This window comes from Argiope bruennichi, chromosome 8 (assembly GCF_947563725.1).
Source record: "Argiope bruennichi chromosome 8, qqArgBrue1.1, whole genome shotgun sequence".
In the NCBI taxonomy this organism is placed as follows: domain Eukaryota; kingdom Metazoa; phylum Arthropoda; class Arachnida; order Araneae; family Araneidae; genus Argiope; species Argiope bruennichi.
Window position 1 is genome coordinate 13,383,423 of NC_079158.1, and position 144,179 is coordinate 13,527,601.

At 29.0% G+C, this 144,179-nt stretch overlaps 1 protein-coding gene across 1 annotated transcript; it reads left to right on the forward strand.

Annotated features, from left to right (window-relative positions):
- The first annotated feature begins 7,149 nt into the window (after positions 1 to 7,149).
- On the forward strand, positions 7,150 to 109,802 carry LOC129981369 (uncharacterized). The gene is made up of 10 exons (XM_056092194.1): positions 7,150 to 8,017; positions 75,812 to 76,033; positions 79,055 to 79,222; positions 81,966 to 82,343; positions 88,520 to 88,702; positions 88,845 to 89,014; positions 90,219 to 90,366; positions 91,785 to 91,921; positions 95,059 to 95,182; positions 100,569 to 109,802. Exons 1-10 carry the CDS (start codon positions 7,957 to 7,959, stop codon positions 102,113 to 102,115), a joined length of 3,138 nt encoding a protein of 1,045 aa, XP_055948169.1. The 5' UTR covers positions 7,150 to 7,956; the 3' UTR covers positions 102,116 to 109,802.
- The last annotated feature ends 34,377 nt before the right edge of the window (positions 109,803 to 144,179 follow it).

Below are 144,179 nucleotides of genomic sequence, written 5' to 3' on the forward strand. Positions count from 1 at the left end.
AGCGAAGCAGCGACGGAGTGAAGCTAGTGCTGAACTAAGCTGTGTGCTACTGTCTGCAATAGAGTCTGTTGTATGCTGCACGTTTCGGCTGAAGATAATCGTCTTCTGTGCTGTATATAGTTGTCGTCTTTGTGCTGTCCTGTGTGTCTTCGTGTAAATAAACGTCGTTGTTTTATTTTCTACTGCCGCCTGGTGATTGAGCGTTTTTCACACCATATAACCCCCACTATCCAAACGAACCCCGGAAATTTCGTAACAGTATTATTTAAAATAGTACTTTCAATTAGTATGATCAAACGTAGTTCTGCAGAATGTATTACTTAAATAAATAATTAATTAATCCTCTTAATATAGTGGGCGAATAGTTGTTCGTCTGAGGTGACTAACATTTTCTTTTTACTTCAATTGATATCTTTTTCAAGCCATTTTTACTTGAAATTAAAATGGATTTCAAATTTTGGTAGTAATATAACAAGAAATTTCAATTAATATTTGATAAATGACAACGAATAATTGCAGTTCTGTTAGCATTAAATTTATTTACCTATTGACGAACTTTGACGTTTGAAAAGCTAGTCCCTTGAAGGAGATTTATTTTTAATTCTTAAAGCAAAGTTAATTATTATTATTTTTTTTAAATTTTTAGAGTTAAGTGCTACTTTAAAAAAATCATTTGAAAATTCATGTTTTCATAAACATGTTCTTTGGTTTATAGTTGTATTTTATTTGAATCTTTATTTTTATTCGTTGTCTTTTTCAAAACTAGTAATTCATTATATTTAGAAATTCCAATTGAAAATTACTTCGCCGGACAGTTTTAATTTCAGATTATTAGTATAAAATACAATAATCTCACTCGACTTATAATGAAAACGAACATGTGTGTCGGTGTGAGTACCTGTTTATAACAATCGAATGTGAAATCATTATTTCTGCTTTAATTACGTTATCTGTCGGACTAAAAAAAATTTAAAAAAACCCGTTATTCTATCGTGAAAAATTTACAGTATTATATTGAATGGTTCTTTTGGAATCAAGGAACGGTCCTGTATTTTTCATTATCATAATGAAATTCAAACATCTTTCGCTGCTTCATCAAATATTTAATCAGGTATTTTTCTTCTATTCTCTAAAACCCAAAATGAAAAATTATAGTTATATCTTCATTTTCTTTGGCATTGTTGTACAGATTTTTTACTTTCTGATTTCATTTCATTCATTTTTTTTCTTACTGAATTTACATACAGAGACCATTTAAATATGAAATATGATAGGAAATAGTCAATAGTCTGAATGATGGTATGTCCTATTCTTTAATATTTTATCAACCGATGTCATTCAAGCTTGACGTGCTCACATAATGTATGCAAGTTGCGCCCTCGCCACTTTAATGCTGGAATCAATAACGCAAGACGAATAAGAATTACATAATCATAGCACTGTATAAGATAACGCTCAGTTAGACGTTAGATAATGCGGATGTTACATATGATTTTTGTGCAATTTTACTCAATTAAGAAGGTTTATGCACATAAAGAGTAAAACAGGTGTTGAGAGATTAGAATAATGATACTTAAACTTTCATGTTATTTACTCATAAAGTTTAGTCACATTAACGTCCTATTTTAAAGAAACACTACGGCGTTTTTGGGACCAACCTCGTAATTTTGAATCTCAGTTAGAAGACGAGGACGACACCTGGGATGGCATCCCGGTCTTCGAACTTCCAAGCCACAACAGCGGAAGGACGTTTGGCCCCGACAGACTTAGCATGCACCAGGCCCGCTTACACGACGGTTCTTCGGTGAAATTGGTCTCAAACCTGAAACCCTGTGGTTCCGAAGCCGAAACCTCACCACTGGGCCACCGCGGCCCTATTAACTCATAAAAAAGAATATTAAAGGAAATTGAACACAACCTATATTCCAGATAACACAACTGGTTTCCAAGGGTGAGTATTGATTCTAACTGAATAATCACACTGATCATAACATATATATCAAGAAAATAAGCGGTTTCTCTTTTTTAAATTCTTTGTTTCAATCTACCAAAACGAAAATTTACTATTACAGCACTTCCTAAGTTCTTCAAGAATCCTTGAAATCTGAGAAAATTTTGAAAGAACTAGAAGATTTTAATATTAAATAAGGGTTGGTGACAACAAAGTCAACTTCTCCCTATCGAAAAAATAAAAATGATTCAGTAATCTAATAATTTCGAGCGGTAATGAAAAGACTATTAAGGTGACATTGGACAGCCAGAGAACGTAAAAAAAAGTTACCATTCATCGATTAAAATTGCAGAATATTAAAATGCTGAATTCCTTTCAACATTCCTGAAATAAAATTTGGAAAATTATCAAACTCTTATCAAAAGAGGTGAATACAGTCCTTTTTCAGGATGCCATAGATTAAAGTCACAAATTGTTAAAAGAGCTTTCATTTTTCTAAAATAATTTGAACTATTTTTAGATGATTTAGCTGGTCAAAAAGGAAAATATACTTCGAAAGATTACCTTGAACTAATCTTCAAAAATTCAAAAATTTAATCTTATTTCAAACAGATTGATGAAAAAAAAAAGGGGTGGGGTGGGGTGGAAGACAGCAGGTTGGAACGGATCAGAATGTAATCCTTCCGAAAAGGAAGAGTGATTTGCCGATTTGAGGGATGAGTCACGGAGTTCTTGAACTCGAAGTGTTTAACCTCCGGACAGAACAAATGATATGGTATTGGCATGGCATTGAAATTACTTAGCAAATTTTTGCTCATTAAGAAGTTGATTAGCAATTACACTGAATAGTAATAAAAAATATTTACAATATTTCCAGGAGGAAAAGAGCAGAATTTTCCTCAAGATATTTTCGGCAACATCAATCCAGAGTCATGTCGACGTTTTCTAACTAAAAAAAAAGTAAAATTTTCTTTCTTTCGTACATTTTCACTTCTGAACTTTTTCTTCAGCAAGAGTGAGAGTTAAGTAAACTAATTAAATGAACTTAAATGAAGAATAAGGTTGTTTAGGCGATCAATATTGGAACAATTAATTCCTTTTAATGATTTAAAACTAAACAAACAAAAAGGAAGTATTATTCTCGAAAAAAAATCGTGAAGATGAAAAATTAATGGAGTTATTAATGTATGCCAAGCAAAATTATTTTGGGTCGCAAAATAGTAATATTTATAAGCATTTCGATTAATTCTTTAATCAAGTTTCGATATTTTCTTAGGAATATTTTTTTTACTACTTATTCTTTAAATTAGGGTTTTCTCCCTTCATTTTTTAAATAAAAAGAACAATGGTAAGCTAAGAACTCTTTAATATTCAAATTGGGAAAAACATAGTAAGAAAATGACGAGATCCATCGACTCTGTTATAAAATAGTATATAATTCGTGCCACCATTCGACATTTGCTGCCACCTATTTAACAACGGTATGACACTTGTTACTAAGCATTAATATTTTGATAGTAAGCAATTAATTATTTAATCTAAAATAAAATATATTTTCGGAAGCATTTATTTTTAATTTTAATAAAGATGAAAGAAATTTTGTATATGTTGACTTTTTGCAGGCTAGTCGTTTCAGCTATAGCTACCAATTTTGGTATGAATATACTTTAAAGGAAGAAAATGTGCCAATCGGAATGATTTTTTAAAAATTTTAATTAGAATTTAATTAATCAATTTTCATTAATTAAAATTAAGCGGAATTTTAGTGTTTCTCGATGATAACTTTCGAAGATATTATAGAACAAAAATAAATTTTATACTGTCTTAAAATTTTGAAGATGGTCTTTTTAATGATACCAATTTAATAGTCATGTGAATTTTTTACTAAATTGTGACAATTTTTTAAATATATTTTTTTGCCTAATTTCTAATAATGTATTAAATTGTCTCGAAATTGAAACCATTTTCATTGTATCATCAAATACTTAATCGCGCGATTTTCTTTTTACTTAAAAAAAGAAGAAAATCTCGAGGGGAACTGCAGTTTTTGGAAGTTAAAGAAGAAGAAGCTCTCTGTTAATTACTTGTGTAGTTTACAAGACAAACCAACTAGAGCGGTCTCCCCAAAACTTTCTCGCATTCTGTCTAAGCCGTTACTTTCTCGCATACAAGCCATTATCTTCGATAACTGCTTGCATGGCGTTGGCATTAAATAGTTACGAAATATTGACATTTGATGTGAATTTAGCATTTTACTGAATTAAATTAATTAGAACGTGTGATCATTGGCGATTTTTTTGGCGATTAATTCCTGACATGCGGTTAATAACATCCAAATATCGAATTTATGTTTTACAAGCGTTTTTCCAAACCGATCGAAACCAAAATTTGATACAAAATTACACTTGTCACCAAATCATATACCAATTTCTGTATACTTATATCTTTTCGGTTTTAAGCTATCCGTTTACATGCTTCTGAAAGTACGAATCAACAGACATACAACCTCTTTTTGGATTTGGCTCAAAATTTGATAATTGTCTACAATATAGATGTTACGTCTGTATAACGAATTTTATCCATCTAGATCTCTTCGCTTTGCAATTATTGTGTTACATTATATTAGAATACCAGACAGGCAGACTTCCACTGAATAGATTTTGAATTTTGAAAGAAATTTACAAATTTTGGTGCAAATACCGTATACCAAATTTCATCTGTATAGCTCAGCGCATTTTTGAGTTTCTTTAGAAAGACAATCATTTCCCGAAAATACGTTTTTTCGATTTCAGGAAAGTCTAAAAAGTGGTAATTCGTCGAAATTTCGAGTTCGAATTTTTCGACGGCTGTAATAATTTCTCTGTGCTTCTATTCAAGAAAGTAATAATAAAAGTGAAATTACACTATCGGGAAATTTAAAACATAATCAAACCGGATATTTATGTTTTTAATATCGCTATGATGTTACGGGACTCACTCCATTAGAAAGGTAAATGTACACTTTAAGCAGAATTTAACTAAAAAAATTAAAATAGTAGGACTTGAATGTCAGAAAATTCGGCGGAATTATCAACATGAAATTATAAAAACGATTGATCTGAAATCAAATATAACCAATATTTCCTGCGAACCAACTAGTTACCTGAGAATACAAGTTACTAATAAAAGATAACATGAGGTTAAATACGATTTTTTAAAAACTGTAAAAAATACATGGACGGAGTATGAAACAGGCGAAGTAGGTACTGCCTAGGGGAACAGGGAACTTGCAGTACCTGCCTTGAAAACGTTACAGAACTCTGGATTTTCGATATATATTTAGCGATAACGAGCTGGAACTGTTTCAAATTAAATTCAAATGTCATTTTAATGTTAGAGCATTATTCTCAAATTCCTAATTAATTATCTTTTACATTATATTGATTAAATATTTAAAAGGCATTTTGTTTTATAATTTAAATACTTTCTAATTTTATAATTAAATAGTATATAGATTGTATTAATTTTTTTGCTACTATGTTTAAAATTGCTTTTAAATTTGATTTCCTCGGAAGTGAAATATTGAAATCAGTTCTCACGAAAGAAATTTGTAAATAAATTTTTTGCCAGTTTTCAGAATTTCTACATAAAACTGTTTATACTGAGAATTAAAATCAATAAAAATATATCTGGTATAAAAAGTTAGAGAGGAGAAAAGGGAAGTGGGTCGAGACTTGCATCGCCCTAGTGCCTCTGGACATTTGATACAGCTCAGAATTAGTAATGCATAAATAAATTACTTTTCAAAATTATTAATGGAATTATTAAATTGAAATAAATAATAAGAAAAAAAAATTTCTTCCACAATTATCTAAGAAAAGATTTATAAATTAAAAAATATTATTAAATTTTAATTATTACTTTTTGTGCAACATTATGAAAATATTTATAGAAAAAAAATGCCACGAATCACATGGATTATTGCATTAGTTTATTATATAGAAAAAAAGTTACTAAACCTGAGATATATAATTTTTATCTCTCATCCTTAATTCACCTTTATTATGAAATAGTTTATTAAAATTTTTTAATGCAATTCAAAAAAGAATTATGAAAAGGAAACTGTTTTTGACATTGTGTGGTATGAGGTAGGGCGGGTGAGGCAATTTAAAATTCTTGATTTTTATCTTATCTTAAATTTTAAGTAGCTAAGTTGAATTTATTCAAAGGACTTTCAAAGCAACATAAAAAGCTGTTTGATGGTGACAGTTTTCAATTCTATTTATTGCTTATTATCTCATCATTTTATGTTTTTATTTGAAGTGATCAAATTTTCTTACTTTCAATCTGGGATTTTTATTGAGAGAAGAGGAGTTATTTAATAAAATAAAATTAAAGAAGTGACAGAAATAAATACCAGAATCAATTTAAAATAACATGAAAGAGAGGTAAAAAAAGTGTATATATTCAGAAAAAAATATTTTGAAAGTTACATTTAATTAATTTTTATAAAAAGAATACGAGCGGTTAATTAGCAAGTAAAAATCGGGAGAAAAAGTTAACTCAATTCAATAATTTTTTAAAATAATTTCCAACACGACATTTTATTGCAGCAATTTTGCATTTTTTCCGAAATATCAGATCATTTTATTTTATTTCTTTTTTTCAAATTTCTTTAATATGGGCAAACTATTCAGTGCCGTAATCTTTGTGAAGATGTGTTTTCAAAGGACATTCTGAAAGATCTATCAAAAGGAACAAGAGACAGAGAATGAGCGAATAATAATAATAATAATAATAAATGAAAACAAATTCTAAAAGTTGCTTTTAAAATAAATTTCATAAAAGGTTAAAAAAAAATAATACTTTTATTGCTAAAAAATATTGCTTCCAAATTATGAGTTCGTCAGCACCGCACAAAATCGCGCTTATGTTGCGAAAGAGAGAAAATTTAAAATTCTGAATTCCTCTGTTTTCCATTTCAGGGAAGCAATTGCGCACTTTTCAGAACAGACATACAAAAGCGTTTAGCTCCGGTCCAGTCAAAACAAGCGATGTTGACAATTATTTTGCTGCTAAACGAACGGGACGATTGTGAAAATAAAGGAGGTTTCACTCTACTTTTTCATTTTCAATCCCCTCCCGTCTACCTAGTCGTATGTCCCTCGTTGAAAATATGGTATCGTCCGACGGCCAGACAGTCTGCGAGCCTGTCGCTGATCTCACTCAAATCATTACAATTGTGTGTTTCGTTCGTGTCGCTACTGGAGAGTAAGGGAAGTCTATGGTAAACTTCCGCGTTTACCATGTAGTCCAATATGTAAAAAAGTAACAAAAATAATTTTTTTTTTACCTTCAGTCATTCTTATTTAAATATTTCTGTTCCTTTTAGGATTGGTTTTTAAAAATTTTCAGTGTGCAGGAAATTTAGTATATATCAAAAGAACGAGCAAAATAATAAAAATTAACCCTTTAGTAACTATTGAGTTGTCTAGCAATTTGTGCTATATTTTTATAAATTTTTTTTCGAGATAAGATCAGGGGATGTATTTGAAAAGTGCATAGCTGTTTTTTTTTGATAATTTATTCAAAATAACTGCATTTATTTTGCAAGAGATGACCTTTAGAATTTGCTAATCATATCTTTAAATTTTTTTTTGTTAACCTCTTGAAATTTTGATACTTCATGGATTTTCATGCGGGTGATAAACATATGATAAGATAAAGTAATTTTTATGAAAAATGAGAATTATGACAATGCACGTTTTTTTAAACAGTTAAGGAATAAAAAAATTTTTTTTGATGGGTGATTAAACACTTGCATGCCCCAAGTTGAAAAAATTAGTTTAAAAGTCGGAATTACAAGATAATTGATAAAAAACTCGAAATTTTAAGCGAGATATGGATTTGCTTTGGAATCAGCTGATTTTATCACGAACTGAATTCAGGAGACAGTCCCTCATAGTTGAGTCCATTCCTCAACGGCTGTGAAAGCCTTTCCAGACTTGGGCTAGACGTCTGCCGCCATGCGGACCACGGGGCTGTTGCAAGGGATTAGCTACATCGTAATTTTTTGTATAATTGCAGGTAAGTTCCCAATATTTTCTTTGATTATTGTAATATTTTTTTTTGATGATCATTCGAAATTGGAAGGGAAAGTGTTATATTATTTGTGATCTTCGCAATGTTACCTTTAAGATTTTGTGTTTTGCGAAAAGATGCAAAATTCTTAAGGATATATTTATCTAAATTAAAAATTTAGCTATTAGGTTTAGAATTATTTCATTTGATAAGTTTAATTAAATGAGCTGAATTGCTTTTATTTGTTGGAAATGCTTATTCTTGACAATCAGCTTTACTTACAACCGAATTTTTCTAGTAAGAAGTAACTCAAAGAAACGCAAATAAGTCGTTATATATTGGCATAGCATAAATTACATTTAATAAGAATTTTTGGCAGTTTCTTAGTAATTTAGGATATTAATGCAAGTTCAGCTGAATTTTTTTTTAATATTTTAAAAATATTTCAAATGTATTAATAATTATTTAAAATTATTCTGTAAATTGTTTAAGGTAGAATCTATACAAGTTTTAAACTTCCTAGCATATATCAAAGCATTTGAGAAAGCTGCTCATTACTTTTAATTCACAACATAAAATTCAATTGAATAACATTCAATTTTAAAGAATAATGATACACTTTTTTAAATATGCATACAAAAAAATCATATCAATAAAATGATTTTTTATTGAAAATTTGAAATGATTGTCATAGACAAGATGCATTTATATTTGTTTATATATTATTTGTTTTTTATTTGTTTATATATTATTTGTTTTTATATTTGTTTATATATTATTTGTTTTTATATTTGTTTAATTAGATTTAAATTTTAGATACTTTGTATATTTCTAAATGTTATAGTGATGCAACTTGATAACATGGAAATAGCTGCATGAAATTAAATTTTTGTGAACAAATAAAAAATTTTATATGTAAATCATTGTAAACATAATGTATTTTTCAGAATACAAATTAAGATAATATAAATTTACATCCCAGCTTTTTCAAGAATTTTTTTCTCCTTAAAAATTTGGGATTTCATTTTTTTCTGACTTTTTTACTTTGCATCAATGATATATGATATAGTTAGCATTTTATCTAATAATCCTGTGCCATTTAATAAATTATAGCATAAATATTAAAGTAGTATGTTGAATATAAAAAGTTTCTTATAAATTTATTAATAAGAAAAATTTCATTAACATAGGAACAAAGTTATAGAGTATTAATTTTTTTTCCACAAATGATTGTTGTGCATTATTGATATAGATAACTTTTATTTTATACACTTAAAAATGATAGATTGATATGTAAAGACAGAATTGTTTGATTTGATCTGATTATTTGAGTGTATAATTTGCTTCCAAAAATGTTGAGCCACAATTTTTCAGATGCATTTTTACAACTTTATAATCCAAAACATTATGTCAAATAAAAGCATATTAAGAATGTGAGTTATTTATATTGAGGAAGATTTTATCTAAATGCAATTTCAGCCTTTTTAAGCAGGCGAATGAGCTTTTCTCTTTATTGTATTAAGTTATGAATAAGTTTTTTTAATTTTATTTATATATGCTATTAAAATTTCAAGATTGAAACTTTTTTAAAGGTTTTAAAGATTTGTTTGCAAATTTATAAGAAAAGTATATATTATTTACTTTGGAGGCTAAAAAGTACTTCTAAAAGTACAATGTTATTTTATCAGAATTATTAGTTCTTTAGAAGAAGGAAAAGCAAACAGTGTTGTGTCTATATGAAAGCATATATACATTATATTTAATTACTTTATGCTTGGCTGTTAAAAACTATTCTCTCCCTCCTCCCCCTTTTTTTTTTCTTTTTCCATTTCCATTATTACTTATATCAGTTTAAACTTGTACATTTTAATATGTAGTTTTGCATTATAAACAGTTCTTTAAGGAATTTTAATATATATCTTTAAATAGGCAATGCCTATTCAAAGCTGTCTTGAAAAAATTGTTATATGCTTGTAAGTTAGAATTTTCAAAATCAATCCTACGTATTTAAGTTCTGTGAATGTTGAGAAGTTACTTTAATGTAGTTGTAAAATTTTAATTTATTATTTTTCAATTAATGCATTAACTTCCAATTTATATATAAAACTCTTGATTGTATTCTGTCTTTAGCAAGCGAGATATTTGAGTATTGGGATTATTAGTTATCAAATACACCTGATTTTACAACCACCACCTGACAGTGCAAACTCATGTTTCCGACTTAAACTCTTCAAAACTTGCATGTTTATCAAATGAAATTTAAGAGTTAACAAAGCTTAAAAATTGCTTACTATTTAATAATTATTTATGATAAAATTGAAATTAAGTTGTAAAACTGGCATTTTTATTTTCTACATTTCAATTCTGTTTGAAATATATTTCAGAATGAATTCTTTAATTAATATTGATAATTTTCTATTTCAAAGGAGTATAAATTAAAACCTCTATTATGATCAAAAGAGAATAATATAAAGCATAGCTTTTTTTTTTTTTTTATTTGGGACTGAAAATTAATCTTGTTCCTAAAGCTTACTTTTGTAACATTAGTATAATTTTTCTTGGACAATTGTAACTAAAAAAGTTCCATTCAAAGAAAATTTATACTATTTGGATTTTTTTATTCTATATTTTATTTAACTTGTACTTGATATTTATATCAATAAAAAAGTGAAATCTTAATAAAAGCCAGTTAAATGTCAATAAAATTGTTTACTATCTTACTAAGATATTACTTTTATATTTTGATGGATATCATTAGAAAATTTTGATCATTATCTGCTAGCTTTTTTTTTTTTTTTTTTGTTGACCAGAAAATTTTTCTTTTTTCCCTAATTTGTTGATGAAATAGACCCCAGTTGTATGATTAGGACAACTGTAGTTTTACATTTAGGAATCCCAGCATTGCTTTATCTTTCAAGTAGACTCTAGCATTAACCAAGTATGCATGATTAATAGTGCATTTATTTGAACCTTGTATGCATTTAAAGTAAAATTGTAAAATTTAGATATTTTTATCCATTATAGAGAGAGTAAAAGGACATTTTTTTTCTGTAAAATAAAATGCTATTAAAAAAATATGTGGAAAATATTTAGATAACTTATGGATATTTACAATTTACTTCCTGATTTTCAGATTATGCCAAGATTTCCAATTGCTATTATACATAATATAATCATCTTGTGATATTTCTCATTTACTTAGTGATAATAGCCAAGAGCCATAAATATTATGTAGAAGTATTGATTATTATTTAATGGTTTTTATACTAGATATATAATTGGTATAAGTAGATTTATATAGTTAAAAAGTTATGAATATAAATAATATGTATGTAGTAGTTAAAATGAACTTTTATATAACACTTAATATATTAGTTTTTCATATACTTATATTATAGAAAATTGGTGACTGTTTTATGTATTACTTAACCTTTAAGCTTCTGGGACCCAAACTCAGAAAAGTTACTTTAAATGCAGGCATTCAGTGAGAAAAGCTAGAAGATGCTTTCCTTTTCTTTTAAAGACTTTGTTGAATATAACCTCTTAAATTTTGACCACCTGTAGTGATAATTGGTCATCTGTCCACTCTGTCGGAACCAGGTTGTGCTTTTGAGGTTTTACCGCATCTGAGCCCCAGATAAAGTTTTTATCGCTGTTTTATTTATTTATTTTTTTTTCTGAAAAATTAGTTTACTAATTCTATAGGAGAAAATATTGAAGTTTATGACATTAAATATATTGCAAATAGGATAACTGCTGTACAGTTATTTGGCAGATTAAACAAAATATAATGAATTTTTCAATCATATTTGTAATTAAATACATTTTTCAAGCATTATAGAAGCTGTAAATTTAATTCTTATAAAGCTTGAACACATCATTGTGAATTTTATTTTGCTATTCTTCTAACTCACCAATTTTGATAAAATGTAACGATTTATATATCATGCATAAAGTTTTAATTATGCATTCTAATTGTTTATATTTTCTTTTTAAAAATATTCCCATTTCTTTGTGCATAAAACAGATAACAATCCTCTGCTATTTTGTAGTTTAAAATATCTTTGATTGTTTTAATATTAATATATTACGCTCCAAGAAATCGAATATGGTTTTTATTCCTAACATATTTCGAATGGTTTTTAATATAAATTACTAGCAACGTTTTCCTATTCTATTGTCAATTCTTACAGTTTATAGTGATTTTTTTCCCCTGAGAATTTCAATTACTCATTGTAGTGTAGTATTTTTGAAAAATATGCTCAGTTTTGTAGACATCAATAAATGAATTATAACAAAAAATTTACTAATACATAGGTAATCACCAGATTTAAGACAATTAATTTAATCAAAGTAACATTCGCTATAGTTTACTTAGAATTAGTGCTTAATATTACACCAAAAAGTAGTTAGCAAAAAACTTAACTTAAAAAAAAATAAAGCTGGCATTGTAAATGATCAGCATTTGTTATTAAATACAAGTATTTTTACTAGCAGATGATTTATATTATCTTTCAAAAATGCTTAAAATTGAATCCAGTATTCCTGACTTTTTTGATGCAGCTACTTTATTTTATTTTTTAATACAAATATTTCCAGAATAACTTAAGTGTCTAGTAACTTTTCATTGGATTGAAATGAAGGTATAAAGATTTTAATAGTTATCTTCTGATATTTGAATGCATCGAAAAACTACTAATTATTATTTTTGATAGATTTTAAGAATCTCTCTCAATATTTTAATATTAGAATTATAACTTTTAATGAATGATTAATAATAAATTATTAAATCAATAGTTTTCATAAATCATGAAAAATAATGATAAAACTGACAGATTACTGAAAAATCGTAAAACCAAAATGTATTTTTAGCAGGAATATATCCAGTTCAAGTATTAAAATTTAAAGCTGAAAAAATTGTAAGTCGTTTTTTCTTTAATACTGTGTTAGACAAATACATTAGTGGCTGGGAAGTATATATGCCCGTTAGGAGCGGTGGGTAAGCATGAAGACAAAACAGAGTGTTTTGTCACTCTTCAATGTAAAATAAAATGACATGGAGAAAAAAACAATCTGTGTTTCCAATTAATTTTTCTGCATCATTTGTGACGAATGGGAGCGATGGAGTAATAATATGAATAGGCGTCGAATACCTTCATCAAACCATTCCATCAGAAATGAAATTTCAAATAATTCTTGGGTCAAATATGCATCATTTGAATAGATAGACCCAACTATAAACACATATTATTACAAGGTTACGTATTTTATTAAGTTAAAAATTAAGGAATTTATAAAGTTTTTTGCAGGAATGGGGTCTTTTCTCCCAGAAAGTTTCAATTGAGTACTACTCACTAATGAAATTATGCAAACTCATTCCGTTAACTCGTAACGTTCTTCTTAAGAAGTTTACTTTAAAAAAAATGTTGCCAAAACAGGGTTTACAAAACTCTCTTGGACCAACAGTGATTGTAACAACTGCTGGATGAAATTTCCTGACCCTAAACACAAAGGGGTATGACACAAAAGGGAAGTTATTTTATGAGACAATTAGGGTTCAGCTGGAAAGTTGGAAGTAGGAGAAAAGAATCCAAACTTTTTGCTGGTGTAGCAGTTGTATCGACCCGTAAGGAAAGGTAAAAAATAAAAGTTTGGTACAGCAGTTGAACAGATCCGTAAGGAAAGGTAAAAAATAAAAGTTTGGTACAGCAGTTGTACAGACCCGTAAAAAAAGTTTGGTACAACAGTTGTACCAGCGTAAGCTAAAGGTTAATATTATTTAGAATATTAATTTCTATCCATTTTATATATAAATGTTAAATAATAAATCAAAAACGGGATGTAATTTTGAAAATGCTTGAGATAAATCTCTTTAAAATTTTATTGGTCTTTAAAAGCCTTCTAATTAATTGCTTTTCTCAGTTTATTTCATTTTTAAACTAAATGATTTCATATTATTAGGGAATGCAATAGATGTTATGTGATATTTCTACTATGTTAAATGTTTTTGTATAATATTTAAATGATTATGAAAATAAATAGAATTAATAATGATATATTTACTATTAGTGTAATATATAAATTATAGCCTGTTTCTTATCAAAGCATAGCTGAATGATTCATTTCTCTCATAAAGAAACTTGAATGTAAATATGAAAACATATTATCATTCATTACTACTTTTGATTGAAAGTTTTAAAATCAAGATTTAAAATAGTAAAAGTAATATAGTTTGATAAAATAGTAATAGTAGTTATATAACACATTATTGACTAGTAGTTGACTATAAAAAATATTTTATCATCAAACCGATATTTAAATGCATTTCTCTTAGTTGACTATAAAAAAAATATTTTATCATCAAACTGATATTTAAATGCATTTCACTTACTTATAGAATGATAAATTGTTGACACTTTTGTTGTATTTATTGAAATTTTAAAATATTATATTAAATGATTTTAAAATATATAAATTAATTTCTTGAATACGTTCAAACCTTGCTTGTCTAAAGTAAAATTATATGTTTATTATATCATTTGCATGTTTTATGAGTGTGAAAAGGGGAGGTAAGGGATATAAAAATTGTACATGTTGATTTCACAACATCTATAAGTTCTTGTCTGTCTCTCTTTCAGATTATGTAGGACCAGTTTGAAATAATTCAAATAGAAGTGAATTAAAGTATATCTTTAAAAAATGCTATTTTTGTAAATTATATATGCTTATTCTATGTTTTTATGATGAGGGAAATTATATTGTGAGGTCTTTTATAGCTTTCTGATAACTACTTTTCTGTCTTAAATTAAAAATATTAAATATTAAAATCAATATTAAAATCTGTATATTAAATTAAAAATTTAAAATACAGATGAAAATATTATAAACCATTCTCAAAGAAATTATTTTTAAATTGGATGGAAACTTCAGAATTACTTTAGAATGTGGAATAGCTAAAGGAAACAATAGAAATTGCATTTTCATGCAAAAATATAAAGTATTGATATAAGTTGAATTTTAATAATCTGATCAATTTTCTTTTTTAAAAAGATATTTTAAATGTTCTCTAAAGCTATTTAAATCATATTTTCAGGTAAAGTATGTATTTAAAACATTAATTGGAAGTTTTCTGTTATTTCATTTTTAAATTATTCGAATTTGAAATGTGATGTCTTATATTGATCATAAAAAAAAATTAAAAAAAATGAGTAATAAGATTTAATATTGTTGGATTTTCTGCTAAGGATGATACCTTCATATGCAAAGTTTTCTACAGTTTGTAATATTCAATTTTATTAACTTGTTATAATTAATATGAATTTGATAGATTTGCAGAAAATTTCTTCAGTCATTTATGATATTTTGTTCACTATACAAGCTAGGGATTACCTGTGATTGAATTGAAAATCCTGTCCTGAAATTTTCTTCCATTTCAGTCATGATTGTCTTTGGAAATTCCGAATTTTTAGATTTTTGTAGATAATTTTTAAATAAGTTTTTTCATACAGAACTTTATTTTTGAGGATTTACTTTCTGTATAATGCAAGAGCTTTTATATACAACTCTATTTATATAATGTTCAAAACTTAAAATAATTTTCTATTTTTTTATATGCTTCCAGTCCTTAGCTAAGTTTATTGACTTTCATAAAGTGATGACTTGAGTTTGAATTTTTTTTCTTCTCTTGATTGTTGATTGGATGTATTTTATGGAAGAATGCAGTTATAAAATTGATGAAGTATAAAATGTTATGAAGTTGAAATGTTAAAATATTATGTGAATGCGTTATGAGAAATTATATTAAAATTGTCTTTATTCTTCTTCTTATGTTCAGTTCTTTATATATGTAACGCTAAAGTTTTCCCATCAATATAAAATATGATGTAAAATTCCCATTTAATTTTTAATTTCAAATCATATTTCAGTGTAAAAAAATCTGTCTTAACTGTACTATCTTAACTGTACATTTAAAAATAACATTGAAAAAAGTGCATGCTATAAGTGAGAAAGAAATATCAAGCCACTCTCTAAATTTTATTCTTAAAACTTTTTTTACACTGCAAAATAATATGTGCTAAATTAGTATGGTTGATTTAGAATTTCAATTTCATTTTATCTTCTTTGAACAATTTTTTTTGGTAATGTGGTATGATTGTAGTTAATATTTGTGTTTTTAAGGAAAGTTTGTTTTGACATCTTACACAGCTTTCAACTCCTAAAGTGCATTTTTGTAAGTAAACTAAAGTGCACAGTTGAATTTATTCAACTGATACTCTATTAGATTCAAACTAGTTTATAAAAATAGAATTATTAGATTCCTTTGTATAGAAGCAGATCTGTAACTACTACTGGTAACAAGGACCTGAGTGAATATATATATATATATATATATAATAAATTATTAGCAATTTTCTTAAAAAAGAATTGTAAAATTAACTTCAATAACAATATATTTTTCACTAACAATATACTTTTAAAACCAAAAGACATAATGAGATAATTTTTAATTAATAAAAATTCATACTTGCTGTTGTATCAATATCTAATAAATCTGTTAACCATGCTCCTAAGTGGCATCTCTATACAGGCCAGCTGAAAGGAAATGCTTCTAAGCAAGCTAGAGCTTATCTGTAAATGAATTGGAAAAGGAGAATATTCAGGAGAGTGTTATGATATAACTATAAAATTAATTGTTCTAGAAGAGCATATATAAAGGCAAATCAAAAACTATAAGGGTAATATGTTTTCTTATCAGGAAAGTATATTTGATTTTGTTTTAGTCACACTATGCTTTTTAAATGTTTTTTTAAAATCTTTGTGATCCGAGTCTTTTGATTGATATGAATTGGAATTGAATATTGAATTAATGGAGAATACTTTGCTTAAAATTAATGAAATGTGAAAAATTTTGGGGATCTAGTGTCAATTGCTTCACAGATTTATGGACTTTGGGAAATTTAATTATGTTAAAAAAAAAAAAAGAAAAATAAAGGCTGATGAATTTATGTGATGAAGATTTTAATATTAGATCCAAAATTATGATTTACCCAATGATAGAAGCTTTAACCACTGCACTTATAGATCATTATCTAGATATGAAAAATGCACTTGATACTTAGCTATTAATTTCTTGTGATTTTTTTTTTTTTATAAATGTGAATTCACTTGAATTTCTTATGAAAGCAAGTAAAGCAGAGATTCATGACAAAGTAGTTCATCTTGTGTAAAATAGTCCAAAGGATGAATATTTTCATCCAAGCTATCTTTAAATTAGGCATTTTTAAAAAAAGCTTAAAAAAATAATTGCATCAAAGGATTAACAGAATTATTGATAATAATATAGAGTTATAGAGTTTTCCTTATATATGTACAATATGCAGCATACATTTAATGGTTCCTGTGATTGTAGCTTAAGTTTGAATGACCATTTTGAAAACTGCAACAATAAAAAAATTATTTATGAAGTAGTATATGGCAGGAAATACCACCCAGTTTAGCCTTGCTGTCAGTTGAGATTAAGCAAGACCAAAAATTTTAAATCTGACAAAATAATTAACAAGTGCACCTCCTTAATAATTAGAAAAAAAGACTTATTATCTAGAGGTAAAAAATAAATTTATACTGAATAATTTGCTAATAAACATTTTACCTTAATGATATTGTTTACTTTCATTATTATGATCTGCATGAAGTCAAATAGCTTTGAATTTTATATTCTTGACCCAAAACTTTAAATAGGAATAAAAAAAATAACTTGATAATAGACATTTTCATGACATTTCTTGAAATTTTTTTTTCCTTTGATAAAAATGTATAGCTCACTAGCAAAATTTTCCTAAATCATCAAGGTTAACAGCTTTTTGTATATGATTAAGTGCAAGGGACAGAGATGCCTATATTCAGTCTGACAATTTCAAAACAAATGGTTCATATGGAAGTTTAGTGCTTTATATGTGATCTTCCATTGCTTTTTTTTTATCTTTATATTTTTACAAGTCTTTCATTTTCACTTTTAGAATTGCTTTTGTACATTTTGCTGTTCTACTTGAAATTAGATTTTCCATCTGTCAGTAATTTTTGTGCCATTTGACTATTTGTACAATTTTAGCTGTAATTTTGAATTAAAATAAATATTCATCATGTACCAAAATAAAAAGTATAATGTAATATCAGGAATTAAATTTTTGTATTTAGGTGAAAATATAAAACATGTTTATGAAGATTTGATTCTCTTTGCTTTGATTGTTTGTTAACTGATTACAAAACAAGATTCTAAGGCATAATTGAACTGCAAACCAAGAAATACTTTCTCAATTTATGAAGTAAATGGTGGGGTGAAAAATACAATAAATTCTAATGCAAAGGAAATTTTTTTTCATTCATATTTAATGTTTCATTTAAAGAAAACTGAATACTATAAAACAGTGCAGAATATAAATTTTGTTGTAAAAAATATATCTTTTTTTTTCTAACTATATTTGAACTCTATGAAATCTCTTAATATTATAGTTTATGCCATTTTTTTGAATTTATGTATAAAGACTGATTATTTAATAGGCAAAGTAAAATCTATTTAGAGGAAACTCTATTTAAATTCTATTTGCTGTTGTTTTCAGAGCAGTTTAATTTTGTGCTTTAGTTAAAATTATAAGGGCCATGCATACAAACTTATTCTAATTGATAAATTTTGGAATGCCTACAATATTCCTAATTAGTTACTTTTGGCAAGTTTTGTATTATTTTATTAAAGTTTAAAAAGTTTTGTGTTAAGATTGAAAAAAATCCAATCAAATATAATAAAAATTGCATTAAAGATTGACTTTTATTATAATTTTGTGAAAATTACTTTTAAATTTACATTCTATATTGTTCTATATGCACGTTATCTAGACTCTGTAATAAATGGCTCATAATGAAAGCTTTATTATTTCAATATATCCAAATTTGTTATTTAAAATTACTGCTTCTAGAAATTAAATTTAAATGAATGAAAAAGAAAAAAAAAATCACAAATAAAAAAAATCAGACATTAGGGAGGCAAGAAGAAGCACACCCTGGAGTTGCAATTGCCTAAAAATCCTTGTAAAGCCTAATTTGGTATTGGTTATTATGATTGCTACTTTGTACTTAAAATTGGTATTAGCTACATTGTACTGGTGTGAAGAAATAGGCTTTCAAATATGCAGTAATTTAATATTTAAACTTATTCGACAATTTTTGATTGAGCAGTGTTCCAAAGAGTATAATCAATACTTATTATCACACACTACACTTACAAATTTCCAAAGAGAAAAAATCGAGTTTGCCCTTGTCAGCTCTTGATAACTTTGTCAGTGTGCTAGAAGCTCAGAATTACAGTAATTAAGAAAAATGACCAGCCATAATTGGAAAAAAAAAAAAAAAAAAAAAAAAAAACTGGTTCTGATTCAAATAATAAATAAAAGCTCCTAATTATCATCTGTTTCCATGAGTCCCAAAACTTAGGTGCAGTTTTGTATAATAAGTAAATTTGACTTATACAAATACCATGACAAAATTCAACATGTAGTTTGAATTTTATCATTTTGAAGATCAGAACCTAATTTCAGCAAGAATATATCTGTACCGCGATGGAATTTTGTTTATGAAGACCCAAATACATTTATCTGTAACATCTGCTATACTTTAAAAATCTTCTTCAGAAAAATCAATATTTATTGTCACAAACTACACTTACAAATTGTCACACTTGTTGATCCATACTTAGTTCTATGTATATATATTATTTAACTGCATTTGTTAAAGACTTGCTACTGTTTCTTCTAAACAATTAAGATATTTTTCTTTTCATTTATTTGCTTGTATCAGAATATGATACTATATGATACATCTATTTGCATACTTTATAACTGTCTTCTAATCTGTTTTGCTTTTGCTGCTTCTCAACATATCCATTATATTCATTTGAGGTGATCTAAAATATTTTCATAATTTTTCTTTCAAAATTACAACTTAAATTATTATTAATTTTCGTTTGTATAGTTCCTTAGATTCTATTTATGGTGGGAATTTCATTTTGTCTGGCATTTCTTTATACTTATAGCAAACTTATTTTTCAAATTGTAGTTTATTATGTATCAAATACTGCATATTTATCATATAATAAGTACATATTGATTTATAAATTTATAGTTTATTACCAGTGAAAGCTCAGCAATTGTTTAAAATATTTACTTGATATATGTATTGCTGGTATAATATTTCTGTATCATTTTTGGTCAATGATGTAAGTTTTCTCCATTATTTCAAAAACAATTTTTTTTATAGCCAGGAATCATTTACAACTGAATTACAGAATTTGATTTTGTTTTTATATGTTTGTTTTCATTGGAAAGCTAACAAAATATTTGAAGAAATTTAGATAAATATTGAAGAATACTATTTATAAAAACTGCAAGAAAATTTCATATTAACTTTCTGGATTTTTTTGGTATTGATGCAGATTTATTACTTCATGGTAATCTCCCATCGCAGACAACTTTATTGTAATTTTTGTGACCAGACATTAAATCTGTCTGTTACAAAATTGAAATCAAAATATGTAGTAGATATAGCTTAAGAATTTATTTATTTTGAAATATTTTTGTAGTGTTTTTTTTTTCATAGCAAATATGTTTTTGTTCTTCCTTATAAACATAATTTTTTAATATTTATTTTTATGCATGATGAATGTAAAATGTTACTATTCCATTCTTTGCTGAAATTATTGGTTTAATGTAAGTTTGACAGATGATTTTAAACATCAAAGTTGCAAATCTGTATTAAATTTATTCATTTGTCAAAGAGTATATCATCTTTTGTTCTCTCTATTTGTTTAAGAATACAATAACTCAAAAATAAAATACACTAGATGAATGAAATTTCTGTTCTACTTATTAAATTTACCATCTTTAAGCTTTGAATAAAATTTGTCAAAAGGAGGTATTTTGTATCCTACTCATTACTTCTGTATGGAAATATGTTGATGTTAAGTTGAAAACATGGACAATTTCATTGAGGTGCATTCAGTTTAAACAATAATTTTGGTTTTTCAAGTTATTTAGTAGCATGTATACTTGAAAAATGGAAATTTCATATCAAGATGTCTTGAAATAACCCTTCAACATTAGAAGAAAATAAAACAGCTTGGAAGCTACAAATAAGTTTGTGTTATGAATTCTAGAATAAAAGTTGACTATTTCTATTTTCATTAATGGTGAGGAGTTTTTATTTTAAATATTTACATGTAATATTTCTTTTCTATCCTAGTTAAATGGATAATACAATCTTGCTTCCCTTATGAGATTTGCTTCCCTTGCAAGAAATTTTCTCTTTGTTGATTCAAAAATTAAAAAAAAAAAAGCCAAAATAACTTAGAAAACCTGTGTATAAGTACTAAAAAATACTTTTACACTGTACTTTTAAAAGATATTAAGAAATCTGTATCATGATAGGAAGAGTTGATTGTTTGGAATATGCTGTATATCCTTTCTTATCCATTGATCTTAGTACACATTTTTAAATCAGTTGCAGAATATGTAGCATATTCTAATACCTTTTTTTGTTGTTGTAAAATAAACCTTTTTTTTTTAAAGACTGGTTTTAAGATTACTGAATAAATCTTCTTCATATGATCCCTCTGAATTAAATTTTACTAGCAAACTTGTTTATAAGATTTAATTTTTGTTTTGTTGTACATAGATGATCCATTGTGAGTAAATTTTGGAGGAAAGAAATTAAAAAAAATGAGAATAAGAAATATTTATCTGTGAATAGGATGTTTCTGGTCTCATTGTCATCATTGAAATGGTGATGCATTTATGTCATGCTGTTTCTTATTTTTGTGTTTGTAAATTTTAGAAATTTATTAAATGTCCTGAGGAAATATATTTTAAATATTGGGAGTACAGTTACAAAAGCAATGTACCTAAAATTTCTCTTTTAATTTGACTTAGAGAAATGTTAGGCTATGGAGCTTTCTAATGACTGACAATTATTCTAGAATCTTGGCAACACTAAGAAATAAGATTTTAAAATTTCATGCCGCATTTATGCAAGACATTCAGAATAACAACTTTCTGTTTTTGAAGTCAGTTTTTGCGCTAGTATCTTTTTATTTTAATGTTGTTGATATCACTTGTTTTTTTTTCTTTTTATATGCACTCTAGCAGGGCTTCTTAAACTGTTAAATAATGATCTGTTTACATTTTGCAAAAACTATTAAGATAGTCTTTTTATTATCTTGAAGGGGGAAATGAAAAAGAAAGAAAATTATACAGACATAAAAGATTTCTTTATTAAAAAAAAAAAACAACTGCTTAGCATATTTTGTGACAGTAATTAATATCTCATTTTCCAATTTATTTTTGAACTTAAGATCGCGAATATTATACATATGTGTGTGCATATATATAAATTCCCAATCATTGGTTCCTTATATAGAGAGACAGTGCAAATCCTGTTATTATACCTGATTTCAGTTGATTTAACTTAAATGTTTTAGATTTAATCTGTTTTTCATATATTAGCGATGTAGGAATTTTTTTTCCATTATAAGTTTTAATCATTTGTCTAAAAGTTACATTAAAAAAAAGTTATTCATTGTTGTTTAGAAAATTTTATTTTCGATCTTTTAATTTTTACTTTTTTTTGGCATCTAATCAGAATTTGATTAATTTGCCGTTTTATTTATTATTTGAAAATTCTTCTCCTTGAAAAAGATAATTCTGCTTTCAAATTTATGCTGATTGTATCTAAACTTCGAAAATGGTTACTATCTGTTTTCAAGGCATGTTGTCGTATTTGAATATTTAAACAGGAAAAAGTTAGTGAGCTAAGAATGACTTCTAGGAAATTTCTATCTTTAGATTTGACATCCTGTCGGTGATTGCGTTTCGAAATTTGTAAATCATTTTATGCTGATGGTTTATGGTTTTCGGCTTTCTTCAAAACAGGTTATAGTTATATCTTGAATAATACATATATAAATGTTTCTTGTTCTAGCTACTGTTCCTGCGATTATCAAAACGTGTTCAGATTACGGGAAAAAAAAAAAAAAAAACTTTACTAATTGTGATTTTGGCTTCGAAAATGTTTTTACAATTTAGTACTTTGCGCTGACTAAAAGTTTTTTATTTTTAAGATAAAATAAAATCTTTTTTAAAAAGAAATGTGTGACATTCTATAGAATAAGAAGTTTATCTTATTACAGAGTATTTACTCATGAGATAAAATATTTATCTTTCATCAAAGTTTTTGATTCGAATTTATTGATTTTGATAATGTATTTTTCCTCTTTAAGTCTTATTTTTAAATCTGAAATGTAGTTTATTATTGGTTTCTTTATATCAAGTATTATATAAGGGTCTTACGCTAAGTTGGATTTTTTTTTTTTTTTTTTTTTTTGTACTATTGAATGTAGAGTGCCTAAAAATTCTCCAGAAAAATACTAGAAAACTCGGAAATAAGTTTTGTAGTTATAAGCTTTGGCACTTGCGAAAGTGGAGTCTGCATTTAATAAAATCTCATCATTCACTTAAAAACTCTTGAAACTGGAAAAAAACAAAAAACACTAAAAATATTCGTGAAATAGAAATTTGTAAATTAAATTATAAAATCAAGAAAGATTGAAGATTATTTATTCTCTTTATCGATTTAAACACGTATCTTCTAAACTGTATATAGGTCTGTAATTTGCTTTGTACAAATTTATTATAAAAGGACCTATTTCTGAAAAAATTATGTACTTTATAAAATTTGAAACATATAATCCGTAATATTTTCTTGCAGTTGCCCTCTTCGCATTGTATTAAACGCTATTAATACTTTTTGTGAAGATTTTTTTTTCTAAATAACTTTTTATTGCCATTTTCATTACTCACTTTAATGTTTTTATTATATTCCGTGCCACTTTAAAAAATGACATACTCTATAGGAAGTTCATAAATTGAAAAAAAAATTTGACAGCTGGTACTTTTTTCAGTAGCTCCCAAATCTTTCAAGTGCTGCTATTTTTCACAACAATCGATTTGGATGAGTTGGCCATATGAGTTATATTTAAAAAAATATTTTGAGGTACTAGCATCGTAAATATAAAAAAACTGAAACTGAGTGAGCTATGAAATTTTTGCGTTTCTATTTTATAGAAATGGGAGATGTATTATTCCATTAATCGGCTCATAGAAGATACGCCAGTCATGACTTACCCCAAGACTGATTAGCCTGAATTTATGAAATTGTAGATTGACCTTGAAGAGTGATAATTCAAAACATCATATCTCGGCCAGATTTGATGGTAGAAGATATAATTTTTTTTTTTTCAAACTTAAACATTGGAGTGTCAAGAATATTATACTGAACGTTTCCTTAACTTCAAAGAAGTGTATAAAATTTAAGAATTCGTATTTTTTTCTTTCTGAAATGCATTTATTGATCGAAATAAAGTCAATATCATTTAAATCTTTTCGAAAGTAAAACTAAAAATTAATTTTTGTTGAATAATTTTGTAAGATATTGTGTAAATTATAAAAAATTTTATGTAGAACGCATAAAATTTCTGCTGAACGATTGTGCTTTCTCTACTCATATATATTTTTTAATATACGTTTGGTTTCACCAAAAATTCTTTTTGTAATAATTGATTCTGGATATACTCCATTAATCGTCTCAAAAAAGATACGCTAGTCCGTCTCAATGTAAAATTCAAATGTTTCGAGAGTTGGTGGAAAATTAGAAAGATACATAGTATAAGGAACAGAATGGCATAAAATTTCTATAATAGTGTGAGTGTTATAGCAAACAAAATTTGAAGCTTAAAATATTTTGCAGAAGACGCTATTGAGAGACCAAGTTATATAAAGTATTAATTTTTATTATTATTTTTTATTGAGAATTAAACCATGCGAACCTATTGGTCGCTAAAGGCCGCCTTTCTCCTTCTAATAACTTTAGTCAGATTCTGGGGCTGTAGTGGCCTAGTGATAAGATCTTTGCTTCATGGCCATATGGTTCTAGGTTCGAAACTTGATCCCACTAAATATCCACCGAGCTGAGTGTTCGTTAAATCTGATGTCATCTGTTGCACGTCTTCTCGCTGGTATTATGCTTAAGTTTGGAGAATAAAGTGCCAGGCAAGACACCATCTTTTTTCATTCAAAATCATTCAATCAGAATTGGGAAATCCACCCCCACATTAGCTTTTATGTTGCTTTAAAGCGGAACTTGAATATATAATTATATGTTATATGGATATAAGTAAGTCAAATTTTGTTCTTTAAATCTTAACATCACTAATCAAGATATCCATACTATTGACGGTTTACAATATCTCAAAATGAGAGAATATTGACAATGCACAGATGCATTTTTTTTTCTAGTAAGTATTTATCTGAGAGTGTGATATTTTTATATGGTTATTGTTCCAAAAACATTAAGATTCATAGCCATAAATATGTCAAATGAAGTTGAGTTTAACCCTTTATTTACCGACGGTACTTAAAAGTGCCGTTAAAATCAGGCGGATGTCTTCATAATTTGACTGCTTTTTCTAACGGTATTTTAAAAAACACGAAGAGGAGTGGTCCCGATAACAAGCAGTATATATAATCTAAAATCGAAAATTGACTCTTAAAATATCTTAATTTAATTAATAATTAAACTAATGAAAAATATTTCCCCCTTTTGTGAGTTTATTTTGTGCCAGAAACTTTACTAATACAAAAATAAAATGGGAAAATTGATTGTAAAATATTTCGGTAAATAAAGAGTTAAAAGAATCCTGCAACTATTAAAACTAATTGTTGCAGAGAACGTAACGAGGGGGACATTTTCATTCCAGCAATAAAACAGTGAAAAGTACTGTTGTTTCAAAAAGGAAATGTAATTTTTAAAAATCAAATTATGTAACGCTTTTATTAAATATTTATTATTAGGCATCATAAATTTTTGTTTGCATTGCAGGAGATAGAAGTGATTAAAACAAAAGAACAAATGTTTAAGAAAGCTACTGGGATAAATGCTAATGACACTGTCTGAATATAATGATGAAATGAATGTTATTTTAAAGTTGTTGAAAAAGGTAGAAGGAATAAAAACTTTTTGAATTCATTGATTCTATCAAATGTTTTTAAAGTTTTGAACATCCGATTTTATTGAAGGTTTCTTTAAAAAAATGAGCATAATTTTGAATTGGAAAGAGCGGGAAATCCCCCCCCCCCCCCCTCCTTCGAAACTTTTATTTACATTTTTCCAAATAACCAAAACGCTCATTCTGATGCCATCAGAATTAAAATCGTTCTTCATGGAACGTTTCCATTTATTCGACTCTCAAACATGTAAATTATTTACTTACACACATCTCTGCATTAGGGGTAGCAGATGCGGGACTATGGAATTTTTTAAACATGTCAAAATTAATTTTAATTAACTAGTTAGTTAAAATCTGGTGATCTAACAAGAACTGAAGTTAGAAAAAAAATTCATTTAAATTTCCCATTAATAGTGATTGATATTTTATTAAATCCTTAGCTTACGAATTTACGTAACTTCCTAATTAGATGACACATCCAATTTAGATCATTTATTATTTTTATTCTTATAAGAATATAAGGGGCTTTTGAAATATAGAAACGTTTTGAAGTGATTTTTACATTTTAAATTCTTTACTACTTCTTTTTTAATAGCAGATATAAACTAAAAATTCAAAGATTCGATGAGCTTGTATACATTAATATATGGTGCCTACTCAAAATATAAGGTCTGCACAAAATATTTGATATAATTTTATATTTTTCCTTTTTCGAAATTGAGTATGATCTTAACTTTTATCAAACTTTAAAGTTAAAACTTTAACTTTTATCAACATTTAAACATTTATATAAATGCAAAATGAATTTTTTTACAAAAACAGATAATTTGAATGGAAAAAAATTACTTAACAAATTTAAAATGCTAATTTTGTGGTTCATTTGTTTTCATATCACTGCGAATTATAGAGGTGTGGAATGCTTCTTTTTGTGAAGTTAAGTCGTATATTTTAATATTGTCGTGTACTTTATGCTTTATTCAAACATGATTAGCTCCAATTCTTCGATACAGTTCAGATGAGTTTATTTTTAGACCGATTAATTAGAAACATTTTTTTTTACTACTGAACTTATTGATTTTAGTTAATTGTTCTTAGAATGCAAGTTTACAAACACCCATTTGAAACCATTTTCGAAAGTTGTCTGGGCGGAAAGGCAGAGATATTGTCTTTTCTGAATTTAGATCCACAATTAATGCCAAAAGATCCGAAAGACCCTTTTGGTTTAATTTTAAAGTATGTTAAAAGATATGGCGAAACTAAATTTACAAATTAAAAATTACTTAAATTTTATCCGAAATGTGTTTTTGTGAGATAAAATTTACAATGTTTTGTGTGTGTGTGTGTGTGTGTGTGTGTGTGTGTGTGTGTGTGTGTGTGTGTGTGTGTGTGTGTGTGTGTGTGTGTGTGTGTGTGTGTGTGTGTGTGTGTGTGTAAATTCATATAGTTAATTACTGACTAAGTTTCATTTATCTTCTTTTTAAATATATTTTTGGTTTAAGATTTGAGACTGCTTAAAAAACAGAGAAAGATTTTTTACTGAAAATACTAGTTGTATAAATTCTTAAAAATTTAATATTTTCAAATACAAATGTTAACTATTTTAAATGTACAAAAAACTTTAAAAAGAAAACTTATGCAGAAAAAATGCGACGTATCAAAAGTATTCCAATAGCATTTTGTATTTTTACATGTTACATGGAAGTATTTAAAGGGATAAATATTAAAAATTGAAAAATAAAGTGAAAATAAATGAAACCATTTTCGAAAGTTGTCTGGGCGGAAAGGCAGAGATATTGTCTTTTCTGAATTTAGATCCACAATTAATGCCAAAAGATCCGAAAGACCCTTTTGGTTTAATTTTAAAGTATGTTAAAAGATATGGTGTGTGTGTGTGTGTGTGTGTGTGTGTCTGTGTGTGTGTGTGTGTGTGTGTGTGTGTGTGTGTGTGTGTGTGTGTGTGTGTGTGTGTGTGTGTGTGTGAATTCATATAGTTAATTACTGACTAAGTTTCATTTATCTTCTTTTTAAATATATTTTTGGTTTAAGATTTGAGACTGCTTAAAAAACAGAGAAAGATTTTTTACTGAAAATACTAGTTGTATAAATTCTTAAAAATTTAATATTTTCAAATACAAATGTTAACTATTTTAAATGTACAAAAAACTTTAAAAAGAAAACTTATGCAGAAAAAATGCGACGTATCAAAAGTATTCCAATAGCATTTTGTATTTTTACATGTTACATGGAAGTATTTAAAGGGATAAATATTAAAAATTGAAAAATAAAGTTTAGTCTTCAATAGGGGGCGCAGCGCCATGAAAAGTGCTTAAATTTGAAAATCATTTTTAAGGTTTAAATTTTTTAATCATTAATACGGTGCTTAATTTTTAATAAAGATCCTTAAAAAGTGCTTAATTTTGTCGAGAAATGCAAAGAAACTTTTTTGAGGAGTGCCAGCACTATAAAAAAATAAAATAAAATCTCCCCCCCCCCCAATTTCTCTTTCTTCAAACAACGTGCATTGTTGTTTATTGAAATATTGGGAACATTTTCGAGAAATGGCAATAGAAAATGCGTACTGTGTCATACTTGTTGCGACTTCGAAAAACGTTCGATCTTCAGTTAAATTCAAAGATGGTGAAGAATTTCTTTTAATTTTGTCTGATAATTGTATGTATAACATTTTTATGTATTATTAAAGAAAAATATGCAGATTGGTCCAAAGAAAGGGAAATATGAATACAGCAAGATGAAATTGCTGCTCCAAAGAGATCTAAAAATACTTACAGTGGAGTTCTTTACAAATTTGATCATTGTTCTCGTTAATACTTCGTTTTGGAACAATGTCTTGTACAACTTATTAAAGGGATTTATTATACAATGTATATTGAATCCTTGCTCATTGCGTTAGTCATTGTGTAAAATCCGAATATGATGAAATTTTAACTTGAAATCATAGATTTTCAATAATCGTGATTCATTTTTTTTATATATATAAAAAAATGTCGTCTGTTTGAAAATTGTTATATATTGGACCAATCTCGAAAAATTTATGCATTTTAAAAAACCCCATCTAGATCTGGTACTTAAAATTTCAAAAAAAAAAAAAAAAAAAATTATAAGAAAGATTTTCAAAATTATTATTTTTTAGGGATCAGATTCTATTTAATTAAACGATTTTTGCTTTCTCTCTCTCTCTCTCTTTTTTAACTCTTTCTATATAATATACTAGCCGCCTTTGGCGACCAGCCGGTTCGCCAATCTTAATGTTCGTTAAAATTTTCATAATTAAATATTTTATGCAGTTCCTACTTTAATAGCTTCTTCATCAAAATATTTTAAAACTTCAAATTTTGATAGGCATATAATTCACTTATAATATTATAAACGCCTTCAGTCATAACGTAATATGTATCTCTCTCATTTTCTGTTGGCTCCCATAGAATTCATACTTTAAATTAAAGTGGAAAGGATTAATCTGCAATTAATATAATAATATTTTTTACTGAAACAAAATATTTTTTTTTGTAATATGATTATTGAAAACAGTCACTGAGTGTTTAAACTTTATGGGCACTAAAGAATATCTTTCTTAATTTATGTAATATTTCAAAAATTTGTCAACAAAATTTTCTCAGATTCATCATGACCAGATTGATTCATTAACAATGTTTAATTTTAAATGCATCAAACACTAAAAAAAAAAAAAAAAAAAAAAAAACGAATCGTTTAAAATAATAATAATCGGTTGAAAACAGGTTAAAAAAAACTACTTAAAAGACGATGGTCTTAAAACTGTAAGCATACACAAAAAATATATAACTAACATAAATACACTTTAATTACAAAAGCATGCAACTAATCTAAAAATAATTTAAATCGTCCGTTGATATTGGTTGTCATGTCAACAATCAGAACACAATGCGCATGCGTGAATTTACAACGCTAGTTACGGTAACGCAAATGCGTGAGTTTTTCTAAGCCAGTTGGGGTAACGCTATGCAGATTAGAAATTTTTATTTCCTTTATTCTGTTTTATTTTAATTCAAAAGTATTTCAGAATTAATCTGAAAGATCGATTAATTAACAGTGTTTAATTTTAAATGCATCAAACATTACGAAAATAAACGGAATCCTTTGAAATAATCAGCCGAAAAATCTTAAGCCTAGCCTCATTACTGTTGGGAAAAAAAAAAAAAACTGAACTCTTACTCATTTGGTGGTAGGGAAAATGAATAATTTTTTGTCGAGAAAGTTAGCTTTTAATTAATAATTAAAATTCTAATTAAAAATTCAAAAAAAAAGGGACCCCAGGTGCACATTCCCGACCTCTAAGATACATGTACCAAATTTGGTAGCTGTAGGTCAAATGGTCTTTTCTGTGGAGCGCCAACACACACACACACACACACACACACACACACACACACACACACACACACACACACACACACACACACACACACACACACACACACATTGAACTTTATATATAAGTATAGACGTTTTTTTAAAGCAAGCGAAGAGGGGAAAAAAACTATTCTAAAAAATTGGGTAAAGCAGGTGTTCTTATTAAATAAGTAATTTTTTAAAAAAATGAAACGAAAAAGGGGAAAAGTTATTCTATAAAATTGTGTAAAGCAGTTGTTCTGTGTTAGAAACTTCTTTTCCCTTTCCAGCTGTGTTGCCATAGAAACCGGCGCACAGCTGTTTACTCGTTTATGTTTATCTATTCAGATTTTATAACATCTAATCAGAGTAACGGTGAATATCAGTGTGTTCGTGTTCGTCAACAAATGTTAATTTTTTTAATAACATAATTAACGAAAACAGAGTCACTGAGCATTTAAACCTTATGGGAACTAAAAAATATCTTAATTTATGTAATATCTCAAGAATTTGTCGACCAGCCGGTTCGCCAATCTTAATGTTCGTTAAAATTTTTATATTTAAATATTTCATGCAATTCCTACTTTAATAGCTTCTTTATCAAAATATTTTAAAACTTCAAATTTTGATAGTCATATAATTCACTCATAATATTATAAAGGCCTTCAGTCATAGCGTGGTATGTATCTCTCTAATTTTCTGTTACCCCTCGTAGAAATTATGCTTTAAATTAAAGTGTAAATGATTAATCTGCAATTAATATAATAATATTTTTTACTGAAACAAAGAATTTTTTTATAATCTGATTAATGAAAATAGAGTCACTCAGCGTTTAAACTTTATGGGCACTAAAGAATATCTTTTTCAATTTACGTATTATCTCAAGAATTTGTCAACAAAATTTTCTTACATTCATCATGAGCAGATCGATTCATTAACAATGTTTACTTTTAAATGCATTAAACACTAAGAAAATGAAACGAATCGTTTAAAATAGACGGTTTAAAACAGGTTTTAAAAAAACTACTTAAAAAACGATGCACTTAAAACTATAAGCATATACAAAAAATATATAACTAACATAAATACATTTTAATTACCAAAGCATGCAACGAACCTAAAAAGAATTTAAATCCAGTCCGCATCCGTTGATAATAATTCGTCAACACAATGCGGAATTCAGAACACAAAGCGCATGCGTGAATTTTCAACGCCAGTTACGTAACGCAAATACGTGATTTTTTTTCTACGCCAGTTGGGGTAACGCTATGCGGATTAGAAATTTTTAATTTCCTTTATTCTGTTTTATTTTAATTCAAAAGTACTTCAGAATGAATCTGAAGGATCGATTTATTAACAATGTTTAATTTTAAATGCATCAAACATTAAGAAAATAAACAGAATCGTTTGAAATAATCCGCCGAAAAATACTAACCCTAGCGTCATTACTGTTGGGAGAAAAAAAACAAAAAACGAAAGCCTTACTCATTTGGCGGTGGCGAAAATGGAAGATTTTTTTGGCGGGAAAGTTAGTTTTTAATTAATAATTAAAATTCTAATTAAAATTTCAAAAAAAGGGACCCCAGGTGCACATTCCCGACCTCTAAGGTATACATGTACCAAATTTGATAGCTGTATGTCAAATAACCTGGCCTGTAGAGCGCAACACGCACACACACACACACATTGAGCTTTATTATAAGTATAGAATAGATAATGTAATATAATGTTTCCCATCGAAATCTCTCTACTCTTAGAGGTTTGCTCTAGTTGACGAAAAAACGCGCAGTACAAATAATTGAAGTTAGGACCGCGAAATGTAGCAGGAATTTGCTTCAGGGATATTGGAAACTTACTAAGAACGTATTTTTTGGAATTTTAATTCGAAGTTAAATTAAAAAATGAAAACGGGATTTAAACTTGTTTCCAGCATATTATCAAAAGCATATTGTTGAATAAAAAGTATTTTTAAGCCGTTTTAAAGGTTCAAAAAGGTTGTTTGAATTCTAATTTCGCTTGAATCAATTTCTTTTTTCTTTTTCTTTTTTAAATTTTAATAATTTTTGGAACATTTATCATGGACTCGGATTTGTAAAAATGATGTTTTAAAAATAAAATTCGAAATAATGTCATTTTTTCATCGAATTGTTGAGTCACATTAAACGTGTTAATGTTTTTATTTTTAAAATATGCTTTCTTTGCTTTTCAAATTCAGTTCAAAACTTTAAAGCAATTCATTGAATAAGATTATTCACTTGATAAATATTGTTAAATTTTAAGGCAATGCGGTATTTATAGTCTCACACTAGCTTCCAAAATTACTCTTTAAAAATGCATTAACTGTCATTTTTTTAATTTGTATTTCACTTGTAACAACAAAGCATTTTAAATTATTTTTTTTTTAAATCTTCGTGAATTTGTTTCTATTATTTATGAAAAATAGGAATTGTGAAATCATTTTCATTTCTTCCTAAAATATATAATCTCATTTTTCTTACTTTTTTAAAGCTAAAGTAATAAAATTTTATTTATTTTTGCATAGAAGCTAGAAAGCAAGTTTTTCTTAAATTTTCGAACTGTGAAACATTTAAAAAATGCCCTTGACTAAACACCAGAAATAAGAAGCAGTAAAACATTTTTTTTTTTTGTCTGACCATTTCTTAATATTGTTATTTTTTCCTATTAAAATATTTGACCTGAAAAATTTAGTTAGAACATTGCCTTGTTCTATCGTCAATTTCTGGCAGTTTTGCTAATCTTACGATGGTTAGCCATCATGGAATGCTTTACGGCGGCAAATAAAATGTTCTAAACTGCTAAATATGATGAGTTGGAGCAGGAGAAAATTTTTATTTACATCTCAGCCATGTCAAATTTCATTTGTTGCAATAAAAATCAAATACATAAAAAAAAAAATGATCATTTTTGCATCTTTTCCATGCCAATCTATAATCAGAAATGATGTATCAATTCAAATTAACTGGTAATTTGTTAAATTAAAAAAAATGTTGAAAAAGAAGCCTGATTTTTATTGTTAATGTTATAAAAGGTTATTTAATTTTTTGGAAAGGATAAAACTATAATCATTTTTATGTTTAAAATTTCAAAAATACACATTTAAAGTTAATTAATAAAAAAAATTAATGAAAACAAAGCTTTATTATAAAACAGAGAACTTCCCATGCTTAGAAAATAAGTAGACTCACGAATGCATGAATGTAAAAAATGCTTTTTTTTTTTTTTTTTTTTTTTTTTTTTTTTGTTGAGTAAGGTGCTTAAAAAAGTATTTAAAAGTGCTTAATTTTGGAAGCATTTTCTTACGCACCCTGTTCAAAATATAATTCATTCATTTGTCAAAAAAATGGGAAGTTTTTTGGAACACTGATTGGTCGAAAACTGTTGAGTAAATCTAAATATTAAATTACTGTACGTTTAAAAACCAGTTTCTTCTGAAATAAGTACATTGTAGCAATTACACAGCCCGACGATTTGAAAGTACTTTTTTTACAAATCCTAGGTTAACGCACGTCTCGGACGCCCTCTTTTCCTTTCTATAACTTTGAAATCTAAAAATATTTTATTAATTTTAATTAATTATGAGTGTAAGTAATTTTAAGTTGCAAATTTTGTCAAACTGAAATAATAAAATTTTAAATTGTGAATCACTTTCTGGACAGTAAGTTTCAATATCTTGCCTATAAAATAATTTAAAATGTAAATTTAAAAGTAATTTACTCACGATTACAAAAACAAGGGCTCAATATATTTAATTATAAGATCAGATATTTTTTTTTAATTATAAAGCAACATTTCTTAAAAAAAAAAAAAAATAGAATAGCATGATATGAAAATTAGCAAAAAATGATTAAGTAGGAATATGGCTAGAATGTTTCAAAATTTAAACGATACTTCATTTTAATAAAAATTCGAGTACATGGACTTTTTAATTTAAATAAATGAAATCACCCTATTACTTCGAAAATACTGCAAAGAAGTTATCGATGCCTTCAAGTAAATGCCTTCTTTGTTTATTTAATAATACGGCTCTGCATACAGCTGCTTAGAAACAAATATTGACGTAACACGAAATATGATATTAAAAGATTTCATAGAATTCAAATACATTTGAAAAAAAAAAATATCCTTTCTCAAACAAAAGATTACGTTCTGCATTATTTTGTAATAATCAGTTTTCTTTAAATCAGGCATCAGCTGCAAATCAAATGTATTTTTTCTTTGCAATTAGCATTTATCACATTCTTTTTCATTACATACCTTCATAAAATTGAAAAAGCTTAGATGTAGGAGACGCATTCTTTGACCTTGATTTCTACCCCATTAGCTACTTTATCGTTCAATTTTTTTAATTAGATGTATGTGAGTGTCTTGTCGTTTTTGACCATACTATTTTATTTGAACTCAAAAATTGTGTATTGAGTGTTAATAGGCAAAAAGCTTTTCAGGAGTGGCATATAAATATTATATATAATATTATTAAATGTGACTAAGATTGTCTACCGCTGTTAATTTCAAGATGTTATTAAAAAAATTCGATAAAAAAATAAGAAATATTTTAACATAATTTATTATTATTTTGCAAAAAAAGTAAATTATCAAATCTTAAAAACAGAAATTTTCCACTTATTCATCAAAATTTAATGTTTAGGCCTCTTGTAGTTAATAAATATTATTCAAAAGTATTTTATTATGAATTAGAATCTTTTTCACACAATATTAAGAATTAACCGCAATTTTTTCGCATTCAAAGTTCGAGAATAATCCGAGTTCACTTTATTCTCTTCCTTCTTTATTCACATCTTCTCTTTTCATCGTTACTCTCATCTCTATTTTGACTAAATAAACGCATCCTGACGCATGCGCAAAAACGCGAAAGAGTTTTCGAATCCGTGAATGAACAGTATAAAGGTGGGTTCACGCGAGACCAAAAGTTGTGCGCAATTGTTGTCTTTATTTTGTCCCGGGACAACCATTTGCCATTGTCCCGTTGCAGTCACGTGATTTTCCTGAAGTAGGCGTAACCTTCTTTTGCTCGCAATAGTTGGCCTCGTGTGAACCTACCTTACGGTTTCTCTTCAAACAAGTGCTCAACATAGACTAGTGCGAGCCAATCAGGCATATGATGTCATGGTGTCTCCTCGCCATTCGGTGTCTGCAAAACATCCTCGTTAAGCGCGTCACTCTTTTACTTTTTTTTAGTGAGGCTGGACTGTAAATGAAATTAAGCGTATAATTAGTTTCCTTAAATTATAGATCTATATCAAATTTTAAATTAAATTTAATTGCGAGTTAGATGCGTATCGAATGTGATAATTCAAAAATGCAATTAGCTATTTAAATAAATTTTAGTATATGATTCTTTTAACCAAAATTATATTGTATATATATAAGGATAAATTTTGAACCCAAATCATTGAAATGTTTGGCTGTGGATTATTTATTTTGTATATATGTGCATGGGGACTGATTTTGTATATGTGTGCAATGACTTAGAATACAACATGTAAGGATTATTAAATTCATCATGTGGCCGATTGTGAATTAGTGCTTTGAACATTTTTACTTAATTTCTCGGTGGAAAGATGCCCAAAATGTATCCTCAAATTTGTGACTATTTTATTACGGTGAAAGGTGGCCTGGTGGTAAGGTCTCGACTTCGGAACCAGAGGGTTTCTAGTTCAAGATCCGATTCCATCGAAGAATCGTCATGTAAGCGGGTCTGGTGCACATTAAATTTGTCGAGGTCAAACGTCCTCCCGCTGGTGTGGTGAGGAAATTTGGAGAGGGGATGCCAGCTCGGGTGTCATTCTCCTCATCCGACCGCGGTTCAAAATGACGAGGTCCGTCCCGAAATAGCCTTAGTGTTGCTTTAAAACCGGACTTTAATATAACTAAACTAAACGAAAGGCGATTAGAACGTCAAGGAATAATTTGATCGTATGTACATGCTGTAGAAAGGTTTCCTATATTTATAAAAGTAGAAGCAGATGGATTTATCATAAATTTGAAATTTATTGTAAATTTTCTTGTTATTGTATTTTTTAGTAGTTTTCTTGTTTAACTTCAGTCTGCTAAATGAACCGAGCGCAGAATTTCAAATATGGACTTTTCTGATTGCGTCTATCCGCTTACGTACTCATCACAACGCCTTTTTTTTTTTTTTTTTTCCAGACTTGGAAAGGATTTTTAAAAATGTCACGTAGACATTTAAATAATTAATAGTTGTGTGGCGATTCGTATTTTTTTTTTAAAACGAAAGGCAATGAATGCTTCCTTGTTTGCTTCATAAAGAAGTTATTATTAATGAAAATTACTGAGTAGTAAAGTCTGCTTTTAAAAATATTCTGTTGAATACAAAATAATGTACGATTAAATTGCAGTTCTTTTCAGATTTTTAATCTTCATCGACTGATTTATGAAGAGGCTAAGTTTTGTTTTTATTTTTGCTTTTCAAAATTGAAGATTGTGAACCCAATTTTAAATTTGATGAAAGACTGTTTTTTTTATACTTAACTTTTACAGCTGCTTTTCTTATTACTTCGTGTGCGCCGAAAATAGTATCAAATCGATAAGATTTCTTATGAATATCCAAATATATGTGCAATACATTCTATCTCACTAACTATCTAACTAAGTTATCTACATCCGTTTGTCCCTTATATCGTCTTATTGCTTTTATGTATATTTTCTTATCATTAATTCATTCTTATCATTAATTTAATCATTAATTCAAAATTCATAGTTATTTAATAATTTATGCTTGCATTCGCGCACCTGCATCCTGAAATCTTTATTAAAACTTCTTGAAATTAATCAAAAATAGAGTTTTCAGATCTGTCAAATTTTTGTTATATTTTTGTTTTTCATTCTGGCGAATGTGATTTGCCTAACATAAAGGCATTTGCTTCTTCCAAATGCTTTTATTTTAGGCAGATGCCAGAGGCTTTGTTTTACATTAAATCTTCCAAAGATGGCATTTTGAAGAATTTTATTTTTAAGAATGCAATAAGTTTAACGAACTCACATTTTAAAATTAAAAAAAAATCATTTAAGAATTTGTTTTGTATTTGAATAGATTAAAAACTTTTAATCAATTCAATCAATTTTATTTGAGCGTCCATTGTCAGATACTGATCTGTATCGCAGTGAGCGAGGCAACGAACTGAAATGCAGAGAGCAAACGATATTTATAATTTGTGGCCTTCTCCTCTTAACTTACCACTTAACCACTTATCTCAATTTGATGGTATAATTGTTATTGATATTGGCGCCAGTCGGGTGAACTCGAGATAAGGCGCTCTTATGCTAACGTTTTAGCGTGCTTAGAAATATAGATTTCCTGGATCCTCTATTTAAATAGTATTTGAAGAAGAGACGTAATTATATTCCATCTTTTGTTTGCAGATGAATTGCCCCATTTTCTATAGTAGATTCGGGCGCCATGATTTTATAAAACATGAAAGTTAATATATTTTCTATGAAACAGTAAAATTAATTACAATAATTAATTTAAAGTTTTTAAATACGCGATGTTTTTCTTGAGAATAATTAAAATGCGAATGTATGCATTTCAAAGATTTTATAATTATCTAGTATATTATTTCTTTTTAAGTAAAAGTAAAGTATTGACATCGAGAAGATAGTATTTTTCGCTCTTTCATTATTATTATTATTATAGACTTATGCCGGGTTTACATTCGGTCAATTATAAGACGACCAGTAGACAACGCATGCGTAGAAAGTGACTGATTTATGTTTGCCGCAATTTCATAAGATAGATTCAGGCATTCCATGCTTGGCTATAAATTACTGTTTTGGCGTACCTGAATTTTTCTTTTAACTGAAATTATCTATATTAGTTTCTTAAAATAATAGATATTTACACAAAGAAACATAGTAAAAAAAAAGAAAAAAAGTCAACATACCTATATTTGGAAAACTATAAAAAAGAAATGGAAAATAAAATGGGGGAAAAAAATCCAACAACCTCGCATCAGAAAGAACAAAGAGCAAAAAATGTCGGAATTAATCTATGATAAGTGATCAATTTTTTCGCGCCAAAAAAGCCCCGCAAAATTCTACAAACGCATGCGTAATAATAATAATAACTACAATACAGCGGCGTGTTGTTCCGTTGGGATAATATTTGCCATCGACCGAACAGCATTTTGTGCCTTTCTACGTATACTCTGCCTACTGACCGTCTTATAACTGGCCGGGTGTAAACCCGGCATTACAGTTAAAACCTCCTATAAAAATTTCCTGTCGTTGCGTGATCCAAGATACGATTCTTCCTTTGTTTAACACATACCTATGCTATTGACGCTTTTTTTGATGCAACATACAATGTTTTAAATAGTTGGAGATATTCTAATTGATACATGGTATCATGCATGAAGGAAAAAATCCGCCTAGTCCACAGCGGATCTATTTAAGACGTATAAAGCAATATTCAAAACCATTGGGAATGGTTCCCCTAAAATTTTCTCGCATACTCTCTAATAAAGGTGTTATCCTCCACCCTCTGCAAAAAACATTTTGAGCTTGTGTAAAGCAGAAAACGTCTGCAATTGATGTACAATATTTTAAATATTAAACTTCGTCAGGAATTTAGTATTTTTTCCTATCTGTCGTGAGATCCTGATGAATATCTTAGTGATTAATTTTTCGCATGCGGTCAATAATATCGGAAAATCGAATTTGTGTTTGAGACGGTTTTTTCTTACCGATTGAAACCAAAATTTCACGTAATAATCACGTACCGAATGTGATATATTTGACTTATCGCTTTTACATGTTTTTGAATGTGCGGGCTGATAGACGGTGAACCTTTTGTTGGTTTTGGCCCAAAATTTGACAGTTTTCTGCACTATAAATTTTAAATCTGTGTTATTATATTTTATAAAATAAGTTCATTTTATGGTTATCATGTTAATAACATGTTAATAATAGAACAGTCAAAAAGTGACTTCCTGTGAATGGATTTTGCTTAAAAAGCGAGACAAATCCACAAATTTGGTGTAAAGACCGTATATCAAATTTCCCCCGTTTAGCTCAAACCTTTTTAAGTCATCTCTGTAATAGACAGAGACATAATGCCAAAAATATGTTTAATTCAAGGAATTCTAAAACTTGGAGAATCATCAAAATCCCGATAACGAATTTTTTTACGATACTGATATATTTTCCATGCACATCACAGATAAAAACGTTATTACATGCTATTGTTTAAAAAAAAATTAGTTCTCTATCAAGAGATTTATATGTTTCTAAAGCTGCTTGTATAATTTATAGAACAATTTTGCTCCTGTTGTCTTGGATCACTGAAAAAAGTTTAAAAAAAAATCAGATTCACTGTAACGTTTGAAAATATGGGACGTTGATATAGTTTAGTACTGTAATTTCTCAGTCATTCGGAAAACTAGAGAATTGCTTTTTTAGCAAAAGCATCGGATCGTTGATTTTAAAAAAAAACCGTTTTATTAACAAAATTAAATTACTTATAATTTATATTTCAATACCTAATTTGAAATCTGGGCAATTGCCATTTGTTTTTGTGGTTCCAAGATCACTTACATTGGCTTACAGTGAACTGTTCCTCGTTTCACTCTCCCCTTTTGTACTTCTGAAAACGCTGAACCAAGCTAAATCAGAGTAGTTACGTATTGTGAACGTCATTTGAACACTAATGTCCGCAATCATTGACTTAATTTCGCTCTAAAGCTTTCCCCTTGTTCTGAAAATGCCGAACTTTTGCAAAGGCCGGATTGGCTAAGTGCCGGATTTTAGGGACACCACAGTTGTTGCTCTAAGTGCCTTGGCATGAAGTCAGAAATGACGATTTTGGGTGTAGCATAGCCGTGACGTGTTCTGTTGGCAAAGTTTCTGTATTGAGTTTTAAGGATTGTAGATGTGACGTTCGATTCCTGTGAAGAATTGTCATATCTGTAGGCATTTGCTATTAAATCTCCTTCGAAATTTTTAAGCTCGTTCGTAGCCCTGGGGTATCTTAGAGAGTAGTCTTAGATAGCAGTATTTCGATCCATATATAATCCACGTTATCTAGACACTGTTAAAAACGAAGAGAGCCTTTCTATTGTAGTTCTTGAATAATCCTATTATAACCTTGAGGATTTAGAAAGAAGACAGATAGATAAAATATATAAACGTTATTCTAATAAATCAATTATCTTTCACTTCAGAATACAATTTATATGTATTGAAAACACTCACGCAAAAAGCAAGTCTCATGCATATCAATCGTAAAACACTGGTGCTATCAAAAATGTACATCAATGAATTTTGATAGCTCTCGAAGGAGAACGATTAAACGAAATTTTTAAAATAATCTTTAGTTTAGTTTAGTTATATTAACATCCCGTTTTAAAGCGACAGTAGGGCTGTTTGGGACGGACCACGTAATTCTGAGCCGAGGTCAGATGACGAGGATGACACCTGAGTTGGCAACCCTTCTCCAAACTTCCACACCATACCAGAGGGAGGACGTTTGGTCCCGACGGATTTAACGCGCGCCATACCCGCTTACACGATGATTCTTCGGTGGAATCGGGTCTCGAACTTGAAACCCTCCGGTTCCAAAGCCAAGACTTTATCACCAAGTCACCGCGGCCCCATCCGCTCTACAGTCATACATTGTGCGATTTATTATTCGAGAAATGTGAACACCAAACTAATTAGGAATCCTGTCTTTACACCTTCATCTTGATCATGCTACTTAAGGGAAAATAAACATTTAAATTAAAAAAAAAAGATTTTTTTTTTGTTTCATCATTAAAATATGCGCTTATCTACAAGAAAATTAGCAATATAAAAGTTTTTTTTTTCAATAAAATGAGTATTCATAGAGTTTAGAAGAATAAATATATTTGTAATAACTTTTTCATAAGTTAAGGATGTAATAAGGATGCTTTACTTGGATTTAAATATCTTTAAAGTTTTCCAGGTGTCTTAATTTTTGAGGAAATTAGAAAAATTCGTTGATAATTTTATTTTTTAGACTTTTGAAAGAAACTGGATGTGCATTTTTTTGTTTTGTTTTTTGTTTCGAGTTCTTTTAGGTAGTTAGAAGTCAATTTTAGTCAGAAAATTCTTATGAACATTCAGTATGTTTTCTTTAGAATATTTTTTTTAAGAAAAGTTTTTTACGTAGAATTACAAAATCATGCACAGTTTTGTACCAAATAAATTTATATAGGATAATAAGAGAAATGGGATAGTAAGAGAATAATGGGGGGGGGGGGAAATAAGTCGTCTGGAACATTTTGTAATTTTAAAAATCATATATTTTTTAATTTTTTAAGAAGTAATATACTTTGTTTTAAAGATATTTAAAAAAAGGACATTTAACATAGTTATATTTCAGTACATATGCATAAAATATTTCGCAACTCTAATTGCATCATTCCCAAAAATGCTTAGTTGAGCCCCACCGTTCACTTAATTGATTGAGCACTGTCTGAATCGCTGACTTTTTAATCTTCAGCGCCTGGTAAAGTTCATCGCCTTTCTTTTTGTAAGTTGAAAAACCATAAATTATAAGGTCCGCGGTGGCCTGGTGGTAAGGTCTCGGCTCGGAGCCGGAGGGTTTCAGGTTCGAGACCCTATTCCACCGAAGAACCGTTGTGTAAGGGGGTCTGTTGCACGTTAAATCCGCCATGACTAAATGTCCTCCCGCTGGTGTGGTGTGGTGTGGAGAGGGGGCTGCCAGCTCAGGTGTCGTCCTCGTCATCTGACCGCGGTTCAAAATGACGAGGTCCGTCCCAAAATAGCCCTTGTGTTGCTTCAAACGGGACGTTAATATAACTAAACTAAACTAAAACATATATTATAAAATAGGAAATATTGAAAAAGTTATTCGAACGTATTGCATTCTCAGAAGAAAGCTGGCACCATTGTCTACCCTCTCCCTCTTAAATGTCGTTTATTGCAATGAACAAAACAGAGGTAATACCAGTGTTGTCAGATTTATTCGTGATAATTGTTGCTGAAACGCTGGTAAGGCGTGGACAACTAGAGCGAATGGTACTTTTGATTGAACTAATTTAATTATTAGCAACGCCCCTTTTTAAAGAAACCCGAGGGCTATTTTTGGGAAGGATTATAATTTTGAACAATATCCAATGATAAGTAGAGCATCTGAGCCATCACAACCCTCTCCAAACACCGTAACGCACCAATAAAAGGACGTGTGACCATCACTGGATTAAAGTTGCGACAGCGTTTGGAATGATTTTTTTTGAAAAACACTCTAAATAATTTTATTTCTGAATTTTTGCATAAAAAAAGATTGAGTAAACATCTATGAAACCAAAATATATTTGTTAAAAATGACAAATGTTTTTTTAAAAACTGGAATCTTTTATTCCGGACTAAAACGAAATATTAAACAAACATCTTTTAGTTTAGAGATTTATCAAATGATTTGCTAAAAATTTTGCAGATAGCTTAAGAAATATATTTACTAGCTTCTGAACTAAAAAAAATTAACTTACAGTACACTCCCGATTATCCGCGGAATTGGGTGGCGCGGCCGCCGCGGATAACAAAAATCGCGGATAATCCGAAAAAAGCTAAAAACGGGTATAGCAAAAAAGAAAACAGTCATTCCAACTTTGAAAAATCGTTTTATGTACAATAAAACGTAAAATAAACAGCAGGAAATGTTTAACTAACGCTTAATATTTTATTATATCACTCAAAACTAACCTAAAATCCATTTTGTTAATGAAAACAGAAAAGTGCTTTGTACTTACGAGAGGCGTCAAGGATACACAGAAAAATTAATACATATGTACTGTTTTAATGCTGTAATGTATTATGTAATTACAAAAGCATAACTGTAAAACTGCACCTTTTTGAAAAAATCAGCCAAAAAAAAAAAAAAAAAAAAAAACTTTGTGCGGCAGGCGCGGATAACCCGCCCGCGGATAATCGGGAGTCTACTGTATTTCTATCCATTCTTTAAATGTCGGGGTTTGAGTGATCAAAAACCCTAACATGAAATTTTCAACCCCCCCCCCCATTTTGAAGCATTAAAACAACTACAAAGCATTTCCAAATGAATCGATTATTTAATCTCGAGAGTTCAGGAACTGCAAAACATATTGAGAAATTATTATACCAGATTTTAACAAAAAATATTCATTGGATTTAATTTATGAGGTTTTTCGTAAGAAAATTCTATCAAAGATTAGAGTTTGAGAAAATAGCATTTAAAATTGTAAAACAGCATATATAAGTCTATAAATGCAAATATAAAAATCAATGTTACTTTTTTAAAAAAGGGCACACTAATTGAGTAGAGAGAATGGAAATGTCATTTTGTGACTTATTACAGATATGTAACGTATATTTTATAATTTTCAATAAGCTTTTTCATACGTGAAAAAAAAGCCTATTCAAAATATAGCATATGAATTTTTTACTTCTCGTAAGATTTTATATTCAATATATAAAAGATAAATTTCACACGCATACGCCATTCCGTAATTTTGATTTTAAAATTCTTGCAGAGAACAAGTAATGGTATCTTCTGCTGACTAAAAATAACCTATAATATGGATTTCAGATATATTGCAAAGTGTTTAGCGGCATAATTTCTTGACTGAAAGTCAGCATAAGTAATCATGGTTCATATATTATATATGTAATATGATGTAGTGAATCAATAACCTGCATTAGACCTATACACACTGCATCTCTTCCGTGGAACCGGGTCTCGAAATCTTCGGTCATGAAGCCGAGATTGTGTCAGTAGGCCACCACGGCTCTAATTAAGCTAGGAATAATATAAAAATGGAACGCATCTTTTCTTTCGAAATTGGAGAGAATCAAACGAGTTTTAGCTGCATTATACCAGAGAACAGCTCTTGTCAAATTATTCCCTTCTCTGTTTATAAAATGTGATACCCTCATATATAGCACGAAGTCATGGATATGTATTATTTTTTAAATGCGTTTTTTAAAGTATAGAAATCTATTTTTTGATTTGTAATTTTCGAAAGAGGGAAACATTGTCAATAAAATAATAATAATAATAACAGAACCCTAAGGAATTGGTTTCCATTTCCATTTCTCGGAAAGCTGCTTCTTCCTGAGATTATTGTAACGGAACATTTTGTCTTTGTAAAGATGTCTTTCGTTTTCATACTGTCATATCATTATCTAATAATGGTACTTATCTGTTTTAGTGTTTTGGATTTAAATGCGCTTATAATTTATTATTTTAATTTTAGATTATGCTCATTTTTTTTATTATTAGATCTACCATTTCGTAAATGTTATCTTTTCCGGAAGAAAGAAACCCTTTTCTTTCTCGCGCCTAATGAGGGGGATCTTGACATTCTCTAAGGGTTGAGTTGAAAGGATTTCATGCCTTCTCGCCACCAGTCTGATTTTAAATCACGCCTGAAATGTCGTCACGAATTTAGAGAGTAGTGGTAGTGGTTTTTGTCGCCTGTCTCTTGTTAGTTTCGCCGTCAATCAATCATTCGTGATTAGGCTTCAAGTTTTCATATCCCGCAGTTGAATTTAGATAATTTCCACCCTCCCGCTTCTCTTCCTTGAGTTCAGAGAACTTTATAATGATACGATTGATATGCTTTTCACAGAATTTTCTATGATTTATCACTTTTGCATAGATAATTGAAATTCAAGTATGCTAGGTTTGAAGGGATATAAGCAGAGTTCATATCTTATTGTTCTTTGAGAGGAAATATGGATGTATAAAGTAATACATTTTACTATCCAGTTTCTGCAATAGAAACAGCGCTTTAGTAATTGATTTGTAATAAGAGACCAACGGGGAAGATAGGAACTTTTTAACTTTTGAATATTATATTTTTAACTCTTTCGTCGCCACATCACCCATATTCGAGCGAATATGGGTGACGACCTCAAAAGTTCTCATTCAGCGTGGAATTTGAAGCCAGTAGAAAACGCTTATGTTAGATCTCTTTGTTATAATACGTTGTTCACTTTGTGAATCGCATGTGATTCACACTACTGTCTAAAATATTTTCTGTATTACAAGTAAGAAGTAGTAAAGAAAAGCACCTTATTATATAGTGGTCTGAATCATGGGTATAATTCATGGCAATAAATATGTTAACCATACTATTTTTAAAACTAAAACAATAAATTTGCTGCGAAATACTATATTTTAAATTCACAAATTAAAATTTGATGATTCACAATATATTAAGGCAATATACATAAGGCAAAAAGTCAGATTTAAGATTCATATATATTTGAAAACCATTTGTTTATATTTCCTTGAACGCTTGATTAAATTTCTCCTTTTTAGCTAAGGGAAAAGGACACAGATGCTTTTACTAAAAAGATGCAAAGTTTTGATAGTTATGAAATTAAATCACCTTGAAAAAAAATATTTTAATCTGTAATACCATGCTCTTCAATTGTAAAATTTATTTAAAAAAATTTCCCATTTTTTCCATATCGGATTTTTTTTTGTAGATTTGTTAAAATATATTAAATTTAATTTTTAATATTTTTGCTCTTACATATAGTAAAAATTCCAAATTTAAACAGTGTTTGATTTTAAATCGAATAATGTCGAATTCAAGATCTTCTGAAATTCAGTTACAAAATTATAGTGTTCTGAACATACCGCAAAAAAGTCTCGAAGCTTTGGGGCTCCCTAATTTGAACGGCACTTGCCTGATTGGCCTGTTGAAATAATCTGGCTCTGCTGCGCATATTGTAGAAAGACTATGCTGCTTAACATATGACCAGGAAAGGATGTGTCTCTGTATCAAAATTAATATTCCTCCTGAAAATATCGCTTGTATATGTGCTCTCCCTTTCTTGACGTTTCATCAGCCCAAGTTCTTCTATTCAGGAACGTTGAGAAGGCACAAGAAAATGATAATACTATCCACAAATAATTTAAATTTTTTAAATAAATGTAGTTAAATTTTCGTTACAAACCATTTCTTTTTTTTTTTATCTCTTTACGTAAGCCTCGTAGCCCACTTTAATGTTATCAAATAAAGTGGACAGTCTACATTGATGTGGTTTTAACTGATAACATTGTTCGGATCTACGGTTATGTAAATTCAATTTTGCTCGTTCACCGAAGAGTTACAGAGGGTGTTCTGTTTGTCTAAATGATTAACAAAAAATAAAAAAAAATTAGACAATAAGTATTTCATGCTCTTAATGTAAATTAAACGGTTATATAAATTAAATTATGCTCTTAAATTAAGAAAAAAAAAATTCGCTAATAAGTGAGCTTACAAATGTATTAAAATTGTAGTCGTTCTTGTAATATTAACCATAACTGACTATAATGACGTCTGAGAGAGCGTTCTATTTAGCCGTGTGACGCTATGACCCAGTTCAGGTCAGGCATTGGCATGTGCTGCATGCTTTGTTCCATGCGCTTACATATGTATATCTTAAAAATTATTCCAAAAATTTGAATGTAAATTGTTTGTGTATAAATAAATAACTGTTACACTAATTCGGACTTTTTACTGAACCTTTTAACGATTCCACAAAACATAAAAAAAATATCTATAAGCTTACATTGCAAACTGATGTGCACAATATTTTAATGTCTGGAAAGATAAAGGATGGGAAATCATTGGAGCGTATCTGTTGAAAAAGCGACTTCTGATGGAATTAAAACTAATTCCGTTACTGAGCAACGGTATTATTTATATGGTGATATGTTTTTGTGATCGCAGAATTTTTCATGCATTTAGAACATAATATTCATATAAAATATTGCTTCTTTTGTCATAACTACAACTATTTGACATTTAACACGTTTAATGTTATAGGGATAAACGGGTGACCGACGAATCCAAGATTACTAGAAACACATAATTCGAATAAATTTTCAATGCCTTTTAAGTTTTTGATTATTAATAGGGTTACTGAAATGGTGTGAAAAAAATAATACTATACAGAGCACACGGACATATAATATGTTTTTGTTTATGGCACTTGTCATACACAAGCCCGCTGACGAAGTCAGCGATTTTAAACAGAGTTTTAGCGTCTCTTGTTTCAGTAGTGCCATGACAAACTAGGACCAAGAGTTCGTCTTCGCTACTGATGCATCACAGCCCTTTTCACGGGGTGGACTTCATTCATATATTTCATTTACTCATTCGCAACCTAAATCAGAGAACGATCACCTGATCCAGTGATGTTGTTTCGACTTGGAAGACTTTGTGGCTACGACAGATTTAACATGCACCAACCACCATGTACACGGAGAGCCTTCGGCCGGCCGGGTTCGAACTCACAACCCAAGGGATGCGAATCCAACGCCCTATTAACCAGGATATTTCGGCCTTATAATATAATATAATATAAACAAGTAAGCTTAAATATTATGCTCGTATTTGATGATGTATTGAATCATGCATTGTCTAATGTATGCCACAATCTTTTTGTTATATTAGACCTAGTGTTTAATGAACGATTTCATTTCAGCGCCATGGGGATCACTGATGACTTGAATAAAATAAGTGCTTTACGAAGATTATATAAATTATGTGATGTAATTAATGTTCAACGCATAATGATAACTTCATGTTGGTCAGACGACCATTCCACGTGACATGAGCATGGCATTCAACGTGTTAATACGGCAAATTTTCTCAGGAGCAGTGATTAGCTCTTGGCTTAGCTATGTGACTTGTGGTCATGTATATATCTTACAAATCATTTTTAATTTTAAAACGAAGCTTTCTGGAAGGTGATTTTTTTTCATTTAATAATTAACGAAGGCATCTTTTATAATACTTTTTGTACAAGTTTCATATTATTATTATTGTATTAATTCTTTCCATAGTTTCAGTTAGTAAGTTTAAACACTCTGCGCATATGCCTCAATCATTTTGGGACAACCTTTGTTCGGCGGCTCTATTCAAAATATTTCTTGTGAATTCTACTTCCGTTCGAATGGAGGGACGTTTGCTCCTCAGTATTTAAAATGGAGTTTTAATTCGTTGTTATGAGTTTGAGACATCGCTTTCGATGCTTTTTGTTGAGGGTTTGACTTCCGACTCGGGTAGGCAACGACCTGCATAAATAAATGATTTAACAGACCGGCCGGCACTGAGGAAGGGGCGGGGCTGTTAACCTTCACGGCCTTGGGTAGAAGAGTGAAATAAATTGAAACTAACTAGATGTAGGAGACGCAATTGTTTGAAGCAGAATAGCAAGTCGGCTGTCTAGACATAAATGAGAAACGGCGGGAGGAACATGGGAATTTTTTTTCGGGGGGTGTTTTGAATATCAAAATGCCTAAATATAGCATTTGTAAATATGTAATATAAGTGTGTTCAACAATCATTCTTTATAAGTAGGTTTATTAATTATAGTTTTATGGGATTAGCATGTGACAGGTTTTAACGGAACTAAAGAAAATCCCTTTTATAACATTCGGTGGAATCAATTTTATTAATATTAGTCTCATTACTAAAAATGCCATCCAGTAATGTTACCAAATATTGTGCCGTACAACGTTTGAAGCGCTTGCACTTATTTTCTAACATCATACGATGTGCTTAGTTTGTTTATATTTGGGACTGACTGTTTAAAATAGCAAGTTCGCAAATTGTACAGACTAAGTCTATGGCAAAGGATACAGAGGTGCTCTGATTGGTTTAAGCCTTGGCATCTTTTTGGCAATGTTTTTCCAAAAAGATGCCATACCGAAATATATTTTTATAAAAATAAATAAAATATGTGAATTTATCCCCCCCCCCCCCATTTTTTCACGGTTTACATGTAACATTAATCTGGAACACATATACAGCAGAAAAGATCAAATCCTGAAACCGAAATTCAAGAAATATAAAAATTACAATTTATTAAAAATATTTATGTGTGTTTCTTCTTAATATTATTTTGATGTAACTAAAAAAATTAGCTACGAAATCACATATTGCGTTAGAGCTTGCATGTTTATACGTTTTGGGCATTAAGTAATCATCTCCCTATATGTAGTTGATGGGAAAGTAACAAACGTTCAGCAACAAGTTGCAATGACTGCATAAATTATCTAATAAAGGAACGAAAATCATAGAAAAATAAGAATTATTTAATTGCAGCATCATATGTTGAGTAATTACTTTCATGTAGTTTTTATACTTCTGTGCATAAACAACATTAGTTACTTGTATTACTAGTATTATTAGTAACATTTATTATTATTATTAATTAGTATAAGTAGTATTACTAGTAATATTTAGAGAAAACAATTATATTAATAAAAATTAGATCGTGTTGATATTCACTCGTATCTTCCATAAAACTAATGAAAGGTACAAGTTTGAGCCAAATAAGCGAAAACTACACTATTATGAGCCAAAAAGATGCCAAGGCTTAAACCAATCAAAGCACGTCGGTATCCTTTGCCATAGACTTAGTCTGTACAATTTTCGAACTCGCGTTTAAATATTGAAAAATGTGCTTGTTCCATTTTTTCCATGTTATAATGCTAAAGAAAACGATCGTTGTGAAACGAATGATTTTCACGTGTTTATGCGCAATAGTTGCGAGCGATTAAAAGCGCGGGCTGATGTCATTCTAAGGGAATTTTTTAAGCTTACAAGATATTGTGTTTTTCAAGCATAAATGTTTTTTGCATTCAATGATATTTCATGTACATATTGCAAAATTTTATTTATTTTCTAATAATATATATAATTTTTTAATTGCTAAATATATTAAAAAATCACAGTATGTTTTAAAGTATCATTTAAATAAGATTCATTTATTAAAACTATAGCGGACGAGTGATTCTGAAGCAAACATAAAGTAATATTTAATAATGTAGAACAAAGTTTAAAAATTAATGGAAAGTATTTCTTATTTTAAGAAATACTATTATACTATACTTCTTATACTGTTATTAAGAAGGGAAAAAAACAAACAAACAAACATTATAAACAGAATTATGAAAAGCAGAATGTTCTAAACAATTCAAACACTGATTGGACGATGCGCCATTCGTCTGATATTTAATGTATATTTATCACTTTTCTATAAGCATCATTGAACTTTACCTTTTATTTTGTTTACTTATGTCAATTAACTTTCATCCTTATTCTAGATTTTAGTTTGATTTTGAGTTATCTCCAACTGAAATTGCTATTTGTAAGTAGCAAATAAAAAAGATGCTAAAAAGTAAGAAATATTTCATGTTTAAAATGAATGCTTAATTTTTATCCGTACCTCGTTGCTATTTAGGATCTAACGTACTACATAACATGTAAATATAATGTGAATGTATGTCAATGTGAAATGTGCAAGTGTAATATGAATGGAATCGGACATCTGTTGATTGTTAGAAGCGAATGTCAGTTGACTGGAAAAGTTAACCTTGATTCGAATGCTTAGAAGATTTAATACATCAAGTCGAACTGTCCAGGTTGCTAATTCTTAATTAACTGCATTTATTTTTATTATTGACGTTAAATACTTGTTAATGAATAGGATGTTTTGTGAGTCACGTTAAAAGAATGTTTTTTAAAAAGGCAAGTCAGTTTAGTTAAATTAACATTCTGTTTGGAAACAACATTAAGGCTGCTTTTAATTGAGCCTGGTAATTTTGAAACTTAATCAAATGACGAGGGCGGCATTTGCCATCTTAATTTCCGTAATTCTCTAGTAAAAGAAAGTTTGATTTTCGGTGTTTAATTTAAAAGGCATCAGATCTATACGAATCATTTATAGAAATCGGCGGAATCTTTTGATCCTAAAGCCTGGTCTTTTCCGCTAAACCCCTGCGACCTTACATCCTCTCAAAGTGACATATAAGATGCGCAATGGATTCCAAGATGGGATTATTACAAAGACGCAAATATTGAATTGAATTTGTCTCAGTTGCTAATTTTAAATGAAGGGAATTTTTATAAAAAAAAGTTTTCTTAATATAAAATAGCGACATAGAAATAGTTATGAATTATTAATATTATAGTAAATGCTGAAATTTTTTAATCGTTATTTTTTAAAATAAAAAAAAAAGCCTATATTAAACACGCCTATAAATTATAATTGAGAAAAAATTTTTGATGTTGAATATATATATATATATGTAATATTATTATTATTTAACTTTGAGATAATATTCTACAAGATTTCTTTTGAAAATTCGGGGGCGCTGTTGCCTTGTGATAAGATCTTGGCTGCGGGATCGGAGGGTTCCAATTTCAAGACCCGATTCCACCGAAGGACCGTCGTTTTAGCGGATCTGGTATAAATTAAATTCGCTGCAGCCAAATGTCTTTCTGTTGATATAGGGCTGAAATTTGGAGAGAGTCCAGCTCTGGTGTCGTCTTCGTCATCCTATTGCGGTTAAAAATTGCTAGGTTTGTCCCCAAATAGCCCTATAGTGTTACTTTAAAAATGAGTCTTTAATATAACTAAAAAAAATTTAACTTGTAAAAATTTATTGAGACCATCTTAACCATATTTTGACCATATTTACTGCCGGCTTATTTTCTAGTGCAAGACTGATTTAAAATATATCTGCTTGGATGATAAAATGCAATAAGCAAGTCTTTTTTTTCTCTCCCTTCTTAAAATTTTACTTGACAATTTTTAGATTCAGGATGTCATGTTGAAATCACTGAGTTTTGTTTTATGTGACTAGTCATGTTACTAATATTATTTATGACATTTTATAACTTTCTAAAAATCAACCATCGAGATCCGAAATGCGAAAAACTCAGTGATTGGGAATTTTCGAAAGCGACTAACATTTTGCCATTGGAACATGGATATAATGCGGTAACCCCTGATTATTCTAGGAAATGGGGTGTCGCGGCATCCTCAATAATCTGTAAAATGTCCAAAAAAATGCATTTAATGAAATTGCTTTTGAAATTTTTTTTTTTATTTGCATTACGGGACTTATGCAACTATAATTTGTACAATTGTATTTAACAAAGTTTGTTATTTACTTTTTTTTGTCTTAAAATCTCTCTCTTTTTTAAAATTTGTTGTTGTAATATGTTTAACAACGTTTGGAATTGGCAACCATACGCTGAGTAGAACGAAAAAGAATCGTACCGAGACGATTTCCATTTCTGAGATAGACAACAAAAAGCGTCCCAAACTTATTAAATAATCTGAAAGAAAAAAAAAATTATTCTGAAAGTAGACTTCGAATAGTTTTTGAAATTGGTCTCCTGATAGTTCATTTTTTTCTACTCCAGATTTCTTAACTATGTATGCCTTTACCAAGTCATGATACACTCCCCGCGCATCTAGAAATAGTTATGTCGAATCCTTTCTGACATGCCAGACTTCCGAACTATGACGGTTAATGCCAAAGTTGATCGTGTAAGCCCTTTCCCTCCGGTTAGACTAAGAAAATATCACTTTCAATATAATCTAACTTCCACTTTTTGCGTTTTTACTATCTGCCCTCCAACCCCCCCCCCTTTTTTCTTTTTTTTTTTTGCTTTGTCCGCCTTTTTGTATTTTCGATCGTCTGCTCGCGAAAGTCTGATGTCTGGCGGCGAAAAACAAATATGTCTGGAACGAAGAATACTTTGTTATAGAATTTCTCTCTCTCTCTCTCTTTTCTTCTCTTTTCAGTTCTAAACGTAGTTGAACTGTAAATCAATTATTTTCGCGTCTGCGGCAGACGGGCGAAAATGCATTATCGTCTCTTTTCTTCGATTACATAGTCTGGTGACCAAGCTAATAATTTTAGTCTTTTTTTTTTTTTAACTTAATACATACATTGTAACTGCCAAATATTAAAAAATAAATAAGTAAAAGATATGCCCTCTTTTCTGACTTCACAAAGATTGACTGAGTATAGAATATAACTCCTGAAGAATAGTTTTTCCTCACCTTTTGTTTTATATTTCTGTCTGGATTTGCTAGGGAATCCAGATTGTTTGCGTCTTGCAGACAGTTAATGAACTATGTGTTAAACGTTTTTCCTTCTTTAGATAAAAATATTTGAAATTTCGAGTTTGTTTTTTGTTTTAGAAATTTTAATTTTGATTTTTTTTAAAATCTGTTTTCAAAATTTAATGTATGAGTTCTCTATTTAGTTATTTCTGATGTCCCGAATATATTAAAAAAAATAACTGCAAGTGTTTTATGTAACACTGAAGACTATTTAATAATGAGCATTTCTTAGTTGTATTAGACCATAGTTCTTGCGAGATGTCTGGCTTTTAACTTTGAAATAAAAATATTTCGCAGACAATATTTCCGAAAAGTGGTGCAATCGTTTTATAGTACCTACTGTTATTGCAATTTAAGTTGGTGAGCAGTTTCTTTGTTTGGCGCAAAAAAGTATCGTGTAAGGATTTTGTTTTGCATAAGCTGAGAAATTGCAAATACATCACAATACCTAAGAATTGAAAAATGGTAAATTATTTAAATGTGAGCTAAATGATATGAGTGGGAAAGATATTGTCATGGGGAATTATGCGGCAAGCAAAGGTTTTTCAAATCCATAAAAAGAATGCAGTAAAACAGTTATATTTTATTTTATGAATGAATATAGTGAGCTGTCGTAAAACTGGATTTGGGGATATGTTTCGCATTATAGGAAATGGCATTATATCAGGCGAATTTATGCAAGTTTTACCAGGTTACTAATATTAATATTCATATATAAATTCCTTTACACAGTTTTAATATATTCGTAGTCGTCAGTTTTTATAATTTCATAATTTTTTTGTTCCTTACGTATATCTATCTACACGTCACAATGAATTTTAGAAGAATGAAGAAGAATTTTCAAGTTCCCATATTATCCGTAGCCGTCCATTAAGCATTCATTATTTTTATTCCATACGAATATCTGCAAGTCGTAATGAATTTTGATGGTAGTATAATATCAAATTCCCAAAATGTTTATAATAATGAAATAAAAAATTGAAGCTAGAAATAAGAAAATAAGAAATAATTAAATTAAAAAAAATTGTATTTTTATAAAGTACAGTTTAAAAAAAAATGTTTTCATTAACTTTTTTTTCTTACTTATAACAGAATTTTTAAATTTCTGTATATGATTTTGTGTATTGCTAGAATGGCACAGTCTGTAATTCTCTCCACTGTATATATATATAACACACTTTTTAAATCTTATCCTTTTATATAAAAATTGCGATTGTATGAAAATTAATTATTTGTGAGCTAATTTAACAGTATGAAGTTCCGAAAAATACCAAGCCTATCAAGCAAACTTACCTACTTCGAAAGAAAAAGATTAAAAAATTTGGAATGACTGAAAGTCTTTTAAAAAGTGATCAGTCATTCTGTCTGAATGCTGTTGCAGTTTGTTGACACAGTTCCAATTTAAAACTAAAATTTCGCTCAGCAGTCACTGTCAAAAACAGGTGAGCGAATGCGAAGATGACACAAACTATTGCACAACTTTCGAATTCCAGAAATACAGTGAAATTGTGTTCGTCCTCAAGGTCAAAGCTTGCGAACGGAAGCAGTGCTTGAAATTTATTTGAATTGAATAACTAAATCTGCATTTTTTTTTTTAAAAATCCACTCTTCGTATAATGTTAAATATTGGAGATAATTACGAAAACGAATAAACATATATTAGTTTGCGTTAAAATGCAATTTATTTCGGCTTTTTTTTTTTGAAATTTTAAATAATAATAGGAAAAAGAAATAAATATGTGAATAGATTGAGAACTAACTAAAAACATGAGGAGAAGAAGGGGGGGGGGCTGTTACACGATTACTATGGTAACATTGAATAAAGCCGAAGTTTGGGAGGAGGGGAGATTAAAGGTATTGACTTTTTCATTTATAAATAAAGAAGATTTTCTCAAATATCATGCGTTATGTAAAATTTAGTATATCTGGAAAGGATGAGTTGTTTTTATGTAATAAAATCGCTTTAAAGTATTCTTGCTCTATTTGTTTTGCGATATAAACAGGGAAATATGTTGTGTTGTAATAGTCATCAGCTTTCTAACCACAAATCGCCACGCACATAAAAAAAAAATAATTCTGTATAAAATTATTCCAACATTAGCATAAATCCAATATTAGTATTAAGCCTTAAAAAACCCATCTTCCCTCCGTGCTGTTAGTACTTTATTGTCAATTTATAGTTTCGTTGGTATTAAATTTGTTTGCTCTCCTGAAAACACTTGCATCAACGCAATCATACATTTTTTTTTCCATCGGACTTTTCTCGACCGTGTGATAAGCGAAATCTGTAAATAATAAAGATGAAGCAATGCCGTGATCTTTAATCAAGATGACGTTTTCATGCCCTTCAACCGTTCAGTAGCCATAATGATTATGGACCCGGAAGTATGAGATATGCTATAGGGTGGATTTTTAAAATTGTCAGACGGATTACTCAGTACAACAAATGGCATTTTCCACAAAATAAGTACACTCCCGAGTATCTGGTCTGATGTGGCGGCAGGACAGGCCGGATAACAAAAACGCTGGATAGGTTGGAGTTCTATGAACTCATTTCTTGCCCACCAATACCAGAAGACAAAGTTTTTATACCAAAACTCTCCGTTATAATACGTATTTTCTCACTTCTTATTGAGTAGTAAGTCCTCCATTTATCTCAAGCCAAGTAGAATGTGAACGCTGCCAGGTGAATCATAGAAGCAGGTATCTTTCTTTTGTTATTTACACCGGGGTCTAGTCGTATAGCGCGTCATTCTGCCTCCATAGTCATCCGAACTTTTATCGGTTATCATCCACTTTGAAATCTTCACTGTGGAGGCGATACGAATATTGTAGATACTTGAATTATAATGAGAAACAGAGGCAACAGTTGATGTCCGTTACACACTGACGAAACAATGGACAACGATCAGAACGCTGCTCTTTTCCTGCAACAACTTTTATTTTGCACATGACACGTAGTAGACGCCCGATTCCAATGTCGGACAAAGTTCCTAATGCTAGCCTTGCTTTCCTCATTTAATTACGATAAAATAAAAATAGACCGGATAGTACGGAAGCCGGATAATCGCGAAATGGATAGTCGGGTGTGCTTTTTTAAATCCATGTTGGCATATGAAAACCTGAAGTTTTTGTTCTTGCTAATGTAATAGAACTTTGCTGATTTATCTGCTATTCATGGCGGCGTGAAGTTGACGCCCTCACTGTTATGTGAAGTTTTATAATACAAATCTTTGGTTAAAGAATGCATAATATATGTATTTTTTGTGTATGAACTGCATATATTTAAAACTGCTCTTTTTCTTCGTTGCTTTATTAACTCTTTTGCTTTCATTTCTAAAATTATAATCGTGACTTGTTCTCGAAGGTTGCTTGATTTTCTTTGGAGTCGACAGGAGGTGGTACCACGTAATAGTTTTGTTAGAGTTCATTCCATTTTTTTATTGGCAACGAATCAAAAATGTTCTCTTATCCCCTCTCCTTTCGTTCTGCTTGTTGTTTTCAAGTACTTAACAAAAATAAAATTGATATTCCTCAAATTATGCGATTGTACTTTTTTGAATAGTTTTACTTGTTCCATGCAACAAATCGGTCTTTCCTGACTAATTTCGAATACTTTCGTGAGCATGTTTTGTACATTTTGTGTAAAATTTTAATATTTAACAAAATTGTCGACATATTACCAATACCTACATATTCGTAATTTTACTTCCGTGTATATGAAATATGCAATGAAAAAATTTTGTAATCTAAAAATCCGATCTTGAGTTTTTGATGTATTTCATATCTGCTTGAATCCGAAAAGAATCCGGCTTGTTTCTCTGCGTACTCTATTCTAATTTCATTTTCGTTGATATGTTATATTTGCGTACAGGCCCTCTTTTTTTCACTTCATTTTGCAAACAACGGATTTCAAGCTTATTCTATCGGTGATCACTTGCAGAGTTTTCAAGTTATGTTTTTGAAACTTTCACGAAAGTTGCTCCGAACATTGAGCTAATACATTATGCACATTATATGTGCACGCATGCGCAGTGAAACGTTATTCAGTAAACCTGCTCATTTTTCATTCAGTATTTAGTATTTTTTCATTCTGACTGCGGGGTATTGTGTATATTATTTTTTATTGTTTCCTAAACAGGACCTTTTTTATATTAATAACTTTGCAAATTATAAGAATTAAAAAACATAATGAAATTTGGAATCGAACCTGAATTTTTCCGTTAGTATGCGTGCTATCTTCATAAAAATGGACACAGTCTATTACAAAAGTCCTCTTAATCATGTCTAAAGTTTGGAAGCTTTTGCTTCATTAGTTTTTTCATAGTTATCTAAAGATATTCGTCTTTCTTAATTAAAATAATTAAAATGTATTCGTTCTTCAATTTAATGACGGTCCCCTATTAGGTTTCGGGAAAAAATCTTCACAAGAAATATATGACGTCTATACTATGTTGTTTACACTCCTGAAGTTTCATGATGATTCCAACTTAATTTTTCTAGATATGTAAAAAAAACGTCTAAAATTGCAAGTGATTGACCATCATTGACCAGGTAGTTTACTGTTATTTCCGGAAATGATTGTAATGCTGATGAAGCAACAAGCAATATTTGTTTTGTAATAGAGTAAATCGATAAGTAAAATGACTTTTAAAATATCTGACTACGTTCAAATTTTTTAAATTATAATCTTGATACGATACTTTTCTATTTTCAAGTAATTTTCATGAAAAAACTTAATATATCGTATAAAAATATTTCATAGTTTAATTTTACATTTTTTCAGAATTATTTTTTTTTAATTATTTGAGAGTACTTGGAATTTTTTACTTCGAAAAAGACCCCCCCCCCCTTTTTTTTTTTCTCTTTTTTTTCTCTCAGCCATTCTCAATCAGAAAACAAATGAATGGTTTATATAATCATTGATGTATTGGTTAGAGATTAAAGCAGAAGCTTAGACATTACTCAAAACTTTTTCAAAATACAAGAGTTAGTACAAAATTATAAATTATTGTGGATTTTCGATCAGTTTTCAAAGCTTGAAAGGTGCATAACTTAAAAATGATTTATCATCAGTTATATTTTGGCAGTTGATTATTATCAGTTATATTTTGGCTCAATCCTTTGCCAGTATTATAAACTAATTACGTGCCGAATCTCTTCAGTTCAAGGGGAATTTATCAGAAAACAGTAAAGAAACTCGCAACTTATTAGTGGACACACCAATGTGATTTCTGAAACTATTTATTTCCCTGTGAAGCCGGGACTCTTTCCGGAATGCTATTGTTGCACATCTCTCTCCCATATTCTTGATTATTTAGATTTTACCTAAGACCCGATTTTATTTCTCCTTTTTTTAAGGTTTTTGGTTTCAGGAAAATAATCTAGCTTTGTTAGAGCATCTGGGATTAGTAGCTATAATAACAAATGGAAGACAAATTTCAGACATATTTTTATTAATACTTTATTAATCATGTTTGAAAAATGGAAGTTTTTGAAAACTACTTTTCGGGAAAAATGGGTTTGCATTGGCATTATTACAAACTATACTTCAATTCATATTGAAGATATTCCAAAATTATGCCTGGTATATGGCAAAATAAATAAAATAGGAAAAATCAATTTTAAATAAATTAAAGTAATGAAAAATCTTATTTATAGAATTGTTTAGTTTTATTTTCAATTTAGTTCTTTTAAGATCTCTTTTAATTCCATTTCTAATCGTAAAATAAAAACTGATTCCATAAAATAAAGATAGATCTGAGAAAATAAAAGAACAGGTTTTCAGGTAAAACATTCAATAAAGGTTGTGAATTTCGGTCAAAAACGGGTTTTTAACGTATCGAATACCTTATTCTGGGGGTGGGGGTATTCTATATGCAGACATGACACATTTTAGCGGAAACATGGATTCCACCGGTTCCGAAATTGAATTGTATTATTTTTAATTGTATCGTTTAATTTTCTTTTTCTGCAATAATTATACAATATTTGTAATATTTTTTGTATAATTTTATTTATTTCATTGCTCATTTAATCATATTTTACCTTTTCCTGTTTTTATTCAGCACTATTCATTATTTATCAAATCTAGCTTCTTTTTTTTTTTCATTCCAAACCTGTGTCATGCGTATATGTTTTGTCAATAAATTCGTTTTGCACAATGCATCTCATAGTATCTTTTTTTTGGGGGGGGGGGTCTGAATTACTTATTTTTCCACACTTTCTTATATTTCTACCAATGGGGTCCTGATTTCACAAAAAAACCATTGTTCTCATTTATGTGCGGGAACGTGTGTTTTCAGTTTGGTGCATAACTAAAAAAATGGAAATTATGATGGTACAAATATCATTCTTGTTATCTAGAAGAATCAAAAGGTTAATTTTGTATAGCTGTCTAATAGTTTTAGAACTTGGTTTACAAAAAAATCGGATCATAACAAAATCTACCCATTGTAAAAAAAAAAAAAAAAAAAAAAAAAAAAAAAAAAAAAACCCAGCAGCATTTCAAGTCTGCTTTTCTTTACCTAGCCGTGGCCCCGTTTGACATTGGTAGTATTCGTTTCTTGTTTTGCAGTTTGAAAATTTACATGGGAAGAGGAGGGGGAGGGGACAAGTTTTAATTGAAGCAATGGCAATGAAACTTGCATGTGTATTATTGATATTAATTCATTGTTTTGTACGAAAAATGCGGTTTCATATTGCTCATACGAACCATTGAAACCTTCTCGTTACTCATAGTATGGTGCATTTTATGCTCCAATGTGATAAAACGTAGGAAAACTGCATATGGTTTTTTGTTGTCTGTCTTTCCTCCGGTTGTGTCTGAAATTTGATATAGATCTGCTCTGTTGGTGACAAGTCGAAATTGATCTAAGTCATTGTATTAATCGTTGTATCCATTGATCTAAGTCATTGTATTAATCGTTGTATTCATTGATCTAAGTCATTGTATTAATCGTTGTATCCATTATTTTAAATCGCTGTATTTTCGAATTATCGTATTCGCAATGAATCATAGGTGGTCAGCTTGTAATAGATTCCATTCATAAGTTGATTTTGATAGAAATCAGCTAATCTTGTGAAAAGGACACATGCCTTTAACTGTTTGCAATTTTTTAGCCATTATTTTCATCGATCGACAGACAGACATAGTTCTAGAAATAAATTTTCCGGATTCGAAGAGTTCATAATGATAGAGATTAATTCAATTTATCAAGCTTGGATTTTTTAAAAGTGTTTACAAGACTTTCTTACTTTGCGTACTTCGTGTTACGAGAAAGGTTAAGGAATTATATGAACTTGTTACTACAGAAGATGATATAAACAGTTTAATAAGTATATTTCGAACTTAAGCTCATATCAAATGATATATCATTTTCTGTGGTGTTTGGTGCGTACTTTCAGAATTTATCGCACACATCAAGGTTCAGCTCAACAGCTGACAATCCTATCGCAGTATATACTATAAAAAGATAATTAAAAAATTCTCCCTCGCTTCCTGTATTTGAAAAGTAGTGTTTCTAGATATTACTAGAAAATTAGAGCTTTTAAATTTTTCTTCAGGTTGATAATATTTTAAATTTTTTTATAGATTCTTAGGATGAAGTAAGCACATCACTTGTTTTCCTGAAATCTGATTTAGCAGTAATGGTTTGTGTTAAGGATAAAAGTTTAAATACACTGTTTTGCACATTCCATTATTTTTCATATAAATATTGAAAGTGATATAAATATAGCCATTGTGAAACAAAATGAAAACTCGTAACACCGTTAATATTTGTTAAGAATTCTTACGAATCTTTGTATTCTTTGTGGAAAATATGTTTAAAATATTCCCAATCGGGGGTCAGCCGTATGCTCTCTCAGCGGCGCCAGTGGGTCGTGGGAAGGTCCATTCACAAAGAGAAACATCTAGCATCCAGATATTTGGACACTCCTTTCTCTTTGAAGGTACTATCAATACCTCTGGGACGAGGAATTCCATATGTGGTCTTGCATTGTAGTCGCTAATGAATAGATGCGAGACCACCCAGGCGAAACGATCCACCATCTGGCTATCTCGAGGATTTTTGTTAGTAACAGCGACAACACAATGAATCAGTACAACACAATGTCTTATCAGTACTGGGAAACGGGGAATGTTACAAGGCTGTTAAATTCATATCTTTCTATCTTATCAAATAAACGCCGAAGTGAAATTTTTCTAAAAAATGTATTTGTGTTAATCGTTTAACTGCCTAATAAATCAGCATGGGTGAACAATCTGGTCACCGAAGACGACTAGTATATTTAAAATAAGCAAAGGACTTAGAAATAAGCAAAAATGGACGGAAACATGAAATTTTATATTTATTGTTTCATATCTAAAATATATGTTTATATTCAACTAAAATAGTGTTAGAAAGTTCAATAAAATGAATATTTGAAGAACCTAGAGGGGGGGAGGATTTTAATGACTTTTCTCAAAATGATATTGTAATTAAATTTAAATATTTTTGAAACCTTTCTGTCTTTATTTTTGAGTAATTTAATTATAATTGATAATAAAGATTTCGGTTAAACATTAATATATATATATATAGTGTATGCATTTTATATTTTGAGGTTTTTTTTAAATAGTGAAAAGTCAATTTTAGTTCAGAAAATAAATAAATAAATGAAACTCTTATGAAAATTTAGTAAATGTGCATAAAAATATTTCCAAAAAATTAGCATTTAATTGGAATTACAAAATTATATACAGTTTTGTTCCAAATAATTATAACAAGGAAAAAAACAATTGAGAAAATTAAAAACTAAATCGCCTGAAATATTTTGAAATTTTTAAAAAAATGTATGTCTTTTAATTTTTGAAAAATAATATATTTTGTTAAAAAAATTATGTTAAATAAATTTGACGTATATATATTTTAATGCATATGCATAGAAAATTTCATTACTTTCAGTGAGTAATGCGCAAAAGTGCTAGATAGAGTCCACCGTCTCCTTAATATTGGCACTGACTGGAATGCCAACGTGCATATATTGAAGCGCCTATGTAATTCAGTTTAATTCTTAAATTTAAATGTTAATATACATACATGTATGAAATTTTAGTAATTCCTCGTCAAATATTAATTATTAAATTGAGAATATCTATTGCATATCTATTTTTAAATTTCGTTTATCTTTTCCAAAATTAGATTGCGCTGAACGATATTCAAAAATCACCGGAAACTTATTTCCCCCTCATTTATTATAGGAAAAATATAAAATATTTAATTAAAGTTTACGTATAATAAACTCATATGCAAATAAACAAAAAGTTTTAAAATATCTGTAAAAATTTTATTTAATTGAAAAAGAAACATTAAAGAGAAAATCATCTTTTCTGTTCTCCGAGAAACATAGTTTTTAAGAATAAAAGATTAGTTGTTTAATTATTTGACTCAAAACCGCCCTTGTGCTTCATGTATTTGTGAAAAAATTGAAATAAATGTTCAGTAGTTTTGATTCCCGCAGGACACGAAATATTTATGAATTATTTATGTTGAGGAGAGAAAAAAAAGATCCATATTGAAAACTAGTTATTTAAATCTGCTTTAAAGGAAATATCTTTTAATGACGAATCTGACTCTTAAAAAGCGAGAAATAAAAGTTGCAACTCACGCGGATGCCAATAAAAGTTATAAATCTCGTTGAATGCGTTTTTTAAAAAAAACTTTCAATCGCCTCTAAAAATGCTGACTTCCAGACAAAATGCTGTGTTTTGATTTTTGTGTGATAGTTATACGTCTTCTCTAATTCGACCTTGAGACACGGACGTTGAAACAACTCTAGCCTGCTCTTTTACAACCCTCTTGTTATTCAGTCACGTTGACACTACCCATTCTCGTTGTCTGTTTGTGAAATGGGAGATTTTGTAACTGCCAGCTGTATTGGCTTTGATTTGTTTGGATTTTAATTTTCGGTTTTTAAAAAGAGTTTTCATCTTTTTTTTAACGTAGATGAATCTGCACATTTTTAACTTTATCTTTGAAGGCGATTTTTTCCTCCTATTTACTTCAAGATTAAATAACATGAGATTATTTCTCTTCAATTTATTTTTAAATCAGTGATGTGCTGAATGAATTCTTTTTTTTTTTTTAAATAATGTAAAGAGATAAAAAATTTTATATTAAATTTAAAAATGGGAATTTTCTACGTCATGTTTGAAAGAGTTTTTGAACAAATATTAACTAGCTTCAAAAATTTTTAAGAATTCAATCAAAATGAGAGTTTAAATGTGTTAAAATTTGTTCATACGAATTACGTTACCTCTTTTTATTAAATTATGCCATTGCAATAATAATACTTTGTAAAAAAAATTCTTGCCCGATTTTGTGATTTTTAAATGTGGGTGGGATTTTGCTAAGATTTTTTATCCCTTCTTGTTAAAGTAAATGAAGTAAACAATAGAAAATTTGTTTCCTTTCATTTTATTATGTCTTCTTTTTTTAAAGCATTTTTTTCCAGTCTTATAAAATTTTTAAATATAAGTAAACATTTTGTACTTTATTTAGACTTGTTTATGTTTGTAAATGTGGAATTTTGTAAACGATGTTTTATCTACTTTCTGATAGATTAGTTATAAATTGTTATACATTAGCAAATTTGCGATGACAATACACTATTATATTTTCAGAACACATCCATAACTTAGCCATTAATTAAATTCCATTCCTCAAAAAAGGATTCGCCGAATAATAAGTTTTAGAAACAATGGATGGATAGCTTAAAAAATAGAAACATTAAAAATAAAATATAAAAAAATTGCTGTTACTTTAAAAATGTTTTTAAAAAATTATTGCACATTTTTTTCCTTCATTCTGTAATCGAGTGCTGAAAATCTCACTAACTGAAATATAACTTGCTTATTATAATGCTATCGAATTTAGTTCAAATCACAGAAAAAGTTTTAAGATAATTGCTTCTAATATTTTTTTGTGATATTTAAAAGGGAGTCTAGTTTTGTGCTTTCATTTGATATTCAAGGGAGATGGATTTGTTCTAATTACAGTCAAGTATTCTTTACGTTTCAGAACATTATTCTTATTTTATTTATAATTTTTTAAAATTCTTTTACAAATTAGTTTAATATGATTTTTTTCTGGCTGATATGTTAACATTTCTGACAAACTTTGCACTAGAGTATTTATATATTTATTAGATTTTTTTTGAACTTGCTAGATTTTGTTTTCAGTATCTAACATACCTTAAATTTATTTAATTACTATCGTGGTTATAATTAAAAATTACTTATAGCGGGAATAAATTAAAATTATTATTAATAATAATAAATAAAAAACAGATTTTGGAATTTGAGTTAAGGGAATGAGACAAAATTTGTATTGCAGTCATCCCTGGCTATTGCAATATTTTCATTGAAATAATTTCATTGAAAACATGTTGCAGAAAGCATGAAACATGTTGCATGCTTGATAAAATTAGATAATCATGATCGAATAATTTTTAGGGGCAATGATATTAGAGAAGATATCTCGCTCTCTTACCAATTTCATGACATTCGAATAATGGCCGATTTAACTTGCACGACACTTGCATGTATAATCGATCTATGTTGAAATCTGGTATCAAACTCGCGAACTTCGATCCTCGAAACCTACTTCCGATTTTACTGTGACAAATATCTTCGACTACTTATTACTTTTGGTTTGTTCGTTTTTATGAAAAGTAATTTGTATAAGTTTTCGCAATTTTTTCTTAGCTATGTTAACAGATTTTTTTTTTTTTTTTTTTTTTTTGTACTTGAATACTCAAACACTGCTTTATTATTTAAGAAATTGTGTGGTAAAATTTCATTTATTAGATGCTTTTCAAAATGTAACTTAAATAAGTTTTTATATTTGATATTATATTTTCTTGTAAGGACTAAAACTGGATAGATTAAAGAAAGCCGCACTTTGTGCGAGCGTCTAGAACAGACGTTTGGGTGTTGTACCGTTCATTTTATTCACATATTTCATATAAATAATTTAAGCACCGATTTAAGTAACTTTACTTTCTGAATCTAATCTCTCCTCTGCATCATTTAGGATCATGGTTAAAACGCAATTAAAAATAACTGTTTCGTAATTTTTGAAACAGAATATTTCATTCATTTTATTTCACGCGGATATATTAGAAGTATCTCCCTATCCTTTGTCTAATTCATTTCCTAGTTCCGCTATTCTGAACCAAAAAATTATCCACTCAAGACTTCTTCCTCTTTTCGATTGAAATGGCGGGGAACAGGAACTATAGGACATATTCCTCAATACTCTTTGATAGATTGAAGGGTATCTTATTTCTACAGACGTATAAAAAGTATAAAAGGGATAGGGGGGAGGAATAGAATAAAAAAGTTCCATGTTAGATAAGACGTCTAGACAGAGGTATAAAGGATTTGTCTGGTGAGGACACACAGCGAAGGACAAGCACCTTTCGAAATGTTATTATCGACACGTGGCTCAAAGGAGTCTGCGAAAGCCTTATAGATTTAGAAAAATTTCTGTTTATTCTGGGATGGTGAAGGAAATTGGATGAAGTATGATTCTTTCCTCCGATTTGTTTCCCAATAACCGGCCGCTTCGTGTGGATTTATGCCGTACTAATGTAGGTGACAGTATTATAACAGACAAGATAAAGCTACCATTTTAATGCTATTCTTTGGTAGACACTTGGGATAAGTGGATATTATGTTAACTGCAAGGCATATATGTTGGTGCTTAAGATGTTAAAAGTTCTTAGGTATGTTTTTTATAACATGTTTCTATTCGGAATATTATTTGGACGATGATTAGCTTGTGCACTTTTTTTAGAAGCGTACATAAAGTCGAAATTTTAGCATTGAAACAGTATTTCTGTATTTTTTATTTAATTGGATTGTTTCATATTTGCTAAGATGGGGTATCTAACTGAATTTCATCCATATGATGTGCTGAATGTTTGAATTTTGTGTGTGCACGTGTGTTCTCAATAGCTGTTTTAAAATTTTCAAAATTAACTTTTGATTATACATGAGTGATCTTATTTGTTAGTGAATTTGAGAAAGAAATGATTTGTATTTTAATTATTTTAGGGAATTTATAAATTTCAGATTTAAAAAAAATTAAATAAATAATTTTTAAAAAAATCTCTTGTTTTTAATGGAGTTCTGTTTGTTATGGTCTGCTATGAAAATATGTACTCCTTTTTCTGTGCTAAGAATTGGACAACAGCAAAATATTATGATAGAAATTTTGAATTTAATTGTAGTATTGTTTTAAAGTTTTATTTCTGTGCCTATATTCTTTCTTTGCAAATTAAGTACAATGGAGTGCTGATACAATATCAGAGCAGAAGAGTACTGATACAAAAAATATTGAATGAATAAATTTTATTTAATAATATCAAAACTTTCGAAGTGGAACAAAATGACCATTTTTTTGTTGTTATCATTTAATTTTTATTTCATAGCTAATAGTAGTTTTTGAAGAAGATTGCTATGTTGCCCCTCCCCCAATGAATTAAATTTTTTTTAGATAGTTTCTTAAGAAAGATTTTTTAAAGCATCATGCCTAATTTAATCTGCTAATTTAAGTGACATCACATCACACATGCAAGCTATGAGAAAACATTAAAGTCATATATTTTTAGCACAGGAGGTACGTATAATATCAATAAAATATCCAAGATCTATGGTGACTTGTGCTCTCAGTCAGTTGTGTAACAATTTGCTTTAGTTCGAATGGGGGGGGGGTCTATGGAATTCTGATCTTAAAAATCCATAAAATGGTAGTTTAATTATTCTTGATATGCAATCATGCACAGTTATAAAAAAAGACATTTCAAAATAGATTTTTAATATGGAGAATCAAAGCTTGTTTTATTTTTTAGAGATTAGTATTGGATTCTAATGAATATTTGTGCAAGAGATTACTGAGGCAGTGATTAATTGACAATACGGTCAAAGAAAGTTACGTATTGTGTGTCCTTTTGCATCAAGTTAAATTTCGGATATAATCGTATTGTATTTAAAAAGTGTTTTAAAATTTGAACAATATTTGATTTTAAACATCGACAATATCTGCCTTTTCTGTAAAATTTTATATTTAAAACAAAATTTTAATATATTACATAAATAATCTTAGAAAGTTTAGAATTGTACATCTTAACATCACCCATTAATTGTTGATGCAATTGTTGGCAGCATCTTGTGAATTGTCAACTTGACCTATCGCTCTTTATATGATGATGAAAATGTTGATGAATGACTTGTTATAAACACGAATTATTTATTGTTAATAACAATAAGCTTTAACTGGATGGCGATTAAGAATCATCATCATTTTGTGCTTTTTTTTTGGTGTGTGTGTGTAAATAGAATTCCAAGTATCTGAATTAAATGGAAATTTTATCAATTCAGATATTCAGAAATACTGATGATTTGGGGGCAAACAAAATCAGAAATTTAAATCAAAAAAATGCTTTTAATTCCGAAAATTAACCAACAACATTTGCTAAAAGTTGTCATTACTGTAAACTTTATTTGTAAAAGAAAAGAAACCACAAATGAAATTATAATATGTACGTACCGTATTTTAATTATAAACAATCCCTTTCAATTATGAACGATTAAGTCCAGGCCTCTGACTATGCTTATCTATGATTTTTCTATTACATCCCTCCCTTTATCTTTATAAATCGGTACATATTATATAATATTTATCATTGAGTTTATTTTATCTCTAATTAAGATTATCCTTTTAAAACTATCCATCCTTCCGTTTGTGTAGTGAGCAAATTTGAACAGGTGGTGAGTCTTGTCAGGTAATGTGCCATGCAAAATGATCATCATGTAACTCAGAAACTGGTTGTTGATTATGCTATGGTGCTATAGTTTTGTACATTTAACCCACATGCCATGCCTTTTCCCTTCTCTTTCTCACTTTAGTTTGCGTTGTTTTTTTAAGTATCTGTGTTTCTGAGGAAGCGAGTATTTGTATTGTCACTTTCTGCGCTGTTTCTCCTGTCAGTGCAATCCAGCTATTTTGGGTTCCCGACCGAATGTCTACGAACCCTTTTGTGAAGGGCAATTTTTAGTTGAGAAAGTCCGACATTCCTTGCGGTGGGAAGCCTATCTTTCTTGCCCTACGCAATCTAAACACATTTTCGTGTGAGAATATTCTGATTGGGAATGACACGAGTGGGCTTCCGCTTTAAAGCTGCTGTTTTGAGATGTGCCGGTGTTTGCTTTAAAAAAAAAAAACCCGACTGAGTGACAGGATGGTGAATGATTGTTGTGGTTTTATCGTTGACGAGTTATTTTTAGGGTTCTTATTTCTCTCCCCCTCTCAATTAAAAAAAAAGAATTTTGACACCGTTCGGTAATGTCGCAAATTTCAGGGTGATAAATGCTGTTGAAATTTAGTACAGCTTTTATAATAATTTGCTGGTTGAACTTTTTATTCATTATATTATTTTTTATTGTTTGCCAACGGATTCTAAAACCCTCTGCGCTTTTGCGCATGCGTTAAGGATGGGTTTAATTCGACAAAAGAGGGGTGAGAGGAAAGATGAAAGGAAATGTTTACATTTAACAATAAAGTAAATTCCGGAAATACGCACATCCTTCAGCGTCTCACCCCTTAGAGAGATGGAATCGTCGAAAAGTGGTCGTTTCAGGATACTGAAACGAACAGTTATGCTAACATAGAATTTTTGTTATTGGCCGTATTTGGGATATCTTTATAAAACAAGGAACGCTTTTCTGAACACACTTGATGGAAGTACAGTTAAAAAAAAAAAGACTATGGTCCGTTTTTGAAGTCAGTATGAATTTTACTTTAAATGTTACTATGCAATTTAAATTAATAATAAAATGTGCAACTCCCTTTTAATTTCATAAAAAATGGATAGAAACCGTACTAATATTGTTTGTATGTTTTGCTGAAAATGTGATTTTTAAAAAAAATTTAGGTTATAATATTTCTTGTTTGATAAAATTGATTTTTTAATCTCTCCGCTTTGTCAAATTTAGGTAAATTTGAACTGTCAAAAAAAAAAAAAAAAAAAAAAAAAAAACTTGCCATAAATTTACTTAGTTATATAATGCATTTTAGGTAGATTCCTTATAAGAATATACTTATTGTAAATGCTTTTTCATGACTTGACTTCAGGAAAATTTTTCCAGATATTTATCAGTCATAATCCCTAGAACTTATAACTATTGTACGTTCGCAAAGATAATTCGAGTAGTTTTGGTCCGGTTTGAACGGATGGGTAGTTTTTGATCGAATTTGAGTGGGCGACAAGTATGTCATAAAGAGGATGAAAATATCTAGTATTATGTTCTAGACGGACCTATCAGCTCAAAAGAGAATTGAAAATTTTATTTCCTTTAAAATTCTTTGCAGTTAAAGATATGAAGATAATTCAAATAATACGAATTGTTCACATCATAAAGAATACATTTCCTACTGAAATTGTTTTCAATAATTGCAATATTTTATAAGTTAAGGCTGAAAAAAAAATGATTTTCTATCCCTTTAGCTTAGTAGCCTTTTAATTTAAACTTGTGAATCTTGTTGGTAAGTTCTCATCAGCTGTAATTTTTTTCTACCTTCATCTGTCATTTTTATAACTTCAACTGTAATGAAATGAAAGGGAATCTCTTATATCCTCGAATAAATGGATTCTATCTTCGTTCTCCGACTTACGGACAGGAATTTTGTTGCCCCCCCCTCTTCTTAATAGCTTTTTAAATTGGAACGCGATGCTTTGTCCAGAAATCGGGGGGGGGGGGGGAATTTATTATGTGAATAAAAATATTTCATTCTAATTCATGTCCTGATCCTGACTCAGATGTTTGAAAGTTATCATACTGATACGGATACATGACAAATAGATAGAATTCCTGATGTTAGAGATTTCTCTCGATTGAGTAGTTTTTTTAAGTACATATTTTCAAATTCAAATAAATTAATTTTTAAAGATATAAATATTAGGGCCTGAAGGGTTATAGTTGAAATTTTTGCTATTTGTGAGTTTATAATGTCAGAAAATTAGAAAAAATGTATAAACCTTCCCTTAAATTATTTTCCTATAGATAGGATATCAATAATTCGCTATTTCTAATTCAGTTTTTTGTGAAGAAATTCTCTAGTAATTCTCTATTCTCTCTCCACAAAAGTTATTTCTTTCGAATGTAGTGCTTCCTGACAAAAAGTAATCTTTCAAATTTTAAACTGCTGAAAAAGCTACATGATTTTTTTAATTGAACTTTTAAATATTCATTGAAAATGCTGAATTCTAAGGTCATTCCTTCAGTTTTTAAAGCCTGTTTTATTTTTAAAAGAAATGACAAATTATGAAGTTAATAGTTGTCTGTCGCATTCTTTTAAAACTTGATTTCTTCATAATCCTTCTTTTTTCTTAATGAGAGAAAAATGGAAGTATAATTAAATTTTTTTTGTGAACTTTAAAAAATCGCTTCATTATTTAAAAAAAAAAAAAACCATCATAGTCAATTTCTGACTATGAGTCATTTTCTTACATTCAGTTGGTTGGCATTATTCGAAGTTTAGTGGGCGGGAGGGGGGCAGTCTCTCTCGGATCATAAATAGTTTACACTTGAACGTATTTTTAAAAAAAATTCAAAATGGAGATTTGAAAGTTAAATTTTTTCTCACCATTAACTTACATAAAGATAGTCACAGAATCAATGCAAGTGCTTTTAATCATTAACGATCTATAAGATTATTTTACATTTACCTACGTCTTAAAATAATAAAATGATTATTAAAAAAAATTTTTTTTAAATTATTTTATGGAGTTCTTTATTTTTATATATTATTTGTTAAGAAATCAGAATTCTTTTTGTATGTGTGTGTTTTTAATTGAATTTTCTGTTTTTACAAGCCTGGCTTCGATTAATTCAGTTATTGTTGAATGAGCAATCTTTTTTTATTTTTCGCTTTTCTTTCCAATTCATACGATAATTTATCTAAAAGTTCTAAATGCGCAGTAAAAATATTATGCAAACTGCTTAAAATGTTTATTCATCGGAAATCTCGACTATCAGTTAGTGATATAAATATAAATGCGATAGCTGAAAATTTTAATTCTAAGATAAGTTGAATGATGTTGTTTTTCCCCCAAAGTCGGAATACACGTTATCGAGTGTTCCGTCATCTTTTATTGTTTTTAAACGCTCTTTTATTGATTGTTTTGTGCTTGTTCATTTTTTTTCTACGTTTGCAACGAAGAACTTAGTTAAGCCTACATTTAGCATTAGAATTTTCAATTTATATATTTATTATTCAACTTTCATTATTTAAAACGGTTGAAAATAATTCTTTGTCTTTAAAAATGATAATGTAAAACATTTACTTATTCGCAATTTGCCACCCCCCCCCCCTTTTTTTTTTCTGCCCTTGAGAGAGGGAAGGAATAAACTTCTCATCGGTTGCTATTTTTTAAATTAAAATGAATCTTGATTTATGCAATAAATTTGTTTATTTTAATTGCATAAAAATAATTTTTAAACTGCCCCCCCCTATTTTTTTTTATTTGCTTTACATTTTTTAAGGTCAGTTACAACAACAATACATCCATTCTTTTCATATGTGCATAAAAATGTCCGTATTTTTAATTTTTTAAATTACCTTGCAAGTGATTTCGGTATTTGATTTTGGTAGCACATTTGTTTCAAAGGTATTTAGTTAAAAAACTTTTAAACTTTTAACTTAAAAATTTTAAACTGCGTTTATTTTGTGTACTTATGAAAAATGGCATTTTGACAGAAAGAGAGGAGGAATGGAATTTTCACGTTTTCTAGATTTATTAATTTTATGTGAGTTTTAGCATCTTTTATCTAACATTAAAAATTCTTATTTAATCAGCCTTGCAGAATAATTATTTATTACTTTTATTCGATTTTGATGCACAAGAATACGAATTGTTAATTTTCTAAAATTGGTACATTTCATTATTTCTTTCACAAAATAATCTATTTAGTTCGCCATTTGAGCCATTATTTTGAATTCGTTTGTCTGTAAATATTCCTGTTCTAACATTATATTATTTGCCAAAAATTTAAAAAATATATAAACAACTATTTTTATAAACACCAAACTCATTTTTGTATGAAAACTTTAAAATCTATTAAATCTTTTGCTTTATGCAAAAAGAGTTATAACTATAAAAATACTTGTGCATTTTCTTTAGGAATTTTTGAAAAAAATATAAAGTATAGAAATTTTTGTTAAATCTTTAAAATTAATATTGAAATGATTTCAGTCTTGTATTTTTTGAAAAGATAATGGTGCTAATTAACATGTTTCGAATATAAACAGATTTAAATACAATAAAGTAAATACAATACTACTAATAGTAAATACAAATTAAAGAATTTCCATTTACTATTAGTATTGGAAAATTCACCCACAGAATTTTTGTATAATAAAGAAATATATATAATTTTTACTGAATATTTTTTGAAAGCTTTGCTATTTAACACATTGCGTATGGCGTTCTGCCCGCCCAACGCGCTCCCAGGGCATCCGAATTTTTTTAGCCAACATTCTTGAACGATCTAAAAGCTTGCTTGGCAAGCAGTAGGATGCATATATGCACATTTTTATTTTGCATTTGGTATTGTATTTACATAAAGTATTCTTAAATATTACTATATATTTTATACATATATTTATTATATAAGATTTTTTTTTTTTTTTTTTGCATTTTAACTATTTATTTCACAGACTTGAATAATGCTTTAGAGTGTGATATTTGGTAAAGCACGTTCCCTTGTGCAATGGTGTTCGGCACGATTTGCAGCAGTATCTTGTTTTAAAACATTAAGGACCGCTCACGGATTTTCTTGTCTTTTGTGTCCCATCCGTTACGGACCACTTATTTTTTTCTCGTTTTTAGCGTCACATCTGTTATTGCTCCATAAATAACAAAGTTATGATGATTTTAGAACGTACGTTTGCCTACAAACGTGCTGTTCCAGGCTATGTCTTACAGATTTCTTTGCGGTCCTTAATGTTAAATATTGCCTCTGGTAGGCTATGCATCGATTTAGCCAAAAAAAACATGAAAACGAGATATCTCGTGAACGTACGCAATGTGTTCAGTTAATATCGGATTTATGAATTTTTGAGGAAGTAGCGAGTGAAGAGCTAAGGAGATTTATTTCATTTTTGTTGAATTTATTGAATTCTAAAAAGTTCCGCTTCTTGAAGCGATGACGCCCATCACCTGCTGAAAATTATAATAGAGAGAGAATGTGAAACTTTTAAAACTCTCTGCCACGTAAATAAGAAAAAATGCGTCTTAAACGGAATTATAAAACATTTTATGCATATATTATTTAATTATATTCGTAAACGAAACCTAACATTATAAAAAATATAAATATACCAATATTTATATATTTTTTTAATATAGTTATTTTTTGTAAAAAGTAGATAATGATGCATAATAAATAGCAAACATAAGGATTTATTAATGATGAGGATGACATCTGTAAGATTCATTAATGATGAACGCGGCGAATGAGCTCTTCCGTTGTGTTTTGAGTTTTATTTCAGGTTCGAGTCACTATCGTGACCTAGATTCATTTTTTTCAAAGGCATTAAAAATGTAATCATTCTCTTGGATATATATATATATATATATATATATATATATATATATATATATATATATATATATATATATATATATATATATATATATATATATATATATATATATATAATGTAAATTTCTTTTTTTTTTTTTAACTAATGGCTGAAAAGTGATTAAAAAAACAAATCCTCATTTACAAGATTTCGCGCGCACACACACACACGCACGCACGCACACAACTGAATGCTTTTTCCAACTTTGTGCCCAAAATGGGAAACAAATCTTTTATCCGATCAAAATTTCCAAGAAAGTAATTGTTCCAAAGCCGAGTTATAATATTTTGGCTCTACCATAAGCGCTGATTTACGAGTGGGTGGGAACAAAAATGAAATATGCGTATACGTGAATGATAAAGTTAAAAACAAATGCTTTCTATCATTCATTTAAATCTCTGTTCAAATTATATTACTTGAAATGTTACGTACCATTAATGGTACATGTACCATAATTTAAAACCCAATGCTTTTAAAACATATGCATTTGAAATTAAAATCTGGATGCCACAAAAACTTAATTGATGTTCTGCGTACTTGAACTGCTACAATTCATCTGTTATGGCTTTCCCAATTTTTCATTATAGCGAGTTATGTGAAAAGTTGAGCTTCCAGCTTGAGCGCGGATTCCAGATTATTGAAAGCTTCCGCGTTTGCCCGTGTTTTCGACCGTCTTCATGCATAATTTAGTGTCACCAGGCTTGATTGCAAGAACTCCTAGGAAATTTTTAATTGCCGAAAAAGAAGCAATTATTGATGTCTCCGTAGATTTATAAATTGTACTTCTTACACAAAAATCTCATATACATAATTATTTGCAGTGAAACATTTGGTTTTTCTGGCACTTTTTACTTTCTCCTGTACGAAAATATTGTAATCATCAAAAGTTTCGAACTCGAAATTTTGTCGAATCACCAGGTCTTAGACCTGAGTTCGGAAAACAGATTTTTGGAAATGTCTGTCATTGATAAAGATAACTCAAAAATGCTTTGACCTAGACGAATGAAATTTGTTGTGTTGGCTTTACACCTCATTTGTCAGTTTCTTTCAGTACAGAATCCATTCAGTGGAAATCTGTCCGGCTGTGCGAATATAACTTAACACGCTAACTGCAAAACGAAGAAAGCTAGATGAATTTTTAAAACTTATTAAGCATCTATAGTGTTATACACTTATAAAATTTTCAGCCTGATCCAAAATGTGGCTGTATATCTGTCGGCCTGTATTTTCAAAAGCATGTAAACTGGATAACTCAAAAAACGCAATAGCCTCAATATGTCAAATTTGATATGTGATTACTGTGACTGCAAATGTTAGTTGAATGTCAAATTTTGGTTTCAGTTGGTTGGGAAAAACGCTTCTAACACCAAAGTTTACCTTTCTTAGAGAGATGCGTTCAAGTTTCAGAGAGATAATTCCCGATGCTTAAAACAGTGAATTTTTATCCTGACCGCATTATTCAAAAGATAGTTGTTAAAACATTTTGTTTTAGATAGGAAATCTGAGCTTGAATAGTTTTTATTTTATTTTACTTATGTATACTGAAATATTCATTTAAAATTATACCTGTTTGCATATGTTTTTCTCTTGTATTACTGTATTTTCTCTTGTATTTTAGATGTAAATTTTTGTTAGATTGTAAACATGCATTTTCTTTCTTTTTAGATATTGCGTATAGTGAGGCTACTTTTTGCGCCTATTCCAAAAAAGATACAGTTAAATTCAATACTTCTCCATCATCTTATGATGATGGAGACGTTGAACCATTTCTAACTGGGGAGTTACTGGATGGAAATACCACAGAGAAATGCCCTTCTACTAACAACTGCTATGCACTCTGGCAGGAAGATTATAACAACAAAAATGCCACAGTCTTTATTGCACAAGGTAAGATACTTTTTTTTTTGTTGATAAAATCGCATTATATGTATATATAATATGTTTTGCATGATTTTCATTTATGAAATTAAAAAAAAAATGTAATTTCATAATTTTTGGTCCCTTAGCTTAAAGCGCTTTCTTTTAAAAAGAAGTCCTTATAAAGTGCTTAATTATTATTATTATTATTTTTTTTTTGAGAAGTGCAAGGAAAACATTTTTTTCTTGTTCCTCTAGATGTTAAATGCGAAAAGTCGAAAGCATTTTGGTAAGTATTTGTTTGCCAGGTATATCAAGAAAGGAAACTGTAAGCCGGGATAGCCTGGTTGGTACAGCGTTGGATTCGTATCCCTTGGGCTGTGAGTTCGAAACCTGCCGGCCGAAGCTTCCGTGTACATTGTGGCTGGTGCGCGTATAAATCTGTCGTAGCCACAGATTCCTCCAAATCGGGACAGTACCACTAGGGGTACTGGTTCATAGGTGATCGTTCTCTTATTCGTATCTAAATTACGATCTGTGAATGAAATGTGTGAAATCTGCCCCTGTGAAAAGAGCCGTGACGCATGAGTTGCTAAGATGTACTCTTGGCTCTAGATGCTGCTGCTGAAACAAGAGACGGTAAAACTCGGCTTAAAATCTCTGACTTCGTCAGCGGGCTTGTCTATGACAAGTGCCATAAGCAACAAAAATAACAGAAATAAAACTAGCAAAAGAAAAGAATTCAGAGAAGGTGCCCAGTGTGAAATAGATCCAGGGGTGCCAGCATATATTAAGATAGTGCTTAGTGACATTTTTTCTCCTCATCATTTATTGAAATACTGGAATGGTGATCTCGATGGGACAGTACGGAATACTAATTATGTCATATTTGTTGAGATTCGACAACTGTTCGAATTTCATTTTTTAGATGGTGAAGAGTTTATTATATATATTATTATAGGAAACAACTTATAGGCTTGAGGAATGCGTGTTTAAGTTTTTATGTATTGTTGAAGAATACGTAGTTTGGTTTTATAAACGGAAAATAAGAATAAAGTAAGATGAATTTGATAGGCTAAGAGCTATATCGAACATAGAATAACACTTACAGTGAAACCTTTCTAGTACGTTACACATTCAGTAAACGTTTTTGTTAATATGCCATTTTCAAAGAATCCCTTGAACGACTTTTAAAAGGATTTTACAGTTCTATATTGAATTGCAATTGATTGCAGTGTGCGAGATGTTGGTCGATTGTGTACATTTCAGTATGATGACATTTTAACCTAAAACCACAAATTTTCAAAGACCATGATATCTTCGGCATTTTTATTTTATAATTTTTTTATGTCTTCATTTATTAAAAATTATTTGTTGGACATTTTCCCCAAATTTTAGTTTTTATTTAAAAAATTCTGCTAGGTCTGGTATTTTAAAATTTTTAAAGAAATAATTTTTTTGAAACTAGTTTTTCAGGTTCTGATTCTAGCATTTTATAACGATTCTTGCTTTTTCTCTTTTTGTAACTCTTCCTTGTGAAATGTATCTTCTTTTAATAAATGCAAGGATGAATTGTTACCAAAGTAAATTCTGTTATGGCCAAAAATAATTGTAATGCTGATTTATCTTGTAACAGAATAAATCGATTATTAAAATAACTTATAGGTATTTGGCTGCATTAAGAGAAAATGTGTTGTGTATAATTTAGATTTTTTATGAAGCTTAAAAGATGCATTACTTTAAAATGGTTCATCATGGCACTTATATTTTAGTTCATTCCTTTCGCAGTATTATAAACTAATTACATGACGATTCTCTTCAATTCAAGAGGAAATTTACCAGAAAAACAACAGAGGACTCTCAAATGGTTAGTGCATACATCAATGCATTTATTTGCCAATGGAGCTAGAAACTCTTTCCAGAATGCCATTGATTGTTTGAGGTTTACTAAAGACAGCATTGCAAAGGACACTTTTTTTTTTTTTTAATTATTCATTGACTTTTCATTGGTGTTTTTTTGAACTTGTGAAGATAGAGTAAGCTTTGCTAGATCAGCTTGGATTAGTTACAACCACAACAGATATATTTGCCAAATTTCTGACATATTTTTAAAAGTATTTTAGTGATCATCTTTGAAAAATAAATTTTTTGTGAGAAACCCGGATTTTGTAAAAAAGAAAAGGGTCTAGTTTTTGATTTAATTTTCAATGAGTTGAAAAAAGGATTTTGATCAAAACTTTCCAGATTCATGGGCTATTCTTCCTTTTTCTTGAATACAGTTCATTAAATTTTTCTTCTTCTTTTCTTCATTTTTATTGAGTATATATTACAAACTGCTTTGCTGTTGATATTAGCAGATTTGGATATTTCTTCAGTTTTTTCATAATAAACTTAAGAATCATTTAGAGCAGTTTCTATTCAGTGAATGAAGTAAAACAACCTGGAAGAAAAAAATAAAATAAAATACATAGATAATACAACTATCTTTTACTCTGTAAATATTAGTAGTGCATTGCAAAATTAAAAATGAAAGAAATGAGACTTTAAAACTATCAGTATGAGGAAAATCCTCTACAACAGTTGATAAAACGAATAAACTTTAATTATTTAGTAAATATTTATTACAGGGAAATTAATAAGATCCCCTCTTTTCTAATATGTAATCTGAATACTTTTTTCAGGAAGAGGAAGTCTGAGCTAATTTAATTGCAGTAATTTTATGAAAATGGGAGAAAAAGAAATAATTTGGGATATTAAATTTTGTTGAGAATCGTGATTATATTAATCTTGCAAGTAATGCTATAGGTTTGATATATTTTCAACAGATTCATGTTTGGATTACAACTAAAAATAATCCGCTTTTTAAGAAAAAGAAAACCTTTACTCACCTTTTATTTTATAGTGATTTAAATTTAAAATTTTTGTGTAGATAAAATTTATATTATATATCATTATATATTTTCATATTTAATTCATTTATCTTCAAGGATATTTGTGAATAATTTTCATTAGATCTAAAAATTTTAATAATTACTATGTATTTTAATCTAGGTTGCTGGAGTGCTGCAGAATTAGATTGTAAAGAAGATGCGTGTATTTCTACGAAAAAACCTCAGAAAGCTGTTAATAATACTACGACTAAATTTTGTTGCTGTAAAGGGAATATGTGCAATGTAAATGTTTCAGATGGATTTTTTCCTGTGGAAGAAAATGAAGCACGTAAGTTTTCTTTTAAAATATATTTTGTTAAACATTATGCATTTTAAAATTTGTTTATCCAAAAGTTTTTTAAAAAATGATTTTAGAATATCTGTTATTAATTCTATAGTTATAAAATTGAATGTTCATTGATTGTGAATTATTAATGCTCTATAGTATAGATTTTTATGTCTCGTGTATTTATCTTTTCTGGAGTTTGTCTTGTATCAAGATAACCAAATTTCTAAATTAAAAAAGGTTTGTTAAAATATAGACATGTCATCAAATTATTACTATTAATTTGGTTTTATTTAATTCTACATTAAATTAGGTGATTTTTATCTTATTTCTATTGACATAATCTAGATTATAGTTATATCATGAAAGCACCTAAATAAAAACAATTTTGTAGTTTTACAAGACTTATCTTTAATAAAAGTTTTTATATAACATTTTAAATTATTTTTTAAGAATAAAAATGATTCCCCCTTGTACTTTTAAAATCTGGAAACCCTTTTGTCAAAAATAAAATTTTATTAAAAATTACAAATCTAATAGTTTTTTGAGCAAGTAATTCGAAGAGTGGATTGCCCAAATTAATTTTTTTTTAAGTTATGAATTATTAAGATATTAAGATCTAAATTACAAAATTATCAAAGAAATTTTTCTACATTTATTTTGAAGATCAATGAATAGTTTATAAATTATTGTAAAAATCTGTTATTGTAGTGGTTTTTTTTTTGTTTGTTTGTTTAATTTGGCATAGTTATAATTCATTGCAAATTTAGCTGGACAATTTCCATAAATGATTTTAATTTCCCAATAAATTTTCAACAATACAATAAGTTGATATTCTACACACTATTGTGGTTTATGAATTTCTTAAATAGATGGCATGTCTATAGTTGTTGGATATAATTATTTGCTGTAATATTTTGATTGTTATAATGTTGTTACTATTGTTAATGTGTTTGGTATAATTTAAGCAACTAAAAAAGTGAACAGATATCCAAACACTTATATATCTTGTACTGACTATAGCTGAGGGGCTGCTGGGGATCAAATGTGAAATACATTTGAATAAAACAATTGATTATATTTTAGTATAAATCATCAAAATATAATTTAATGCTAATTAATGTATAAATGACTAATAAAAATTGAATCATAGGTTCAAAATCTGTAATTTTATTCTTTGTAAAGATGTTGTAACATTTTTTTTATTTGTTAGGCTTTATGTTGAGAAATAGTTTATTATATATTAGCACTTATCAATATCTATTATCTATTCTAAATCTATTTTTTAATTGATGTCCATGTGTTGGGTATTAAAGGATTGTTGTAAATTAAATTATTGTAATTTAATTGTAAATTATTGTAATTTAATTGTACAGCAACTGTGCAAGGATATTTTTAATAGTTAAGAAAATTAAAATCCCCTATTATGTCCATGCAAAGAAAAATTACAGTAAATAGTGTTAAAATTACAGAACTGAAAATCAAAAATTTAAAGAGTTTAATTGTAAATTTCTGCTTCCACCATTTAGACATGATGGCTGATGAATATAATTTTCAAAGTTTCGTAGTCAAGAATGAGATCGGTTATCAAAAAGTTTTCAGAAGTACCCTCAGTCAAATTACAAGGACAAGTTTAAAGAATTCTTGTAATAAAGTCTGTTGTTCATTTTTTAAAGCAGCAGGAATAGCCTCCCCAAAACTTTCTCATTTGTTTTCTGATGAAAGTGTTACCCAGAGAATGCCTTGCATGGTTTGGAGTTCAATAGTTATGAAATATTAACCTTTCACTTGAATATAGCATTTTCACTAAATTTGTTTTGTGATTTTTTGGCAATGAATTCCTGACATGCAGTAAATAATATCTAAAAATTAAAAAAAAAAACAATTGTAAAAATATTTTATGATTACAATAATTCCTCTTTAAACATTTCATATATGAGAAGGGAGTGATCACCTCAAAACTTTCACGTATATTCTTTAAAAAGGCATACATTCTTAGAAGTGTTCACCCTTGCAAACAGTTGCGAACCTTGAGTAAAGCAGCATACAATAGTTACAAAATATTAATCTTTAGAGTGAACAGCATTTTTACTGAATCTATCATATCATCCTTGGTGAGTAATTCTTGGCACACAGTTAATATTATGCAAAAATTGAATTTGTATTTTACAAGCATTTTTTTCCAACCAATCGAAACAAAAATTTGATACAAAACTACACAAAACTGTACTAACAAAATCACATATCAAATTTAATAAATTTAAATCTATATATTTTTGAGTTATAGCATTTACCTGCTTATGAAAGTACCGGCCAACGGATGTTCAAACATTTGTAGGATTTAGCTCAAAATTTGATAGGTGCATAAATCTATGTGATGAATTTTAACTATACAGCTCACACTGTTTTGTAATTATGTTAAATTAGATAACTACAAAAACCAAATATATTTACTGAATCGAATTTGTTCAAAATTTGTTAGAAATCTATGAATGTAGTGTGAAAAACCATAAATCATATTTTCAAGAACTCGCTGACATTTAAAATGTGTACATTTTTCTATGTGCTTTGTATATGAGAAAAGAAAAATGTCAAAATTATGGTATATTTTAGCTAGTATTTTTGATGAATAATTTCTTTTGCAATATTATCAGGATATAATAATGCAAATTAATTATGAAAATATTAAATTGTTGTTCATGTTCTCTTGTCACTTGTTAGTGATTTTATTTATTTATTTTTTTAGCTCCAAGATTTGTGGAACATGCTTCTTTTAATCCAATCAATATTGTGTTCATTGCTGTTGCATGTGTAATAATAGTCCTTGTGCCTGTAATCAGCTTCTTAATATACCGGGCATGTTCAACTTCTCAGAAACCTAGTCCTGACTCTGTTCATTTAATGGAGCCACCTTTACCACCTTCACCAGTCTTCAATATAGACAACCTGACAATATGTGAAAGTATAGGCAGAGGCCGATATGGTCGTGTTTTTCGTGGGACTCTCTTTAATCAATCTGTAGCAGTTAAAATATTTTCATCACAGCATCGCCAAATTTATCTAAATGAGAGATATACCTATTGTCTTCCTTTCATGGATCACGATAGCATTCCAAAATTATTAGGTTTGTTACTTATTTTTTATTAATTGTTTTTTATAACTGAAGATTTGATGTATTGGGATTTTGTAACCAAAAATAAGCCTTTTGTGTTTATATTCATTTTTTATATGAAAGCAGTATTATTTATTTAACTCCATGAGCCTGTGTGAAAATTCCAGTGCCTCAAAGTCCTGAGCCATTTTCATGGACAAAAATAGAATGAAATCATCTCTTCCTTTAAAGAAATTACAGAAGGGAACACTTACTGTAATTGAAATATGTGGTTAGTGTTTAACCCCCTGTAGATGTCGTTTGTGGTTTGAGGGAAAAGTTTACTTAATTTGTTGTTGCTGAATTTACACTCATGCATGTTTCCACGATTTTAGATACATTTTTTTTCTTCATTTTATTGTTGTTATGGAATTAAGAATAAATTTTAAAAAAACAAAATAAACTAATTAAACATAAAACTTTATTATCTTTGAATCCTCTTTGGATTTTTTTTTCTTCAGAAGTGTATTTTCTTACTTATCAAGCATGAAAACATTTGATGATAAAGTTCATTTTTTAGAATTAAAGCATATGAAAATTATCATTAAGTCTTCAATGAATGGGAAACTATTTGGGGAAACTATGGGAGCAAAAATCTTGAAAATGGAATCTTGTTTTTAATTATTAAATAAAATTGGGTGTGCTTTTATATGCTTTTTGAAATTCATCAATATTTTTACAAACTTTATAGTTATAGTGCAATATTAAGCAAGATGTTTGTGGCTTGAAAAATTGAAATAAATTCAATGAAAAGGTTAAAAAAATGTACCATTAAAATGTATTATTGTGACAAAATAATGCAAAATTATTCTGCCACTATAACATTTAAAACAAATTTTCAATTTCCTACTATCAGCAATAATATAGAATGCAGCTTGTAAAAAAATGTTTCCTTTCTGCATTGTATGTTTAATTCCCTAAAAACTGATTCAGTAAAAATGATCATGAAGAGTATCTTTAAGTTTTACATTTATGATCATTATATCTTAAATTATCATTTTATTCATTCTTATAAAAATTCTATTACATAATCTTGTAGAATTCTTACAGTAATTCAAATTTATCGCTGGATTAAAATTAATATTTTCTATTTTATTTCATAATTAAGACATGATAAATTTTATCCCAAACAGTAACATTTTTGTATTTGTATAAAATAGTGAAGTTTGACAAGTAAGGTAATAATAAGATTATCAGTACATTTTGTACATATGTAGACATTTCTCAATTGATTCATAACTTTTCAATTATTTTCATAGAAGTTTCTTCAAAATTAAAATTGAATGCATCAAATGTTCCTTTATTTTTAGATATTATGCATTAATTATGAAAATTTATGGAAAAAAATAGTAATAATCGATTTTTTTTATTTAATATCTAATTGGGATTTCGGTAAAACAATAAATTTGGGAAAACTGATTTGTTATTAAATAAGATATCAGAAAAGAAAACACGAGTACAAAGATTTCGAAAAAATATTTGTGTAATCATAGTCAATAAAAATAAATAAACGAAGAGAAAGGAAATAAATTTTTTAATTGATAAACATATTAAAAATGTTAATATTTTATGCTTAAAAAAAGACTGAAAAACTCATGGCAGTTGTAATAAAATCTTTAAAAAAAATCCAATCATTGAATATAGGTTTTCTTAAGGGATAAATGATGTTTCATTCCCTTATTTACTATCTGATGTTCTTTTCCTTCACACTCATAGCATGACTTGAAAAGCTATTCATCAATCATTACCAGGGGTAGCAGAACCCCCATATGTGGTGTGTTCTGTATGAAGTGCCTTTCACTCCTTAAATTCATATAAACATGCGAAAGCACCTGTGTCAGGCCCCTGTGTAACAGGGCAGTTTTGGGGAAGTTAGGGGCTCACAGGGTTAAGTAACATATTTATTTATTGTTTTTTTAACTCATATTTTTATTTCAATCATTATATTTTGTATTCTCTGAAGTATTCATATTGCCATATATTTCTATAATTGGAAGAACAGTAAATATGAAAGTTAAATTATTATATGACAATGGTTTACACATCAAGATTGAAAAAGTATTTTTAGATATGCAGTTTGTAGTTTATAGAATGGGTTTTCAATTTTTTTTATTTATGGTTCTAAGCAGGTAATTTTTTTGTACTTTAAATCCTGCAAATATTGTTTGTTTTCAACAAATTGATTAGAAGTTTAACAGGTAATGGGCTTAGGTGTCATATATTTGCTACAGTAGCAGTTTAATAGAAATTAAATAGGCAAGAAAAAAGTTAATTTGGCTTGTGGAGAGTTAGGTTTAAGTCTAAAGAAATAAAAATAAGATAAAACTATCTAAGTCTGTGTATTTTCAATAGGCGGTTCAAGGTCACATTTTCTACTTCGTTATTGGGTTCTGGTATCAGTAACGCAGTAGAAAATGTGACCTTGAACCGCCTATAGAAAATACACAGACTTTAATAGTATTGGAATTATTGTTTTTGGAAGGAGCTGAGAACTGGAATTTATAAAAAATTCTAAGTAAAAATTTTATTGAGTAAAAGATTGTTTCAGAAACTGAAAAAACTGTTCCACCAATAAAGAATTATTCCAAAGATGATGTAAAACATCTAACTAAATGCATGAATAATGATCTAAAGCTCAAGGAATCATAATTAATGAAATTGAAAATGGACCTATCGTACATATATTTACTTGATACTGCAAAAGGAATATGGAACAAATTATACTGTGTGCATGAGCAAAAGTCTGAAGTAAGTATGCACAATGCAAAAAAAAAAAAAAAAACCCCACTACCTATGATGGGGAGAAAATGTGTGAACATATTTCTAGCTTAGAAGAAATTAGAATGCAATTAAAACAGTCTAAGGAAAGTATATCTAGCCAGATGTTCCTCTCTGAAGTTTTGATGGGTTTATCTGCAGATTATCAATATCTTATGAATGCCTGGGAATTTACCTGTTGATAAAATATTAATGAACTTTTAAGTAGATTATCGATCAAAGAAGAAAGAGTTAAAAGTACAATGACTCAAAGAGAAAATGTTTTCATAAGTAAGAAGTTCCTAAAACATGAATATGTGAACAAAAAGTATTCAAAATTGTAGTATCTGTCATAAAAATGAAAATTTAGTAAGGAACTGCTGTATAAAGAAAGATTTTAATTTAATGTTCTGTTTTAACTGTGGGAAACGAAATCATAAAGCGAAAGTTTGTTACATTATATCTCTCTCTCTCTCTCTCTCTCTCTCTCTCTCTCTCTCACACACACACACACACACACACACACACACATAAAAGAACTGCAAAATCTTATGAAATTAAAAATTGCTAATGGGAATTTAATAGATGTTTTTGACAGAAATTGCATCAAATGTTTTGATTGGAATATAAGGAATTGGCATTCTAGCGAGTTGAAAATTTTTTTATATTTTCCTGATTTAAAACATAATTTCATTTCGGTTTGCTAAGTGATAAAGAAAGGCTGCCCAGTCAAACTGTGTGGAAATATTTGTAGAATCATGAACAACAAGGAAATTAAATTTCTTGAAAAAGAGAAGGAAAGTTATGCTAATTAACATTAAAAATTTGTGTACTTGGAATATATGTCAAAGGGCAGATAAGTTGTTTACTTGCCATAAGAAGCTTATCCACAAAATATTGTTCAAACAGAATATTTTTTTGAAGATTAAGGAATAGAATATAAAGATTGTAAAGAATTTTGTTGTGAACCAGAAATTCTTGTTGAAATTCTTCTTATAAAAATGCTGCCAATTATATTAAAGAAATCATCCCTGCTGATGTTTGTTATTCTTTTGAAAAACTGTCAATTGGATGAGCAAGGTACTTTGTGTTATGAAAGATGATTATAGGCAAATTCCTGCATATATATTCCTCAACAAAATGGGAGAATTGAAAGAACAATGACATAATTAGAAAGAAGCATGCTTTATGCCAATAACATGAAGACAGAATTTTCAGCTAAAGCTGTCAATACTGCTGTATTTGTGTACTGCTGTATTCCTGTGACCTTTCAAAACATTTTATTGGAAAATATAATGAAAGGGAAATTTATGAAGAGGATTTCACTAGCAGAGAGAATAAAAAGCAGAATTATGAATGACGGAAAAGTTTCAATCTGAAGTCTATGACTCCAATGATGAGGAAACTAATAAGTAAATAGAGAAACAGAGAACCATAAAAATCTCCAAAAAAAATGTTAAGGTTTTAAACTATATAAAACTTAGTTTTACTGCAGAAGCTATTGATCCTTCTATTTTCAATAAAGCTATCCAGAATCCTAAATGCATAGAATCGGTAACTCATTGGGGGAGGGATGAAAATTCGAAGGTGATCCTTCATGAAATAAAACAATTATTGATACTTACTGGGTATTTAGAAGCAAGAAAGATGAGACGAAGAAAATATTTTAGTTAGAGATTTTCAAGAGATAACATCACCAGAGCTTTATGCATTATTTGTTAGTTTATCTATTTTTAGAATGTTAATATCTTTTATTTCACGAAAGGAGTGATAGGTAGTTTAATGTTCCATCTGCTTTTCTAATTGAAGATCTGGGGCATTAAAATCCTCTGAGCATGCTAACATTAAGAAAAGGGGGATATTAAAATTAAATAAGGTGTTATATGGATTGAAAGAGGCTTACATTGCTGAAGTGGACAATTTAATGCTTGTTTAATAAAGGAATAAAGTCAAGTAAAGAACAAATTTCAGTATTTTTAATTTTTTTTTAATTGTCATGTTAATATATTTTGATGTTTTTCTGACTGATTATAAAAAATAAATCAATAAAGAAAGAAATTCGGTATTGTTGATTGATCAGGAATGAATTCCTTAGACTTCTCAAAGTTGAATAACTATTTAGGGATAGAAATTTAAAGAAGCCACAATGCAACCAAAATTTACCAAGAAAGGATGATGAAGGTTTTAGAAAGATTTCAAATGAATGATTGCAAAGGTCCAAAAATACTATTAGAAAAGGGACTTGCAGATTCTCTCCCCTCCCCCACAGAAAAAAAAAAAAAAATTGTGAACAGAAATATCCCTTATAGTGAATTAATTGGTAGCTTAATGTTTATATCATTATGAAGTAGACCAGATATTACATTAAGATTAGCTGCTGAAATAGACTAGAATATAATTGTTGGGAAACTATTTTTAGATAATCAAAGATTAAGACTAAGCAATAATTATCAGTAAGCATTGGAAGCACATAGACACACATTTCTCTATATCAAAGGTTTAGTTGAAAAATTTATTGAAATAGAATATGTTTTTACTAAAGATGATGTTGCTGATATCTAGAAGTCTCTAACATTGACTATATTTTCTGGTTAACAATTAAAAAAAAAAAATGTGGGAGTTTAAAATTTGATTATTATACAAAGTATTAGTAGGAGTTAAGTGTATGTATGTGCTTGTTATATTTCTGTATTATTACGATGCTATGAATAATGTAACTATTTAGTGTATTTGTAGAATGTCTACTATTTAGCATTGAATGTTTGCTATTGCGTTTTCTATATGTACAGTTTTATAATTAAAGTAAAAAATTGAGTGAGAGTATGAAAATTATAAATTATTATATGGTAACAATTTACATATCAAGATCAGAGAAATATTTTCATATGCACAGTTTGTAGAGTATAAAATATATCTTCAAGTTCGTAATTGTTATTTATGACACTAAATCTTTTAATGATCTAAAATCCTGTAAATATTATTTATATTTAATAAGTTGATGAAAAGTTTAACAGTCAGGTCTCAAACTAAGTTGCTTGTTCTTTTTGAAATGTTCTAATTTCTTTACCAGTACTATTTACTTTTAGGGTTTGAAGTTAAATTTTTAGATTATGCTATTTTTTTTTATAAAATACTTCTCTATATAATTTACTGATATTAGTATACTTATAATGCAATAAACTGACTTTGAATAACTAACAGAGAATCTTTGAAGGGTGAAAGATAATGCAAAAACTATAAGGTTGACTATAAAAGGTGCATTGTATTGAATTTGGTAGCAAAGTTTTCAAATTTTTTAGGGATGGGGTGACATTTTGAGGATTTAAATGATTCAAATTGAATAATAATTCCAAATTTTACATTATTTTGACATGTATAATTGCATTTAATAGGTGCAGAAGAGCGTACTGGCCCAGATGAACGCCTCGAGTACTTATTAGTCCTATCTTACGCACCATTAGGCTGTTTACAAGATTTTTTAACCAATAACATTATTGATTGGAGTACATTCTGTACAATGGCGCGAACTATAACTGAAGGTCTTGCTCATATGCACTTGGAAATCAGAAAAGATGGTAATGTTTAGTCCTTTGATTTTGATTTACTTAAAATCTCAAACTTAAACCTTTGGTTTTGATTTTTTTATCCTTGACTCAACTTATTAGTATTTTTAGTGTGGATTGTATTTTCTAACATAATTTTGCAATATTTTTCTAGATAAAATTAAGATGTGCATTGCTCATAGAGACTTGACATCAAGGAATATCATCATTAGACAAGATAAAACCTGTATGGTGTGTGATTTTGGATTCGCTATTTGTATATCAGGCTCAAAATATTATGTTAATGGTGAGGAACAGCTTGCTGAATCCACTTCACTTATGGATGTAAGATAATTTTGGAGTTCTCATTTCTTTTTATTTTAGCTTTACTAACTGTTTATTTTGTTTATTGTTTAATGGAAAGGAGAAATTTAGTCAGTATTTTAAAATTGTAGGCGAAATATGATTGTAGCCAAATCTTAATGTGTTCTTATTGCAATGATTTAAAAAACTGCAAAGTAGTTGAAAGTTTTAATTCAATTTTTTGCAGAGCCTATAGTATTAATTCTGAAAACAATTAAGAATTTTTTATTGCTAGTTTCTATGTTGTTTTAGAAGATATTATTAATGATTGAAAGAGTATCCCTCTTATTTTAAAATTGTCAAACTATACTTTATTGTTTGCAAAAGTTATTTAATTGTGGTAACTGTTTATTATTAATGTTTTTTGTTTGCTACAAATGACTTTTTTTTTCACTTTATTAATAGAATTTCTTTAAATAATTTATGATTCAGTGTTAAATTATGTAATTAATAATAAAAGAATGCATAAGTTTTACTTTTCCATTGCTTTAATTGCCTTTTATTATTATTGCCCCAATATATTAAATAATAATGATTTAATATATTGCTTATCTTGGACAGTGAATGTGTTAAAATTGAAATATTAGGTCTTGTATTTAAAAACATTACAGTGATTAATATTGATTTTTATTATATAACAATTTCAGGCATATAAATTGCTTTTGTTTCCATGAAAACAATGTGAATGATGTATAAATCCACTAGAAAATAAATAGAAAGAACAAACTATTTTTTCCAAGAAAAGTATGTCAACAGTGCACAAATCCATAAGGGAAGAAGGGAGGAAATATATTTGGTGTTGCTATCAGTTGTTTTTATGAGATACTAAATCCATATTCTTTCTAATAAATTCTCAAGACACTCTCACTTAAATAAGAAATAGATACTTCCATGGCAAATAACCATACTTGAAAAGATTAGAGAGGAGGAGACTAAAAGAATGCAATTGAAATTCTTTATCTAGGAAATTACAAATAAGCCTCCTCCCCCCCCCCCCAAAAAAAAAAACCCATTTATGTTTTAATATGAAGATTTAATTTTTTTTTCAAAGAATGGAATGTTTTTTGTGAATAAAGCATTTTTTTTATTATTATTATTGTAACACAAACTTCCCTTTCCTGAAATTTTCTTTCTGTTTTATTATTTGAATGTTATTGTGTATTGACATAATTGTTTTTAAATATAGGTGGGTACTTTGAGATATATGGCACCTGAAGTTTTAGAAGGAGCTGTGAATTTAAGAGATTGCGAATCATCTTTGAAACAAATTGATGTTTATGCTCTAGGTTTAATATTATGGGAATTGGCCACCCGCTGTTCAGATCTTTTTCAGGGTAAGTTTTATGCTTTTTTCTTCTTTATTTTAAAGATTAAAAGGATATATTTTTAATTAGTGTTAATTCTCATTATGTTTCTTACTGGTTTAGCTTAACTATTTTATAATAACTAAACAGTTTTTAGTTTCATTGTAATTATTGACCATTACATCATCATTTGAAAAAACAAAAACAAAACAAGATAGTATCTTCATCTCCACAGCACATAAATGTTATTATTGAAAAATGGAAGTACTAATGCTCAATTTAGAAGACAGAACTTATTGTTTTGACTTCTGATAAATTATCTTTCTGAGAAATAAACAAAAAAAAAAAAAAAAAAAAAAAAATGCCCAAAATTGTTCTAAACTTTAATATTATCTATGCTTTACTTTTATCAACATCTTACTTGGGCTCATTTGAAATCATAAGTAAATAAACCAATAAACTAATATTATTTTTACATATTGAAAGAAAAATTAGGATGTGCCATTTTCATTCATCTTATTTGGTATGCTTATTCAGCCATTTGATAAGATGCATATTTGTAAAAATTGGTGCAATTTCATTTTAAATATTTTTCTCCCCCCCCCCCCATCCACACACTTATACATATGTGTCTGTATTGACTGACTGAAATTGATTACTTTTTTAAAAGGTTTAATTTTAGAATTAGGTGTTGATGCAGTTAGTGTTTTATAAAACACTAACTGCATCAACTTTACTTATTGAACTTGATTATTACTTACTTCACTTATTGAAATTGATGTTTTTTTATTCTTCAAACCAATAAATAAAGTGGAAATATTTTTATTTTTTATTTGGGATATTTTTAGTAATTATATGTGCAAATAATATTTCTTCATTTCAAAATCGTGGGTTCCTAAGTTGATACTTTCAAGAAAATCTATTTCTTATATAAAATAGGACTATCTTATATAATATAGTATCACAACTATTTTAACTTTATGGAAATTTATATTATATTTGGACAGACAATTACACAAATCTAAATTATATGAATATTGATAGTATTTTGATGTTTGCAGATTCATCAGTTCCGTCTTATCTAAGTCTCATTTCTGTCTGTGGAGGAATTAAAAAAAAATAATATTAATAAAATTCAACCTCTGTTGGCCAGCAGACGGCCAGTTCAGTTGGCCAGCTTCATCTGCACGCCATGCCACTTCGACAAATCACGAAGAAGCAGTCCTGTTGTTACACACACACACACACAATATTATAATTTGCTTATTTGAAAAACTTATAGTTTTATATTTTATGTAGCAAGCAAACAATTTATCTGGGTTCTGCTAGTATTAGAAGAAATTTATAGATATATTAATGTATATTTTTCAAATTTCATTTATTAAATATTAATGAATTTTGCAGTGAAATTCTTCTGTGCGATGAAACCCTTTTTTTGTTTCCTCTAGGGGTGGATGTTCCTGAGTATAAAGCTCCATTTGTTGCTGAAATTGGTAATCATCCTTCAATGGAACAGATGCAGCATCTGGTTGTAAAACGAAAGGCTCGGCCTCTTTTCCCAGATATATGGAAGGACACAAATCCTGTAAGCAATTACAACTCTCTTCTGATTGTTAGATTGAAAAAATGTTTATTATATAAGCTTATTCAATATCGTCATATTTCCAATTATTCAAATAGTAATAAGGCATTACTTATGACGTTCTGTTGTCTAAAATTTAAACGTAGGACTTAATTTTTAGGTCACATAAAATAAAATATTTTGGTTTAATTTTAGGTGAATGAAAATGCAGCATTTATGTAAAGATAAAATAATTAAATTTCTATTTAAATTATTGAGAAGAAATAAGGAAAAATTAATGTATTTTGATTTCTTACATTTTATTACTAAAAATTTGTAAATTCTTAAATGAATTCTGGAAGAGTTCTTGAAAGTAAAACATGCTTAGCAGATCTTAAGCTAACTATGGCCTGAATGATAGTAGTTAGAGATTTGAATCATCCAGGTTGGCTTAATGCTTTAATGATTTTATGAAAATTATCATATGATGCTTTCAGCACAACTCTTTTGGTATAGCTGGATCATAGACTGCTCTTAGAAGCAGCTCATTGTGAATCTGGAATATTTTTTCAAAACATCAAACTTTTATCTTTTTTTAATAAGTTTTTAAATAACATTATAACTATTTTAAATGATATTCCTATTGTAAATTCATGATATTTCAGTATTGCATCAATTATTTATTTTGGAAGATTAATAAAAATAGTTGCTAACATGTATTTTCAGATAGGTAAAATGTATGTGATAACTTTCTAATTATTGATTTGTTGAGCTAAAGCTTACCTCTTATTAGAAGTTTATACCAGTAAGGAACTAATTTTGAAAATTAAACATTGGTGTATGTAGTTTTGCTAAGGGCTTTTATATTTTCATTAAAGGATAATTTCTTGTCAAGCAATCTCAAATATTTATTTTTAATTATTCTGGGAATGAAATAACTTAGAGTTAGGACCTAGGATAAAGCAAATATATTTTTTCTCCCTATTTGGGGGGGGGGGGAGGAAGCACACTTCCATTTCATAAGATGAACTAATTTTTCCAGTCAAATAGTTAAAAGTTTTGCCAGCAAAATGCAGAATTCGTATATACATATTAATTAACAATATATGTGTTGTATTGTATATTTTGTATTGCAGTTTGAGGAATTTTACATTGTTTTAAGATTATGGTATTTTCTATGAAAATTGCTAAATTACTTTAAGAATAGCATTTACATAGGTATTAAAAAAATTGGGGGAGAACAGATTTTCCTGAACTCGGCACTAACAGAGTGCATAATTTTGAAATAAGGTTCTTAAAAATTGCTTAATTTTCTTGAGAAGTGCAGAGGCAGCATTTTATTCGTTTTGTTTCCCCACATGTTGAATACGATAACTTGAAAGCATAGTAAATAAAGCTTGTTTATGAGGTGTATAAAGAAACAAAACCAAGAAAAGAGAAGAATTCAGACACGAATTCCGGGGTGAAATAGCTCTAGGGCTTCCAACACTTATTAAGATAATGCTCACGAGCCCTTTTCTTCAACAACGTGCATTCCGTTTATTGAAATACTGGAATAGTTATCCGGGAGGGGCAGTACGCAAGGTCACATATGTGTACATGTACAATAGTGCTTAATTTTTTTTTTATTAGGGTGCTTAAAAATTGGTTAAAAGTACTTAATTTTTGCAGCAGTTTCTCACTATGCACCTTGACTAAAGATTGGTTTGGGGGTTGAGATTTTATTACTATTGTGCCAAAATTTATCTAAGGCTTTGCATCATCTAGAAAAATATACTTGTTGTTTACAAATCTTGATATTATCTCTCCAAATAAAAGTTGTAAAAAAAATTGGACTCTCTGTAACAATTCCCAGTGATATTAGCTACATATAAGTAATTCTTAGCCAGAATTTTTGTTTATATAACTTATGATCAAGAAGTATGTATTTATGTCTGAGAGTGATGGCTAAAAGCACATCAAAATTTTGTTTTAAAATTTCATTATTAGGTGATTTTTTTTATAAACAAATTGTTTGTGTTTTAAAAGAATGCCAAGATAGCAGTAGCGAAATGGTTGAATTTTAATTAAAAAATTAAAATTGTTTGTGGATTATTGATTACAACTTATTGCATTAACATGCCAATCTTCATTTTAGATATTCTATATGAAGTATAGGAAATACATTTAAAAATATTTTGCAGAGAAGAAGTGCATTGTATCATTGTTGCTGTCTTGAAAACGACTTGCCAAAAATAATGTGGCTAAAAATTTAGGAGTTTTACTTGCATCTTCTGGGACATTTTATTTTTTAAATGTTGATTTTTGAAGTACTCTGTTCATTTAGTACAATTTATTCAGGAAATTCTAATTCTTTTCTGTATAATTCTGGATTTTTTTAATTCAAGACCTTTGAAGCTGCTGTGATTCGAAATATAGGCTAATGTATGCAACTTGTGTGTTTGAAGTTGTATATGTTGGCCAATTGGTGTAGTGATGCTTTTTGTTTTTGAAAGTGGTATTTTTATATTTTTTCTTAAAAGGGCAAGGTGTTAGTTTGTTCTTGGATGATTCAAGGAACTGTTTTTCAGATATCCCTGTGAAAGTAACATTTATTAAAATTTCAATGAAATTATGAATTAAATTATCTATTATTCTTAATAATATAATTTAGACATAAATGAAAAAAATCTCAAATATAAGAAGAAAGTTTAAACTTTAAAATATCAATAAACACAAACGAAATTATTTATAAAAAAATACCAGCCTTATTTGACAGTTTTAAGGAGTAGGAAATTAAAAATAAAATTTTTGTGGCTTATTCAAAGTAACTAAAACTTATTAATCACTAGAGTCCATGACTTAGCAATTACTTGTCTTGAAATAACCAAATATTTTATGATCAAGATAAGAGACCTTTCACACTCAAGTATATACTTTAAATTTTCTCCTTTTAAATAAATATGTTTCCGATGAAAATCGCTTTTCCCCCCGTTATTCCCAATGCTGCCACATGGCAAAGAGGAAATAAAATAAGGCTTTTCAAAGAAACTATGTTATTTTTGAAAATATGTAGTTCTTATAAGAAAGTGCAGTTAAAATATTGAAAGCCATTTCAAAGCTTTACTTTAAAATGTTTTTAATTGTTTATACCTAAGAATTACTGAACCTTCTTATTTCAGGCAATTAGAGCACTGAAAGAAACAATAGAAGATTGCTGGGATCAAGATGCTGAAGCAAGACTAACAGCTCTTTGTGTAGAAGAAAGACTATCTGAATTGCCTACGTTATGGGATCGACATAAAGGTTGGATGCAATGTTTCATAAAATTTGACTCGGAGTGGATTTTTTATGTTTCTTAATATATAAACTTTAAAGCATACAGCATTTTTTAAAGAGAAAATATAAATTGTAATCCGGAATACAAATGTTAAAATTTTTCTGGAAATCAGAATCATTGTCTGCTCCTTTTTCTCTCACATGCACACAACTTTCATACTTATCTCCTTCATAACTTTATCTTATTTACAAACTAATTCATACTTTAGATTTCTCTTCCTTTTATTAACTAACTAATACCATTCTCGTAGAAGTATGAAAAACAGATGTTTGCATTTCATTTTTTATCTATTAAAAAATTAAGTTTTGAATGTATTTTTCAGTTTCTTACAATTGAGCCATAAGAAAATATTTTCATAGTTGAATGTACTTTCACAAGATATTTTTTAATATCTACACATAATTTTCCAAAATTAAATAACTTATTTATATTGCATATCTTATAATTTGTTGGAAGTAATTGATTTACAGAAATGAAATATTAATGACAAATGCGTAGTATTCAAAATTATTTTTACATTTATTTAGTAAAATGTTATTTGTATATTTGAATCCTCTGTATGCAACTGGTAATATTTTTGCATTGCATTTTAACAATAGAATGTTTAAAAATTTTTTTCTGACAATCTTTCAAAAAATTAATTTTATTTTATGTATTCTAATGTATTCATTGATTTCTTGTTCCAGTGTGCCTCATATATTCATTTTATGTTTTAAGAGAATCTAAGAGATTTGATTATTCTAAGAAATGTATTAGAAAATTAGGCAGAGGTTATTGTCAGACTCTAATGTATAATTTTTTACGGAAGGGGGGGGGAATCTATAATTTTTAAAATTATTATGAATTTTAAGAATGATGATAGCAAACTATACCAAGTTGGCTTTATAACATTTGCCTTAAAGTAAAAAAGCCTGGAAGTTAACTCCCCCCTCCCAGGGGGAGGGAGAATCTGCATCTTTGCTTAATTTATGGAAAACTGGAAATTGTTTTAATCTCTGTATTTACATGTCTGAAGATTTATTTGAAGTCTTCATCAATTTTCTGTTGGTGCTTAGGTATTGAGATTAATGTTAAATGTAGTACAAATTAAGAAAAAAAAAGTTGATTGTGAAATTAATTTTTTTAGGTAGAATAATTTTGTATATCATATTTGAATGAAATTAGCTGTTCTAATTAAAGTCATTGGCAGCATCTTCATTAACTTAAGCTCATTCCATTATCAATGTCTTTTGGAACATTGGTGGATGATGTACAATTCACAGAGTACTTTGTTCCTACATCTTTTTCTTTGTAGCATTTACAGGCAGTATTAATGAAGCAGTTCTTGTGAGGTTTATTTACTTATCGATCTGCAGTTTGTGCTATATTGCCTTTCAACTTGCCCAATTGATGTTCTCAGTAATGTCCTCAATGTAATTATTTTTCTGTTGGTGGAAGTGCAACCAGACTGAAGCTGCTTTACTTTAGAAGTTAGGTATAAGTTACGAAACTAGCCTCATTTAGAGAATAACAGGGGTGTTTGTGCTCCGGGGAAACCCCGGAATTCCGGGGATTTTGAACTTCGATCCCCGGAATTTCCGGGGATCGTCGTTCAAAAGGAAGTAGGAATAATAATGAATTATTTATTTTGATCTGGGTAATTTTGTTTGCTTTTAAAGCAGAAAACGCAAGGTCAGTGTGTGTGGTGAAAACTTTTCCTTTCTTTCTCCAAAGGCAGTGATAATGCGTGAAAAGGGAGAAAAAACTTTTTTGTTCTTTCCTTATTGCGAGTTATGACTCATTCCCCCGGTTCTCGGACATTCTCTTCTGGATTCTTTTCGGCAAGTAGGCGCGGCAGAAAAAAAAGGGGGAGACTTCGTTCGACCAGATGTGCGATAACGTGACTCTGGGTTCAAAGGTCTTATCTCTACTGGCGTGGCGCCAATAAGTAGAGAAGGGGATTTTTCGCCGTATTAGCTATTTGTCATTGATCGCTTCGGAACTTTTTTTTCTTCGCTGTGTAAAATTTTCGTTTCATTTATTGATGCACGTGTAAATTTTTCGTTTCGCTTATTGAAATATTTTTTTATTTATGTACGCAAGAGAATTTCATTTAGAAATTTCAGCATATGAAACAGAAATTACCCCTTAAAAATTCATATCTAATTAGTTTTACAGCATTAGATCCAGAGCTAAGAGGTAAAACCAGTACAATATTAGCTTTTGAAAAATTATCATCTTTTATGTCCCATATTTTTAGTGATAATGAAAAGTCAAAAGTAGAAGCTGAAATAAGGTTATACCAGAGTGATATTGATATCACCAAAGAAATGCTCTACACATCTGATGAAAGTGGAAATCAAGTCAAGTGTACAATTGATAAATATTGGTCTAAAGTTTTTAATTTAAAAGATGATTTCACAAATGATTATAAGTATCCTACATTGGCTAAATGGGTCAAAGCCTGCCTTAGCTGCTTCCATGGCCCATTAGTGGAAAGTGCATTCAACTTAATGGATACACTTGTCACTGACTATAGAACCTCTCTTAAGATTGATTCCCTAGATGCAGTGCAGACTATTAAATATGATTTAATGGCTTCTAAAGAAACCTCATGTGAAAAATATGGCTCAAAAAATCCAATGACTGATCCAATTCACAAAGATCTCTTACTGAATATGAACAGAAGTTGGAAAACATATCAAGAGGACTTAAAAACATGTATTTCAGATGAGTCACCTATAAAAGTCTCTGAAAAACCTTCTACATTAGCAGAAAAGCAAACTGCTTCTACCTCTGCATGTGCAGTTCTCGAGGAAATTTCTTCAACTGTAAATGAGGATAATAAAAGTCAACCTTCCTGCAATTATGAAGTACACCACAAAAGAAAGACAAGCCCACAAACATCAGAAAATAAAAAAAAAGCAGCAGAAATTAGATAATTTTTTTTAAAAGAATTAATTCAGGTAATTTAAAAGATTTGCATAAAATGTAGTAGTTTATATGTTTGAAAATTTATAGTTATTAATTTTGCAAAAAAAGTAATTCATTGAACTTTTATAATTAGGTCATTCAATACTTCATAATTGTAATTTTTCATTTCTCCCCCCCCCCTTCTCGAAACTCCAAAATGCCGGTAGTAAGTCCGTAAAAGTTTCAGGGGATTTTTTGGGGTCCCACAAACACCCCTGGAATAAGATTACAAAGACGATACAGCATGTAAGGTAACATGATTTCCTTACTGGCAGCATTTTGTATTTCTGTATCTTTATCAAGAAGCTTATTGAATTTCATTTCCCCTTTTTGAAAATGTCTGATGTCAAGTCTGTCTACTGAAAATGTATAAAAACAATATATATCTTTGGCATCTTGAAATGTGCTGGGATATAGAAAAGATTTGATTTTTCTTTCTACTTTTCATCAAAAACAGTCAATTACTTTCATTAGCATTAAAGCACTAAGAGTAATTAATAGGAGGTCTCTTCTGCTACTACAATCGGATAGATTGTATTTATTTTCACAGTTTTACTGATAACTGTTGTTTCATTTACAATTTCTTCTGCTGTGTTATTTTCATTAAAAATTATTAAATTAATATTAAAATGAAGCACTTTTTTACTGTCTTCATTTGAGAGGAATTTTTCTTTTTGAAATATATTCAGTAGTGTTTTAATTACAGAAGAGCTTGGCAGATTTTTAGCTCTTTTCTGTAGGATCTGGATAGCTATCAAATGTCATGACTCATCATGCACTAAAATATTTTGTTATATATTCCTAATATTTATTAAGACTTGACATTTTCTCTGCCTTTCTTTTTTTCTCTGCCTTCTTCTTTCTTTTGGTTGATAAAGACCAAAATGTCCATCAATCAAATGAAGCTTTCATATTGACCAAATTTCTCCAATTTTTTAAAATTTGTTGAAAAGATAAGTGAAGAGATAATTCAAAAGTAAATTTGTTTTGTAATTCTGGTTATGTCCTATGATGAAATGGCATTTTCCTGTATTTTTCCATCTTCATCAAGAAGCCACTTCACCATGCAACTTTGTTACTACTGAGACCTCACATTGATACCACTTTGTTTATCTAGGAGAATCTTTCTTAGCTGAAATTTTTTTCAACTATAGTTTCCAAAGTTTGGTTGGCAAATAGTTATTTTTCTACCCTTGATTATTCTTGTTGGCACTAAAATTATATATTTTTCAGCTGAGTGGGAATTATTATGAAAATATCGATCTATAAATTTCTTGAATTAAGTCTTATCCATAGTTAGCTTAGATTACATCTGCATTTTATGATAAATATGATATGTTGAATGACCTGCCACTAAAGTTCATCTGTATGGAAACCTATATAATTGTAAGTACAATAGTAACCTATTTGCCAGTGTGCTATTGGTGATCTCATTTCTGTGTCTACAGTATTTATTGCTTACAACAGTTCCATGTTTGTTATACAGTCTCCAATATTTTTCACAATTTTAATCAGTATCTATTCAATAATCATGTCAGATGTAAGTCATTTCTACAAGTATTTCAGATTCAACAAGTATGAACAACTTGAATTCCAGCATATCCTGAAGGTAATGTAACATGACTTTAATTCCTGTAACTGTATCTATCTCTCATGTTTTCCTGCATGCATATCATGTTTTTATGTAAAGTTAGCCATTTTCTAATTATTCTCCTTTTGATATTAACTATGCATGTTGTATTTTTTTAGGTCTCATTATAGAATGAATTTCAAATAAAGTTTACTATGATTTTTTTTTTTTAAATTTGTACTACAGTATATAAGTTCATGAAGTGTAAAACATGAGAGATAAAGAGAAAATCGTGTCATACCTCTTGGGATCTGTTTATTGTTGTATTGAGTGATGATCTGTTGATGTCACTGCTCGACAGATGATAAAATACTCATCTTTGAGGATGTGATAATTATAGTAACACATAAAATGGATAGGTATTTTGTTTGCAAGCTGGTAAACTTGTTTGGTAAAAGCCATTATTACTCTGTTAAAAAATAAGATCTGATATAGGATTTGTGTATTGCACCATATCTAAAATAATGATATTTTATATCCAAAGCCTTTTAAAATTTCAAAATCGAAGTGAAAAAATCCAACTGTATTAGAATCTACTCCTCACACCTAAAACAAAAACAGAAAATCGATGCAAACTTCATCAATTTTACCTTTTTGCACATTTGGTAGAGAGATTAAAACAGTTTCCAGATCTCTTTGAATTATTAATTGGACAAAATTCTTATTTTTTTTACCAAAAGGCAAATGTTGTAAATATCTATTTTAATTTTGTAATTATTTTTTTTCATTCTGTAAATTATTAATGTTTGAAAATCTGCTTGATTTTACAGCTGGTACAACAATCCAAGGCGTTAGTCCAACAGTTAATCCTACATCAGCTGATGTTCATACCACATCAAATATTATTCAAGCGTCTTCCAATGGCTGGTTTAGAGGTTCCACTTTTGAAATGCCTATAATGAAAAGTAATGCAGATGCCTTAAGTCCAACAAACTGGGGTGTGGACAGTCGATACAGTGGTGATTTTAGTATGTCAGAAAATACAGCAGAGACAAGCATAACAATGTCTCCTTCAGAACTCACTCCCAGATCGTGTCCAAGTAATTCTAGCAGTAATGGTAACAATCTCAAAAATCTCTCCACTAATAACAATATTACACCTGGTCTGAAAGTAACTGTGCCATTGCAGCCATATCAAGGGAAAAACCCAACCATGGAACGAAATTTAATTATGGAACCTATTGAGGATGTGACTATTAGTGGAAACTCTCTAGTTGAAAAAAATGATAAATTTAGCACTCGCAATAATTCAGCCAACAGCTTTAATTTTGAAACAGACTTATTTAACACACTTCAGACTAATGAAGCATCAGAAAGCAATGCTCTAGTTCCAAATGATATTCTTAGCCACTCAACTCGTGCAGTTAATCCTATTCCTTATGTTCAAAATGCTGTCCATATAGTGAGCACTATGCCAAAGCAACCTAATGTTCCTGGTAATGGACATTCTCTTCAGATGGCAAATGGCCACACTGTCATGAAAGATGCAAAAGGAACGAAAAAAAGTGCTGGAATTGTTGGAGGTTTTAAAAATTTCTTCAAATTTCCAAAGGGTTCTTCAAGCACCGAACCAAATATTTCAGCAGTGGAAGCTGCTACTATTCCCAAAGCTATTGAACCTCCAACAGTTATTGTACCCAAATTACCAAATGGGCACAATACAGTTCCAAAACCTTTAGGAGTTTCAAATCTTTCTAAAGTGCAAAGCATGGATACTGAAGTATACATCATGGATCCCAATGATGAATTCAGTATGACACAGACTGTTGTACGTCCAGTTGCAAATAGGCAAATTTACAGTCAGACAGTACCTATAGACAATGCTAATGGCTTGGATGATGATCGACGCAAGAAATATCCTTTCCAAAACGGGTTTGTTCAAAGTCAGACACATCCTCAGCTTTGCACTGAAAGTAATCCAAAAATGAAAAGACCAAACACTCTACCAATAGCAAAGTTGGAAGGTTCCAATAAAGCTACTGTTGTGCTAGGTGCAAGCCCTGTCAAAGTTTGTCAGGAAAGTGAATCTCGTGTTATTAATGTGGATAATTCAAGAAGTAATGTTGAGGAAGTTAAAGAAGTCTCTTCCAGCAATCAACTGAAAAATCCACGCTTTTCTTTGTATGATGATCGCATTATGACTATTAATACTCGTTCGTATCAACAAATTCAACATACTCCATGTAAGCTTGGATCACCTCATATTTCTGCATCTGTTCCATTGTCTATAGACTCTTTGTGTGAATCTGAAGTCACTAATTTTCATAATACTTATCAATCACCAGGTTCACAATCTAGAATTAATGATAATCAATGATAATATATATATATATATATATATAATGCTAATTTATAATTTTATGAAAAATGACATGGAAATGAATTTTTGTATTAAAAAGAATCTGCTATATAATATTTAAAAAATTGGCTTCATATAATTCTCTCACTGCTGCAGTTTGCATTTTATCTGCAGTTGTTATGACGTGTTAAAATCTTTATACTTTTATGACAGAAATAGACAGTATTTAACTTTGTTTAAAAATTTGATTTCAAGCATTAAATTAAATCTATTGAAATATTGTGTATGAATTTTAATAGATTAAAGAAGAAAATTTCAATTTGACCATCAAAATATCACCCTAAATTTTATGCATCCAAATGAATATTTCAAACTTTAACAAAGCTAGGTTACTAAAAAATGACATGGTTTATATAATTTTTTTCACTAGTTAAATAAGATAATTTAACATTGGGATAGCTTAACAGTTAAAAAAATATTTACCTTTGATGATATACCATGATTTTAAAAATTAGGACAGTTTTTGCATTTTATGAATGAAATTGTTTGTGTATATATATGTGTGTCATAAAGGTGATGTTAGTGTAAATAATTGTTTTTATGTTGCTTTTGTAGATTTATTTTCATAATTTGCCTTCATGAATTAGATTTTATATGTTTATAGAATTTGTGATAAACCTTTCCTTGTTCGGAAGTAAATTAAAAGAAAAAGATCGATTAAAAAAGTGTTTAAAATTATTTATAATCTTATTGGCTGTGTAATCATTTTTTATCTTTAATTTGTCAATATCTCATATGTTCAATCTTTCCCCCTCGGAAAATAATGAATAATAAATGAAGCAATGCCTTGTATTACAAATTAATTATGAAACTATATCTTCTAGTAAAATTATCTCATAATGGGAAAAATTGGTATTATTTATATATCTGTGACTTACTCATTTTTGTGTTCGGTTTAAGATTTGTAGCATAGCAGATAAATTTAATTTTTTCTCTTATCCAAGTAGTGTTTCATATAACAATAATGCACAAAAAGCTGAATTCATTGCTAAGATTTCGTATTCAGTGACAATTAAGAAAGGAAAATAAAAGTTCTCACAGGACAATTTTAATAATTCTCATTTTATAACAGGCTTTTAGCTTATAATATTTATAGACTTATACTGAACCATGCTCTATATAGCTGAGGTTTCTCACTGAAATTATTAACAATAGAATATCTTTTATTAACAGGATAATAGTGATGACCTCTGGGAAACTGCTTACTATGCAAATAGAAGTTCAAATCCATTTTTAAACTCAATAACAAATATTAGTACACAATACTAGCCTTTAGATAGTGGGTACATATTGCTTAGAGCATTTGCCTGTTTCTATAGAGTTTTGTTACTTATTACAAGAATAAAGCATAAAATTTTGTAGAAAATCCATGGCACATTTTTATACTGCTTATTTCAGATATGATAGCATATGCCAAGTTCAGCTTCACAAGCTAAAATGTATTTAATGAAATTATGTTGCTTAAATTACAACCTTGGTTTAAGGCTATAAATAATATGATTATTTTCCTATGCTTATAAATGATAGAGGTAAATAGTATTATTTAAATGTTTGCAGAAGTTTGACAAATAACACAGCTTTTATTACAGTTTAATAATTATGAAATTTGAACACTTTGGCACTAAGCCAGCTTTAAAAGGAACAATCCCATTTTGACTGAGATTATTTTAAATAAAATTAATTAGATAAGTATACTTGAGCGACTTTGTTTTATCTTATATCTTGAAAATTTTAATAAAAAAATGCATAGAATATTTTGGTTTAATATATCTGTGAATTATACTTTATTAGGAATGGAATAATTTACATACTGTTTTGCACCAGAATTGACAGATTGATGTATAAATGCTTGAAATAACATTCTTTTCTCCTTTTATGCTATATAATTTGACTGTTTAGTCTTTTTTTTTCTATTATTTGGTTTGTTGGGGGATATTGGCAATGTATAATTTAATTAAATACAACCAATTTTCATAGTCCATATACAGAAATATTCTTATGCATAACGTGAAGTTTCACGATTCCCTTAAAGTATTTTTAAGCATAAAATTGTAATACCATTTATTCTATTATGTTTGTTTTGCTTATTACATAAATGAGACTACCTAATTAATTCAAGTTTCATGGCATTATAGGATGGTTAAAAATATGATTGTGAAAATCTTTTTAATTGTATATTGTTTCTCGTAGTATTGTAATTTCATATTCTTATTCCTCATGGAAACTGCAAATAATAAATAGAATTTTTCTTCATCCATTGTTGGAAGCTAAATGATAAAATATTTGATGAAGCAATGAAAATAATTTAACCACTTAAGGATCAAATTATTTTTTAATGCCATATATACTAATAAATGTAATGCAAATAAACTCGGGTTACTTCCTTAAAAGGTTAAATTTCATTGATACTAAGAAAACTTGTTGAAAATTATGTAAAAATACTTCTTAAGAAAATTGTTAAAATTTAAGACAAAATTACATATTTTAATCAAAAAATTATTTTTAAAATGGTGTAAAAAAACAGTTTTATTCTGTGATATTTTCAGGAGCTTCAATATTATATAACATAATTTTAATTTATCAAAATTCTATGTAAAATTTTTAAAAACCTCCAAGTTAAATCTATGTCAAATTTAATAATACTACATCAAACAGTTTGTCTTGTAGAATGTCAACAGATGCATATTCTCCTTTATTATTATTAGAGATCTAAAATGCTCTAGATCTACATTTACATGTACAATAGAGATATAAATCATGTATCTTTTAATTTTTCTAGATTAATTTTTTTTCTTTTAATTTTTAGTGTGAGAGAAAAAATTTTTTAGGTCCATTCTATTTAAAGAAAGAAATATCAAAAACTTAGCATATTTATTATAATGACAAAAAATATATGAAATCCAAAAAAGATGAACGACATTTTGATATTAAACATATTAATTTAAATATATAATAATGCAAATTTCTGCAAACATTCAACCTGATAATGTTTAAGAATCGGTCTTTAATTATATGTAATTAATTAATTTATTGTAAAACACTTAGCATTTTAGTTCTTTCTTTACTTGTAAATTACTCTTTTTAATATGATTACTTTAATTACATAATATCTTAGATTTTCTTTTAATTGCTAACTACTAAATTTTTCTTATTGCACCTGGTATAATTTACATTGAAAATGTTTTCACTTTGCATATAACTATTATTATTATTTTTAATTAGGACATGAAAGATTATATATAAAATCTTTTTATTAAACCTACATTATGAAAAGAAAGCTACATTGTAATGTAAGGAAGTCAGTATTTTCTGCTTGTATCAGTTCTAAGAAATATAATCGAAAAATTACAATTTTTCATCTTATTCTTTTATTCCATTGTGTTTATGAAAATTTATAATTAATTTGATTTAATTCTAGCATAGCTTTAATAAATTTATTGATAATAATGAAATTTTTTCTCAAGGAACATTTTTAAGTTTTCTCAATGATAACTTAAAATTTGTTTTCCACATAAGATTACATATTCTATTTTGAGTCATGATTTTATATTTTTGCATAATCCTTAACATTTGTTGAATAATAGCAAAATTACATAATATTTGCATTTGAAACATTCAATTTTTTTAATCATAAAAATGCAACAAAGCCCTATTGTGACTTCTAATTTTGCTTTTAATTATATAGTGTTTCTATTCCATAGTAATAAGGAAATTAATTAAATCGTTCATTGTTCTGAAATCTTTTTAAGAGGATGTGAAATGCTACATTTAAAAAAGAAAAGCATGCCACAAAAAAAAATTTAATTTATCCAGATTTCTGAAACATTCCAATTAATTCTTGATTATAATTTGTGTATTTAAATTAAATTGGTTTGCTTTTGAAGAAATTTTAAATATGTTTAATCAGTTATTAACAAATACGTGATCAATAAATTTTAAAAAATGTAAACATTTTGGATTATTTTTTTATCAATATAAATCAATTCCATATTAGTGTACCCTGCACCTGATCCTCAAATAAATAAATAAATAATTTGATTATTAATATTTTAAATTTGAAATGAACTTTAAATTTTTTTTTGCAAGATTTGAATTAAATTTACTTTTTTAAATAGCTTTTAGCTTAGTAATGTTTATTAATTATTGCTTGTGTGTTTAAATATTTTTCTTTCATTGAAGAGAATTTTGAAAGTCATTACCTTAAAATAAAATATATGTGATTATTGCGATGATTGTATTTACTGTATGTAGAACAACTTAAAAAAATAACACCAATGTGTATTTTTTAAAAAAAAATTTCTTCAAGCATTGTTTGCTTCTCATAATGAAATAGTTAATTATGAAGAAGAGATTTTTACAAATGATGAAAAAATATTTAAAAAAGAAAAGAAATGCTATATTGACTACGGTTTCAAAAGTCTTTTGATTACAATTCGAGTGCATAGTAAAGCATTAATGAGTATTAATATTTTACCTTAAACACATTTCTAATAAAATTTAAATTTTGGTTTTTTTATTATACATTTCAAATTATATAAAATAACTAGTAGTGAATATTTATAAAAAAGTTTGATGTTTTCCATTTAATGATTCAATTATATTGAAACAAAATTATGATTGCATATTTTTTAAGCATGCACACAAGCAAAGAACTTTTGTTCTTTGATTCATGGGTGCTATCTGTAGGAGAATTCTATAATTAGTTTCTGTTATTCAAATTCATTTTAAGATTATCATTATTTAATAAACCTTATTCTAAAATACATGTCTGTTTAATTATTTCATACCATGAAATGGATGCAACTCTACATAATTCACTCTCTTCCCCTCCCTTACAGTTATGTAAAATGTAATATCTTTTAGATTTCATCAAGAAATAATTTCATATGCTTATGTTGGGAAAATGTATTTGCTCTTGATATTGATGGTTGCTTAATTAAAATGTTTAAATAAATTTTAATGCAATTTGTGGCATACTTTTTTTTTATTTGATCGTAATCATTTGACCATTTTTGCTTCTATTTGTGGATTCCAAATGTTGAATATGGAATTATTTAGAAGTTACACATGTTTTATAAGCTGTATTATAAAACATGTGTACCACATCTATCCATTTGATTTATCTAAGGAATTTTAAAGTACAAAAATGATGGTAATAATATAAGTTTGATAATTCTATAGTTTATCAAGTTTAATATTTGCCTTGAGTAATTTAAAAAAAAATCTAACTCCGGTATCATATGCTGTTAGATTTAAATTTAAAAACTTGATTTTCTCTTTAGATTATTAAAAGAGAATGTCTGCAAATAATATTATAGGACTGAGTGCAATATAAAATGCATTAGTTGAAGAATTTTTGAATTGAAACATTTGTATTCTTTACTGTTGGGATCACAACTTAAGCTTAATTTCATAATGTATTTGAAAAAAATTTGGAATTAAAGCAATGTTTCAGAAAAAAAAAAAAGTGTACTTTAGAATAATAATGAATGCTGTAATCTTTATTACATGTTGTAAATAATAATATAGACATTAAAACTGTTAGTCATGGAAAAAGGATAAAGATTCTTTTGAAACTTATACATTGATAGTCAGAGAAGCTTCATCCCTTTTCAGCATTAAACATTTTTCTTGTTATTGTTTTCTATAACATACTTATTTAGAAAATGCCCCAACAATAATAAATATTATTGTGAATATGAGTATTTATGTAAAAAAAAAAAAAAATTAAATAATTGAAATATTTGTCTAAATATTATTTCACAAACTTAGGCTGATTAAAAATTTTACCCCTTTGAGATACTTCAAAATTTTCATTTTAAGTTTATATATATATATATATATAATATGCAGAAGTGTTGTCAAGTTTATATTAATAGCCAAAGAGTTTAAGCTTTATTGAAGCTGAGCATGTAAGCTAAATGAATCTGCCTGCAAAATGATTCTTGCACATTAATACTGATTCTTCTGCATCAAGTTAAATTAATCATCAAAAGATTTATGCTAAATGGCAAAAAAATAAATTTTGCACACACTCTCCGTTTTTTATTTCTTACAAATGGTTAAAATCTAGCAAATGCAATGCTATTAAGAATTTTTCATTTTAAGTTAATGTTTTGTAACCTAAAATAATAAGTTTTGTTTAATTTAAGTAAAATAATGTATTTTATTAAATTAATAATATAACAAATTGCTTATGAGAGTATACTTTTGTAAGCATTATTGCACTCAGTACCTTTAATACTAAAATATGAAAGCCTTAATAATATGGTGCCTTTCTTGTTATGAATTCCAAAGTAGTAATTTTAATTTATACTTTCATCTTATTTATATATGAAATGTTGCAATATTTTCTCCCCTTCTCTTTGCTTTGTATATAGTTCTGAAATTTGCAGTAATTTTTAAACTGGGTCCACACAGTTGTCTTATATTCTTATTAGAAATAATAATTAAGAGGTGTTTTCTTCCATTATATAAAAGAGAGAGAAAAGTACATGTCTTGTTAATTATGACTGTTTTTAATATTACTTAATATTTTAATTTATAATTTGAAAATGAGTGTAAAAATTTAAGTTAAATGCTGGCATTTTGATATTTTTGAAGAAAAAAATTGTAGATGAAATGTGAAAAGCTCTTTCATACTTAACATAATTGTGAAATAGTTAAGAACAATTTGCTTTAATTATTTCAAACTATATGTTTTTGGACTGAAAAGTGCTTTACTTAATTTTTCTCTTCAACTCTTGATCTTTTTTTCAGCATGTAACTTTTCATCTGTCATTGTGATATTTCAAGGCAGACACAAAATAATTGCTTTTTTTTTGTATCAAATGTAGTTTGTTATGACAGTTTTTACTGTCGTTGTCAGTCATGATGTATTAATATATAAAGTATCTATATGCAAACTTATATATCTATATTAAAAATGTGATAAAACTATTGTTAATATATATCGTTGGCTGTTAAACGTTCCATTTGTGCATAAAGTGCATACAGGGTTTTCTTTTCCTTTACCCCTCCCCAAGTTTTGTGACAGTTTGTAATAGAAATAACTATTGTGTTTAGGATAATTAAAATATGCAGTTAATAAGTTCTGTAATTTAATTTTAACTTCTAGCTGCCATAGCTAGTTCTGAGATGTATTAAATAAATGTAATAAGTGATGTATATAATGTGCATAACATATTCTATAGCACAAAGTAATTAGTTTCTTTCTTCCATTTATTTATAAATAATCTGTGGTTAGTTTTATTTCCTTCCTAAAGTTTTGTTCTAAATTTGAAAGGGCACAGAAAATTGTTTTCGCACTGCTTTCTACTAAACTTTTCTAAAATTTATCTTTTTAAAAAAATTAATAATCAATAATTCTATCATTAAACCAGTTCTTTTAAAGCTTACATGCAAGATAGGATTAAGAGCTTATTAGTATGCTCAAACTAGTGAAAAGAATACTTTTCTCAAACATCTGTGTGATATATTTAGACAGCTAATTTTCCAGTTGTTTTTGGTGCTTATTTAAAGTGATTATTGTATTTATTAAAGACATTCATGCAGATTTATTTATGGCTTCAACAGCTGACTGATTTTAATATTTTCCTGATTTATTAAGTATTTGAAGATATATTAAATCTGTTTCACAAATGGTTTTATGTGTCCTTTCTTAACTAGTCAACAAAAGACATTACAACTATCTCTTGTTCCATATAAAATAAAGTTTGAAAATTCTTTCCCATGCGCAATATATTTTCTTAGAGATTATAATTTTTCAACAACTATATAATATTATAATTAATTATCATAATGGATTTTCTCTTAAGCTTTTCACAGTTTATGTACTAACTACATTATTCCTGGAGACTGCTAGTGAGAAGTAAAACAAATGCATTTTCAAATTAGACCGCACTTTTTCTTTTCGGACGTGAAAGTGGCTTAGAAACATGTTTTAAAAAGTACCAGTGTCAATGTGCAAATTATTTTTTAGAAAAAGATGAGCGTGTAGGACAAGAATTAACATAGAGGCATCCAGTAGGATTTAATTTTCTTTTTTAGATTGCAGATATAATTGTAAAAAAGTAAACTTCGCTAACGATATTTATATTTTCACTTTTCAAGTCTAGAAATTATTTATATCATTAGAAGCAAAGTTTTTTTTCTAATTAAAAATATCTGTGAATGCATAAAATACTAATTGGATTATATCAACTCTTCTACCAGATAGCACTGCATAGGCCCTGTGCGAAACTGTAGATTATAGGGAAGTGCAACGAAAAAAAAAATGGTACTAACTAGAATGCTCTGGTAGAATAGAATTGGGTGTACTAAAACCTCAGACAAAAAAAAAAGCGGGATGCTTTCTCGCTTTTAAAGAACTCCCACAAGCATTCCCAATCTGCTGCACGAAATTGAAAAGCAAATACTAAACAAGAAAATATACTAATTCTAATAAATGCTCTTTAAGGAAAACTCCAAGATATTCAATTTTTAAGATGCACTAAGAAACTAGAATTTGGAAATTCTTATTGGACAGCTGAAACTCTTTCAACCCCTCGCTGCACTTCCTCCCCTATTCTCTCTCATTCCTGAAAATCAAAATTACAACCCAGTAAACCAATAGAAGCCGTCTTATTGGCCAGCTCTCCGTCAAGCCAGCATCCTTACAGCGATTTGTACTTCCTTCTCTGACTTGGTGAAAATTACTTAAGTGTGTTAACCGAATTTTATTCATCTAGCTCTCTTCGCTTGTATCTATCGTGTGAGCTTATAGCCGGACAAATGAATGGATTTTGCACAACAAGTGATGGAAATCTCTAAATTTATTGTAAATACCATATACCAAATTTCATACATCTAGTTTAAAGCATTTTTAGAGTTATCTGTTCAACCTACGAGCACACAGTCTGGCATGTTGAAAATTTGCTTTTCGTATTTGGAGAAGTGTAAAACGCGGAGATTCGTCAAAATCTCGAGTTCGGATTTTTTTTCTTCTTTGACAATTTCAGTATTTTCTCTATATTTCATATACGAGAAAGGGGAGAGAGAGAGAAAACCCGAAGTTTTAAAAACGGTTAATATGCTGGTATCTAACAATAACATAATACCTTAATACATAGAAGTGCCAGCTGTCATTCCAAAGAGATTAGAAAGCATTAGTATAAATAATTAAATTATTACCTATTTATTATAATAATTAAAAAGAGACCACCTATAATGTATCTTGATAAAAAAAAGGAAACAAGTTATGTTATCAAAAATTTAATAGCATGCATATTGCGATTAATTCTCTCATAAGCTATTAAATTTTATAGCATTGATGTAATGAGCTAAAACATTTGAACAATCTGCAGCGGCCAAACAGGTGATAAATGATTGTTTGTTTCGCCAACTGGCGATAAGCATCAATCATACCTTTGGAGATAAACTTTGCTCTCCAACGGATACGAGTGATTCACTTCCTGCCTTCGCCAGCTGGCTTAGAACGTCTGTCTCCTGTTGGTCAATGGAATTACGGTCAATGTATCATATTCTATATTTGTTAACTTAATTTGTAATTAAAATTTATTTTTGTTATCTACATGGCTGGCAGTTTTCATTAAGTAAAAATGTTTTAATACTTTAATTTAAAGTAAATTTGGCAATGCGTGTTAAACCACGCACCAAACTGGTGACCCGTACTTTCGTTTTTACTCTTCTAAAATTTGCGAAGTCCAGCCTCAAAATTTTAAAATATGCTCAAATCAGATTTTGGTGATTGAGCTCTTCAATTACTTTTCGCAATGGATTATTTTGGATTATTGTGCCTAGAAGTAATGCATCAAGGACCAGGTATGTGCTCAAATTTTCTGTTCATTTCTCTGTGATTGGTCAATATTTTATTTCCCCATTATTTTGGCGAAGAAATCGTATTATTTATATTCAGAATTATTTTTCGTGTTATTTTTTGTATTCGAAGTATTAATTTCTTATTACTTTCGTTTTGGCTACCATGTTTACTATTATGATTTTTAACTCCTAAATTTTTTTAAAAAACACATGTATTTAAATAATCATAACTTTTTCTGATACTCATACATATTGTAAAAATTATCAGTTTCCCACATCGAGTAACCAAAAATGCTTAATTCTGAAAACGAAACTGTCAATGCTGACGCTCCGATAGAGTCGCAGGTGTCCCATCTTTCGGTGAAAATACCGCCGCTGTGGAAGAACAATATAAAATTGTGGTTCATCCAAGTAGAAAGCAATTTCGCTCTAGCAAAAATAACGAATGACCTTACAAAATACAATCATTTGATTGCAACTATTGATCCGGAAACTTTATCAGCGGTTGCTGATATTTTACTCGCACCCCCCGACACCAACAAATATGATGCATTAAAGGCTCGACTTATAGCCGAATTTTCCGCTTCGGAAAATGAACAAATCCGTCGACTGCTTTCGGAACTACATTTAGGTGCCGATAAACCATCGCAGTTACTTCGAAAGATGCGCGAACTCGGTGGTGGCACAGGCATAAAAGACGATTTTTTCAAAACTTTATGGCTGCAAAGACTACCGTCAGAAATGCAGGCAATTTTATCAATAAGTTCTGAACCCCTGGATAATTTAGCCAACATGGCTGACAAAATTGCCGAGGTCCGTATTTCCTCAACAGATAGTAGCGTCTTTGCCGTAAGCCGAAGCGCGGAAAGTAATGCCATGCGGAAAGCTTCCACTCTGGATGAGTTTACTGCACTCCGAAGCGAAATCGCCGCTTTAAGTAAGCAGGTACAACGGCTTTCCGGCGACAGAAGCAGAGGTCCTTTCCATCGGAAAAACAGACACCGTAGTTTTTCGCGTGGGCGTTCCGGTGATCGTGGGAGAAAATTCTGTTATTATCATGCGCGTTTCGGAGAAAAGGCACTGAAGTGCGTAACGCCATGTGCGTACTCAACTAATTCGGATCCGGAAAACTCGCAATAGCGGCTGTCGATCAACCTACATCGACGGCAGCCGCGCAATCGTATCGTTTGCATGTTTTTGATAAGAGATCACATTTTAAATTTTTGATCGATTCTGGCTGTGATGTTTCGTGCATACCGCTCAACAAAAACCAAAAAAAATCTAAAGCCTGATTCTCTGCAACTTTTTGCAGCTAACAACTCCAAAATTTATACTTATGGATCTAAATTATTAAATGTGGACTTAGGTCTCAGGCGAAATTTTCCATGGAAATTTTTAATTGCTAATGTGCCTGTTCCAATAATAGGGGCCGATTTTTTACAAACCTTTAATCTATTAATAGATCTCAAAGGGCGCAAACTTATTGATAATGTAACTAAATTTACCCAATCCGGAATAATTTCAAAATCAACAGATTATGCGTCTCTAAAACTTATTTCTGGTGAATCAGCATACCATAAAATTTTGGAAGAATTCCCAGAATTAACAAAATTAACATTTGGGGTAAAACCTGTTAAACATAATACTGTGCATTTTATTGAAACAACCGGTCCGCCTTTCCATAGTAAACCTAGAAGGCTAAATCCAGAAATGTATGACGCCGTCAAAAAAGAGTTTCAGTTTATGATGGACCAAGGCATATGCCGGCCATCAAAATCACCTTGGTCATCTCCCATTCATGTCGTTTCCAAAAGCTCAGGTAGCATTCGACCTGTGGGTGACTATAGGAGATTAAATGCCTGTACGGTACCGGACTGTTACCCCATATCCAGGATTTTTCCAATGCACTCCACGGAAAAAATATTTTTTCGAAACTTGATATAGTCCGTGCTTATTTTCACATACCAGTCCATCCGGATCATATACAAAAAACCGCAGTTTGTACACCATTTGGACTGTTTGAATTCCCATTCTTAAATTTTGGACTATGTGGGGCAGCACAAACTTTTCAGCGATTCATGAATGAAATCCTGGGGGATATTAAATTTTGCTATGTTTATTTGGATGATATTTTAATATTTAGTTCCAGCCAAGAAGAGCATAAAGCTCATTTACGAATCGTACTAGAGAGATTAAATACATATGGACTAACCATAAATGTTTCAAAATGCATATTTGGCGTCTCAGAAATTCCTTTCTTAGGTCATTTAATTACTAGTTCGGGAACTAAACCTTTACCCCATAAAGTTGAACCGATTCTCAAATATCCACAACCAAAAAAAGTTAAAGATCTTCAAAGATTTTTAGGTTTTTTAAATTTTTTCCGTAGATTTTTACCTAACATAGCAAAACATCAGGTACATTTAACTTCATATTTAAAAGGCGCGAAAAAGAATGATAAAACGAAATTGGACTGGTCAGATAAAGCGGAAGAAGAATTCCAAAATTGTAAACAATTAATTGCAAATGCTGTTTTATTGGCACATCCAAAACCAGATGCCACATTAATTTTACAAGTCGACGCTTCAGACTTTGCAATCGGTGGGTCATTGTCTCAATTAGTTGATGAAGAATTGCAACCACTCGCATTCTTTTCTCGGAAACTCTCCCCAGCGGAAAGAAACTATAGCGCTTACGACAGAGAGTTATTAGCAGCTTATGCTGCCATCAAACACTTTAGGCATATGCTTGAAGCTAGAAATTTCTCTTTGTTTACGGATCATAAGCCGTTAACTTACGCTTTCCAACAGCGCTTGGACAAATGCTCTCCGAGACAGGTTAGACAATTAGATTTTATATCTCAGTTTACCACTGATATTCACCGCATAAAAGGCTCTGAGAATATATTAGCAGATGCACTTTCGAGGATAAACGCAATAAACATGCCAAATCCCATAGATTATAACGAAATTGCACAAGCACAACAAATTGATTCTGAATTAAAAAATTTAATCGATAATTCTGCAACATTACAATTTAAAAGAATTGCTTTTCCAAATTGCGAAACTCCCATTTATTGTGATGTATCAACAGGTACAGCTCGACCTTATATTCCTGAATCATTTCGTCAGCAAATTTTTGCATCACTGCATAATTTATCTCATCCTAGCATTCGCAGCACTTCAAAATTAATTCGATCGCATTTTATTTGGCCTTCCATTCTAAAAGATTGTAACAATTGGGCTGAACATTGCATTCCGTGTCAAAAATCGAAGGTAATTCGCCATACTAAGACCCCAGTAGGAAAATTTGTAGACCAATCGCAGAGGTTCGAACATGTGCACCTGGACCTTGTAAGCCCTCTACCTCCTTCTCAAGGAAACTATTATTGTTTAACAATGATAGATTGGTTCACGAGATGGCCAGAAGCCGTACCAATTCCAGACATGACAGCACAGACAGTAGCAAAAAATTTATTTAAGCACTTGATTGTCAGATTTGGTTGTCCTGCAAGAATTACTACTGACCAAGGCAGACAGTTTGAGAGTGATTTGTTCCGTGCTCTCTCTCAGCTACTAGGAATTAAAAGGATAAGATCTTCTCCTTATCATCCTCAGGCCAATGGCCTGATCGAAGAGTTCCACCGCCCATTAAAGGCAGCTTTGAAAGCCTACAACACAGATCAGTGGTCTGCAGCACTGCCCACCTTGTTACTCGGATTCCGGTCCGTCTTCAAAGAGGATCTACAAGCGACAACAGCTGAGCTGGTATATGGCAAGTCTCTGCGACTACCGGGAGAATTTTTCGATCCAACACCCGGAGAAGCATCACCCAAGCAACTCGTGGAGGACTTAAAACGCCATTTTGCAACGATGAGACCAGTTCCAACTTCCTGTCATGGACAAAGAACAATCTTTGTACATCCTCACCTCAACGAGTGCTCACATGTATTTGTGAGACACGACGGTGTACGTAAACCTCTACAAGCACCATATGATGGACCTTACAAAGTTCTTGTCAGACGACAGAAAACTTTCGATCTCGAGATCAAGGGAACTACCCATACCATATCTATAGACCGTCTGAAACCTGCTTTTATAATTCCTCCTGAGTGTTCCAGTATACCACCGGCCAAGCAAGAAGCAAGTTCCACTACTAAGTGTACCAAAACACTTCCAGCTGAGACATCCATCGTCGTTCCAGCAAGGCAAACAACACGCTCAGGCCGACAAGTTCGACCCCCACGTCGTTATGTCCATTTCCAATGAGACTGCGGAGGGAGTGTGCAGCGGCCAAACAGGCGATAAATGACTGTTTGTTTCGCCAACTGGCGATAAGCATCAATCATACCTTTGGAGATAAACTTTGCTCTCCAACGGATACGAGTAATTCACTTCCTGCCTTCGCCAGCTGGCTTAGAACGTCTGTCTCCTGCTGGTCGATGGAATTACGGCCAATGTATCATATTCTATATTTGTTAACTTAATTTGTAATTAAAATTTATTTTTATTATCTACATGGCTGGCAGTTTTCATTAAGTAAAAATGTTTTAATACTTTAATTTAAAGTAAATTTGGCAATGCGTGTTAAACCACGCACCAAAAATCGAAACAGCCTATTATGCAATCATTCTTGAGTAGAAACACATGCTTCGGAAAATGAATTTGACATCGCATAACTTAGAACTATTTAAATTTCAGAAGAATAAGAGCCCTTTGTACATAAATAAAATGAATTGCTTTTAGGCAGACAGCACAGAATCACAAAGCTTCATAATAGAAATTTCATCATCTCTTCATATCTTTAAAGAAATCAGCTACTTCTGTACAGTGCTGCCATCTATTGATATTATAAATAGTTGACATAATTATATTTTGTATGAAAAGCTTTAGATTTCGATTAACAAAGTAAGAGATAATTCTGGATAAATGAGAATTAATTCAGAAATATTATAATCAGAAAATTTAAATATTAACTATTAAAATATTTCATAAAAATAAGTACACAGAAAGGAGTATACTTATTATAGTTCAATACCACAATTATTATTTTTCCATCAGGGCATAATCAGAATAGAATATAATTCTATGTATAGAATACCTAAAAATATAAATTCTTTTTAAAAAAGAAAATAAATTTAATATTTTATTGAAATACAAACTATATACTGAGAATAAAAATCTTAATAAATCTGACACAATAGTTCGAGTTCGGAGGAAAAAAAGAATTCAAAATATATTTCGCAAAAATAATCGGATTTCGGAATTATCTAATTTAACCTGCAATTTCTCTTCATATATAGGGGAATGGATTGCTATAATGAAGTTTCTTCTATGAACTTTACATTATTATTTGCAATAAATATACTATACAGAGGATCTCAAAAGAATGGAATAAGCATTTATTTTCATAAATGTTGCATCTATATATATATATATATATATATATCTATATATATAAAGTTTCATTTACAAAATTTCATTAAAAATATAGGTAAGACTTGGTTCCGAAGTCTCATTACTGGAAACTAAAACCCGCAGGAGTGACTAAAACTTTCTCACATGGTCTCCAATAAAAATTTTATTCCTTTACCACTGCATAAAATTAGGTTTTGAGCCTGGTCACAAATCTGTATGGCATTGGTGAACAATAGTTACGAAATAAGGTATTTGGCGAGAATCTAACATTTTATTGATCTATCATGTGAATATGTATTTTGTATGACCTTTTATCGACCTATTGGAACCAAAGTTTGACTCAAAACTGCAGTTGTAGGCACAAAATAACTTAAAGAATTCCACTGATTTTAATCATTGCGTTTACATCTATGTGAAAGTACCGACTGACAGACTAGACAATCATTTCGGAGATTTGGTACAAAATATAACATTTACAATTTTTAGAACGAAAGTATATTCTAAATTTTATCTGCCTAGCTCCTTACGTTTTGAGGCTATGGTGTTCACTTGTATTCGAACAAAAAGACAGGCTTCTCCTGAATGGATTTCGCAGAAAATTTGGAAAAAAAGAAAATTTGGCCTAAAGTCCATGTACCAAATTTCAGTTATCTAGCTAAAAACATATATTCAAATTATAGCATTCACAGATAGACATAATTCTAACACTGTGGGAAAACTGTGGAATGAACTCGGTATTTGAAACGTGGGGATTCATCAACGTTTCGAGTTAAATTTTTTTGACAATTGCAATAATTTCTTTATATTTTATACGAAGAAATAAAAATTATATTTTTGTACATCTCCTTTAGGTAAAAGCTTCAGTTAGTAAAATTTTTCCCTTCCATTCATTTACGCAAAGACAAGCTTTCACACTTTGTAGATATATTTTTAAATTCATATGGTCTTATCTCAAATTTAGATGGGAATATTCACTTCAGAAATGCAAATTCATTTGATGTCAAAAGACTGTTTCATATACAAACATTTGTTAAGCAATACATCATCCAAGCTTCATGAGTTGCCAGAAATTTGCTAATCGCATCAAGCATACTTTTATTTTATTCACTTTGATTGGTCAAAAGTTACAATTTTGACTTTATTAAAAAAGGAAAACAAAATTTAAGAATTTGAATATTTAAAATATCTTAGAGTAGAGGTGGAATATTGAACAAGAAAATAAAATTCTTTGTTCGCAATTATGTGCATGACATTAAGCTTTCTAAAAGAATGACATATTTCATTAACAGAGAACGATTTGGAATACCGATGATGCTGAGATATTTGAAAAGCTGACGTTGTTACAAAAAAAATAAGAACATCGTTTTTCGAATTCCCGGCGTCCGCTTAGGAAGTGCATTTATAGAACGGTTATACAGAAGCTTGTAGGATGAGACGTTATATATTTGATACAGAAATTGACATATTGATTTATTTTTCAAATTGTTTTCATGTTAGTGTACGGGCTCAAACTCAATATTCCAGTCTTACGCATTTTAGAGTTTTATAATTTTTTTGGGGGGGGTTTCTTTTATGTAAACTAAATTCTTTCATACGATAACAAAAGATAGAAATCGCATGAACTAATATTTGTCCATTGAAATGGACAATGTTAGGCACAGGGATAATGTCCCTGTTATCTTTCGTAAGTGTAGAGAAAGTGATCTAATCGTCGAAAAATACGAACTCGAGATTCTGACGAATCTTTACGTTCCCCAAATAAGAGAAACACATTTTTGGTATTATATCTGTTTATATGTGACAAAGATATCTCGAACATGCTTTGAGTTAGACTGATAAAATTTCGTATATGGTCTTTACACCAAATTTATAGATATACATCAAATTTCGAGCAAACTGTACTCAGAGAAAAATTGATTGTTCAAATAGAAGTTAACACTATAATTACAAAATGAAGAAACTAAGCGGATAAAATTCGATAGACAAATTTAACATCTATATTATAGACACCTAGCAAATTTTGAGCCAAATCCAACTAGGATTTGACTGTCTGTCGGTCTGTACTTTCAGAAGCATGTGAAAGCGATAATTTAAAAAACGCAATGACTTAAATATATCAAATATGTTATGTGATTTTGCTACTTCAATTGTATCACTGTCAAATTTTGCTTTCAATTGGATGGTAAAAACGAGTCCACAACACAAATTCGATTTTCGGGTATTATTAATCACATGCCAGAGATTAATCGCCAACCTCCTCGCCAACGATCACACGATAGTCTGTAAAAATGCTTAAATCCTGCCAAGGGTTATTATTTTGTAACTATGCCAATGCCATTTTACCAAATATAGTAATCAGTTATCTTCTCTGATTTACCAGAGGTCTATAATTTTTATCGGGCAATATATAAGGGTCAAGGCTTTATTAGAGAGCACGCAATAAAGTTTTTGGATGCAACTTCTACTGTTTATCAATGAAAGTATTATCTATGGTTGAATGCGACAGATTGCTGGAAATTTTGAAAGAGAATGGAAAAGAAGTCAAACATTTTTTTTTTATAATCCTCTCTCACCGTGACGACATCTAGTTCATTTCTGAAAAAAATATTGCGATTCTAAGTTACAAATTAAATAAAACTCACACAATATATTCTGATATTATTAAATTTATCTGGTTAAATTTCTAATATACAGAGAGTATACTTTGGAGATTAATCATTTTGAAATATTTTTTTTAAAATGTCAGATTAAATCAATTAGCAATATAGTTCGTGAAAACAACCGAAGTAGCTACATAGTTGTGAAAACAAGTCGCAGTGTTTGTATTAATAAAGCAGATTAAGCAAATGAGTAGTTCCCTACTTCAATTCTTTTTAAAACGAATGTCTTTGCTCCATCAAGTATTCAGATGCCTTTTTCTTTGCGTTCACAATGTCCAATGTTTCTAAAATTTATCTTAAAAAGTAATATCTATTGTCAGAACAGTAATTATTGTTTTTATTTATATAATTAAAGCATTTTTTTCTCTTGCTATAAAGACCGTTTGCTGATTAATTGAGTAATAGACCCTGCACACTTACTGATGATGCATTTTACGGAGGCTGTATAGCAAGCAGGGGGGGGAGTAATAGGGATACACTATGAGAAGAGGCAATAGTGGCATGAATTCCGAGCGCCCAACTTACGAAATGATTTCACCTCCCTTATAATCGGCCATGCAATACAGTCATACACAGAGACGTAGCATAAATTGGAACTGCTTATGTGGACGACTAATGAAAATAAACAGATTTTTTAAAAAATATTCTCTTTCTATTCTTTTTATAGGTATCATTTGTTTTAACAAACAATGTAAAACAACACTAAGTAGACCCATTCACAATCTATATTAATAGTAAAGATGAATGTGTATGTGTGTGCTGGCGCTCTAAAACCGATAAGGCTAAACCGCTTAGCAGCAGCTACCAAATTTGGCTCATATATACTTTGAAAGATGAAAGTGTGTACCTCGGAGTGATTTCTTGGAAATTTTAATTTTCTAAAAATTAATCTGAATTTTGAAGTTTTGATTCCGAAAATTTTATTGCACAAAAAGGAGTTTTACATCATTTCAAAATTTAAAATGTTTTCTTTTTATTAATATCAATTGAATAATCGTGCAAACTTTTACTGAATTATGGCAATTTTTAAAGTTTTTTTTTTCCAACAATCAAATACATTATTGCCCTGAAATTCCCACCGATTTATATTGTCTCATCAACTACCTGATCGTAGGATTTTTTTCGTCATTGAAAATTAAACATGAAAGATTCTTTTTAACACCTATGTGATTTACAAGACAAACAAAAAAGTGAAGTGACAGTATCGCGAAATTTAGAAGATAGACGAAGCGGATATTTATGCTTTAAATAGCGCTGTGTTATGGGATTGCCTCCATTAGAAAGGATTTTGTATACGATAAGCAGAATTTAACTAAAACAATTAAAATTATACGACTTGGCGGAATCATGAACATGGAATAAAAATGATTTATTTGAAATCAAATATAATCAATACTCCCGACGAAACAACTGGTCGTTTGAGGCGACTTGTCTTCAAGAAAATGAGTAGGCATCATACGTAGAATGGAAAATACTTTTCTTTGCAAAGCCAAAAATGCCAAAAGAGTTTTAGATACTAATATATACTGAAAAGCAGGTCTTGTTCATTTCCGATATTTTTAAAAGAAATTCCTCTCTCTGTAAAATGAAAAGTACAGGTAGGTTTGTTCTGGTCCCCTGTATTCCATATGACTTCATGTGTGCTGTTGTAAGCGTAAATAATAGGATGGTAACTGATAAGCCGTCTCTATCATCTTAGCACGTTCTTAGAAACCATTGCTTAACTTGAAAACGAAAAGTTACCTTCAAACGTTAAAATAAATCTTAAAGATCTCTGTAATAATAGAAAAAAAACTTGCATTCACATGTGTAATATTTCGCAACAAAACGCTTTTTTTCTTTGAAAATGAAAGATACTGCAATTATGCAATGAATATTCATCTCTTCGTCGTCTGTATCGCGTCTATAATATTCATTGCATAATTGCAGTATTCCAGACGCGATACGGACGACAAAAAGATTAATATTCATTGCATAACTGCAGTATTCTAGACGCGATACGGACAACGAAGAGATTCATATTCATTGTATAATTCCAGTATGCTAGACGCGATACGGACGACGAAGAGATTAATATTCATTGCATAATAGCAGTATTCATCTCTTCGTCGTCCGTATCGCGTGAAATTTCTGCAGGGTGGCCGTAACGCGCTTCAAAAAAGTTCTTCTACATTTCAAAACTTTTAAGCGTTTAAAACGTTTTATAAGTGTTTACTTGTTTAAGTTTTTATTTTTGTTTGTTCTAATGTGGCAAAAAAAAAAAAAAAAAAGAGGAAAAATAGAAATTTTCGCAGACGGGGGAGGAAGTGTTAATCAGCAGGAGTGGTCTCTCCAAACTTCTCTCTAACAAAGGTGAATTTTGAAACGCGTTTTCCCAGACCGATTTAAATTAAAATTTGACAAAAAATCTGCAATCGTAGTTACAAAATAACATATTAAATTTGATATATTTGAATCATTGCGTTTTTGAGTTAAAGCGTTTGCATGCTTCTAAAAGGACAGACAAACAGACGGTCGTCCCCTGGATAGATTCGGCTCAAAAATTGATACCAGTCTACAGTATGAACGTTCAATTTGTGTGCAGAATTTTTACTCACCTAACTTCGTTTTATAGTTATCGTGGTAATTTATATTCGAACAGCTGGAAAGGCCACAGAATGGACTTTTGTTCAAAATTTGATAGAAATCTACATAGTTGATGTAAAGACCGCATATTAACAATCTAGTTCAAAAAGTTTTTTGAGTTATCTTTGTCACGGAAAGATATATTTCAAAAATGTAATTTTCAAGGAATTTAATACTTTTTCTATACTTAATATATGAGAAATTACACTACTGAGCAAAAATATTGGAATAAGCCCCCCTAAATAATACTTTTTCATTTAAAGTGATATTATTTTATATCAATATGTTAAATTTATCCAAATGCAAAATATAATTAAGTTATTGAACAAAAAATTATTTAATTTCAAAAAGAATAAAATACAAACTAAATGTACAGGTTATCAGTACCCGAATCCATGTTGGTTCGTTCCCCTGAATAAAATGAAGTAAAGAAAAATTTTCATGTTCTTTTGATCAGAAAAGATAATAAAAGACTTCAAGTTAACTGAAAAGTATTTAAAATTTGGTTGAGTTGCTTCTGGCTTCGATCACAGCAGTCACTCTGTTAGGCATGGAATCCACAAAGTTTTGCAACATTTCTTTCAGTATTTCATGGTGCCAAACTTTAATTATTGTTTTCTGAAATTTTCGTTTTACTTAGGGGTAATCCTCAGTTATTTTCTTTCCCATTATACTCCATAACTTCTCAATGGAGTTTAAATCTGGCGAGTTTCCTGGCTATGCGAGAACATTAATACCATGTTTTGCAAACGCAGCCTTAAACCTAAAATAACGAATGTTTCGATACAGAGGTCATAACTAAACTGAAATGAAATTTAAAATTAATTGTGAAGTTTGTCTTACCTTTTCCGATGTATGACTGTGTGCTAGATTTTGTCCAAATATCCATTTCTGCATTGGGTACATGTTATGTGCACTACGAAACAATTGATCCTTCGTTGCACCAACATACTTGTCACTATTTACGATTCCCTGTGCAAAATAGAGTCATCCATTTGACTGATATGACATGCACCTGCCACCATTAAGCTTTCTGGGTGTTTTGAAGTACGAATCAAGCATTCTGGACTCATGATCTCCTTTGCCTTGCGCCAAACGTGATCAGGCTTATCAGACATTAAAGAAAAGTGACTTTCGTCACTGAATATAACTTGTCTCCATTCCGAAATACTCCAATTTTTGTGCACCTTGGCCCACTCCAATTGTTTTTTCAGCATTTTTTTCGTCAGTACTGGTTTTATTGGGTACTTGTGCCTTGTAACCAGCTTCACCGAGCCTCCTGCAAAATATTCTGGGACTGGCAATGACAGACGTGGACTCGCTCCATTCTCTTGCAAGTGTAGCAAAACTTTCAAATCTATTTTTACAGCATAATCGTGTCAATGTAGCATCAGCACGTTTTGAAGATAATCTCAGACGACTACGGCCAGTGTTTTTATCTACGGTTCCTTCGGTTTTGAAGCGCTTTATGAAATGAGAAACAATCGACTCACTGCAATTCCATCGATGAGCAATCCTAATTTTTGAAATGTTTTCTTGGGGCATTAAAATGACAGCCTAGTGCGTTTCACGAGTTAACCCACTCATTTTAAAAAGAAATTAGCAGTTTAAATTGAAAGGCAATGTATAGCGAACGCACTTCGACAGCGCAATAAATGCAATGAAACCTTCACAGTCCGAACTATTCTATAATAAACTACCGGGATGACACAGTCGTAGCAGACAATTATTTCATAATGGATGCTATAATAGCTTGAAACTTCTCCACCACATTTATACTAGATAATATCACTTTAAATGAAAAACATATTACTTTTGGTGCGCCTATTAATGAAAAAACACGAATTTTCTCAAACTTGCAATACTTTTGACCAGTAGCGTAAACTTGGTTATTGCATTACTACATGCACTCTATTCTATTACGAAACATCAAATTATAGTTTGAGAAAAAAGTCGAACCTTATTTGCTTTTTAAATTATTTCAAGAAATACAATGATATAAAATATTTAGAGAACGTGAGATTTAATCTCTCTTGGTTTTGAATTTTTCAGTTTCTTATGGTCTTTCAGGACTTAAGCTAATGGGGGCTGCACTCTCTCAGAAACGTTCGAAGCGGGCATTTCTGTCAAATCAGTCGACACATTTTGAAGCGGTAATAGAATGTGATATTTACTTTCATACATTGACTATATTTATTTAAATATGATTATAGTGTTGAAAAAAAACGTGTAATTGACATTTACTTGAAATAATTTTAATTTATGATATAATTTATAAAAAAAATTTTTTGACGCAATCATACAGCAAATATGATGATGATGATGAAGACTAACAACCTTGTGAAAATCAGTTGAAAGAAAATCTGTAATCTTACCGTGATTTGAAATATACCGAATGAAAAAAAAAATCAGCTGAAATTTCTTTTTGTATTCATGTAATATAAGGAATCGTCATTTTTATTGTTTACAGAATCTAACAATTTTTCGGATTGTAAACATAAAATCTAATGCAACAAAATAAGAAAACCAACTCGAATTTTCGATTATTAAACTGGAAGACAATAATAACAAAACTAAGTAGGTACAATACAAGGTTACAGGACGAATAATGAAAATGCAAATTCTCAAACTAATAGAAAGGAGTTACACAGAATGCATGTCGTTCGGGACATCAGTCTTGAAAATTCGCATTAAAGACAACTGTTTGTTTTATATTTTAAAATCAAAAAACGAAAATGCTTCTGTTGCCTAAAATTTACCCTAGAACTTTCGTGGAGATTATTCGAAGGATTCTATTTACAGTGAAACTCGGCTGATTGGAATACTTTTAATTCGAATTTATTGGCAATTCAATTTATTTTACTAAAATAATGTTAAGATATTGTCTATAATTCGAAAACAGTTTAGTGTTAAAAATAGGGAAAGTTTTATATCTCAATCAAAAAATACTCTTTAAAACCTCTTTTTATAATCAATACTTTTTATTTTATATCATCAGTAATTGTAAGAAAAGTTTTTAACGGTATTAATTCATTCAAAGATCGTAAAAAAATTTGGACATATAAAAATACATAATGGACATATAAAAATGATAAGTTTTTTTGATGTTAAAACAAAAGCAATAAAAGTATTTTTCCTCAAATTTCTAGTTAAAAACACAAATTTAACCCTTTGCACTCACTCGAATGGTGCCTGAAAGGCACCATTCAAGATGGTGCATCATTTTAACGCTTTATTTATTTATTTTTTAATTTTGATTGTTAAAGATACCTATAGAAAGGTAAAAAGACGTAGATTAATTTTTCTTGGAAATTCAACTTAAAACAATTATAAATATATTTATTTTTTGGAGTAATAAACAATTCCTTGTATTAAGGAATTATTAATTAATGTTATGCATCGAATTACTTTTCCGAGTGCAGTGGGTTAATGGTGGGGAATCTAGACTGTTTAATTTCAAAGATTTTATTTCGTTCATCTTAAATAAGCTTTCTTATTATAAAATACTTAGAATTTGGCTTTGCTGTTTGATATGCTAACTCAATATTTGATATTTATATATAATTTTAGCACATTTGCTTTATATTTTTTGAAGCAAAATTCTTGAATTTTTTTTTAATCATTTTTATATTTGGAATGAATTTTTTTTCAAAATTTGAACAAAATGGCATTTGAAATTGACATATTTGATATCAATTTCGAATTTGAAAATTTTGTAATTGTTTTTTTGAAATGTGAAAATATTTTCAAAAAAAAAAAAAAAATCGGACATTATTTATAAAGTTTGGAAACCAGTCTCTTACTTCAAACACTAAACAGTTCAATAGTTCAAGCACTAAATAATTCAAACACTAATTATGTTAAACTGCACTATGCCAACCTATGAATCTTTTATTATAATTCATTTATGGGAAAGACATTAAGTTTGATATTTATCTTAATTTTCAATTTAAGAGACAAACCTGATCCAAAAAAAGATTCGAATTTCTAGTTCCAAACAACACAGATTTAAGCTTGATGTGTGTGGCTTGAAAAACTGGATATTTGAAGAAACAGCATTGGTACAAAATTATGTTTGCAATTAATTTTGAAAAGTTTATTTAAATTGAAGAAATAAACAACCTGGTACGTAAATAAAATTGTTACAAAATAAAAGCTAATTTTCTAAATTTTTAAGTGGTCTAATATATTTCTGCACTATAAGATCCGATATTATTGAGAAGAGAAATGTCTTCGAAATTCCGATTCATTTTTAGTTTAAGATTGAATCCTTGAAAATAATTTTTACTAGTCGCCTCAGGCGACCAACTTATTAGCTGGAAACTGTTTTTGATTTATTTCAGATAAATCATTCAGATATAATGCCACCAAATTATCTAGATTATTTAGATATAATGCCACCACCAATTCATCATATAATAATTCCACCAAATTATCTGACATTAATGCCGTTATATTCTTTTATTACGTTTTATGTTATGAACCTTTCTAAAAGAGACAGTCCCATAACATCAAAGCCCTTTGAAAATGGGAATATCCAGTTCATCTATTTTCTAAATTTCGCGATAGTGTAACTTCACTTTTTTACACTTTTATGTAGTATTTTATGTAGTTTACTACATAAAATATTAAATATAATGTTTCATTTTTAATTTTCAACCATACGGAAGAATCACGTGATCAAATAGTTGGTGAAACAATGAAATTGGTTTGAATCTCAGGGCAGCAATGCAATCTATTGTTTTGAAATCAGGCAAATATATATATATTTTAAAAATTGCCGAAATTTAGCAAAACTTTTCACTATATTGTTAAATTGGAATCATTAAGAGGAATTTTTTTTTTAAATTTTTGATTGTGGTAAAATTTATTTTTCTATTATAATACATTAATAAAGTTATCGTTTAAAAACGTCAAATGTTCGCTTGATTTTGAATGAAATAAAATTTCTTCGAAGTGCACATTTCCACCCTCCATAGCATACATGTGAAAAATGTTTTAGCTCTAAGTCACACACACACGCGCACGCACACCTTTATTATTAGTAGACATGAACACCTATTACCCAAGAAGTAACTGCTTGTCAAATTTCAAAAATCTAGGTCTAACGATCTTCATCGTAAAATGCTTTGAGCTATGTTTACATTTTTTTGAGCCAAACATACAATATAGTGGCGTCTTATCTGATATTAATGAATATTTTGAAGGCCTTTGAGTATAAGACATATATAATAGATTCTAATGTGGATGTTTAATACTTTGTTAATGGCAGAGAAATACATTTATAATGAGAACCTTACCACCATTAGATAAATTGCTAGTCATAAAGGGAGAAAAGTTGTATGGTTTGGTTTTCGATTCTATAAAGCAAGTGTCATTAAGTTGACTATACGTCTTTCGAAATAAAGAGAAAAGGAAACCTTGATATAAATACAATTTCCCGTAAAATATTACTTCATATCTTTTATTCCATCTTATATGTCCCTTAAATAAATTATTTTTTGTGAGATAAGTGACTTATAGACTTTCTTAGGAAATTGTTTTGTTTACGCATTGCAAAGGTTAAAAGAAGTAAACGTTGCTTTTCGTCTTTTGACACGCCATTTAGTTATGCGCAATCAGAGAATTTTGATGCTTTCCAGTACTATTCAGTGTGCAGCCTCATCTTATGTGTCTTTTATTCATTGATTCTTTTTCCCCTTGTTTCTTCCGATTTCATACATCATATAGTTAGTTCTCAGCACATAAAAGTAAACTATTACCAAAAGCGGATACGAGTGTGCCTCTTTATCGGTTGGTGCTTTGTAGTGTGAATTGTTACTAATTTGGCGCAAATATACTTTGTAGAGAGATACTGCTTTCCTTAGAGCGATTTTTAATTCAAAATTTTAATTGAAATTTTTATTTATCGAAAATAAATTGAAATATTAATCTTTTTTGGCGATATTTATCGAAAATATTATCAAGGTTCTTTTTTACACTGTCTTTAAATTGACAAATATTAAAAAAAAAACAATGATACCAATTTAATATTTATTTTATACCAATTTAATATAAAAATTTCTTTTAACTACAAGAAATGTTTTAAAATTGTTTCTGTAAATATTTAATAAAGATATCAAATATTTTTAACAATACTTTTCATTGTTGTGATGTAATTTAACCACTTTACTTGCAAATATTTAACTACTAATTTTTCCACTGTTGAATTAAAGCACAAAGATTCTGTTTATTTTTTATATTTGATTATAATACCGTAATTAAATTACTTCCTATTTATATTTCACCATGTTTGTGGCTCTCTGAGATACTAAGAATATTAAAAATATAAAATAATTCGAATGGTGTGACTTGAAATTTTTTTGTCAGCAATCTTTAATACAAGAAACGTGCTGGTGTATGTAAAATATACCCACATCATTTTAATGATGGAACCAAATGCACATTTTGCCCGAGGAATAAGAAAGCAAAGCTGGCTGGCACTAACAATTCGTCATTTTATGTTAGAAGACGCATCATGTGATTTGACGTCATAAGTGACGTTCCTACACACAATAAATAGGAGTGTGCAAAGCTATTAAAATAACACAGTTCAAATGTCTATTAGTATTTGAAGACATTTTTCAAGGGGCAATGATTATCAAATCTCTATATATAAAATGCTTATGAACGTGACACAGAAATCGTTCTTATTACTTACTAGCCGCCTTTGACGACCAGCCGGTTCACCAATCTTAATGCTCGTTAAAATTTTAATAATGAAATTTTTTATGTAACTCCTATTTTAATAGCTTCTACATCAAAATATTTTAAAGCTACAAATTTTGATAGTCATATAATTCATTCATAATATTATAAAGGCCTTCAACCATAACGTAATCTCTCTAATTTTCTTTTAGCTCCCGTAGAATTTATGCTTTAAATTAAAGTGGAAATGGTTAAATTGCAATTAAGAATAAGGAAATTTTTTTACTGAAACGAAGCATTTTTTTTTTTTTTTTAAATATGATACTGAAAACAGAGTCGCTGAGTATTTAAACTAAACCTTAGGGCACTAAAGAATATCTTTCTTAATTTATGTAATATCTCAAGAAGTTTTCTACAAAATTTTCTCAGATTCATCATGAACAGATTAATTAACAATGTTTAGTTTTAAATGCATGAACTTTAAGAAAATAAACAGAATCGTTTAAAATAATCGGCCGAGAACAGGTTAAGCCTTCAAAACGTCCGTATCCGTTGTCAACAATCAGAACACAATGCGCATGCGTGAATTTTCAACGCCAGTTACGGTAACGCAAATGCGTGAATTTTTCTACGCCAGTTGGAGTAACGCTATGCAGATTAGAAATTTTTTATTTCCTTTATTCTGTTTTATTTTGATTCAAAAGTACTTGAGAATGAATCTGAAAGATAAATTAATTAACAATTTTTAATTTTAAATGCATCAGACATTAAGAAAATAAACAGAATCGTTTGAAATAATCGGCCGAAAAATGTTAAGCCTAGCCTCATGACTGTTGGAAGAAAAACTGAAGTCTTACTCATTTGGCGGTGGGGAAAATGAAAAGATTTTTTGGCAGGAAAGTTAGTTTTAATTAATAGTTAAAATTCTAATTCAAAATTGAAAAAAAGGAACTCCGGGTGCACATTTCCGACCTCCATGTACCAAATTTGGTAGCTCTGTAGGCCAAACGGTCTGGCCTGTAGAGCGCCAACACACACACACACACACACACACACACACACACACACACACACACACACACACACACACACACACACACACACACACACACACACACACACACATACACACAGACATTGAGCTTTATATAAGTATAGATTACGGAATGGCAGCCATGAAATGTAAGTATATCGATGTACAAAAGTTTCAGCAGACTGCTTTATTCACCGTTTATACAGCTGCACTCAATTCAACTCTTCGCTAATTAAGTAAAATTATTATATTATAAATGCTGTTCGTCGTGTCAAACACTTCGCTCAGTCAGAAGATGTAAAAGAAATTAAGAAATAAACTTTAGTTGGACAGTTTAGTAATCGAGTGTGAAAATAGGCTTAACCATCACTATGGATGCTCGTTATGACATACTTGAAAAACTGGAAATAGATGAATACTTACTGGAAAAGGGAATTTTATCAGGAATGTGTTGAAAAGACAGGGAGGGAAACCACTGGGAGTGGTCTCTCTAAAACTTTCTCGCATATTCTCTAATAAAAGTAAATGTATGTTTTAGACACGTTTTTTCCAAAATTTGAAGCAGAACTACAATCGTAGCCACTAAATCGAGTAACAAATTTGATATATTTAAGTCATTACGTTTTTGAATTATTGCGTTTATATGCTTCTGAAGTACAGAACGACAGACAGTCAATCCCTTGTTGGATTTGATTCAAAATTTAATAGGAATATACATATAGATGTTAAAGCTGTTTGCCGAATTTTATCCATATGGCTCTTTTTTTTTTTGTAGTTACTGTGTAAACTTATATTCGAACAACCCGACAGACAGATTTCCATTGAATGGATTTTATTCGAAATTTGATAGAACCGTATACCAAATTTCAACCGTATAGATCAGTGCGTTTTTGAGTTATTTTTGTCACAGACAAGCGGGCATTTTCTAAAAACGCGGAGGTTCGTCAGTATTGTTAAAGCGTATCAAATCAGTCACTGATTAATTCAGCTTTCTGATAAATTGTATGTGGACGCCAGTAAATTGTTCTCTGCACTTCATGTACTAATGAAGCAGTTTTAATTAAAACTCATTCAGAATTTAGGTATATACATAACATTTCTGCTACGGCAGTGATTATTTACAAATATTCACAGGTTTAAATGCATAAAATTCAACATTCAGAGGAAAACGAATTCTATAAGAACTTACAACGAACAATTCCTTTTCGTGCCGAGATGGCATCTGTAAGTAAGCATAATGACGTCAGAAGAGAACTAACGTCGCCAAAAAAGGAATTTATAAAGATTAATTACTTTAAAAAAAAGACAATAATAACGAAGAGAGTTAATTTCAAATTATATAAACGTAAGGCAGCCTTAACGATGTCTACTCTACTTTAACAAGTATTTCGAATTCGAATTTTTCGTATATTCTGTACTCCGTATGCTAGAAACTAAAAAAGGATTTTAGAGTTGTTAGTTTTGTGTGCGTAGTTCAAAGTATGGTGATGAATTAAAGAGAAAAGTTTAGCTGCTGTCTGAGGAGGTCAGACGACATTGTTGAGAACGAATGAAAGTCGAAGAACGACGCTTTAGAGAAAAATTCTTTTTGAAGTTTAAATTGTTAGACGTGCATTGTTACAAGGCTTGCATATTTTATTCAGAGAAAACGTCTTGTATATCAGCTATTATTTATATATGCGTCAAAACATTAACAAGAATTCTTTTATTCATTGCGATATTGGATGATAAGGATCCGTTGTCAAGTAACCTCGATATCATACTGATAAAGGAAATTTTTCATCCAAACATTTCAGTTAAGAGGAATATATAAAGAAATCTAGTTAAAAGAAAGCAAAGATTGCATGCAAAAGCGGGATCTGTATCATTGTGGTTTTGCTACAAAATCCAATCTTTCTTCGGCACTTAAGCTTTTACACCCAGCCCGGTCGAGCTTCGCTATTTATTCTCGTGTGAGCGATCCCTTTTTGTGCAGGCCGAGAGTAATGCGTTTTTATTGTTAAGAATGCGCGGAATTCTGCAGACTTGCATCTGTCAGGTCCCGCGTATCGAGAGCGGATGAAGAATCGCCTTGTCAAGTATTACGGGGAGTTCAAAGACTTTTCAAACCTGCATTAGCTCGGCCAGGATGCTTTGCGATAGCATATTTTTTTTTGGTTCGGTTCGATCAATATATTTTTTGTTGACCTTTTGAAGTCTAGAAACATTATTTTTGAAGTAGAAGAAATTTTGAAGTAGTTTCTCTTAGAAGTTTCCAAAGTAAGATATATATGCCAAAGTCCAACATTTGAAAGATTTAATTACTTTTATATATTTAAAACTGAGTTCTGTCATGCTTATAAAAATGTGATTTGTATATAGATTTTTCACTAGCCATGATCGCGAGTTCGCGAATTGTACAGACTAAGTCTATGGCAAGGGATACCGAAGTGCTCTGATTGGTTTAAGTCTTGGCATCTTTTTGGCAATGTTTTGCACTCATAATAGTGTAGTTTTCGCTAATTTTGCACAAACCTTGTACCTTTCAATAGTTTTATGGAAGATACGAGTGAATATCAACACGATCTAATTTTTATTAATATAATTGTTTTCTCTAAATATTACTAGTATTACTACTAATACTAATTAATAATAATAATTACTAATAATACAATTAACTAATGTTGTTTATGCACAGAAGTATAAAAACTATATGAAAGTAGTTACTCAACATATGATGTAGCAATTATTAATTCTTATTAATAATTGCTAATTCTTATTTTTCTATGATTTTCGTGCCTTCACTAGGTAATTTATGCAGTCACTGAAACTTGTTGCTGAACGTTTGTTACTTTCCCATCAACTACATATGGGGAGATGATTACTTAATGGCCAAAACGTATAAATATGTAAGCTTTTACGGAATATGTGATTTCGTAGCTAATTTCTTTAGTTATATCAAAATAATATTAAGAAGAAACACACTAAAAAAATATTTTTAATAAATTGTAATTTTTACATTTCCAGAATTTAGGTTTCAGGACTTGATTTTTTTTCTGCTGTATATGTGTTCCAGATTAATATTACATGTAAACCGTCAAAAATAGGAGGGAGGGGATAAATTCACAAATTTTATTTGTTTTTATAAAAATATATTTCGGTATGGCATCTTTTTGGCAAAACATTGCCAAAAAGATGCCAAGGCTTAAACCAATCAGAGCACGTCGGTATCCTTTGCCATAGACTTAGTCTGTACAATTTGCGAACTCGCATTAACAATACATTATTTTACTATTCTCTTTATTTTTTTTTGAAAGTTTATTTAAATTTTGCTTTTGTGATGCCATCTAATAATTTGAAAGAAAAAAAAAATGATTTTAAGATTCCACAATAACTATTATAACGAAATATAAGTCAAAGACTAAAAGGTAATAAATAATTAAAATATTACTATTCTCAATTATTTTACTATTATCAGTACTTATTGCTGAGAGTTTATTAAAATTTTGTTTTTATTTGTAGTGATGCCATCTAGGAATGAAAAAAAAAATGTTTTCAAGATTCTGCAATAATTATAATATCGAAGTATAAGTCCAACATTAAATGGTAGAAAATAATTAAAATACTCAACATTTACTTTTTAATACTGTAATAAAAGTTTGTTTCGTTAAATGCCTCATTATATTTTATATCAATAAAAAATGTAATTTGATGCAATGAATCAATTTTTCAGAAATTAGTTATAAGAAAAAATTTTTTTTATTAACCTAGAATCATTGTTTTGAAGATATTTTCCCTCGTTAAAAGCAAGTCATTTCTTTGAAAGAAAATTATTTACTCAAAAGTTTTGAATATTTTTTTTGATATTAAATTAATGAATTTATTTATATTCATCAATAGAGAAAAATATCATTTTAAAGCAAGGAAGGAAATGCAAAAAGAGATGATAAACTTGAGACGTATTGAACCAAGACGATGGACCAATTTTTAAGAGCAATATTTCTAGGTTGAATATTTAGATAGAGAATCATTATCTACTAAAAAATCGTTTTTCTTCCCCTTACTATTTTCTGAACTTGAAGATATGAATCAAAATCTCATTGCATTTTAGTGTTTAGCGTGTTACTTACTTACGATATTCAGAAAAGAAAGCAATTAAACAGTTATAATTATTATTTGAAAAATTTCGTCGAATTTGTACCTTGTGGTGGAATGAAGATCATTATGATTCGTGCAATGGGAGGAAGACGACCCATGTTTTCGGGAAACATTTCTTTAATGATCACATTTCACATAAAACACGAAGACAAGACATTTAAACGCTCACATCTCTTACAGAACAGCATGCTATCTTATTCTAATTACAATCGCAATGCACCATGGGATGCGTTCCTAATCAGACATCGCCATCTATTATCCAAAAGAGAAGATAGAGTAATGCAACTGCTACATCCTCCCCCTACACTGCTTAAGACCGTGCTACAACCTTTCATAAGATCGTTCCGAGATTCTGTATCAATATCATGTAGGTTTCAATGCATATTCAGTTTCGATTTCGAATCAAACTTAAAAGTGTTTAGATTTTTAACAAATTCTAATGATTTGCATTAAATCCTTCATTTTAAGAGTCTAGGGAAGAGGTTCCTAAACTTTTTTTTCTCGTGGACCACTTTCAAAGTTTTACTATTTTCGGTAGACCCCCTGCTGCTACATTTCTACTGTATTCCCAAAACTCCTAAAAATTATCACCCTAAATTGGGGGTGTTAAGAAGAAAAAAAAAAGTAGCACATTTTCTTGTGTCCTATTTATTAAAATAATACTTGTGGTTATACAAAATTATAAACATTTATTATTACAAACAATCAACAATGAACTCTGAAATGCAAATCAACAACAAAAAATAGTCCTACTTTTAATGAGACGGATGTACTTGATGAATTGACAGCAAATTATCAATATTTGACTTCAGTTTTGTAAGAAGTAATCTCAAATCTCCCCGTTCTGTGATGTTCAATCTGCTCCTTTTTTTGTTACCACTAATCGGCACTAAAACTTCTTTCGACAAGATATGACGAGAGAAACGCTATCAAAAATTTGGTGGTGGTGTACATTTGTACTATTATCTATTGTTCTATTCAATTCTGTGTTTGAACTGAGTCTCGAATATTTTTGAGTACCTACCTAGTGAATGATGCTACCTGCCTGTGTTGATAGGTAAATCCAAGCCAAAATTTTTGTTCTTTATTATGAAAACCAGAAAATTTTTCGTGGAACTTGTGAACCCCTGTTTTCTTTTCATGTCTACGTGAATCCCCGTGTGGTCTCCTATGGACCCCTGGGGGTCCACCTGGACCACTTTGGGAACCTATGGTCTAGGGGATTATATTTCAACGTTTATTATTTTTCACCTAGATTCAAAGATTCATTCATTTACGTCTATAAAAAACGCACAGTTTGTGATTGATTATATGAACTTTTTTAGAATTTGAAATCAGGAATTGGAATAAAAATTAGCTTTCAGATAAAAAGTAATCACGAGCGGATATGAAATTCTGTTTTCACTTAAATGTTCATCATTTAAAATTTTTTTGTTTTTTAATCACATGATTCTCTGTCAATGCCGGCTCTATGAACGATAATGAACACCAAGATATTTATCTGAAAAATAGTTTCTTTAATGAAAATTTCAAATATTTATTCTTTAAGAAAAATGAGGAGGGTACAAAATTGTAGAGATTATTATGATTGCTAGGGAACGGTGTGTTTTAATTCTTGTTACGCAAAACTGTATATTTTATTTTACATATGCATATGATTTTAACATATAATTCGTAGAATATCTTAATGGCTAAGAGTTTTATCTTTTGGAAGATAATTTGATGGGTTTTATAAATTAATTTTATTATTTTGAATAAAATAAGAAAAAAATAAGAGTGGAGTGAAACATCTCTTTTGCCACAAAAGTTTGCAAGTATGAGGATGTCTACCGACGAACAAAAGGAAATGATTTATAAAAAGTCTAAAATTATGAAAGAGCTGGACGAAGAAAAGTATTATTATTATTATTTTTCGGGCAAAATAGTTATGGAAAAGGACATGTAAAAAAGAAAAACTTTCAAAGCTCTATTCTTTAGATCACTAAAACTGCAGATAAAAACCGTCTTGATGTCAACCCCCTTCAGAAAGAATTTTCGAAACTCCTCATGATATATTGACAACGATAAATTGTATTAAGAATATTTTTCTTCCTCCTTTTGAAAGATCTTTATTATTAATTACAAAACAAAGGAAATATATATTAAACAGTTATGGATTTTCTTCCTTTCTTACCGCCATTTTCATTTGAGATTGTCTACAGAAGGAAAAAAATCATGCTTTCAGCCAATTTCGATTTTTTTTTTAATTCTAGGAAATTTCTTTACAGACATTAAATCATTGCATTTGGAATTCATTCTAATTTATATTTCTTTTAAATCTTTTCAATTTCAAGATTTATTTTTATGGATATATATAGTCATTCCTGTAGAATTTAAAATTGTGATGGAATCAATTTCTTCTTTTTTTCCTTAAACAAATTGATACAAACTATTACATTTTTTTCATATGGAATCATATAAAATATATATATTTATGTGTGCAATCCATTTCAGTACAGAAAAGTTGTTTTAAAATTGGCCTTGTAAATCACGAAAAGATAAGACGTCTGGCAGGGCCATTAAGTGATGATCTCTCTAGTTTTCGAAGTCGTTAAACTAAAGGCAGTCATGACAAACACAGCCATTTTGTTTCATTGTATAAATATTGCATTATCATTGGTCCGGATCCAGATAGTTCATGGATTGAAAACATATAAGCTCTGGATTTGAAGTCATTTATTCATTTTTTAGTACTGCAAATATATTTATGGTTGAACTAAAACGGCTCGTTGCGACGAGCATTTTCTTAAAAAAAAATTGCAATAAAAACATCTGAACTACTAATAAAAAGGGATGTGTTTGTGTGTGTATATTTGTCTGCTGGCACTCTTCGAGGAAAACTGTTGAACCTGAATCTACAAATTTAACACAAATACTTTTGGGAGGATGGAAATTTTAAGGGTGTACTTTGGAGGAATTTCTTTTTAAATTTTAGTTAATTAAAATTTAAGCAAAATTTTGGCATTTTTCTTGCAATGACTATCTTGCAGTTATTGCACACAAATATAGTTTCTACTCTATCATAAAAAAATATAATTCAACGATATTAGTTTTGCTGACAAGGAACTACTTTTTTCTTTTTAACAAATTCTTTAATTTTTTGAAAATGTGATGTGCACAACTTTTATAATGAAAATCGAATCGATTTCATCAAATATTTGAATCGCGTATCTTTTCTTTATTAAAAATAATACAATAATTATTGTCAGCTATTACATATTTGCTAAATTGGAAAGTGATTATTTTTTAAAGATTCTAGTTTTTTTTAATGGTATTTTGTTTCTGAATCTGAACTAGAATTTGTAACATTACTCTCATTTATTGCAATATAGCAAATTTTTTTAGTTTATAGCAATAAATGAGTAAAAACTGTTTCTGTGCAATTTTTTTGCCAGTCATTTTTAGGTTTTTTTTTATTCCGTTATTTGAAATTTTTTTTTTTAAAAAAGGAAACTGTTGTTGATTTATTTGTTTTTGCATTAAATTAGATGCAATTTTAAAATTCTGTTTTTCCATTATTTTTGATAAGTTCACACAGGAGAAACTTTCTTAAATCCGTCTTTCTGCCTACTCAGGTAAAAATGATTAGTTGTAAATTTTAATGGTTTTAAATGCACACTTTAAAATGAGTTAGATCATGTATAAATATAGTTGTAAATATTATTTTAAATTAGAAATATAATAAAGGGAATATTGACTGAATCTTATATTCTTAGAGAATCATTTTTGCTCGGCATTTTTTAAAATGTCGAATGCAATGGCATTAATATAATTAGATGCAAATCTTTAAATACACTTTCATTCGCCTCATGCATCAGTAGTGAATCATCAAATCGTCTTTTTTTATTTAGTTTCACTTTCCTTTTGATTGTTGAGATGTAATTTTTCACTCAGTTATTTGTATTTTCGATGACAATACACTATTTTGAATCTTAATAATCAATCGATTGATTCAAAGAAAATACAATAGTGAACAAACATACAATAGTGAATTCAAAAAATTTGATAGCCAGATTTTATAATATTTAAAGTAGTGAATTATGAGTGAAAGACAATAAAGAAGAAAATATTTAAAATATAAGATTTGTTTAAAAATATCTATAAAAGTGCATTTTAAAAAGTTACATGCATATTTGGTTTTTTTTAAATGTTTTTCATTTTGATTCTGGTCTGTAATAACAATCGCTGCTTTCAGCTTACTGAACATAATCAAATAAGTTGCAGCTTTTAAAATTGGTTTATATAAATAAGTTTTTGCAAATATTTTAACAATTATTGAATAGTATATAACAAAATAATAGGAAAAAAAATGAATGGCAATAATGAAAACCGCTCTTTATAATTAATATGATGAGTGATGATAGTTTGATTAAAAATTTTTACTTCATTCATTTTGCTTAAGAATATTTGTTTAATGGCAGTCATTTTTATAAAAAAAAATGAATTATTTATGAATACTATTTACTACTATTATTATTATGAATACCATTTGTAAACTTCGATTTATAAAATTAATTAAAATTGATCTTGAATCAGCCAAAATTATTTCCCTATAGGAAATGAGGCAAAAGGAATTAATTTCTTTCTGTACCTTACACAATTGCTTATTTAAAATTTTATAATAATACTTAGTTATTCATATAAAGAATAAAATAAATTTATTACACAAAATACAAGCACATTATTAAATAAATTATGTATCGAAACGATGCAAAGTTTCTGTAGCACACCACTACTACCAATGAAAGGAAAATGTGTGGATTTTTTTTTTTTTTTGTGAGAATTTGTTTATCGAAGTAAAAACAACAATGAATTTTTATGATAAATTAAAAGTATGATATATTATATTTGTATAAAACAAATTATACCAATTATATTTTAAATCTTAAACCTATCAGTCTGTCAAGTAGCTTTTTGGAATTGAACCAACTTTAATACTACCATAACTTCAAAATTCAAGTAATTGAAAATTATAAAAATATAGCAAACATTGTTTCAAATCCATCTATTTTGCTTGAAGTTTATTAATTTTCGCTAATAAGTCACTATTACTTTCTCATATATGAAATATAAAGAAAATATGTAATCCATCAAAGCATTCGAACTCGAGATTTTGACGAATCTCCATGTTTAAAACTTCCATAATTTCGAAAAACACATTTTTTTAAATGTCTGTCTGTCTGTGATAAAGATAATTAGATAACACTTTGAACTAGAAAGATGAAATTTGGTATGCTGTCTTTACACTAAATTTGTAGTTATTTATCAAATGGCTGGGAATATAATATAAACAAATTACTTCATAAAATATTTTTTAATATTCAAAGTTTTTTCCTGTAAAAATTCAGAGTTTACATGTATGATTTTAATATTTGTATAGCATACTGAAATGATACCATAACTTCTCGAGTAAATCCCATTCTTTAAAATCATTCAACGAACTCAGTAACACACAGTTACATAATTTATAAATTTACAAATAACATATAATGTTTGAATTGTTTATACAGATCTAAAACATCTTCAAACTTTTTTTACGAAAATTTTCAGTTTTACCAAAACAGGTAACATTTAATTAATAATTGATTACCTAATTATTATTTTTTTGTTTAACATAAATCAGGAAGATAATTTAAACTAAATCATAATATAAAGACTATAACAAAAAATAGGCACCAAATATTGTAATCTACGTAGTTGTAAGTAAATATGTAAAATTCTTTATTTTACGTCGTTAAATTAGTTTAATATTTTCCAGAAAGTGTTTTTAGAATATGAAAATTATTGATTTTTTTTTGAACACCTAACAATGAAATCATACCAAAAGCGAATAAATCAATAATAGTTTTGATTTATTTTCTTTTCTTATTATTAATCAGATTCAGAACACTTTTTTCTTCTTTTAAATTGCCATTTTTAATTTTGTACTTTATATGAACTTTGACCTTTCATTTCGAAAATGCTTTTTATGAATGGTTTACATATAAAATTAATTACTGAAATTCTGGAATTTTTTAAAACAATGTATCAATTATTCTAAAATATAATTACTCAAATTTATAAATAAATATTAATGTTAAAATAAAATTTTCATTCATTTATCTGATTTCCCTATTTTGTTACTAGAAAATAATTACCTTATTCGGAAAAAAGTTATTATGCGGTATCTTCAAGAAGAATAATTTATAACTCATTTACAATATTTGAGTTATAAGCAATTTAATAATTTTTCGAGTTTAAAAAAAAGTCTAGCAACCAGATATTTGAAAGAATGAAGGCGCATTTCTGGTTTAACTTTTCCAAAAATTAAATTTATCAAATGTAATTGAAGACATAGAAAACAAAAATTCTTTCCTGGAAAAATGAAAAAAAAAAAAAAATCCTTTAAAACCAGAAAAACAAGTTAATTGAAACAAAAATTGCCTGTTCAAAAAGATATTTTTTTTTTTCGTATTAATTGTTTCCTGTTGCGAAATATATTCATTATATGATTCAATATCGTAATCTGTTAATTATAAAGAAAAATGTGTAGCTGTGTTATGAGTCTGTTGACTCTCTACAGAACAGATTATTGGATCTAAAGCTAAAAAATCTATTTTTATCATATTTTTGGAAAACAAGAATTGCGCAAGTCATTGCTTTGAAATTTTTAATTAATTAAAAATTAAACAAAATGTTGGTTTTTTTTTCCTTGTTAATCTACGAATATATTATACGAAAAAGATTTTTAAATCATCTGATATTTTCAAAAGTTATTTTTTTATGATATTAGTTCAGATGTTGTACAAATTTTTCACTAATTTAAATAAATTTTATTATGTATATTCAACAACTGTATTTTACAATGTTGCAGTGATATTCAAAATTTTCATTTTTAATAGAAAAATTTGAGCAATGTTTTTTCCAATTATTGATAACCAAAATTTTTAATTATTTTTTCCTATGTTTTCCTTAAAGCTTAGTTTGAATATAAAGTACTTTTATTAATTTGTGGTATTTACAGAAGAAATTTAAATAAATTTTTTTATCATTATTTATTTTTATGGTTTATACATTCTATTTTTTTTCAGCATTACAGTTGAACGTATAAAAATATACTATCACTCTTTAATTTTGAACATTTTCTATCTTATTATAAAGCACTTAAAGTTTTGTTGAATCAGAAAACAAAAACTCTACAACATAGTATAAAATTTCAATACAAAAAAATCCAATGATAATGAATGATTTCCTTTATTGTTCTTATATATTTTATGAAGAAGTTTCAAGTCAGCAAACAAATTAATGAATTATTTGAAATTTAATAATTTCTCGTTTCCGAAAAAACTCGGATTTTAGGTGGGACGGCAAAGAAAATTGCACACGTTGGTGCATTGTACAATAAACAGAATGGATAAAATATGATTACATACTTATAATTACTAATATAAGTAAATTTAGCATTTGCTAATATAGGTATATAATATGATTGCATACCTATAATTACTAAGCAAATTTACCAATTACTAATATAAGTAAATAATATATTTTCATATCTATAATTACTAAGTGAATTTACCAATTACTAATATAGGTAAATAATATATTTGCATACATATAATTGTCAAGTGAATTTACCAATTACTATAATACTTATAATTACTAAGTGAATTTACCTATTACTAATATAGGTAAATAACATGATTTCATATCTGCAATTACTAAGTAAATTTACCAATTACTAATATAGGTAAATTATACGAATACATACCTATTATGAAATTTAAAAATGTTTAATGAGGGTGCATTAGGAATCGTATTAAAGAAAATTTTTCGCAATAATAAATTGAGAGAACAAGTTGATCACTGAAAATTACACAAAAAAATTCGAATACCACTATGAATATGAATTTAAAAAAACGATTGGATGGATTGAACTCAGTTATCGAATTCAATTTGTTTATTTCTGTTTACTAGTAATTTTTACAATTACCAGTAATTACTAGTTAACAATTACAAGTAATTTTTAACGATCAGTCCATTTTCGTGTTTGAGAAATAATAGAAAAACTATCAGTTAGCTGAAAGTATCATAAAACTCCTCAAACGAAATGATATTTATTCAAAACTGCAAAGTGTGGGAAGCTTCTGAAATTCACTGATGAAAGAGAGATTTCTGAAATGTTCTAATCGAAATTAATGCAGAATTTTGTAAAAACAGTCACATTCATTTTCAAATATTTTTTTTTTTTTTTTAACATAAAGTTTGCAGTTTTGATTTATTTCCACACATTCATTTATATAAAATCTGAAACATATCTTCGAATTTTAATATCTGGAAAGCTTTTAAAAATTACTCATTTAGTCACGGAATAGAAAATTTTAGAAATATAAGAGTTATCCGCAATTAAAACTAAACAAATGTTCTTCAAAACGGAGTTATATTGAGTATGGATGGAAGATTCCTAAAATCATCGCCTTCCTAGTATTTCTCCCAATTTTATTTACAATTCATCAACATTCGTTAATTCGCCATTTTTCTCACAAAAACAAAAGCCACTCTCTCTCAATTCGAAAACACTCTCCACGTCCTTACTCGTTTTATGATCGCCGAGATAATTTAGATGCCAAAAATTCTGAAAAGAAAAGAAGGTGAAATTTTTAATTTTTCCATTTCGAAGCTTTCAAAATTTAAATAACATAGGATAAATAGGGATGTAATTATTAACTTCCCGGATGCAACTTTTCACTCGTTTCCCTGAATTATAAATTATTTAAAAGCCGGGACAAAACTCTTTTCTCTTTTTTCGGTAGTCCCCCACACAAATACGAGTCGTGGGGGTGTAAGAGGGGGGGGGGAGTACATCTTCGAAACGGGGAGGTTGGGGCTTAGTAGTGTAGCTCTAGGGGCGCCAGGGTGTCTGGATAAGGGGCGCTTGGCGACCGGCCAGGGCTCGTGTCACGTGATCTCAGTAACTCAATCAGTGTTCCAGATTCTGGGTCTATTTCCAAGTTGCGTATAGAAAAAAAGGGGAAAAATAAGCTATAACGAAAAAGATGGAGAAACAAATGGATAGACTATTCTATCCGGATTTTTTTCTTTCTTTTTCTCCTATTCGTTTTTTTTTTTTTTTTCTTTTCTGTAAGATTTTTTTCGTTCGTTCCATCATAATACTTTTGTTGGTGGTTACTTGGAGGGTTGTCGGATGAGAACGAGGGGGGGGGTCAGGGTGGAGGAATTTTAACGCGTAAAAGGATAATAAATTAAAAGCACCCGAATTGAACCAAGGTGTCATATTTTTCTCTTTTATTCTTTTTCTTCTCTTTTTTTAAAGTATGCAGCGTCTTTTATTTATTATTATCTTTTTCTTGTCATTCGGAGAAATATGGGTGATGACAGCGGAAAATTTTTATTTTTACTTTTTGATTATTAGTCGCGGCGGTGTTTCGAATTATTGCTTTAAAACAACTGTCGATTCAAATTTTATTTCCGTGGGAAAGAGAATAATGTAAATTTAAGTATGTGAGATGATGTCAGTATTGTTTGAGAAACATTAAATTACAACATAAAGGTAAAAAATAGTTCTTTTTTTGATAAGGATAAATTTTAATGACTCTCTCTCTCTG

Excerpts from the sequence above, each read along its gene's own strand:
- LOC129981369 (XM_056092194.1), top strand. The coding sequence starts at position 7,957 with ATGCGGACCACGGGGCTGTTGCAAGGGATTAGCTACATCGTAATTTTT. Across the intron at positions 76,034-79,054 it reads CACAGTCTTTATTGCACAAG|GTTGCTGGAGTGCTGCAGAA; the intron begins GTAAGATACTTT and ends ATTTTAATCTAG. Across the intron at positions 90,367-91,784 it reads CTGTTCAGATCTTTTTCAGG|GGGTGGATGTTCCTGAGTAT; the intron begins GTAAGTTTTATG and ends TGTTTCCTCTAG.